This window comes from Peromyscus leucopus, chromosome 8b (genome assembly GCF_004664715.2).
Source record: "Peromyscus leucopus breed LL Stock chromosome 8b, UCI_PerLeu_2.1, whole genome shotgun sequence".
NCBI classification, from domain to species: Eukaryota; Metazoa; Chordata; class Mammalia; order Rodentia; family Cricetidae; genus Peromyscus; species Peromyscus leucopus.
Window position 1 is genome coordinate 55,627,454 of NC_051086.1, and position 135,940 is coordinate 55,763,393.

At 50.3% G+C, this 135,940-nt stretch overlaps 3 protein-coding genes across 3 annotated transcripts; 1 reads left to right on the forward strand and 2 right to left on the reverse strand.

Moving 5' to 3' along the window:
* Nucleotides 1–6,734: 6,734 nt before the first annotated feature.
* On the reverse strand, nt 6,735–16,577 carry Aipl1 (aryl hydrocarbon receptor interacting protein like 1). Its single transcript, XM_028888718.2, has 6 exons — nt 16,321–16,577; nt 15,563–15,742; nt 8,952–9,140; nt 7,970–8,146; nt 7,754–7,895; nt 6,735–6,949 (listed from the first exon to the last, which is right to left on the reverse strand). The coding sequence occupies exons 1-6, from the start codon at nt 16,414–16,416 to the stop codon at nt 6,747–6,749; spliced, it is 987 nt and encodes a 328-aa protein (XP_028744551.1). The 5' UTR covers nt 16,417–16,577; the 3' UTR covers nt 6,735–6,746.
* A 4,362-nt stretch (nt 16,578–20,939) lies between these two features.
* Nucleotides 20,940–25,854, forward strand: Pimreg (PICALM interacting mitotic regulator). Its single transcript, XM_037201330.1, has 6 exons — nt 20,940–21,301; nt 21,782–22,099; nt 23,474–23,751; nt 24,141–24,236; nt 24,813–24,865; nt 25,192–25,854. The coding sequence occupies exons 2-5, from the start codon at nt 21,815–21,817 to the stop codon at nt 24,844–24,846; spliced, it is 693 nt and encodes a 230-aa protein (XP_037057225.1). The 5' UTR covers nt 20,940–21,301; nt 21,782–21,814; the 3' UTR covers nt 24,847–24,865; nt 25,192–25,854.
* A 339-nt stretch (nt 25,855–26,193) lies between these two features.
* On the reverse strand, nt 26,194–118,296 carry Pitpnm3 (PITPNM family member 3). The gene is given in 21 exon segments (XM_037201331.1): nt 26,194–30,217; nt 30,722–30,850; nt 35,116–35,299; nt 37,012–37,117; nt 37,120–37,160; nt 37,409–37,557; nt 37,893–38,009; nt 40,598–40,714; nt 42,431–42,579; nt 43,373–43,567; nt 44,811–44,981; nt 46,455–46,627; nt 49,916–50,097; nt 50,484–50,606; nt 51,007–51,196; nt 54,054–54,289; nt 54,643–54,719; nt 72,878–72,925; nt 91,430–91,537; nt 100,639–100,734; nt 118,138–118,296. Coding segments are annotated over 21 exon segments (2,919 nt in total). The 5' UTR covers nt 118,160–118,296; the 3' UTR covers nt 26,194–29,911.
* Between the last annotated feature and the right edge of the window lie 17,644 nt (nt 118,297–135,940).

The following is a 135,940-nucleotide window of genomic DNA, read 5'->3' on the forward strand; positions in this document are numbered from 1 at the left end:
GGAGACGTTTAAGTCCACATTGTTTGTTTGTTTGGTTTTTGGTTTTTTGGGTTTTTTTTCCTAGTGAACATGAACACATCTGTGAAGAGCAACAGCTCACAGACAGGCTGAGCAGCTGCAGAAATTGTATTTGCAATCATCTACCACAAGAGGGTGCTAGCAGACTCCTCCACCACCAAATTTTGTGTATCTCAATTACCCAAACCTCCTCTTCCTTCCCTAGAGGTTGGATCGAGTCTGTATTCCTCTTCAGCTATACCAGAAGGAGCTGGCAGGCCTGGAGTCACAACCCCAGCCAGGTAGAAGCTGTATCTCCTTTTCCCTTCCCAAGGGAGGCTGGGAACCAGGGAGCCGACTGCCAAGCAACCTGTCCTGGGAGGCTACAAGCCAGAGGCTCATAAGAAATGAGAGGAAGGAGTCTGGAGAGATAGCTCAGCAGTTAAGAGCACTGGCTGCTCTCGTAGAGGACCTGGGTTCAGTTCCCAGCACCCATACAGCAGCAGACAATCATCTCTAAACTCCAGTTCCAGGTGGCCCAATGCCCTCTTCTGGTCTCTGTGAGTACCAGGCATAAATATAGCACACAAACATATACATAGGCAGAAATGCACAAAGAGAAATCATGGGTGGGTTGACAGAAATGACAGCGCCAGACCAGAAGCCGGTAAATACCCCCAGGCTGTCCTAGCAGACTTTCTGATTCCCTTAGCCTGGACTCCTGTTGCTGGCCTTCAGTCTCCCTCTCTGCACAGCAGGGTATTGGACTGTGTGTTTCTAAGAGTCTTTGTACCAGGCAGTAGCATGGACCTGAGTTTTTCAAGGGGTGCCCATGGTTCTCAGCAGGAGGAGACATTTCAATCACACACACACACACACACACACACACACACACACACACACAGCACCTCTGCCCTGAGGAAGTGCTCACAGTGAGGCCACCAGCCCTGACACTGCTGAGGAAAACACAAGCACTCAGGCTCGTCCTCAGATGATATTTTTATTGGTGGTGAGAGGGAAAATGAGATTCCTTGCTCATCACAGTCTCTCACTAATGAGAACGGCAGACTGAACGGAGCAGTCGAAATTAGGCCAGGAGCCGCGCAGACTCGGGGCCTGGGAAACGAGCGTTAGGGCTGGCCTTCAAGGAAGAGGTGGGAGAAAGCAGAACTCCAGATGGCCTCCCTGCCAAGCAGTATGATGCCACCACTCACAGACCAGTGGACCAAGGTGAAGTTCAACATGGCGCCTCCAGCTACAAAACCTGGCAAGTCCAGGGATGGGGAGTCCAGATGCTGGCTGTCAGAGAAAGTAATATTGGACACCAGGCCCCTGAAGACTGTCATGAGCTGGGGTGATGCCAAGATTCCCTAACTGTGCACTGGAAGGATCTAGAGCTCAGAGGAAAGCCCAAGCATGCCACATGCAATACCCCAGGTCTGTGCCCGTGTGTGTTTGTGCGTGTGTGTGTGTGTGTGTGTGTGTGTGTGTGTGTGTGTATAGTGGCTTCCCCCCCCCCCAGGTTGGATGGGACCAGTGCATCTTGGGTGAAAAGGAGCTCACAGACTTCGTGAAAACATGGGCCCCTCCCTTCCCTGAGGTGAGCAGTTGGATGGGGTGAAACTCTTCAGGGGTGTAACTGCCCAGGAGTTGCTCAGGGGACTTCCCCACAGAGTAGCTGCCTTTGAGTGCCCCGGGCCCTGTAAGTAACCCCAGCATGCTCCTCAGTCTACCAAGTTGGAATTGAACAGAATCATCTCTTGGTCCACCAGTGCTCTCTCTATCGGGGGTAAATAGACATTTCTTTCTAGCACCCCAAGAAATCATGTGGCTATAGGTAAGACACACCTAGCCCCTGACTCTCAAGCTCCTCCCATCCTAAACAATTGCCAAGAAGGAAATTAAAGAAATGTCAACCAGGCATGATGGTGCACACACCTGCAATCCCAGCACTTGAGAGGTAGAGGCAGAAGGATCCACAGTTCAAGGATAACTTTGGCCACATGAGACTATGTCTCAAGAAAAAAAAAAAAGAGCCAAGCTCTATTCACCACACAGCCACTTGAGGACCATCAGACACACAGGTGAAAGCACTCCAAGGCTTGGCTCTTAGCACTGATATCACTTCTGGCCTCTGCCACTTACAACTGTGTGATCAACCCAGGTGGGCCAGCTGCCTCCCAGAATGGCTGTTCTTCTGTCAAGTGGAGCTATGAGGCCCACCTTGAGATGGGGAGAAGTTGGGGAGAGGGGTTGTGGTTGCTACATTCTGCTGCTGAGCAAACACCTGCAGAGCACAGAGCTGTTCGGCTATCGTGTCCATTCAACATGACTGAGGCTGCCCAGCCAATTCTCACAGACAGATGCCTTGGCCTTGTGACGAGCAAGTGCTGGCCATGAACTTGTCCAGCTGCCAAGTCCCACCTGCAATGACTGGACCCTAGGACTGTGTTCCTGGCAAGTAGTTCTTCACTTGATGTTGTCAGATGATGTCAACTGAGAGAAGTCCCTGTAAGGGGTGAGGATAGGGTAACCTAGGAAAATGTCACCTCTGGTCCCCTTTGACTTCTGGGACTGAACTCCAGTCCCAGCTCTGCCCTACCTAACTATGTCCCCTGAGCATGTTGCTGGCTCACTCTCAGCCCTGCCACTGCCCTCCAGCCTGAAGGACAGAAGATCCTTGACAGAAGATGGGGCCATTTGGAGAATCTGTGAGTGCCCAATGGAGGGGAGGAAGAATACTTGGAAGAAACACAGAATGGTGGACAGCAGGAATCTAGAAAGAAGGATCCATGGCCACATGCAGACCTGAAGGGTCCATTACTGCTACTCTAGGGACATCAAGAGCTGAGGCCAGGCATCCAGCCTTTGGGACCACAGGTCAAATGTTATAACAGCTGCCCAGCTATGTCCAGAAGAAACAGGTGTCCACAGATCTTTCTTCCACCTGGGGTTCCTGGAACCACCTGTCGTCCAAATCAAGAACACAGGTGAAGGAGCCACAGTGTATGTGCACAGCCTTCAGGACATAGAGCATGATAGATGGTAACAATAGAGACTATCTGACTGTGGAGAGATGCATGAAGTCCCCCAGTGATGCCCATGCCCCTGTCTCCAGAGCCTGCATATGGCTTGTGTGGTACCAGGAAGACTGGGCAGGTATGGTTAAGGCAAAAATCCCAAGGTAGAGACAGTCTTCTGAGCTATCCAGGGAGGCCTGCATCATCCCAAGGGTCCCATAAGAGGGAGACAGAAAGGTCAGAGACACAGAGATGGTGACCGACCAGGGGACACAGAGACTGGAAGATGGTCCCCAACTGGCTTGGAAGAGGAAAGGGGGCCAGGAGCTGAGAAACACAGGGGTCTCTGGAAGCTAGAAAAGGCAAGATAGATTCTCCTAGGAGAGTCTAGAGAGGAAACCACAGGCTAGCCCATTCCAGGACTTCTACCCTCAGACCCAGAAGGGGTGCTATGTCATTTTCAGCCACTGCTTGTAATACCTTGCTATAGGAGCTATAGGGCCTAACGTGCCTGCAAAGGATGGGAGAAGCCCACACGATTCCCACAATTCCTCTCTGGTCTCTGGATCTTTGTTCACTTCAGTTAGGACACAGTTCAGACAGCGGTTCATGCCTGGCCCAAACGCCCCGACTAACCTATATTGACTCTAAGAGGGAGCGAGCATGGCTGAGGAACCCTCAAGGGCCCTGTCTTGGCCTCTCTAACTATTACTACACAAAGGCCGCTGGTAGACAGGCTTGCTTTGTTATGTGAGTCTAACGTTTTTCTCCTTCCCTTTATAATGCATCATTCCCAGCATGGATCAGCTGCCGAGCAGCCCAGAGTAGCACAAAAAGTTCCAGCCAGAAGTCTGAAACCCAAGTGCTCATCTAGGAGCTACCTTCAGTTTGATTCTGGCCACTCTCTGACCCCCTGTGTTTCCCAGACTGTACAAAGCAGTGGGAACTAGGTTGTCCCTGAGTCCTTCATCTTCCAGTGGTCTTGTTCTAAGATTCTAAGTGTCCCTTGACTGTGACCACTCTGCAGGCATCAAGGGCGGTCACAGGAGGTGGAGAACGGCATCGGACCCCCAGGGACTTCAGGCTGCTTGTTGTCTGCTGCCCCCTGCTGGTCAGATTCTGGGTAAGGCACCTTCTGAAGGCTACCTGTGAGACAAGCCCACCTCCCAAATTCCTCAGCCAGATGACTGCTTCCAGAACATTCAGAAGGAGGCCCAGGCAAGGACCAGAGCCCTGGATATGGATAGCTGACCTCATCCCTGTCACTGCCGCATCAAACCCTCTGCACCGGTGAGTTAGGTGTAAGATGCAGTGGCTTCTGAACAGGACTTCTATTGTCCCTTCAGCATCTTTGGGTGCCAGTAACAATGGGACTCTCTCTCTTCAGTGTGCCTCCCACTGTCATCCACAGGTGTCCTGGGCCACAGCTCTCTTGATTTTTGGCTGTAATGTTGGGCATCAGAGGAGTCATCCATAGGAGGCCAGACAGGACCATCAGGTCTGAGATGCCTGGGCATTCTCATCTGGCTGGGCGTCACTCTGGTTCTCTCTGCAGAAGGAAAGGCAATGGAGGGTCACGCCAAAAATAGATGCGGCATCTCTCTCTCTCTCTCTCTCTCTCACACACACACACACACACACACACACACACACACACACACACACACACACACGATCCCAGCACTTGGAAAGCAAAAGCAGGAGGATTGCAAAGTTCCAGGCCAGTCTGAGCTACACAGTGAGACCTTGTCTCAAAACAACACCAGGAAGTGGAGAGAGAGGATAGAAGAAATGGGGAGGAGAGGAGAGAAAGGGGGAGAGATCTGAGATGAGGAGAGGAAAGGGGAAGTCTGAAGCCATCATCCCTGGCCCTTCAATAATGCCCCTTGCTGGGCTCCTCATCTGCTCAGAGCCACGCAGGTGCTTTGGCAGTGTGCACCCTCCAGGGTCTCCTGGGGCAAGCACCGCTGGAGGAGGTGGTGAAGGTCCTTCTGCCCTCCCTCCCTGCTGCACATCTCAGGACTCTGTGATCTCAGGACGCTCCTTCCTGTGCTTCAGCAGGTCACGATGTCCCTTCCTCTGTCCTCTCCTGCCTCCTGCCCCCTTCCTCACCACAGACACAGGTGGTCTAGTAGACTCAGACCCGAGTCCATTCAGAACAAGCCACCTTTTCTCCTAGGCTAGGAGGGCTGACGCTGGAACCCCTAGATGCCAGGAGCATCCTCATTCTGGTGGCCTGGGGACCAGAGAATTGGGAGAAATGCAGTGGAGGCCTGGCAGGGAGTGCACTAGCACAGCCACGGTCATGTCAATCTTGTTTGTTGACTTTCAGATTTCTGAGGCAACCTGAGCACCAAGCGCAGACCTCATTTGTTTGCTGAGCTCAAGGTGGATGTTAACCACAGGCATGAGGGAAAAGAAAGCACACCCCACCCTTGTGGAGAAAGGAGCGGAGTGGATGCTGGCTCTATCCCTCTTCCAGGAGTCCCCAGAGCCACCAAAGTCAATGACAGTCTGAGGGGTCCTGTGTCTAGTGACGATAACGGGGCAAACAAGAAGAACCAAGAGAATCAGAAATCACAAAATACAGCTACCCAAACTCGGGAAAGGGTGTGGGGAGCCTTTTGTAATCAGTATTGATACATGATCCAGCAAGAGGCTGCAGTGGGGACTAATATGGGGAGAGAGAGAGAGACAAAGAGAGAGAGAGAGACAGAGAGAGAGAGAGAGAGAGAGAGAGAAACTACCAGGAAAATAAGAGAGAGAAAAAAAAAACTACCAGAAAAATAAAGCTGGGCATAATGGAAAGGATGATGGGAGAATCAACAAAAGCTGATTTTGCTTGAAAACTAATACTGCGAGTGCTAACCAAAAATATTTTTTAACTTGGGACTGGAGAGAAGGCTCAGCAGGTAAGAGCGCTTGCTGCTCTTCCAGAGGACCCGAGTTTGGTTCCCAGCACTCAGGCAGGGCAGCTCACACCCACCTGTAACTTTACAGGATCACAAGCCCTCTTCTGGCCCCCTTGGGTCCCATACACATGTGGCATACACACACACACACACACACACACACACACACACACACACACATACACACACACACAAATACAGACAAATTAAAATTAATAAATCTTTTTAAAAATATTTTAATTTAAAGTAAGGTTGATTACTATACCTGAGCTAAGGAATGGAGGCTAGCCTGTGCCACTTGTTAATTTGGAGTGGGGGGTGGGGAGGTGCTTTTGATTTTTATGGGCATCTATGACATTGATCCCACAAAATACATGTATTTGTGTGTGCATCTATTTACTTATCACTGGAGATCAAACCCGGGGCTCCAGGGTTCCTAAACAAGCTCTCTGCCACTGAGCTATATCTCCAGCCCTCAGAAATTAGTCTTAATATGATTTAATCTGAGTATGTGTTAAAAAGTGACGTCGAAGTCCTGGTTAATTGAACCGGGGATACTCAGGTCATACATGCTTGTGGCACATAGCCCACAGGCTGTGGGGCCGCAGAGGAGTCACTGGGAGCCTCATGGCAGCCAAGGACCCTGCACCCTGGGGCACCCTGCAGCAAGTGGGCAATGTGAGCGCAGTGCCCAGTCCCTAGCCCCAGTGCTCAGCCCAGAGCTTCAGCCTGTAGCTCCTACCCAGCCTAATGCAGCTCAGCCCAGTCCAGCCCAGCCCAGCCCAGCCCAGCCCAGGCCAGCCCAGCCCAGGCCAGCCTAGCCCAGCATGTTCCGGCAACGCTGCCGCTCCTCCTCCTGCTTGTCCGCCAGGCGGCTCTCCAGCTGCCGCAGTTCCCTGAGCACCGCCTTGCGCATGGAAGGCTCCAGCTCCAGCACTTTCTCGAGGTCCGCCTTGGCCTCCTCAGCGTTCCACACCTCTGCATGAGCGCGTGCACGCACATAGTAGGCCTTCACGATCCCTGTAGGGAGGAGCAAGCTGAACCCACCTAGCCAGCCCCAGGGAGCCCTGGCGTCAGACCTCCTGACCTCGCTTTCTTCCAAGTCCTCTAACCAATTTCATTTTCAGAATTCCAAGCTTTGTCACCATCAGACCCTGTCCTCATACCTGACCAATCTGGGTGGCTGTGAGGCTCAGTGCAATAATGAGGGTGGAGAGCTTAGCACCTGGAGCAGGTGTGTGCTGTTATGCGTAACGTTAGTCAGTTGCCTTCTCAAATACTGCCAGAGATTTTGTATTTTTCTTTCAGTGTCGATTTCATATTTTTCTCTAGACTACTGGCCTCCTTTCAAAGCCTGGCTACTACTCCCAAATTCATGGACTACCCAGCCACATGCACATTTGAAAAGCATAAAAATAAATAAGATTTAAAAACCCACCTGCCTAAAGCCAATGGTGGTTGGTGCACACCTGTAAAGCCCAGAGCTCTGAAGGCGGAGGCCAGAGGATCACAAGTTCCAAGTGAACCTTGACTAGGTAGCCAGCCCTCACTCTGAAATAAACACCTCCCACAATAAATATCACCCGCCCAGAAGCACCTATAAAGCAGTTGCAGCTTGGGGGAGTCAACAGGGTGAAGACAAACTTCCATGCCTCACAGGGTGGGAAAGGTCCACCAAGGCTGTGGCAAGTGGCTGTGACCTGGCTGCCTGTGTCTCCCCCACCCCCACCCCCACCACCCCTACTCCTCCATCCTCACCCCCACTCCCCCATCCCCACTCCCCCACCCCCAACTCCCACTCCCTCACCCTAGCCAGGGCCGCACCTGGGTGGTGTCGTAGGATGTCACTGGTATGCTCCAACACCTCATAATACTCCTCCTTCTTCAGCAGGCACTGGCAGTAGTTGAGGATCAGAGTGTTGATCATCTTCTCCAACTTCAGCCACTCAACCTCCCACGGCTTCTCCTGCGGGCCAGAAGCTCAGCCATCAGCTTGGTTAAGGCTCATCCCAGCCCACCCAGCCAGAGGTAGCTCCCAACCTTGGTCTGAAGGTTCCTGAGGCACACGATGGCCTCCTGGTACTTGGTGGCAGCCTGGTCATAGCGGCCCAGCTTGAAGAGCCTGTTGCCTTCTCCGTGAAGGAGAGGCACAGCCTGCATCTTCTCCTCATTATTCAGATTCCACGTCTCCCTCTGGTACTCACTCGGGGCCTCCACCTAGCCCAGGAGCTACAGGTTAGCCAGGCGAGGACCAGGCAAGATGGCCCCAGCATCCTTCTGAAGTGGTTTGTCATGTGCCCTAGTGAGGCACCACACCAGAGTCAGGCAGGCTGGTCAAGACCTTGAGAACAGAGCAAGGAAGCAGCAAGGCGCAGCCCTGCCCTAAGCAAGTTGGAGCCTTTGGGTGAATTATAAAAAGGCTCCTTTCTTTAGGAAAGTTTACTTCCAACAGTTGGAAAATTGTCATGAGTACTCACTGTGTCAGAATGAGACACTTTTATTGCCATCTGGTGGGAATTTGTCATTATAATAACACAAGCATGTCGGATCTACAAAGAGCGTCTTTGCAGGGATGCTCTTGCACAGCGCACAGACCACACAACTGTTCTTTTTAGTTTTACTTCCCCGTCCAGCCCTCAGGGTTAGCCCCAACCTCAGCCTTGTTCATAAGCTGAGTCCCGACCTGGCCTCCACCTTGAGCCTGGCTCTTCCAGCTCCACACAGGCCCTTGTACTGTGCCAGACCCAAGTCCAAACCCACAAGTCACAGAAACCAAGGAAGAGGCTGCAACTCTAAATCTTGCAGAAATGGAAGCAGATGACCAATTAAAAAAAAAAAAAATTAAATAAAAATGCTTTTTCCTTAGGGGAGGGTAGGAGTTGCAACTTTCAATTTTGCTGGGGTCCCTGGCCAGCCTCTTGTTTTCTAGAGAAGCAAATGAAGTGGGCATGGGGTGGGGGGGGGGGGGGGTCTACAGGATCCCTCCTGACCTGGGCCAGCCCCTCCCACACCTGGCTCCCACCTGCAGTAGCTCAATCAGGAAGATGAGAGGCTGGGGCTCTTTCTGTAGCTCATCCAGGTCCTCATAGCCCAGAGTATGGTACGCGAACATGTTGGCCAACCCGCATGTGTGCACATGCCAGCTGGTGGGGTCCTTGCCCTCAGCCACCTGCCGCAGACTGCGGGACAACATAGGGTAGACCCCTGTGTGCTGTAGGAGAGATGAAGGGGTGGTATCTTTGTAGCATGAATCTTAAAAGGTCTTATTAATAAAACAAACCTGAAGCCAGGTATTGGGGGTGAATGCTGGAAGATCAGAGAAGCAGAACAAGCCACAGCCACCTCACCTTGCCAATTCCTCAGCTGATCCTGTTTCCTCAGATTGGAAGCCTCTGAGTCCTCATCCAGAATGAATCTCAGCTGAAATGTTGCTCAAAGACTAAAAGTTTTACCTGCTTTAGTTCCTGATTTTCATGACTTATAGACCTTTCTGCTTTCTGCCATCACTTCCTGGGATTAAAGGCGTGAGTCACCATGCCTGGCTGTTTCTAGTGTGGCTTTGAACTCACAGAGATCTGGATGGATCTCAGCCTCCCAAGTGATAGGATTAAAGGCGTGTGTGCCACCATTTTTTGGCCTCTATGTCTATCTAGTTGCTGTTCTATCTTCTGACCCCAGATAAGTTTATTAGGATGCACAATATATTGGGGGACACACTATATCACCACATGTCTTAGCTGTCTGTTCAGAGCTTGCCAGGCCACACCTGGCCCACACTGCACCGGTCTCAACAGTACTGCTGTCCCAGGACACCCAAGAACAACTGTAGCTCACAGGGTGCCACCAACTGCTTTAGACCTGTTGGCACCTCTAGTTCGTATGACCACCCAGCAAAAGAGCCATCGTGAATATCCCTGTGCTACAGATGAAGAAACAGGATCACGGAGAGGTTAAGCAGCTTGCTCAAGGCTACACAGCCAGACATGACACAGACAGGATTTGAACCTGCCTCCCCAAGCTGTGCTTTTAGCCACGTGTTGCCCTTTATAGCCCTTGAGTCCCACAAGCCCAGGGCTCCCAGAATACAGCAGTGGAGGGAGCAGGGTCCCAGATCTGAGAGAGCCATCAAATGCCGCAGTGCAAACACATGTCTGGTCTGATCCAATTGCATCCAACATGGAGTTGGCCCTTGGGATCCAGCGAGGCCTGCTCCACACGAGGCCTCAGCTTTCTAGTAAAGCCTCAGAGCCTGTCTCCGCGGAAGTGAAGTTGCCCAGTTCAGACCCCTACAAAGCCATTCCAGTCCCTCCACTGGTGGAAAGGACAAATGCTGAAGACTGAAGGTCACTCTCCCCACCCCCACCGGCCTGGATTAGCCCAAGATGTCCTGGGCTGACTTCTGAGAGGCACAGCCAGATGGCAGGTGTCTGAAGGATTAAGGCTAGAATAAGGGAGGGAGCACACATACCCCACCAACTTGCTTTGGGGAGGAACCCACTGAGGCCAATTAAGCAGGACCTCAGACAAAGGCTGTATTCTGCTAGATCCTGCCAACCTGGTCGGCCTGGTGTTCCAGCCTATGTCCAGGGTTATGGGATAACATCAGGAGTAGGATAGAACCTAAAAGAAGGAACCAAGGTTGGGAACAAGACAGTTCTTCACTCTCCTAGCACCAACTTTGAGAAAGGGAAGGATCCTGGAGTCCTCCTACCAGGTTACAGCCTGCAGGAACAGCCATTGGCACCCATGGGCTCTAGACATCTGAGGACTCAAGCAGTCAGGGGAGCCCATCACCATGGTTCCCTCTTTGCTCTGGAGCCAGAGCCTGGTGCAGGCCAAGGCCCTGTCTGGACTGAAGGCTGCCACCTGCAGTGAGTGTCACAGACCACATCCACTGACTCCCAGCCTGAATCCACCTGGCCTTCACAGCGTGTTAGACTTGGGGCGGGAGTCCGGTCTGGTTTTTAAACGTATTGCTAGTGTTTAAACCCGGAGTATTAACAGGCTAATGAAGAGCCGTGCTGGAATCCAGAGCCCAAGTGTGCTGCCACTGCTAGCCCATCTCCTCCTGTGGACTTGGAACAGCTGCCCCTGCCCCCTGGGCAGCTGGGGACCCAGCTCCTGTGGAATCAGAGTTTGTTTCTCTGGCCTCACAGGACTGAGCACCAACAACAGGTCCTCGGTGGAGACAAGCCCTTGGAGGTAGATAAAGGGCCAGAAGCTCTGGTCTACCCTGTGCTTTTGTATTGGGAGAGAGAGGGCGGCAGCCCTTGTTCCTGCCAAGATCTAACTTCAAGGTGACGGGGCAAGGACAGTCCAGGCAGATTATAGGACGGGGAGCAACACCCAACAACTGCTTACTCAGGCCTTCCTTGGGCCTGGGATTGCCCTGCTGGCGGCTGAGTCTGTCTAGAACTCTGGTTCTTGAGTAGAGCCGGCCCACAGAGAAGGGGCTAACTAAATGTACTTACACATACACTTTCCAGGTCAGGTATTTTAGTTTGCTTTCTATTGCTGTGATAAAAACACCATAACCTAAAGCAACTTGAGGCAGAAAGGATTTATTTCGGCTTATAGGTCCACATCACAGTCCATCATCAAAGTCATCAGGGCAGGAACCTGGAGGCAGGAGCTGGTGCAGAAGCCACGGGAGGGGTCTGCTTACTGGCTTGATCCTCATGGCTTCCTCAACCTGCTTTCTTATAACACCCAGGATCACCAGCCACAGTGGTCTGGGTCCTCCTGAAACAATCATCAATCATGAAAATGCCCCCACAGGCTTGCTCACAGGACAATCTAGTGGGACCGTTTTAACAATTGAGACTTGCTCTTCTAAAATGACTCTAGCTTGTGTCAAGTTGGCACTCCATGTAAACTGTTACTCATCCTTCAAGACCCAACTCATTGTCGCCTTGAAGAAGTTCCCCCCAAGACTCTGAAGCAGTTAGCTTTCTCCCTTTTGTGACCCCAGAGCACTCTGCCCTTGTTCTCTATACCATGCCCTGGCTGCCTAACACCCTGCAAAGGGCTGAGTGTCTCCTCCAGAATTCAGTTCCTCCAGGGCTAGAGACCACCTGTATCATTCCAACACAGAAAACAGGCCAAATAGGTGCCCAGTAAAGGCATGATGATGTGAAGGAGAGGATGAAGAAAGCATAGGGATATAAGAGGAAATAAGGTGAGACATACCAGATAGATAGATAGATAGATATAGATAGATATATATGGTATAGATGTAGTAGTGAAAAAACTGGATTATGGGTATTGGGGAAAGTGCTTGCCACATAAGTGTGAGGACCTAAGTTCAGATCTCTGGAACTCACATAAAGCAGGTGTGGTAGGTGGTGCATCTACAGTCCCTGTGGACATAAAGCAGGTGTGGTAGGTGGTGCATCTATAGTCCCAGTGGTCCTAGAGGCAGATGAGAAGCAGAGACAGAAGGATCCCTGGAAGTTCACAGGCCAGTTAACCTAGTATACTCAGCAGTGAGCAGCAAAAGACTTTGTCTCAAACAAAGAGGAAGGTGAGGATGACCTTCCAAGACTGATCATGACTGCTGACCTCTACACATGAACAGACACACAGATAAACACAAAACAAAAAGTCTTGATTGTGAATGAACATTGATTGAATTGAAATTTGGGTAGGAGAACTGGTGGGTGGATGGATGGATGGATGGATGGATGGATGGATGGATGGATGGATAGATGGATAAATTCATGGAATGTGGGAGGTTTAATAACAAAAGACTAGATTGTGACTGAACACTGGTTGAAGAGAAGTATGAATAAACTGATGCCTGGGTAGGTGGATGGGTGGATGGATATATAGATGGATAAAGTATGGCTGTATAGGCAGACAAGTGACTCATATGCACATTCATGAAAGCCATGAGCCTGGGGAAAACCAACAGTCCCTATGTTCTAAAACTTGCCCACCTATGAGACGGAACATCATATGACTGCTGAAGTGGCCAGAAGACCACAGAGTCACAGGGCACAGCTCCTAGAAGGAGCAGCAGCAACTTGTGGTTTTTGCACAACAAATCAATCAGTGAATCAAGTTTGTATTGATAGCCTTCAGTGCAACCATGTTAGCAAATATGCACCCTGAGGAGGGGGGGGGGCAGGTCTTACTGGTGGCAAAGCCTTGTAGACATAAAGCAGGTACACAGGGTTCTCGAAAACTCAGGGATGCCTCCCTGAGAGCAAAGGCAAAAGGGGTGGTTCTAGACTAACATATCACAGAAGAATAAGCCAACTGGATGAAGTCCTTCACTGACAGAAACACATTACTTATTTATTTAGAAGTGTTGTGCCTGCATGTATACCTGTATGCCAGAAGAGGGCATCAGATCTCATTACAGACGGTTGTGAGCCACCACGTGATTGCGGGGAATTGAATGCAGGACCTCTGGAAGAGCAGTCAGTGCTCTTAACTACTGAGCCATCTCTCCAGCCTCCAGAAACACATTTTTTTTTAAGTTAAGTGACATTAATATTAAAATAATAACAGCGGGACTGTTGCAAACAAAAGATACGCTAGGCTCCAGTATGCTGAGGAACACAGGGGAGTAATGTGTTGCATGGCATCCCCTAATGGTAGACAGTGGCACTGCAGTCTATTGGCTCTATTAAAAGGTGCATGTACCCAACAAGAAGGCTAAGGATCCCAGTTGGAACCTGCCCCTCAACTGGTTGGACCAAAGCAGATTACTTCCTCTCTCAGAATCTAACTCAGGGGGTCTATGACTCCTCAGTCAAATGGAGGGGTTAATCGTCAACATCCTTCAAAATAATAGCTTCTACCTTTTAATCGCCTTATGCACACTATGACTTCTACTCATTTTTATCATATCCTGCAACTCCCAAAATAGCCCTGAACCTGCCATTTGTTCATTTACAGATGAGGAGACAGAGTGGCAAGAGGAGAAAGACTCTCCCCAGGTCACTCCACACTAATAGAATACATCTCAAATGCAATCTCTCTCTCTAGCAAACTGCTCTTTCCAAAAGGTCATTAGCTCCCCATGAAATAAAGAGTATCTATCCACCATCCGCTGTGAAGATCCATGGGGAGCTTTGTGATGGACAGCTCAGCTTGTCAACACTTGAACTCACCCATCAATCTTAGTCTTACATGAGCTAGGCAGACACAGTGCAGCCCTCAGTGAGAAGTTCAGAGAGTTATCCCTGACTTCAAAACAAAGGCCAGGGGTGGTAGAGTACTTGCTGGCCATAACACAAATCCCTGAGTACTACATAAACCAGACTTGGTGGTACACACCTGTAATCCTCACACCTGGGTGATAAAGGCAGGAGGATGAGAAGTTCAAGGTCATCCTCAGCTACAGGGAGTTTGAGGCCAGCCTGAGCTACATGAAAGCCTGCACAAAAATAAATCAGTGAGGAGAGGAGAAAAAATTAGAGCTTTTCAAGCTTTTAGGCAAAAAAAGCTCATTTGTCAAAAATACAAGAAATAAAGGAAAATATTAGACGATTACATTCTAAAGCAACCCACCAATCCAAATGTGCATCTCTCTAAGGACCACTAACTCAGTTCCCTCCATGACCCAAAAGGGGCAGGAGACCCTGAGGAGAAAGAAGACACAGAACCACGCTGGCAAAGCCTACCACACTGACTTTGTTTGGATCCTGCATGGACACATAAAGAATAAACGAGAGAGCTGGAGGGACGACTCAGCAGTTATGAGCACTTGCTGTTCTTTCAGAAGTTGTGGAACTCAGTTCCCAGTACCCATGACAGGCAGCTCACAGCCATCTGCAACTCCAGCTCCAGGAGATCCAACACCCTCTTCTGTACTCTATGGGCCCCTGCACTCATGTGAAGGGATCCACATGCATAAACACACTTAAAAATAAAACATAAATTTTTTTAAAGAAAATAAATGAGATGGTCAGAGAATCCTAACTGTGAAAGGCAGTTAGAGAGCATGAAGGGAGTGTTTGGGTTTCCTGAAGATTTAATAATGGTTGTGTTGTGGTTGTGCTTTTCAAATATCCAGTAGATTTAGAGTCACAAAATCTGGTGTTCCCAGATGAATTGCTATGATGTCTGGAATCTGCCCACACAGTGTGGGTTGAGGAAAGGAAGTGTCCTGGAGGGACAAGGATCCAGGTGTGGTGGGCTGACAATGGCAGCCTAGGGGGCAGGAACTTGACTTTTTTTTTCTTGACTTTTGCATGTTTGCAAGTTTCTCTAAGAAACACTTGTCTCTCCAAATCACAGACCAAGAAGTCATAAAGACGGCTTATGAGTGACGTAAATGTGAGCTGAGTCATAGCGTTGGTAGGAACAGGGGGAGGGCAAAAGGAGCCCGGTGGTCACAAGCCTCCAGGATCTAAGATGCTGGACAAAAAGGGAAGGGCAGAGGAGGCCCTCTCCTACCCTGCAAGGCCACATGCTCCCCCAGCCCCCCAGCCCACCATACACTCCATGACACTTCAAGGCCTGCTCTGTCTGAAGGGCTGGGCACCATGTTTGTGATGGCCGAGAATGGAGGTTCAGGCTGCACCTACAGAGGCTTGTTTTGCCCTAACTTTCCTCAACCTTGACAGTTCTGGGAAGAGTGTGGGGGAACTGAACAGGGAAAGAGCCATGCGGCTTACTCACGATGGTATCGCACCAGAATTCAGCCACTTCCCCGAGCCGCATGGACATCAGCAGCGTCTCCCACACCTCCAGCTTGAACATGTTGCCGATGATGATGCTCATGGGTTGGCCCACCTGCCTGCTGTCATCAATCACTGTGTGTTCCCCATCACACTTCATGGTTCGGAAATGGAAGGTCACCTAGTCCCCAGAACAGAGGCCCCTGGTGTTGATCTATCTCCCGAATTCCAGCGGCGGCCACCCAACCACCACAGGCTCCTAAGGCTGTCCTCACTGTCAGCTCACACATACCTGATAAGCTAAGGTATCTCAGACACCCCCTCATACCTGCAAGTCTGCACAAGGAACCCATTCCTTTCCAGAATACCCTGTGCCCATTTCTCACAGAATTCCTTCCTCAACAAGCTCAAATGTCCAGGGATGTGACCATTCACCCCAGGAGACCCATCAAATACAAGGGGGACAGATGTCATCAGTCCTGAGATTCCTTCCTACTCACTTGACATTTGGAGCTCTGGAAAATTCCCCCAAACCCTTCCTCCTAGCCTACACTGAAGTTACCTTGTAAACTACTTAACAAAAAAAAAAAAGTTTATAAACTCCAAAGCAAGGCAGCCTAGGTGTGTAGGGTGGACAATTCCAGAAAAAGTTCTGCCTGGCTGGATTAGGGCAGAGCCAAAAGCTATTTCCAATGCCCTGGGCACAGCTGGAACTCAGAAAGGCACCACGGGGACCCTATCTGGGGGAAGGATACTCACTCGGGAGCCAGTGATGAAGTTAGGGAGTTCTCCCGTCCCCCCATGCAGAATGGTCTTTTTGACACCCTCCACATTGAGGAGTAGAGAGACGTCCATGCTGCAGGTATGGAAGAGGACTGTGCAGGCCTAGATAATCCTAGCAAAGCAGGGAACAGTCATGTGGCTGATTACCCAGTTAGAGGCCTGTGCCGGCCTGGATAATCCCATCAGAGGGGAGGACACCCAGAGGATTTCCCGGCAGGGAGGGGAGACAGAAGGAAGGTGGGGCGTCTGACCACTACAGACTCCCGTCGCCTTCTACTTTACTCAGGATCCCTCAGTGGACACAAACCCCCTGTCGGACACCCACAGTGACTACATCAGGCTTTGCTTTTGTTCCTCCTCAACAAAGGAGGTCGGCGGATGTTTCTTCGAGGATGGAGTGGAGAAGGAAGGCAGCAGGAGAGACCTGGGGCCATCCGTGGGGGGAAGGAGTGGAGACCCCAAGCCACCATTGCCCCTCCTGTGCCTGCAGTGCCGGCCTTGCCCAGTCTCTGTCTCTTAGCACTTTCGTTTCCCTCCGGAGAAGCGGCCAGAGGGCAGTAGCGGGTTCCGGCCTTGGAGTAATTTCAAAAGATTGCAACAGTTCTGGGGGAAAATTGAGGCATTTCTAGTACTGAGCTTCTTCCTCCTCTCTAAAGTCTGGCGGGTCTCAGTACTGAGTCCAGTGAGACAGACAGAGCTTATTATACGAGCCCCAGGGACCCCCTTGGGGGAATAGAAGAAAAAAATGTGATGTGAAGACTTGGTGTTTGGCGCCACCTTGTGGCAGCTCAAATTCTCATGCTTCCCTCCAGTGTCTTAAGGCTGATACAGGATTCTGGGCATCACAAAACCAGTCTCTTCAGGACGTTGCCTTTGCCCTAAAGGACCACAAACCTAAGCCTACTGGTCAGATACAGAGGATGAAACCTGGAATTCTAGAAAGTCCTCCCTGAGCGCCAGCTCCCCAACTCAGTACTTGCTTCCATCCCAGTGTTGGAGAGGAGGTAAGACTGAAGGAACAGAGGTCTTTTCCTCTTCTCTCCCATCTTTCTCCAGCCACACGGCAGCCTAGAGGAGCATGTGTGCTGAGGAGGTAGAATGGAGAGTCAAAGTGATCATCATGACCATGTAATGGGGGGAGTGTATAGGCCAGGGCCAGGCACTGACTCTGAGCTCCCTGTGGTATTCTCCCCTGGCAAGGAGGAGGGTCTTGCCAGTTGCTTTATAATGACTCTTTATAATACAGTTTCTCCTTGGATCGTTGCTCTGTCCTGCTCAGGTGCACAGTGGGAGGAAAGGACCTAGCTCTGCTCCTTTTCACAATGCCTCCACGTTGCTACTGTTTTCACATTGTCCTTTGCAGAGAGCCAAAAGGCGCAGAGCAAAGGGAAGGGGCAGAGGGATTCTGGGGAACAGGCTTCACTGCTAAGGGGGGTGGTCCATTGCCTGTTCAGGCCACAGCCTCCAATCTCTCCAAAGCCTTTATTGAACTATAGTCCCAGTCACCTGCTTCTCTCTTCAAAGCCAGCTGACTTCCCACCCCAAATCTATTCTAAGCTCCTGCCCTAACCTGGGCCTCTGCTCCTGGCCCCCCACCCTGGCCATGTCCTCCGCTTCTCTCAGCCTTAGTCCAGTCAGTCCTGGAATGTGCCAAGGTTCCTGACATCACTCTCCACCCAGTGCCTCAGCTAGAATGTCACATATTTGGGAAAGCCACCCAACCTCCAACCCCAGTAAAGTCCCTGTGTTCTTTTCACTTCCCACGGCCCCTGGCTCTTCATGTCCATAGCATTCTGCACATAGTAACTGTTGGGTGTCAGTTTTTTCTCTGAGATGTGATCACCCCAGGGGTAGGGATAACTAGTGAAAGCTTTGTGGATGGAGAGGAAGCTGGGGGGGCGCTGCTGGAGCACCCTTCCTCTTCCTCCCTCCTCGGCAGAGGAAAGGGTGGAGCTGAGCCCCACTTGTGATACCCGCTACATTGTCCTCCTCCGGTGGAGCAGGAGACCCTGCACCCACCACCCATCAAAGAGCTATGCCTGTGTGGAGCCCCCCTCCAGCCACTCTCCACGCAAGGCTGAAGGAAGCAGCTTCCCATTCAGAAGAAAATACTTCTTCTGCCTTCTTTCGTTGCCATGGAGACTTCCCTTCATTAACCTGATCTGCCAGTTGTGTCTCCGAGTGGCAAAAGAGGAGAGAGCTGCAAGCATTGAGAATACTCTCTACACACATGCATACACACACACACACACACACACACACACACACACACGCCAGATGCTTAGCAAGGATGCGTGACCTAAAGAGAGGAACACAGAGCTCAGAGTCAGAGACCCAGGGTCTCGCCTGTCTGAATCTCCAGTTTCGTCATCAGTAATGAGAATAAAAATAGATCCCACTTCCTAGAGCTGCAGGGAGAACTGAAGAGGAAACATGTCGATGCACTTAGCTGAGTGTCTGACACGTGGTAAAGGCTCAGAAAATATAAGCTATTATTATGAATGCCGTGACACACCAGGCCCTGCGGCAGGTGCTGAGGAGATGAATGTGGCGAAACACTGTTTGAGAGATCCGTTTCCCAGGGTTTCATCTTCATTGAGACATTCCCTCACTTGAACTCCTTCTTCGTAGAAACCACTCTCTCTTCCTCCGTCTGATTCATTACGTGTATTTCCTGATTATGGTCACAAATCAAGTGGCATAAGCAGGTTGAGAGCCCTGTAAACAGTCCCATGGAGGAGAGGCTGGAGGACGAAGTCGACCAGCACGTGAGAGCCATGGCTTGCAAACCGCAGCCTACGCCCACAGCTCACCAGAGCACAATAAAGCCTCTCAGAGCACACCACACAGTCACAAGCCGTTCTCTGAAGACTTACTTGGGATTGCATATGCATGTGTGTCAGATTTCTTACAGAGAGTGCCCTTGAACATGACATGCCCTGTGCAAAAACCACAAACACACACTCACAAAGACACATGCCTACAAACACATAAAGGCAAGCTCTGCCTGGCCAGCTCATTCCCTGGGTCTCAGGTTTAGGTAGCATGTGGTTCTCTGCCTGATGATTGGAGATTTGATCTGGAAGTACTCATCTCGCCAGGCACGCTGAACTTGAGTCCCATGGAAGTAAGAAATGGACGTTTTCAGTCTATTTTTAGCCAAGTTTAATAAATCACAAGTTCCCACTTGTAAGATTAGGGAGACCTTTGGTGGGTGTCGGGAAATCCAGGGTGGCTCCAACTTGGGGTTTGTTGGCTTTAAGTAGCCAGCAGGAGGTGATAGGCCCCAGGAGACTGCTGGCTTCAGGAGTCAGAGGAGAGATCCAGGCTGGGGAAGCCTCAGCAGTGAGGGAGTCAACCCTGGTCCACATAGACCCTGCTCCTGCAGAGATGGCATTTGGATCCTTCACCCTGCTGTACAGTCACACTGAGTGAAATGTGGCCAGCTTAAACTCACTACACCTCAGCTACCTCACAGAGCTCTGCGGCATTGGGGGTCAAATGGGTTCATGGATACACAGGGGGTGCTTGAAAGTGCTATGTGACAAATCGATCATCATCACAGGGGGTTTGGGAGGTGAACACAGAGGCTGGGGGAGAGGGTCAGACAATCCGGACACCAGGAAGAGGCCTGAAGAGTCTCTGGGAGTCCTACCTCAGGCTTAGGCAAGGGATGGGAAGGGAGAGGCGTGATGATGTTTCCTGGAGAAGCAGGTAAGAGGGCCCCATTGTGCTGGCACACCTGGGCCCCTTGATTTCAGTACTGGGGAGGCTGAGCCAGGGATGTGACCAGTAAGAGCCCATCAGAAAAAAAAAAAAAAAAAAAAAAAAAGGAGAGAAGAGGGAGAGACAGAGACAGAGAGAGACAGAGACAGAGAGACAGACAGAGAGAGAGCAACAGAGACAGAGAGGCAGAGAGAAAGAGAGAAAGCAAGGAATAGCTCAGCCCTTAACGCACTACCGCTCTTGCAGAAGGATGTGAGGTTCCTCACAACCACTTCTAACTCCAGCTCCAGAGGATCGGACTTCCTCTTCTGCCTCACACCCCCACCCCGACCCTGCAAGCACTCACATGCACATATCCACAGAGAGACACACAATTAAGAACAAAAATAAAATCTTAAAAATAAAAAAGTCAAAATAACAAAAATAAAAGCAGATACACAGGAGAAAGCAAGCCAGGCTGTTGTTGTTGTTGTTGTTGTTGTTGTTGTTGTGTTAAGCTTGCTGGGAGATTAAGGGAAAGATGGAAAGATGGCGAGACCAGGCAGAGGAACTGACCTAACGGGTGGAGAGGGTGGTCTAGGGTTGTCCCTTCCTCTGAGATGTGCTTTCTTGGGCGCCAGCAGGGTGGTGAGTTTGAGGAACTGACAGGGGCAGGGCCATCTCTCAGGAAGGAAGAGGATCAGGCGGGGAATTTGAAACCAAACTTCCCAGGGAACCCAGAGCTCGGCAGTCCCAGCCTAACGCTCTGACAAAACTACTGGATGCCAGAGAGAAGTTGGGTGGGGTGAAGGGCTGGAAGGAGTGCCCTAGGTGGCGGTGGCCCGCGCTCCCGCAGCATCCCGCAGAGCAGCCTGACCGCAGGCTCTGGGGACGGCCTGGGCGTGCGACGGACGAGGCGCGGCCACCCCAAACCAAGCAGCCGGAAGGTGGCAAGGGGACTGGGCGGTGACAGCGGTCAGGGGGCCACCGCCCGAGCCTGGGGGACCCTTTGCAGCGTTCCAGGCGGGGGTCCCCGAGCGATGTAAGGGCGTAGCCCCGCCAATCCCAAAGCACGATTTATGGTCGCGAGAGAAACAGGCCAATCGGAATCCAGGGGCGGCGGCGGCGGAGGGCTGATAGGACCAATGGGCTACGAGCACCGGGCCGGGGCGGGGCCGCGCGGAGTTTCAAATCTGCTGTGGTGGGCGAAGAGCGTGTGTCGATCTTCAGGTCTCGGGTATCAGGCAGGGAGGTGAGCGCGTGGGGACATCAAGGGGTTTGGGGAGGGGGTCTCACGAGCAGCTCCGAGAGGGGAGTGGGCCAGGGACTCTGGATAGGACCCGCAACGCAAAGTGGGTGTCTGGAGATTTAAAGCATCCCCATCGGATCCGAGGCCTTGGAGGGGTGGCCAGGGTCTGCTCCGTAGTGGAGCGCGAATTTGTGAAAGAGCCGCTTGCTAATGTTGTCCTGCATAAGCGCCGAGGCTCGGTGACATCTCTCTGTCTCTCCGCTGAGCCTCCGTGAAGGAGGCTGTCATAGAAAGACAGACGGTTTGCCGCCTTGCAGTCGAGGCAGCTGCTGACCATGACGCCATGGTCATCTTTCTGGCATCCAAAATTGTGCAGCAGGTCTACCCCAAGAGGTTCCACTTCACCTCTTCCCCAGTTCCCAGGGTCTCTGGCGCCTGGGAATAGGGCCAGGGAGTAGTTTCATGACCTTTTGACCTCCCCAGGATCTAGCGGGCAGAGGAGACTGGACCAAGCACATGGCGTCTCAGTGGCAGGGCATGACGGCCTCCATGCGCAGACGATCACTCCTAAAGGAGGAACATCTAGAGAAGGCGGTGGCCCGGTCTGCTGAGGGCCATCTGGAGACGGGTCCCCTGGGCTCTCTGTGCAGACAGTTCCAAAGGAGGCTGCCACTGAGAGCCGTCAGCCTCAACCTCGGGACTGGCCCCTCCTGGAAACGCCTCGAAACCCCAGAGCCAGAGCAGCAGCATCTTAAGGCTTCAGCTCGCTCAGCCAAAAGCGCCTTGGGTGCTATGTCCCAGGTAACAATGATACCACTAGCAGCTGTCTGTTTACAGAAGTATCCTATCCTCAGGGAGGCTCCAAGAATATAGAGTCGGTGGGGTCTTAGAGTTTGATTAGGTTCTTGCAGTCCCCACCCTCCCCGACCCCTGAAGCACCCCCAGTCATTCTGGCACATAATAGTTTCCCAACAAATGAGTGAGTGAGTGAGTGAGTGAGTGAGTGAGTGAGTGAGTGAGTGAGTGAGAAAGTCATGGAAGAAGTTGATATTCTCCATGCCAAGTAACCTGCTGCACCCTATGATAGGAAATTGCAAGAAATGGCTAACTACAAAGAGAGATCAGTCTCAAGCTTAGTGGATAAAACCTCCCTAGAATAGGTCACTCTTCCGAGATAACTCAGGAAGGGGAAGGTATATGGAGGCACAGGACCACTAGGATGGTGTGAGTCCAGCCTGGATGCTGAAGGGGTCTCAGTGTGAGGACTAAGTCACGGTGAGGGAGGAGATCCTGTAGACTCCCATCTAAATTCTCCCAGTCATACTATTTATTACATCTTGGCTGTCAGCTACTTGGTAGGAAAAGGCGGAGGAGCTGGGCTTGCAGAAGGATGCAACTTCTCGAGCAGTTCAGAAGGCAGATTTGAGGGGTGGTGCTTGGGTGCAGTGTGCCCAGGAGCCTTCCAGGCAGATATCTTTTTTTTTTTTTAATATTGACTTAAATGTTTATGTTTATTTATGGGGGGAGCACGCATATGGTGGTATTCATCTGGAGGTCAGAGGACAATGTGCAGGAGTAGGTTCTCCACTTCCACCATGTGGATTCTAGAGATCAGACTTGAGTTGTCAGGTTTGGTGGCAGGAACCTCGACCTGCTGAGCTATCTCTCTGACCCCATGTAGGTCTTTAAACCCGGAGCGGCAGATGTAGGCAGGTGTCCCCTGGAAAAGACAGAAGCTATGAAAATCAACAGACCTCCAAGGAGAGAAGGGGGTGGGCATCTTGCTGGGCGTTCTGATGGTGCGAGGGGAGAACAGAGGCTCCTGGCAACTCTACAGAGCTAGCCAAAGTCTAGCTCTGACTTGGAAGAGTCCTAAAATTGCTTTCAACAACTATAGCTCAGAACAATGAAATGTGACATCTTGTCTAAGGCCACCTAACTCATCAGACTTACCTTGGGCCTTGCTCCAACTTCTGGGCTCCGGTTTGGCAAGACAAAGGCAGTCTAAGCAGAACTGTTGGATGCAGCCACATGTAAAAAGGATCCAAGGGTTGGGACTCAGCCCCGTCAATTAGGGCTGTTTGTGGGACAGACCCTAGGCTGGAGGGATGGCCAAAGGCTGGCCGCCCACCTTGCTCCTACCTGGACTAACCTCCCTACATGAACCCATCACAGAGAATCCAGGAGTCCTGCCAAAGTGGCACCAGGTGGCTGATGGGAACACAGGTGAAAGTGAGGAAAAAACGAGGAGTCCAGAAGGACAGAGGGACCTCACCACCCAGTCTGAGCCAGAAGAACACTCGGCTGTACAGGACCAACCGGGATGCCAGAGTCGGAGGACATCCACGCCTCTCTGGCCAGATGGGTCTACATGCCCATCGACATCAGCGGCTAAGGAGGGAGGCTGCCCTCCGGAGCCCCTGTTCCTCCATAGAACCTCTCTGCTCTCCCAGGCAAGTAGTCTCTCTCAGCCCACCATAATTTCCTTTCTGTCCCACAAGTCTCAGTACTACCTGGGGCAGGACACCCTTGTTCTGGCCCAAGTCTGCCCCAGAGCTAATAAGGACCTGAAGGGAAAAAAAAATAAATCTCTCCAGGCCTGTTTCCTACCTGTAAAGGGGATAGGAGATGAGTCCCACTCCGTTCTAGATGGGCGGAGACAGGTGCAAGGCCAACAGCAGCCCTCACCTGACTGCAGAATGATTTCCCATGGCTCAGCCTCACAGGCTTTCATGTCACCTGCCACAGTGAGGCTCCAGTGAGGCTTTCCCAGTCATTCGGGGTCGCCTGGGCTCTGCTCGGGGCTCTGCTAACCCCTGCTTTGGCGCTTCCTTGTGTTCAGTGAGTCTGACAGTGACCTAGAGCCTGTAGGAGCTGGAATCCAGCATCTCCAGAAGCTGTCACACAAACTGGACAAAGCCATCAAGGCCGAAGAGAGGTGAGCTGCATCCTGGGGTCAAGGGGAAATGGCCATGGGTCCCCTTGAGCCATACTATATTTCTAGAGAGGGTGCTGCTGGTTCCAGCACCAATCTGCCACATGACCAAGACAAGTCCCTGTCCCTCTGTGCTTCAAGTGGCCTGGGTCGATGGTGAAGGATGCACTATGAGTCCTCCAGGCCTTGGACTCTCACCTTTGCCCATCACTTTGAACCTCACATGTGACTGGGTACCTGCTTCCTGAGAGACCTTCCCTTCTTCCAGCCCCTTTCATGGCTCCTCTATACCCTGTCGACCCATGGACCTTGGCAAAAGCAACATGGTTGCTATGGAGTCCCTGGTCTATCTGCTCAGGATTCCAACCTGGAGGCAGAGTCTTTGCTCTGGATCTGCCCTGACTTGGAAACTGTTTTCCCATTTGTAGAATGGCTGCAAAGTGTTCTGAGGCCGTATGTCCCCTGTGGCCATGTTCCCACCATGCCTCCAGGTTCTGGTCTTGTCTAGTGTGGGCTGGGGATGCCTTCAGAACATGAAGCATCCCAGGTCATCAGTCCCTCCCCCTTCTCTATCCCTAGTGGTGACATGACTGTCTCCCTTATTCGTGAATGAGGACAGCAGCATCCTACAGGTAATGGCCCCTCCCTCTGTCTCTCCTCCTCCTCTTTCACCTCCTCCTTCTCTACATATAAATGTGCAGGCACTCTTGCAAGAGTGCTAAAGAAGTGAATGGACTGAGAAAAGCCACAGGGTGGGTAAAAAGCAGAGTAGGAAGTATCTGGGTCTTCAACTTCCCTCAGCCAAAGCTGCTATCCTTACTGATCACATCAGAACCCTGTGATTTCAAAGGACTGAAAGCCACCTTCCAGCCTTTTGATTTGGAGAGGAGGGCTATAGCTTCCCACATCCCCTGCCTTGAGAATAGGGAGAAGCACAGCGGAAGTTCTGTCTTTACAGGAAACAGGCTCTGTCCAGCCACCAAGCCATCAGGATGTCCGTGCCACCCACCCCATGAACTTCCGGAGGAGGCACTGGGCTCATCAGCATCCCCAGGCCACTGCTAACAAGGACTTGACTAACAGGGGATCCAGAAGCCTTCTATTTTAGCCATATCTGGGCCCATTGGTAACCACTGGCCACAGCCCAAGAGTGTTTTAGGAAGAGGTGATGGGAACTGCCCATGCTCTCCAGGAGGACTCATACAGCACCCTGTTCTCCAGCTTCACAGAGGCCCATCCGTATTAGGAATGTACCTGAAGATGCTAGACAGTTCTGAACCTTGTGACCAGGACCAAGGCCCTGCAGGAGTCATCCCATGAAATCACCCCCTTTATTCCCAGTGCAGAGATTCTTGGGGACCACTTTTACCCCTGATCCCACAGGTCCCCATAGGAAGAGAGGAGATATTTGTAGACTGCAAGCCTGAGCTCTTGGGGCCTACTTATCAGCTCAGTGTGGGGAACTGGGGTGTGCAGGAAGGGGGACACTGTTCAAGACCAGTTTCTGCTCTTTGTAAATTATTTAGGAAATCTACTATGTCATTTTATTAGAAAGATACCAGTGTGTCAGTTTCTAGATCACATTGCTTTTTCATAATTAAAAACTCGCTTTTGACATTTGGCTTGTTTTGTTTTGTTTTGTTTTGTTTTTAAGTACACACACTCTGACACCACACTGAGTGACACAGCCATGGGTCTGGAGCTCAGCTTTGTGTCCCCCATCCCCTCTTCTCCCGTTCTTCTCTCGGAGAGAATCAAAGTGAAAGAAAACGGCTCAGTGATTAAGAGCACTGACTGCTCTTCCAGAGAACCTGGGTTCAATTCCCAGCACACACGTGGCAGCTCACAACTGTCTGTAACTCCAGTTCCAGGGGACCCAACACCCATGACAAAACACCAATGCACATAAAATAAAAATAAAGGAAAGCTTTTTCAACATAGCCCAAAACAAAGCACATCCTAAAGGCAAATAAGGTTTTTATTTAAGTGACAACGTTTCAGAGTTAAAAACAGCTCACATCAAAATCAAGACCAATTGTAAAAATCTTTTAACTCCATAATGCTGTTTTTGTCTGGTTAGAAATTGGATATTTTACATTTTCTTTTCTAACGGATTTTGTACAAGGCAGCCATGAGGACTATAATAAGCCTTTTCTATCAAGAACCAGCCATCACAGAGAGTACTGGAAGTTACACACAGGGACAGGCAGACCGCAGACAAGGTCAGACTGGCTGCCACCACTGAGTAAACAAAGAGAAAAGGACAGTGGGTCTGGGTCTGAGGGGGCATGTCCCACGCTGGCCACTGTGTCTACCGCTCCTTGTTGTCCCCCACCTCTTCTGAGCCACCGCAGGGTGGAGTCAAATTCTGACTTCCTTCCAACCTCCATTGGTTTCCAGCAAGATCAGAACTCAGCCAGGCTTTGCTACTTGTACTAAACACTTAACTTGGGTGTATAAGAAATTCCTCCCTAGCCCAGAAGGGAAAGAAAAGGGATTTTTTTTTTTTTTAATTTCCAGAGCACTTGGAATGGAACCCCAGGGATTCCGCTGGAAAGTGGTTGTTTTAAGGCGGGGTCAACTGCAAGGCTCCTACAGTCAGGGTGCCCTCCCTGGCGGGGCTTCACCTGAGCTGGGTGCAGAGTATGCCTGCAAAACTGGCACTTCTTCCAGACCCGGGTGCACCGGTCTGGCAGGGCCCATTCTTCAATTAAAGATAGGTGCCATGTTTTGTCTGCAGGATACTTCTGGGGCACAGCTCTGGGCTGCAAAGTGCCCAAAGTACAGTTTAAAAACCATTAGATACAGCCTTCCCTCCTTCAGAGAACCACCCCAATCTCAGGAATACTGGGGTTCAGATACATTTGTTGTAGCCCAGCACCCAGGCAGGAAGGCTGTTTGTCTGAATGCATGAAAATAATTTATTTTTTAAAAAATATCTTGTGGTGCTTCCGAGAAGGGTCAGTCTTTGGGGGGTGAGGGGCATGAGGCTGAAAGAGCAGACTCCAGCAACCCACAACAGGACAGGGGATAAAGGAAGGTGTCAGGCATCCCTCAGCTAGGTCAGGACAGCCACCACACAGGAAGAACAAACATGCCACTCAGATACGGGAACTTTGGTCAAGCAGGAACATGTTTCCAGCAGCTGGAGAGCAGGCACACCAGGAGCTAGAGGTCGCTAGAAAACAGCTAGATGGGGTGTCACACAGAACTACTAGAGGAGGCGACCGCACTCCCCTCCGAAGAGCACTAGGAATCGGCTCCTTTTGTCTCTGACCTAACTCAACAGAGCAGGAGCAGAAAGCACGCAGGCGGAGTACAGTTGCCAGGAAGCAATACCGAGCTGTTCGCTCAACAGAGCGGCGAGTGCGTACCTCACCGGCCGCAGCTCCTAGGGTGGTGTGCGCAACACCTGTACACCAGCGGCATCTCACAAAAGGGGTCACCCAAGCCCCAATGTGGGGCTCTAGCAAAAGGGGGATGGGGCCTCTGGCTGGCTCTGACCCACAGAGCCCTGTCACTGGCTCCAGTCTCCCTGGGGGGTCCCCCACTCGCACACTGACTCGGCCTGGGGGTCTCATTTGAAAGTTAGACCTGGTGGCTCCTGCTGAGAGGAGATGAAGGGCTGGGAAAGAATTGGATCTAGCCAAGCTCCAACCACAGCATTTAGGGGGAAGGACTGCAATTAAGGGTCTATGCCATATGAGCTGGTGCCAAAAGATAGGCAAGAATGAGGCGGGAGGTATGAATTTCTAAGAGGAATGGGGGGTTAGTGGGGGGTAATGGGGGTGGGGTGGGGGCAGGTATGAACCTCTAAGAGGAATGGTGAGAAGCAGGGCAGGTATGAACTTCTAGGAGGGGGGACAGAAAGAGGAAGCTGAAGCTGGTCCCATACCTCCTTGCCCTCTCGGCAGCCGCCTTGGCAGTGATGGGTTTGGTTTGCCAGATACAGTGCTCATAGTGCAGTGGAAGAGCCAGTAGATAGGATGGGATGGGATGGGCAGAGGGAACAGGAGCTGGCTGGCAGGCTGGAGAAGACATTTAAGTGGAAAAAGCAGGGTGGGTCCTGGGAGCCCACACCCCCTCCAGCCCAAGTGAGGTGCCCAGTTTGCTGGGCAACTCACACCGCGGTGCCAGCCACCCCCATCAGCAGCCACCACAGGCTGCATGGGAGCTGCAAGAGGTAGACATTGAACAGAAGCGACACTGAGCTGACGAGTGCCTGCTGTGTACACAGATGTTTGGCTCTGGCCTCAGGGCAGCCCAGGGGCTTCTAAGACACCCAGGAGGCCATACAACAGGTGTCAGTCCGGGCCAGGGAGCAAGGGGAGACTGTGCCAAGGCCAAGGACTTGGCAGCAAAGGAACACCCCCGTCACCACCCAAGGGGGCTGACTACCATGGAGGAGGTTCTAGGCTCAAACCAAACGTAGTGGCCAGAGAGGGGAAGAGAATACAACAGCTTGAGCCAATATTCCATGAACCTCCAAGATCCCGAGCTCTCAGCTCCATGCATTCCAGAAACCTAAAGAAAAAAGTCAGTCTGAGCAGAGCTATGGGAGGGGCAGCCATGTGGTCCCCTTTGTTGGTGGAAGGAAGTCGGTTTTTTTTTTTTTTTTTTTTTTTGTTTTGTTTTGTTTTTTACCCTCAGTGTGCACAAACCAGTTTGTTCTCCATGAAGTGGTAGCTTCCTTCCTCTGAGGTACTGGGCTCCCTTTCAGCCTCACCCTAGAATCCCTCTCCCAGGGTGGGGAGGGATGGGATGAGGAGGAGGCCCACTGGGCATTCTGTAAAGCCCCCAGAGAGCCGAAAAGCTGGACAGCCTAGGAGTCAAAGCCAGTACCCATCTCAGCCAGGAGGCCCCTTCTAGTTACAGAAAACAGTAGGGCCCAAGGAGGATATGCTACAGACTCAAGGGCACACGGCCGGACCAACTCAGGCCAGAGTCTGTGGCCTGCTGCCTCTCAGGGAAGTGCACAAGGAAGAGGAACATCTGTCTTCAAGGGCCACAGGAGAATAAAGATACAGAGAACACGGGGAACAAGGACAGCGGCAAGACAGTCAGCACCAGACCCGATCCCCAGGGCTGTGGACAGACTCCACCTACATAGATTGGACCCAGGGAATTGTCTGCTCCCACAAAGTGATCTCACTGTGTCATGAGACAGCCAACCCCAAAGTGGTGCCCCGGATGTCACAAGGAGGGCAGGCACAAACGCCACTCACTCTTCTACACACAGTCAAGTTGCTGCACCTGCAAGCGGCCGGCCGGAGGCAAACACCTGTCCGGCCGTCTACCCAGCGCTGGGGGCTTCTCTAGTGTGAGCCTGCCTAGCGCGGCTACAGAAACCTCAGGACTCGAAAAGATGGTCGACTTTACCCAAACACTGGGCACAGGCAGGCTTGGCCCAAGGGTCACATTCACACATCACCCCTGACTCTGGCTTGTGGGCACGGGCATGTCACAGGCGGCTGCACTGAGACACCCCGGGTTTCACCCAATCGCAGCCCAGAGAGCTCCCCAATGTCAGGGCAAGGTCCCTCCCTGCTCTGGTCGGACACTGCTGGACAGACACGGGAGGGAAAAAGCAGGAAAACGCCTGTGTCAGGGAGAAGGCAACCCTTCCCTTCCCTGCAGGCCGCCTAGCTGCCCCTACTGTTCTGAGCACCGCCCACCCCTCAGGGCACCGACTCGAACTTGGGGGGCCCACGCGCCCAGCTGAGCACAGGTAGCGGCCGCTCGTGGTCCTTGTCGGACTCAGGCTGGCTCTGTGCCCTCTCGGGCTTGGGGTTGGGGGCAGGTGGGTCCGGCTGCTGCACAGACATGGTCCTGCGCAGGTGGTTGCGCTTGCGCAGAAACTCCGGCTGTGCGTGCAATCCAAAGCTGCCCTTGCGCAGGATCATGCGCGAGTTGTTCTTCTTGGGGCGCGAGCGGTGGCTGGCCTCCAGTGTCGCCAGGTGTGCGGCATAGCCTTCACTCAGGAACTGTGGAGGGGACAAGCATCAGGCTAGCATCTGACCCTGTCCCCCAACATCGCCACTTCCCTGGGGCATCCTTCAAGAGAGTCTGCATCCCCAAAAGCAGTAGCAGGGAGGCTTACTACAGTTCTAGGGTTCCTGTGGGCCACGGAACGCCTCTGTCTGTACCCCTGCATTCTGGCACAACCCCAGAATGGCACAACAGCTCTTTCTGACTGTCCGTCGTCTGCCCTCCACCCCCACGCCCTTTCTGGAGGCCAGCTTTGTCCTGGAGTCTAGGTTTTGCAGCTCATCTCCAGGGCCCCGTCATTCTGTCATTCAGAATGGCACTTGCTTTGCTATAAACGGTCATTGCCATTTCCCCTTCCCCCAGATGCCATTACACTCGAACGCAGGGGGCCTGGCCCAAGGCAATGCTCGATAGAGATAAACGAATGAGCGCAAGAAGGGATGAGCCAGTAACTGAAAGATTAGGAGCTGTCCCCAACTCCTTCCCTGGCCCTCACACACCTGGCACTGGGTTTGGTACTTCTTGGTGGGCCGGCCCACAATGAAGATCTGGGATGCAGGGAGGCCCAGCACACTGTAGACGGAGATGTCTTTTGTGGAGCCGTAGGCCGCAGTGATTTTGATGAAGCACTGAAACCCGAAACAAGCAGGTGAAGAGGGAGGAAGACCTAGGGAGACCCTGCTGGGGGAACCCTTCATCTGCACTCAGACACCAAGCCATCAGTCCCCCTTTGCTAAGAGTCACCCCGCAGATGACTCTCCCTCCCTGCCCCAATACCTCACATCAGATCTCAGGTGGAGCTCTGGGGCTTTACCGGGAATGGCTACGTTACTTGCTGACACCATTACCCACCACCCCCACACACCTACCCACCCACCCCACATACCTCCCACGGTGGAGCCAAGTGTCCCTTTGTGGATAAGGAAGTTAAGTTCCAGGTTTATTCATTATGGACCCCAAAGTGGAGACAAGCTCTGGGCTGGCCATGGGCCCCTGCCTCCAGAGAGGTGGTCTGTTGAGCTCCCCCAAAGTCCAAATTTAGAGATTTGCCCTCCTTGTCCTAAGGGTGCTTTCTTTCAGCTAATTGCCTTAATCTCCCACCTACCCACAGGTGGTGCTCACTACCCAACTGTTCTCACTGTGTGTCTCCTATCAATGTCACCCTTTGTCCCACCATGTTCACCGGGGGTGTGCTGGCTAGTTTTATGTCAACTTGACACAAGCTAGAGTTATCTGAAAGGACGGAACCACCATTGACAAAGTGTCCCCCATAAGATCCAGCTGTAGCACATTTTCTTAATTAGTGATTGATGGGGGAGGGCCCAGCCCATGGTGGGTTCTATAAGAAAAGAGGCTGAGCAAGGCATGAGGGGCAAGCCAGTAAGCAGCATGCCCCCGATGGCCTTTGCATCAACTCCTGCCTCCAGGTTCCTGCCCTGTTTGAATTCATCTGGACTTCCTTCAGTGATGAACTATGATGTGGAAGTGTAAGCTGAATAAACCCTTTCCTCTCCAAGTTGCTTCTGGTCATGGTGTTTCATCACAGCAACAGTCACCTTAACTAGGACAGGGGACTTGAGTCTGAGCTGCAGTTTCCTTCCTTTCAAATACATGGTCGTCGATAGGATGACACTGTCAGCTACGATTCGAATAGGAAGTGTACCCTATAGGCTCATGTGCAGTAAGCCTGGCCTCCAGTTGGTGATGCCATGGAGAGGTGACTAGTTAATGCGTGCTAACTTCATCCATGGGGCTGATCCACTGATGAGTTCGTAGTGGGATGGGCTTAGGTAAAGTTTAGTCAGAGGAAGCTTGCCCCCAGCTTGCTCTGTTTCCCTGCCACCATTGGGCAAGCAGCTTTCTTCTGCTACCCACGCCCACCACTGTATTTCACCTCCACCTCAGTCCTACAGCAATAGAGCTGGCGGCCACAGACTGACACTTCTGAAACCATGAGCCCAAAAGCCTTTCCTCCCTCAGGTTGACTTCTCAGGTTTCTGTCACAGGACAGAAAGAAAGGTGATGAACGTATTGTCCCCATGGAGAGCCTGCTGCCTCCCACCCTTACAACCTGCTCCAGGTTGGGACCCACCTTCACGCTCGCTCTACCCTACCTCTCTATCTCCGTGGCCTTCAGAGGTGTCCTTTTCACCCCAAGGTTATCCACCCGCCAGGCTTCAGCTAGTGGACAGCTGTCACTTTCGCAAGAAAGGGCCTGCTGCTTGAAACCCTCCTTGCCTGGCCCTCTTCCTCTCCGCCTGTCCTCCCTGTCCTCAGCCGGCCTTTCACCCTGCTCTCAGAAGCATGGCATGGCTTCACCTGGCTCCAACCACTCCTGGGTGGTCCCTGCCTCCCCACACAGCTCCACTGATTTATCTCCAGGGCTCCAGTCTCTGCCTACAGTCCAGGCTACTGCCCTGATCCGTGTGCTAGGACTCACATGACTCCATGGACCCATCAGCCGCCTCATATCCACATCTGACCTCATCTTCTCCCTGCCTGATCCTCCTCCTGTATCCATTCTCATTTCATCCTTTTATTCGTTTACATATTCATACTACTAGCATTTACTGAGCACCTACTGTGTGTCATCATTACCCCAGACCCTGGAGAGATCTTGAACAACACAAATAAACCCAATGGCACCCTGATCTCTCTTGGTCATGCAATAGGACAACTGAGAGCTCCTTGACCGTAATCAGCCAGTCCCAAGTCCTGACAATGCTACCTGCTGGGTCTCCTGCTGTAAATGCCTTTCTCTCCATCTATTGTTAATGTCTGGGTTCTAGTCTTCTGTTCTTGCTGGAGTAACAGCCTCCTAACTACCCTTCCTCCTTGACTTTGCCAGTGTGTTCTCCAGTGAGCTGCCAAAGAATCGTTCTAAAACCCAAATTAGATGCTGCCACTGCCTATTCCAAACTTCCCCATTGCTCCACACTGCCCTCGGCAGAGAGCCCAAGATCTTGATCTAGTTTTCAGGGTTTCTAAAATCTACCAAGCTTGGGTCCCTCATGATCTCTATGGTCTCAGCTCCCACCTGTCCTTGATCTGACCCTGCCTACACAGACCCCCATTCTGTATTCCTTCAGCTCTGAGAACATCCCAGGCTATTTCTCACCCCTGCACCTTAGCATCTTGTGAAAATCATAATGGAATTACTCAGGTCAACCCCATGAAAAACACCAAGCCAAGAGATTATGAAGGAGGTATTCGAATTCATGATGGCCTGATAATATCTCTCTCTCTCTCTCTCTCTCTCTCTCTCTCTCTCTCTCTCTCTCTCTCTCTCTCTTTCTTACATACACACACACACACACACACACACACACACACACACACACACACACACACACACACTGACATACACACACACACAGTCTGTCAGGACCACAACCCTACACAAAAGCCTGCAGTGGCCAGGCATGGTGGCACATGCCCCTAATCCCAGCACTTGGGAAGTAGAAGCAGATGAATCTCTGTGAGTTTGAAGCCAGCCTGGTTTACATTGGGAGTCCCAGGCAAGCCAGGGTTACACAGTGAAGTCTAGTCTAAAATATAAAAATTAGTTTTAAGAAGTCAACAGCAATCTCCCTCAAGCAGTACTTGTCCGAGAACATTCTCTCAGCAACTGTCCGTTCACCCTCAGACTTAGGTCATCGTAGTTATTACTTGTTACAGCCAAACGGTATTGCCTTAGGAAATATTTTGTCATCCTCCTCCATTATTGCCTTTAAAAATCCCCCTCGACTCAACCTCTTTGATTGGTCCCATAAACCACCATGGCACAGGCATCCTTCCACAGAGCTATTCCCAAATAAAGCTTGATTTCACATCCATCTTAACCTCTTTGTATTTCCCCAGGTCCAGCACATTGTCTACCTGACAGCTTATACTCATATGTCAAGACTAAGCCCAGAAGTTATTACCTACTAGAATCTGCTCAGGCTTTCCCAGGCGAACCTAAGTCCTTTCTCCTCTGTTTGCCAATATTGCCCTTTTTCTGCCACACACCAGTAATTGTCAATTTACATGCCTTTCTTTCTCTAGATCAGCGATTGGCAGACTTTTTCTTTGAAAAGCCAAATAGTAAATATTTTAGGCTTTGAGCTCTGCCACAGCAACTCGACTCGGCTCTTTCACTGCATCGAAAAGGCAGCCACAGACAATACATAAACAGATGAGCTTGGCTGTGTGCCAATAAAACTTTATTTATGGACACCGAAATTTGAACTAGTATAATTTTCATTTGTCTATTCCTGCTTTCCATCTGTGAGTCAGCCTCTCTCTCTCTCTCTCTCTCTCTCTCTCTCTCTCTCTCTCTCTCTCCCCCCCCCCGTCTCTCTCTCCCCATCTCTCTCCCCCCCCATTTACTACCCCCCACTCCCAACCCCACAGAGTAGGACTTCTTGGAGGGCTTTGCACAAAGATGCCCCAGCATCCTCCCAGGGTTTCTGCTGTCTGGCTAAGCCTAGGAATTTGACTTTTTAACTGATTCCTAGGTGCAGCTGGAGAATCACAGCTCTAGGCGACAGATTCAGGAAGACAAGCTAGAAATGCCAGCACCAGGCAGGGAGGAACACAACAAAGCCTGAAATGTCTCAATAGGCACTGGGATATCTATTGAAGGAATAACCAGATATAGAGACAAGAATTTAAGTCTTGGAGTCAGGAGAAGATAAAGCGTGAATATTTGTCAATGAAGATTAACACCCGCCTCCTAGGTCTGTTAAGAGGGCCCAGTGAGAGCTACGTACTCTGCCAACAAAATGTGCTTCCCTACACTAGCCGATGCCCAGCCCCTTGGGATCGGAAAGAGGATGGAGAGGGTCAGAACTAACTCCTCCCTGGACTCCTAGTGGGTGTGGCTGCAGTCCCGCCCCAGTCCCACACTTACCTCCTGCATGAGGTTGCGAAGGAAGATGGCCTTCTGCCTCAGCGGGTCGTGCACCAGTCCATCCGAGAAGAAGATCATGCCCTGTGGGAAGTTGTGCTGGGACAGCCACGACACTACCCGCTGCTTCTGCATGTCCGGCCGCCCCGTGATGTAAAGGATCATGTAGCCCAGGTCCTGCCAGTGCCTGGCGAGATGGCATTGCTGGGTCCAGCTCGGCCCCCTGCAGGCTGCCCACTGCCCCTGTCCTGACTGACACCGCCCTCTGGAGAAGCCAGCAGTAATGGCAAGGGGGCTCTCAAGTCCTTGCTCCCGTGTGAGTGTGTCATTCCTCAGGCTGGCCCGTGAGAACTGACCCAACTTGGTTCCTCACTGTTACCTCCCCTGCTTCTGCCTTCTCCACTAACAAGAAAACTTCCAATATGCCCAGGCCAGAGGCTTTGCGCCAACCTCCAGTGCCTGGTCCTTAGTTTCTGTCCCATCTTTCCCATCTCATCTCTTCTCTCTCTCTTCTCTCTCTCTCTCTCTCTCTCTCTCTCTCTCTCTCGCGCTCGCGCTGCTCGCTCGCATGCGCTTAGTTTAATATCTATAGGATGGAGTTAATCATCCAAACACCCCATAGGGTTATTCCAAGGATAAAGGCATTAGTCCTAAAACCAGAGTTGGCTTCATTTTCATCCTTGACAGTTTCATGGCAATTTCTAGAAACCACAAACCCAACCCTGTTGTTCCTTTTCCTGAAATCATACTGTGCTGAGGTAATATTTCAAGCTCCCTAGTGCTGAGGTAATATTTCAAGGCTTCCCTCTATCCTTGGGCTCTGCCCTGATGAGTAGAATCTCCTAATCCACATAGGGCTGCTCTGGCACCCCTGTACAAATCCTGTGCTCCTGGCTCTGGACCCTCCCCTGCCTGTCTACATCTTCATCCTTCAGGATCCCCCTTCCAGGGGGAAATTCTCCTCATTTCCCAGGTACAATCAGTTCTTTACTCTGTTTTCCCTGGATGGCCCAAGGTACAGATGAGCCCAGATCTGGTGGCACTAGCTAGCCCCTAACTGGCTGCCACAGATTGGGCTTTCTAAAGACCATCTGGGAAGATGCGAAGATGCGCAATGCAGGAGTTACTGAGATGTTGGGAGTTCCCGGACACCCCGGGCAGATGGGATCTGTGCAGGCAGAGGGGGGGGGGGCGGCCTCTGTTAGACTAACAGAAAGCAGTGTCTGGCAACTAACTAGGTGAGGCAGCACTGTGTGGAAGGAGGGCGGAGTCACAGAGGGAGAGAGCACAGCTCCCATCTCCGCTGTGGGATATACCCGCCAACCCTCCCAGTGGGCTGTGCAGGACCTCTCCTCCAGAGCCACAAAGCAGCTGGAAACCACTCTCTCTCCAGAACCCCAAAGTTAACCCAGCTTCTCTCCCTGAGCAAGGCAGGGCAGTCCCTACTACCCCAGCTGCCACAAACTCCCAGTGCCCCCCCCCTAATTTCTGTCCATTCTTGGGGTCTAAGTCTCTAATGTCACTAATGACTATTTCTCATCCCTGGTTTATTTTCCTCTGCTGGTCTCAGATTCTCCCACCAGCAGCAACCTTTACAGCAGACCCCAAGCCAGAGCCTGATCTGGAGCTGACCCCAGAGAAAAGGTAAAAGGATGCCCAGGAGAAGAGAAGAGGAGGAGGTAGGGACAAATGAATGAGCTCAAGTCTACAAATGGGATTGATCTCCCCAAGATTCCCAGTGAATGACTCCTGGAGATAAAGCCAGAACTTTGCAGTGCCTAGGCCCAGAGACCTACAGGTGTCCTAAAGAAAGCTGGGGGGGGGGACTGATGCACTTCCCCCAAAGCTGCTGGCTCCTGCCCTGGGGAGATATCCTTCCTTAAGAGAGGTAACACTCACCGAACAACATCCACTGCCCCTGGCCGGACCTTGGGGTCACTTCCCATGATAGACACACTGGCCGCAAAGGAGCCGTCAATGCTGAACACAACACACTCCATGCCCCGGGCAGCACTGTGAGGTAGCTCATCGCACAGGTCTGGTCACCCCTGAAAGGTATCAGCCTGAGGTCAGCCTGCAGCTGAAATCAGTCAGTCTTGGGCCCAGGTTCTGGGTAGTGTCTCCTGATACCATGGCTGGTGGCCTCTTCCCTTTTCCTCTCTCCGTGTAAACAGAAAAAAAAAAAAAACCTCTATCTTCCAGCCTGGATGGGAGAGCCCCCCCCTCAAAAAAAATCCACCATGAGAACCTCACACACACACACACACACACACACACACACAAACCCTGATCCTACCTGACCACCATCTTTACAGGATAGACACCAACCCCCAGGCGCCGGGGCCGGGGCACATTGTATGTGATCCTGCCACTGTTGTTGGTGATTTCTGTGTCCAGGTGGACCCAGCGGCCTGATGATGGCTCTGTCATCACCAAGATGTCCACCTGCAGCCAGTGAAGGAAGTAAGGGACCTGCTGAAGCCTGAAGGACCACATGCTTGACAGCCCAAACAACAGACCCCTGGGCACCGCTTCCTACCTACTGTATCCTAGAGTTTCCTATAACCCTCCCTTCCAAGTGGTGGCCACACCGGCTTCCCCGCCTCTTTGGAGATACCAAGTTTCCCTTAGCCCTCGTTGATCTGCTGGGCAGGGAAAGGGCTGCCTGCTTTGTGCTCCAGCACTGTTGCTACTATCACCCTTTCTGCCCTGGGGTGCTATGAGTCACGGGGGGAGGGGGGGGGAGCAGGTGAGCCAAGGAGATGCTCAACCCTGGGTACCTTCTCTCCAGTCAGAGCCACCATGTCAAGAGGGCCATACATGAAGCGCCCCACCAGAACCTGGGGGCCATCTTCCGCAGCAATTACATCATTGGCACGGTGGTTCGCAGTAACGTTCTGCAAGGACAGAAAGAAACAACCCGGCTCAGCCTTTGCAGACAAGGCTCACTCTTGCTTTATCCTTAGAGCCTTGTGAGGATGGCTTCTGGGCTATGGCCCCACTGAGTCAGGTGTCCCATGAGCAGCCTGCACAACGATTCCAGAAACAGCCCGTGAGTTACCAAAACCGCTTTTAGGCTGCCCACCGAGGTGCCCCATGCTCTTGAGTCTGCACACCTCTGATGTGACAACTGGCCTTTACAGCTGTCATTTGTTTTTAGATTCCTGGGCTGGAAACTACCCAGTCACCTTTGGGTCTTTCTTCTGCATAAACAGCCATTTACCAAGTGTCCTTTTTTAGTGGAAATTTTCAAATACACAAGGACAGAAAGAGTAACACAGGCAAGCTTGTGAGCCTGACCAGAGCACACGCACTGATCTGCTGACTGCCACCCAGGTCTCCTTTCCCTGAAGCCTGAGCCCCACACAGGATAGTAGTCAGGGCAATGTCCTGGATAATGAGTTATTTCCTCCCTTGCTGCCTCGGTATCCTTGTCTTTCAGTTCTGCCCCACTCATTCTGCAGCTCCAAGTCCTGTGTCGGCCCCCAACTGTCCACCACTCACAGGCTAGCCTTAGAGACCGTAGTCCCTCAATCTGGTGACCTTTTTACTTCATACTGGTCAAGTCTCTGTGTGTGCCACACCCACAACTGTTGCATTTGGACTCTGAGAGAAGATTCCTAAGGGATCTCTGTGTTTCAGGGCTGCCTCCTGATAGATCTTGTCTTTATAGATCTGATCCTACCTGGGCAGCATCCCACACCTTCCACTGAAGTCCAAACCCTGAGTGTGGCACATTGAGCCAAGCCTGGCAAAAGTGCCTCTGCAGTCTGTTCTGTTTTCCTGGGGCTCCTCCTCCACCCTCTTGTCCTGACATCCCTTTGTTTCCAAACTTCAGCCCATCCCCTAGCAGCAGACTCACCTCCATCCTGCTATATCTATTGGCTCCCCAAAGATGTGATTTGCACCTCCTCTCAGCTTGCAAAGCCACATGATTCAGCAGCCCCCCCCCAAAAAAAAAAAACCCTCAGCAGAACTCATTGACACCAGTCCTTGAGAGAAACCCGTCACAGGACCTGCTCTAGCATGGGATTGGAGGTTCCTTTATGGGGTCACTGAAGAGGATGGATGGGTTCTTGGAAATAAGCATGTGCAATGGGTGATCAGCCACAGTGGGGATCCTCACACACTAAGATACCCAGAGTCAAAGACACAGACAACAGTGGATGCTGTGCTGAGGATGTGCCAGAATCAGAACCCTCAGACGCTGGTGGTGGGCATAAAATGGGGCATCCACTGTGGCAAGCAGTAGGGTAGTTCCTCAAGAGATTAAGGGTAGAATTGCCACTCCCCATCTATACCCAAAGAAAATGAAAATATATGCCCACACAAACTGCGTAGATGAATACGTAAAGCAATATTATTCAAGACAGACAACAGGTAGAAATAACCCAAATGCCTTTCAATTGACAACTGGATGAACAGAATATATGGACACAGTTGAATAGGATCCAGTCAGGAAAAGGAGACAAGTTGCTATACATGGACACAACATGGGTGAACCTTGGAAACATGCTAAGTGAAAGAAGGAAGACAGAAACACATATGTGACTTCATTCACATGAAATGTCGAGAATAGCTGAGTCTCAACAACAGAGACCAACAGCAGAGACCAACATTAGATGACTGGTTGGCTACTCAGGGAAGAGCCAGGGATAGTGGAGAAGGGAACAGAGCTGCAGGGAAAGGGGTTTCCTTTATGTGGTGATGAAACTGTGAAGGGAAGGGGGAGCCAGTAGCAGACAACTGTGAATACACTAAAATCCATGAATTTGACATTGTAAATGGCTGGATTATGTGATAGGTGAATTACATCACAACAAGTGTGCTCATGCACAAAACCGTTGATTCATGAAGCATTAGTCACTCTGCTTTTTAGAACTGTTTTTAGGATCCATGCTTGATGTTTTCTCACCATAGTGGAACTGCTCACCAGAGCACCGCTGTGCTGATATACTCTCAGCCTGCACATCATCCCCACAGAGAGACTGAAGCAGAGTAGGCAGTGCTGGCAGTTGGCTGAGAGAATAAGCGAATGAATGCCTCCCAGACTCCCCTTTGTGCCCCAGGACCATACAGAGGAGCCCCATCTTTAGAGGAGCCTCGTGTGATCTGCCCTGGCAATCCTTGCCATCTTCATCCTGATGTGTATACCCTGTTGTGGCAAGGATCACCCCCATCCCTACTCAGTGGCTCAGGGACCTGGGGCACAGGAAAGATCATCTATGTCAAGTCCACGTCTTCAGAAGCCCCGCATGGAGCAATCCTTCCACAACAGCCCTGCTTTTACCATCCCCAGAGCCCTGGACCTCCAGGTGGAGCCAGACCCTGGGAGACCAACTCACACCGGCTCCCTCCTACAAGCACTCAGCCCAGCCGGAGTGGAGAAGAGCCCTACCGGGAAACCAAAGTTCCTATCTGGCACATGGCTGCCCAGACTCCCAAGGTCACCTCTCCAACAGACACAACTGCAGCAAGATCTTACCCGCAACTTGACCTGGGTCCTCTTGCGCAGCCACTTCTCACGGGGGTTAGTGGGGCTCAGAGCCGTGGGGTCCAGGCCAGTGCTCTCCTTCACACTTGCGCTCTCATAACGCATCACCTAGCCAAAAGCAAGGAGGGGCTTGGTAGCGTGTTCTCAACCCTCGGCCTCCCAGGACAGTAGCCAGCCAAGCCCTGCTTCTGGCCTCCCTACGACATCACCTGGGCCCTGCTGGGGCTCTGGGAGCTGTCTCCCTTCCTACCTGTCTGGACAGCTGGAGCCAGAGAACTGTCCACTTGGTGGCTCTGCTCTGGGGGGCAGCCTCTGACCTTCATCATGCCTGAATCTTGTGGCTACCTAACAAGCATTCGTTTGTTCTCTGCCTTCCCTCCTTTTTTGCAGGTGACCTTTTGCCTAAGGCTAGCTGGGGCCCTGACTCAGCCCTATCACCTTCTCAAGGCCATTGATTGCTTCAGCAGCCCTCCCTTCTCTGGTCTAGACCTTTTCTGCTGGGTCATTCTCTTTAACATCCCCAATGCCTACCACAGCTCATCTCATATAAAAATGCCCTCTCGGGGCTGGAGAAATGGCTCAGAGGTTAAGAGCATTGACTGTTCTTCCAGAGGTTGAGTTCAATTCCCAGCACCACATGGTGCCCTCTTCTGGCCTGCAAGCATACAAGCAGACAGAACACTGTATTCATAATAAATAAAATAAATCTTTAAAAAAAAAAATGTCCTCTCATTGGAGACCCTTATGCCTTTTCCATAGCATCAAGTTCTCCATGAGACTTCTGCACTCCATCTCTACTTCCCTACCTACCTCCTCTCCTCTGTCCACCCCAACAGCTCTGTGCCCAGCACGCCACTGAAGCCACTTCACTATGTCCCTGGAACTTCCATCACACCTGTCTACTTGTTCAATATTCTCCTCCAGCCTATGGGGGTGACCTCTTCCACCCCTTCAGATGGGCCTTCCTGTGTCCCTGGGGAGCTCCAGACTTGTCTCTGAACTGCCTTCTCTGGCGACCTTGTAAGCATCCTTATGAGTTTTCAAGACCAGCCAAGGTCCGATGACAACCACTTTTTCATCTCCAGTCCCGACCATTTCTCCAAGCTCCAGACTCACTACCCCCCAGCACCTACCATGTGTCTCACCCCTCAGAAGCACAGCCTTGACTGCCCCAGCCCAGCTCCACTCTGCCAAAGTCCTAGGAAACGGCTCTCATGGTTACTCAGTGGGAAGACATGACTACTTAGCTGGTCACTTCCCTCAGCTCAGACCTCAGTAGGTACTGCCACTAGAATCCACATGTCACCACCCCTTGGCACTTTCAAGCTGTCATGTCCTGGTATGACTCTTCCCAGGGACTCTCTTGGACCCCCTAACAATAGCCCCAAAGCTTCCTTCTCAAAGCACTGGTCAGTTGATAGATAGCTCTCCCTTGCTCACATACCTGCCATACCCAGGTGACACACCAGACCTTCAGAACTGCCCCCCAACTCTATGTCTTCCTACCTTCAGGCTCTGGCTTTCCTGCCATTCCTTTTTAAAGACAAAGACACTGAGACTCAGAGACACCAGGCATGCCTTTCTCCAGCCTCCATGTTGACACATAGGCATGGCTCCCTCTGCGGGTTTCCATTAATTATCTAGAGAGTTGGTGTTCTTGAAGGAACCCCTTCTCTGGCCTGTCACTTCCTCTTGGCATCAGTGCCCCAGTGCTTTCTCAACATATCAGAGATAGAGAGGCCAACTGCTCCATGTGACCCCAGGAGAATGCTGGGATTCCCTAGAGAGGCCAATAGGCTGGGCCCAATAAGGGAGCCACAGTACCTGTCTCAAGATGAAGGCGACCACATCGGTAGACTCCCAGTAGCTGGCGTGGAAGAGGTGGGGTAGGGCCACAGTAGGGAAGGCGGTGAGGACATCAGGACAGTACAGGGCGTAGTCAATCCTCTTGGTTCCCCACCACTTGGCTGTGACTGTGGGGCCAAGAAGGAGATGAGGACAGAACGGCCAGAAGACAGCTGGCACAGGCTCAGTGGAGATGTGTACCAGCAAGCTTGGGGCCACAGCACCAGCCCTGAATGTGCTGGTTGGGGAGGGGACTCCTGCCCTTTCACCAGCCCTTCTAACCCTAACCCTCCACTAAGACACGGGGCTCCCAGCTCGTCTCAAGAAGGAGGACCAGGCCCCTCAGAGACAGCCACAGTTGTACCCCATGGTGCAGCTCCACAGCGATTACCCAGGAGCTCTCTCCAGGGCTAGGAATCAGTCTGCGCCTGCAGAGGTCAGGGCTTAGCGCATGATCAAGAGATCAGAGGCCTGTGCAGGGTCAAAGGTCAAGGCTATGAGGTCAAAATTCAGTGGGCCGTGGTCAGAGGTCAAAGTTCCATTCAGCATCAGAACTCAGACCCAAAGGTTGGAGATGAGGCTTAGCTGTTAGCATTGGCCTAGCGTGTGGCTTAGGCTTAGTACCTAGCATTGAGTTTGGGGATGGGGGAGAAGCACAGCCCTAGCTGGTATATTTGGAGGTCTATCCTGGGTCATAGTTTAGTCTAGGAAATCAGTGAGGATTCAGTGGGAAACGAAATCAGCCCTCTCTCCAGCCCTTCATACCCCCATCCCCACCCCTTTTCCCAAAGACAGGAATGTCACTTCTTTCACAGATCCTCCCAACCCAAGAGCCCGCCCGCAGTAGCCCTGCTGTGGACCCATCACCACCCAGGGAAGGTCCCTCAGATACAGGCTGGGCCCCAAAAGGACCTCACTCACTGCGGGAGGCTCCCATAGGTGCCAGGCTGTCCGAGGACTCTGAGCTGTCGCTATGGGAGCTGCCTTCGCTTAGCCTCCGTCCTGAGTGCTGGAATCTTGGGGCCTGAAGGGGTGAGGCAGGGGCATCCAGAAGCGGGGGACTTCCCCAGGAGCTGCTCTCCAGGAATAGGGGGCTGTGGGTGTGCAGGGCATCAGCTGGAGGGGGAATTGCAAGGTCAGGCAAGCATTGAGTCTCCAACAGAGTGGCTTACTTAGTGCCAGCCCTAAGCTGGGCAAGAGACTGGAAATGCAAAGAAGCCAGCCTAGGTTTAGCAGGTCACCAGCACCCACTACCCCCCACCCCCACACACACCAGCATAGTACATTGTTAACTTTCACCTCTTATTAAACTGTGAGTAATACAGATGTGAGTAGGGATCTCAACATCACCCTATCACCCAAAAGCTACAGAGAATTCTGTAAGTTGGACCTTAAGGCCTAGCTGAAGTCATGATGTGATGCCTAACAATACCCTCTCTCATCAAATTCCTCCCATGACCCACAGAGGCATAGGTGAAAATAGATGGAAATCACTCCAGCCTGCAAGCTGGGGGATGGGGATGGGGGGAGAAACCTCTAAATTGGGGGATCCCCTTTTTGGAGGGAGCATTCAAGGTAACAGAACAGAGCTTTGGAGCTTCGCTTCTTCATGGAAGTCCTAGACAAACATATCCCTTTGAGATGAAGGACAAGGAAGGGTAAGTTTTAACCCTGAAATGAATCACGGGTATAGCATCCTCTCATCTCTGGCCCAAACCTCTGAAAAGGATTAGGCTGGATTTCCTCAATGGCGATATGGAGCTATGGAGCCGAGACTCATTGCCAAGTGCCTGGCTGTCCATTCCAGACCTGCCTTTGGCCGTATCCCCAGTCACATACATACTCCTTTTGAACCTAGAGCCACTGTCTTTCTCTAAACTCACCTGACCTGCTCTTATTGTCCCTACAATGCCTCTCTACCTATCCAAACACACCTCTCCTCCAGGACCTTGGCCAAAGGCCACCCCTTCCATGAATCCTACCAGGACACACTCCCTGATGGGTCCTTGCAGGGTATGAGATGGGCACTGGGAAACAGCACTGGGAATGCACCAGTCACTTGCCCTTCAGGGTCAACAACCCCACTGTTATTCCAGCCTTAGCCATAGAAGCTCAAATGGGAGCCTGCCGGGGTCTGAGGTGAGCAAAGCCCTGGCACCAAGATGCCTGGCACAGAGCCGGTCCTTGTCATAAGCAGCTACTCCAGAGCCAGCTGGCTTCCTGCCAGGGTCCTCTAGCAGCATAGCCGTGTCCCCATGAGCCACTCCACAGCTGACAGCTTGAGAGGCTGAGCCAGAAAGAACATTCCCGGAACCTTCCAACCTCCAACTCAGCACACTCTCACAGCCCCAGGACCTACCGAGCAGGAGAGACTGTCCATCGCCCAGGGGGAACCTCTGGTAGCGAGGCACACTGACGGGAGGCACCAGGTGGAACCTGGGCTCCAGCAGTGGCTCCAGCCGTGAGGCTGAGGGATCCGCACAGTGGAAGAAGCTGTAGACCTGGCTACAGGCAGGACGCATCTGGAAACCTGGGTGAGCGGGAAGAAGACACATGTAGAGGCCCCCTTCTAATGGCTCTAAAGGGTTCCCTGGAATGCAGCCTTGAGTAGCCTTCTCTCCTGCTCAAGAACCTCCCCTGGGTCTTTGCTACCAATCTTAGCTAGGGTTTCTATTGCTTTGATAAAACACCATGACCCAAAGCAACTTGGGGAGGAAAGGGTTTATTTCATCTTACTCTCAGGTCACACTCCATCACTGGGGGGAGTCAGGGCAGGAACTCAAGGCAGGAACCTGGAGACAGGAACTGAAGCAGAAGCCATGGAGGAGTGCTGCTTACTGACTTACTCAGCTTGCTTTCTTACACACCCCAGGACCACCTGCCCAGGGACAGGACCACGCACAATGAGCTGGGCCCTTCCACATCAATCATCAGTTATAAAAATGCTCCACAGTCTTGCCTACAGGCCAGCCTTATGGAGGCACTCTCTCAATTGTGGTTCCCTCCTCTCAGATGAATCTAGCTTGTGTCAATTTGACAGAAAACTAGCCATCACAGTACCCAAAAACAAAATGCCCAGTTTGGCATTGAAGGCCTCGCCAGTCTGCCCCACCTAGGGGCACCATGGTAGACACCCAGCACTGCCACCCTGGTGAACATAGGTAAGCTTGCTGCTTTCCTTCCTCTGTGTTCAAAGAGTCCTTCCTTTCTTCAGAATACCAGGCCTTCCTTACACTATTTTAATATTTCCTTTTAATAGTTACAATATTATTCCTTTTAATATTTACGGTCTTCACACTGGGAGACTTCTTTCAGTTCCTCTGACCACACTCAAGTCACTACCGGATCTATGAAGCCAAACCAAGTCCCTTCAGACGGGTCAGTGGCCCCTTGATCTGGTGCTTTCAATGTTAGTCAGAGCAGGTGAAGCACTTCCTTCACTGGCCAGCAGGCGTCTCCTTGCCAGCCTCCTGTCCTGGGTCAGGGGCTTGAGTCTGCTGCACTTAAGGAAACCCCGAGGCTCCTCTGCAACACTGAGAGTGACCCTAAGTTCTGCCATGCCTCAGTTCAAGTCCACTTCAAAGCCTCAGCAGCGAGCAATGAATGACAGCCTGCACTCCTGGCCTCAGACTGTAAGGCCCAGGCTGGTCAGACGGCATCATGATCTGCTTTGTAGGAGCTGAAAAAGCTTTAGGCTTCAGATGCTACACGGGCAAAGGCACCAGTTGGCTGCAGGAGGTCTGCTGGGGACAGGGAGGGAGGGTTTGCTGGGATAGGGTAAATGAGTGTGGTCTATGTTCTCATGGGACGTGACAGAGGAGCAAGTAACCTCGGGGCACATGGAAGGGAGAGTGAAGTCCGTCAAACCGCCCCACCTAGGGAAGCTGCCTGTCCTCTCGCCCAGCTGCGATCATTTCTCTGCATCTACCCCGCCTCCATCACTCTGTCCATCCTCCCACTCCACCAGTTTGATCCCCTGAGCCATTGGCCTGACCATACCCACCATCTATCCCAGGCAGCACTGTCCTCCGCATGGCCAGGACCAGGCCCAGGGGTGAGCCAAAGAGGAAGAAGTCAGACACGTCAAAGTCAAAGCGACCCAGGCTGACCTCAGAGAGCTGGGGCGTGCCAGCTGCAGGAACCTCGGCCTCATCCTTCAGTACGCTGGAGTGGATGCTGCCAGAGGGAGGAATGGCAGGTGAGAGGTAAGGCCAGAACCATGGGAGTGTCCACTCGGCAGTACAGCTACATTCTGAGAGCAAGGTGCCCAGCCCTCTACCACTGGAGTGGGACTCAGAACCAGAGATCACGTTGACATCATCCACACAGGCTGGAGACGCTCAGCATTAGCCACCCAGGCCCGGCCAACATTTGCCTGGAGCAGAGTTCAGCAAACATTTTCTGCACAGGGCCAGGTGGGTGAGTCTGAAAGACTCTGTGGGCCACCTGCATCCACCGCGTGGACTTGTTCTGCTCTGTCAAACAGCCACGCATCTTGTGTAAGCAATCTTCCACACCAGTCTGTGTAGCTGGGCTCTGCCACACTTTTCTTACGATTCCTGGCCGAGCATCTGAGAGCACCTGAGCGGCCTGCACAGACAGAACTGACCCTCCATGCTGTTTGTTAACAGCCACCCTGAAAGCCCCTGTACTTTCCAAAGGAAGAACCCATCCTGGCTAGCACAGGGATCAGCTGGCTGCTACTGGGCATGGTTAGCACCAGTTTTTATTATAACTCATGTTCCAGGCAACAGGCAGGCACGGGTGCAAACACCCTGGCCTCCCCACTCCCCTGGACAGATGCCTGAGAGCAGGATCCCACATTCTCATCCCAAGAGCCCATCGTACCCTGAAGAGTCTAGGTTGTGTTTAGCCACAGATGCAGAGTTGGGCACTGAAGGTTAACAGAAGCCAGAGCTGCCTCTCTGGCCTTCCCACAAGCACCAGGAAACAGCACAGAGGTTAAACCACGGCAGGGGAATGACATGATGTATCAGTCAACTTCTGAAAGCAAATCCATCTAAAACACTCAAGCTGGAGAAAAAACCTTTCAAAGTAACAGTCAAAAGGCTACAGGCGAGGGGAGTGAGCCAGCATGCAGACAGGGCACACCCAGGCTGCACGCTGCTTTCTGCTCTCTCGGCCAACGATGACAACGTTGAACCATGTATATTTTATGTACAGCATGGTTCGTAAACCTGTGCCAACTATTTAGTTACCAGAGAAACAGCCATCTGTTCCTGCACCACAACCCAACAACCTGGCTGTGTTGGGCTCGCTACTGAAAGTGGCAGATGTCTGGCACTCTTTGGATTTGGGCTTTCCTAAAGGATGTTTGAAGGATGAACCAGAAATGTTAGGTTTTCACCTCACAACCCTCCCTCCAGAGGATGATCTGATAGAGGAGCCTTCACATTCAAAGCTTAACCCACAGAACCTTCAGCCTCCTATCCTGCCTCCTGGAATCCAGGAAGTACAGTGGTCCCCACTCATCCACAGGAACGTATCACAAGACTTTATTGGGAAGTGCCAAACTCTTTGCATATAGTGCTTTTTCCTATACTTAAAGTACCTGGGATAAAGTTTAGTTTATACATTAGGCAATTAAGAGAACGATTAATAATAAAATGTAACAATTATAACAATATATAAAACTTATATAGGTGTCTCTTGCAAAATGTTGTGCTTTCACATCTTCTCTTAGAGAGGACATCCACAGCTTCTCTTTGTCACATCTGAATCACCAGCATCATTATCTACTTTTACACCTTGGAACCATTACAAAACAAAGCAAGGGTCATGTGAACACAAGCACTGTGGTACCATGACAGTGATATCTGAGATAGCAGCCACGTGATCAACAGGGAAGTAGCACACACAGAGTGGACACGCTGAACAAAGGATCGATTTGTGCCCAGAGTAGGAGGACAGCATGAGACTTTATCATGATACTCTGTAGAGTATACAACTTAACAATTTGAACTGATCTACTTCTGGAACTTTCTAGGTAATATTTTCAGACCATGTTTGGTCCTAAGTAAGTGCAACAGTATTATACAAAGCCATGGTCAAGGCAAGAATACTGTAAGTCTAGCACACACATTAATGCTTATTCCCAAAGATCTCCAGCCGAAGGGCTAGAGAGATGGTTCAGTGGTCAAGAGCATTGTGCTCTTGCAGACAACTGGATCCCAGCACCCATCATCAGGTAGCTCACAATCGCCTCTAACTCCAGCTTCAGGGGATCCAATGTTCTCTTCTGGCCTCTGCAGGTACTTGCACATACATACACAGACACATACATACATAAGTAAAACTAAACGTAATCTTTTTTTAAAGATGTCCAGTGCAGTGCTTTTTATAACTACAAAGAACCAGAAAAAAAACAAAACATATCCCATTAGTGAGATTAAGGAAGTAGTTATTCACCCAAATTTAGTGCATTAAGAATCTTTACCAGCCAGGCAGTGGTGGTACATGTCTTTAATCCCAGCACTCAGGAGGCAGAGGCAGGTGAGATCTCTGTGAGTTCAAGGCCAGCCTGATCTATAGGGTGAGTTCCAGGACAGCTAGAGCTGTTACACAGAGGAACCTTGTCTCAAAAAAAAAAAAAAAAAAAAAAAAAAAAAAAAAAAAAAAAAAAAGCACAAACAAACAAAAAAAGGAATATTTATCAAGCATTTTTAATTATATGAGGGAGAGGTCACAGTATGAGGCTTTGGGATTCTTTGTTTTTAAGTAAAACTATATATAAATTATGTGTTTCAAAAAACACTCTTCTCATGACCCATGATGTTTATAACTTAGGGAGCAAGTGAGGGAAGGTGGAGAGGAGAGGAAAGGGGGGAAATGGAGAGGAAAAGTGCCCCCACCCTGTGCCAGTTTGGGTCTATGTTCAATGCTTATTTCTCTCAATCTGAATCAATGTGCAGGTGGTTCATTTAGCTGCTCTCACCATTTCCTCTAGAAAGTGAAAGGACAGTTTATGGAGTTTGTCATGTTCAAGACACCGATGTGAGGACAGGAAAAGCAGAGTGCTGGCCCCAGATCTTTGGGACCCAGTGATGTGATACTCCCTCCTCTGAGAAACAACAAATATGAACCCCTGGGATAACCCACCAAGTACACTATCTGTGACCTCTCTAGGTTCTCTAAGCTATGCCAAGAAGTGGCTGGACAGCCCTATCCTTTCACAGAAGAGGAAACCAAAGCCCAGAGAGGGGGAACAGATCATGCCCAGTGTATGCAGGGTTGAACAGAGCAGAGACAAACAGGAAATTCTCTGGTGTGGATGCAGAGTCAAGGACAAGCGGCCCTGGTTCCAGAATTTCCACTATCTATGGGCCCCTGTGGAAGGGTCTGGGATGACTGCCTGGTCACAGGCTCCCTTGGTGACTCTGAGCCAAGGCCCTTACTCTCATGGATACTGTTACACTGTGAAGGCCGCAGCTGGAGAGGGGTTACCTTGAGAGGAAGGCGTGATGCTGGGTGATCGCCTCGCAGTCATAGGTGGAGGAGTCACTCTGTTTCCGTGGCAATGGCCTCTTGGGCTCCTCATCCTCCACTCCACTGGATACATCGATGTTACTCTTGCTGAGACGCTTGCTGCTCGCCAGATCGCAGTCCTCCTCCACCACAGAGGTGTCCTTGAGCAGAAAGCATAGCGATCATGGGTGCCCTGGAGCCCTGCCTCCTCCCCTGGGCATAAGTGAACCCCTTCTCCTAAACATGTGGAAACTATGCTTCCAAAAGGCTCATGGCGGTGGGGGGGAGGGTAACTTAGGCACAGAGCATTTCCTATGGCCACAGGGATGGACCACTTAGGACAAACACTAGTAGGCCTCCTCTCCGCCTGTTTCTTGCTCTGCGCTAACATGCTCTTGCTATTTCCATAATAACCCTTTGTACCATAGACATCATAATGCCAACATGAAAGCCCAGCACTACCTTCCCTGGGGGAGCCACCTGCTTCTCTGTTCTTAGGAGAGACACCCAGAGACACATCCTCTCCCATCCCCCAGCCTGACCACACCTGGGTACTGCTGATGCTCCCCTTCCGGCTGCTGCTGCCAGGGCTGTCCCCTGAGGGTCCCGCACTGTAGCAGATGGCATCGAAAGCCAGGAGGCCGCCCACACAGTCCCCGATGAGACACACCTGCAGAGGCACAGCTGGGCTGCAGACTTGCCTGCCACAACCCTCTCACCCCAAATCCAGTCGGAGCAGGGGCGTGTTCCCATGAGAGAATAGGGAATTTATCCTAATGAGGTGCTTAGAGCCTAAATGGAGGGTGTAGGCTCATCCCGACAACAGATTTCCTCTGGGGTCAGTCTGAGGTCAGTGGTCAGGCCATGCTTAGGAGTCAAACCAGCTAAGGGCAGCATGGACTCCAAATCAGGGCAGTTTTTCTGTCTGTAAAATGGGGATCTTCCCCGCATCAAAAGCCTCCTTCAAACTCAGATGCTACAATTCTAACCTGCCTTCATCCCTGCAGCAGACCCCAGCCCGTCTTTCAGGTGGTGGCTGACACAGAGTGGGAGAAAGCAGGCTGTCCTACCTGCCCACTGAAGCCAATCCCATCAGAGGACTTGAGAAACTCTCCATAGATGTGGTTGGCCCTCTCGATGACAGTGGCAACAGCATTCTGGTACTGTGGAGAGGAGATGGCCAGCAGGGGCAGGGCAGCCAGGGGAACGTGGTCCTGGCTGGTGCTGAGGCAGCCCTCGTCGTGGCTATAGGGGTTCAGGCTGCAGACATGGGGACCCAAAGTCAGCCTAGCCAGGACCAAGAAGTGGGTGGTGTGGGGCTGTGGGCTCTTTGGAAGAACACCCACGCTGCCGGGGCACCAGGCCCAGCTCCGGAAAGATGTCAAGGCCCCAGGATAGGTCCCAGGAGGCAAAGCACAAGCATGGGGCAGGAGGGAAAAAGGATGAGGACTCGAGGCTGTGCTGACTCCATCTATGCCGGTCCACGCCAGCCTATGGTGTGGAACAGCCACGCTGTCTGGCAGGAGCCTAGAAACACCCCCCAATTCTGAAAGAACCTAGAGAATCAGCTAACATAGAACAGTATGGGAAAGTGGCATCGTGGTAGACCTCCTGGAGGAGGAAGGGGCTGAATTAGACCCCCAAGAGAGGCTTTGGGGAAGCTGAGAACAGAGCTGTGGGGGCACATCAATCGTCGAGCTAGGACAATGGCTCCAGTGTGAAGGTGGCACCTAGGCGCCTGTATGATGGTATGTTCCATGTGCAGGGGACTGATCCTCTGCTTCAGAGGTTTTGCAGAGAGAGCTGGGAGCCTGCCCTACAGAACTCCACTCCCAGAGGACACTGCATCCCTGTACCTCCCTACTAGGAAGTCCCGCCCCCTCTGGACAGCTCAGACCCACCTGTCTTCCCAACCCTACCTGGATTGCCTCTGTCCTCTGGCACACCCACCCCTGATGCCTTGTTGGGCTTGACTTTTTAGAACAGACACAAAGGAGTCTGAGAACGTCCTACCCAGGCCAACAGCCTGTCCTTACCCTACATGCCTAGCTCCAGAGTGCCTAAAGCCTAGAGCAGACGGGGCTAAGGACCGACAGAATCCAGGGCAGGTGAGAGGACTCAGGCACCCTCAGCAGGTGGCAGAGTCCTAGCAGTGTGCAAGGCAGGCCCCACCAACCATTTCTCATCTCCAAAGAACACAAATTAGAGGAAACAGGCCTCAATTGCAGCCGGAGAGATTTTAATTAGCCGAGAAGGAGCTCCCTCCCAGCAGTGATTATGGGTGATTAATGGCCCTGGCAAGAGCTGCCTGGGGGAGAGGTAAGCTCCCTCCTGCTGTCCCCTCAAATAGCCTGGACATCCGTCTTCCTGGAGATAGGGATGACCCAGCTCTGGAGGTCAGCCATCCTGGGGGTGGGTCTTAAGATGGATTGTGGACCAGCAAGATTAACTCTAGGACTGCTGTGAGTGTGAGGGACCAGAGCCTGGCCACCTGCTCAGCTGCTCCTAAATCCTACAACAGAAAAGCAGCAGCCAGCCCTTGTCTAGGAAGCTCGGCTGCTCCATAGGCACCTGCACATCTTGTGTTTGACATGGGTCACACCAGATACTGAGACAATTGGCTAAGCTAGAAAGCCATAGACCTAACCTGCTTCCTGATTTGTATATCTGATGGAGAGCCACCTGAGGGGACCCTGGGAACCCAGGAAAACCAGCCTCTGAGCACCAGTCAGGGAGTGAGCAGGAAGGGGAATGATCCAGCCCTTGCTAGATCCTGAGCCACTGGAAGTGAAAAACAGGGCTCCTAGGCCCATCCCACACTGGAGCCTCTGGGCTCAGAGCTCCACCTCGCTAAAGCGAAGCACACAGCTCCCCTTCTCATGGGACTTTGAGTATGCTCCACACAAAGAAGAAAGCCTGGAGGAGGGGCTTGAAGGAGGGGCTTCCAAGGTCACGTGATGGGGTGTGAGGCAGGGGTGCCAACAGCTCCCCTTTCACTCCACCTGCAGGACAGTCTGGCCTCCCTGCTTCAGTCTCAAGAACTTACTCGCTGTCTGGGCCATGTGGGTTCTGCAGGGGCACAAAGACTATTTTGCAGACAACTGGAAAGAAAGCAGGTGTCCAGCTGGCTCCAGGAATCCAGTACCTTCAGCTACTTCAACAGTGACACCTAGGGCACTGGAAGCCTCAGGTCCCAGCATGGTGGGTGGAATTCCCCCACAGGACCAGTTCCCATAGAGCCGCTGGTCTCTCAGTCTGCCCCTCACTGGTACCCAGGTCCACAATGTGAGGGATGTACTGGCACTTGCAGGAAGTGGCCTTGAGTTCAGCCTGTGCTTCTGTCATACTGCCCTTTCCCTCCCTGCTCCTACGAGCTGGGTCTCTACCGTGAGCTAGGACAGGATCATATCAGTATCATCTCACTCTCCACCAACAGGAAACGGGCTGAGCGTGCCCCTGGCCCCAGGAGGATGGATGCTAGTGTGGCAGCCAGTGGCAGCCCAGCTCTGTGTGAGTGGACACCTCCCATGTGCTGCGAGGGGTTTAGACCCACCTGCACTCCAACACTAGCATCACCTCCATCTTACAGATGGGGGACTTAAGGCAGGAAGAGGTGACACAATTCCCCAAGGTCACGCAGCCAAGATTCAAGTCCAGGCCGACCAAAGAGAACATACACTTAGCCCACACTATGACATTCAAATCAACTCTCCTCCAGGAAGTTTTCCCTGACTGAGTACTTAGCCATATCTTGGGCAACCTCCATTAGAGTACCTATCCTACAGGGCTGGTCTCTGGAGTGAGGCTGCCTCGGTGTGACTTCCGGCTCCATTCTCTGGCTAGCTGGGGGGGGGGGGGGGGGGATGATGGATAAATCTCTCAAAGCCTGTTTTTTCTTTCATTCAAACTGAAGCACAGGAAGTGAGTCTGGGCTAGTATGGGGACCCTGGCACTCCCAGGTCCCTGACGGAGGACTCTTAATGACCATATCCCACGAAGGATGCTCTCAGCAATTCTGACTTGACACCCCCGACAGGCCTCCCAAGGCAAGGGTATCCCCTCCACATACACCTCCCACACCAAACCCAGACTGTACAAACAAGCCGAAATGACTCACTTCGAGACGAGCGAGAAAGCCTCCGAGCAGATGGCAGGACAAGGGACAAATTTGATGAGGATGTGGCCCAGGGCAGCGGGGAAGTGGGCGCGCGTGACCTTCTCCAGCACGGAACTGAAGGTGTGAATGTCGGCCGCCTTGCAGGAAGGGTCACTAGAGCCGGAGTCCAGGACATTGCCCCCATGCAGCACCATCAGGAGAACGTGTGTCTTACAGGAACGCTGTGAGCAGCCTTCCTGAGAGGGACATGGCAGGGATAGAGGCAGGCAGGCAGCAGGACCCCAGGATGCACAAGGACAGAGACATGGGGACGATGGCCGACACTCCACGACCCCTGTGGGACTCTGGGGCATCCAGAAGGCTCCCAGGAGGGCCGGACCCTCAATGGACAGGACAGCAAAATGAGCCTACAGTGACTCTTCTTGTGCCTACAGGAGCCTGAAGCCCAGAGAAGAACAGGGAGCTACCCAAGGGTCATCCAGCAAGGAAGAACTGGATGGAGGCTAGGCAGCCAGCCTGTCTACCCTCCTAGGGCTCTTCCTAAGAGGCTGGCTACAGACAGACCGGATGCCTCTGAAACCCAGCACACCTCGCCATCTTCATGGATCTCGATGCTTCCTTGAGCTGGGAATCTCTGTCTTCTAAGGGACACCCGATACAGTTCTCCTGCAGAGAGGACAGAAAGAATGCAGCAGGCTCTCAACTGCCCTAGTGCTCCCAAGGTGTGGCTAGCCACACAGGGGAGGCCCTGATTTATTGGGAAGCTGGAGAGATAGTCGGGAGCTAGGGAGGGGCACCCAGTCCAGGACCCTGTCTCTGGAGTATATTCCACACAAAACGGCTTTGCCCTTCTAAAGAAAAGAAGCCCAGCTGAGGCCAGCCATCACAGACAAGACAGGATGTCCTAAAAAAGAGCTGCCCTGTTTACTTCTTCAGGGCAGAATGGCGGCTGTGCTAGAGTCCTGTGACATCCAGGAACTTGATACGAAAGACCCTTGAGAACAGCTGGAGAGCCGCTGTGTCATCTAAGGGTGACCAGGCTAAGAGTCTCCCTGTGCCTCCCAGGTGTGCCTGTGGGGGGCTTCCAGGAGGGTTAGCTCTGACCACAGAGGCTGAGTTGAGAAGATTCAGCCCCTGGGGTGGGCAGGCGCCATCCCTTCTGCTAAGGTCTGAACAAAACAAAAGGGTTGGGATGGTCACAGTGTCAGCCTTGGGATATTATGTTTTTGGGTCTCCACCATCTGGCTGGAGTTGGGGACTTATATCCCTGGCTCCCCTGGAGCTCAGGCCTTTGGCCTTAGCCAGAAATGATGCCACTATATTTCATGGGCATTGGACAGAGGGCAGATTACAGGACTTCTCAGCCTTTACTGTTGTACCAGGACAGGACTCATTAGAAAAATTTCCTTTTTATTTTTGTTTTCCTTCTCTTTTTTTTTTTGGGGGGGTGGTGTTGTTGTTTATTTTTCTTCTGTTACATTGTTTATTTATTTTGTTTGTCTATACATGCAGAACATGCAGAGGACAGCCCACAGAGTCAATTCTCTCCTTTGATCATGTGGATCCTAGGGACCGAGCTCAGGTTATCAGGTTTAGCGGCAAGCGCCTTTATCTGACGAACCATTTTACCAGCCTCTTTTTGTTGTTGTTGTTGTTGTTGTTTTGGTGCTCTTTACGTCTATGAATGTTTTGCCTTAATGTATATCTGTGTCATACATGTGTCCTGTTGTCCACAAAGGTGAGAAGAGCCGGGGACATCAGAGCCCCTGGGACTAGAGTTAGAAAGGGTTGTGCGCCACCATGTGGAGGCTGATAATTGAACCCATTTGTTCTCTGCAAGAACAAATGCTCTTTTTTTTTTCAGAGCTGAGGACCAAAACCGGCAAGCGCTCTACCACTGAGCTAAATCCCCAACCTGAACAAATGCTCTTAACCGCTGTAACAACTCGCCCATCTCAGCCTGCTTTAAAAAAAAAAAAAAAAAAAAAAAAAAAAAAAAAAAAAAAAAAAAAAAAAAAAAACAGTATTTTTTAAAAATATCTGCTTGGGACTGGGAGTGTACCTCCGAGGTAGAGCAGCACACTTGCCTAACATGAACAAGGCCCTGGGTTCCATTTCCACCACAAAAAAAAAAAAAGAAAGAAAAAAAAAAAAAAAGAAAAAAAAACGGGTTGAAGCTCTTAGTGAAACAGTAAGACTTTGAACTATAGGACCACGGTCCCAGGGAAGGTGACCACTCAGAAAGGGAAGGCCACCATCTGGCATGACACATGGCATCAAACAGGCACTTTGGGGTCACTCAGAAGTACTCTTCCCACTCCTGCTAGCTGCCTAAGCCAACATCTCCCCCAGGAAGGGTTCTCGGGGGACCCCTGAGTTCCCACTGTTCTAACACAGGGGGTCCACAGCCAAGGATAGACTCTCCACCTGTTTCTGTAAATGAAGTTTTCTTGGCACACAAAGAGAGTTCATCCCTTTATGTATCATCTATGGCTGCTTTCACACCACAGGCCTGACTTCAGGAGTGTCGACAGACTCATAGCCCTCAAACCATAAGATGTTTATCTAGACTTCTCCAGATTAATGTGCCAGTGCTTGACCTAAGACCCATGCTCTCAGATATCCCACAGCCACCCTTTATACATCAACAATGTCTGCCACCCAAAGAGTCCTTGCTTCATCCAGCCCATCACGGCCCCTCTCCCTCCCCCAAGAAATGGATACTACTGCCTGTGTGTGGCTGAAACTCACAACTCTCTATGAAGCACTTGTTTGCCTCTGTTGATGGGAAACTCCACTCTAGATGAGGATAATCCTCACCCCAGAAGGGTTAATGGAGGTCTTTCCCATGACTGTAGCCAACCTAGATCTAGATCAACATTCCCCAGCCTGATCCAGGGAGAACTACCTGCAACAAATTCTAGACAAGGAGTTGTTCTCAACTGGGAAGAGCAGTTCTGAACTGCTTAAGTTCTGTCCAGTCCTTAAGACACAACCTGGGCTAGAGGAAACTGCTCTGTGAGCCCTGAACTGCTGCTGTATGGATGTAAATTGTTTTCTGGGTAATGGAGCAGTTTGGGTCTTACAAGGAGGAGGCCAAGACAAGCGTTCCCAAGGCCTGGCTCTGCCTGCCACTTTTTCTAATTCTCCTGTCTGTTTTTGTCAGTTTATGTAGAGTGTGTGTGTGTGTGTGTGTGTGTGTGTGTGTGTGTGTGTGTGTGTGTGTGTGTGTGTGTATGAGAGAGAGAGAGAGAGAGAGAGAGAGAGAGAGAGAGAGAGAGAGAGAGAAAGAGAGAAAGAGAGAAAGAGAGAAAGAGAGAAAGAGAGATGTATGTGTATACCCATGCACAAGTGCCACAGCCTACATGTGGAGGTCAGAAGACAGGCATTGGTCCTCACCTTTCACCTTCTTTGATACAGGGTCACTTGCAAACCTCTGATAATTCTGTCTCAATTCCCATCTTGCAGTAAGAACACTGAAACTACAGACACGTGGTCTACTGTGTCCAGCTTTATGTGAGTTCCGGGGATTCCAATCCCAGCACTCACACTTGTATGGCGAGTGCTTTAATCACCCCTACTTCTGGTTTTTGTTTTGTAGTTTTTATCGAGACTAGGCTGACATGGGATTCACCCTCCTCCTCGCCCCTGCCTCCTGGGTGCTGAGATTGAAGGGTAGCACAGCGCCGTCCTCCCCCCAGCCCTCTGTCTTTTTCTAACTACAAAAGACCTGGCCCTGAGCCTGAATGGGGGAAGCCTAAATTCTGCACTCAGGACAGGGTGACCGTGAAAGCCAATAGCAATGGGTCCACTTCAATGAGTCCTCATTAAGGTTGGCTCGTGTCAACTCACCCATCTTCCCATGTGCCTTCTCAGTTTAGATGGCTCTTGTCCTTAGCCCCATTCTACAGATGAGTAAACTCTAAAATGTGTAGTTTACACATCCCAGGTCCTCTGGGCCAGCCATATAACAAATAAGGCCACGGAATCCCCGCTAGAGGGCCCCACCTCCATAGAAGAGGGCACTCAGCCAGGCAGTGCCCCGCCCTTCCAAGATGCAAGCTGCAGGCTGTGCCTCTCTGCAGAAGCAAAATGCGGAGAGCATCTGATGAATTGAGTCCAGGTCTGCTGCCCGAGTCCTCTTTCTACAACCATTTGTCACTGGGGAAAGCATGTCTGGGAAAGAAGCCAACGCCAACACAAAGTAAAAAGTAGTCTTGTGGTGGTGCATGTGGTCTCCTGAGCATGTATGCGTCTCCGGAGCAGGTGCATGGAGGAAACCAGAGTGTCCGCAGAGCCAAGGGTAATAGTAGAGGTGGGACAGAGGTAGATGGGACATCTCTACCTCTGAGACTATAGTCTCCAAAACCCTGGGCTTTGAAACCAAAAGGCCTGAGTTCAAGACAGGGCTCTTATCAGCTGTGTGACCTAAGCCTGTTTCCTCGCCTGGAGCGCAGGAACGACACAGTGATAATATTACTCCCTTAGGGAGCGGCAGTGGAGATAAGGGAGTTCCTATGAGTGAGGAGCTTTAGAACAAGGCATAGAATATGACACCTGTGAATTGTGTTAGCTGCTATTGTTATTCGCATTATCCAGGGTGCAGGGGGGCGGGGCATGGCTGACAAGATGGGGTGGAGGCTGATAAGGACATCACCGCCTCCACACTCCCTGTCCTGCTGCCAAGTCCCTCCCCGAACCCTGGCAGGCTCACCGACCTCACTGGGCTGGGTGCCTGCTTGCAGTGTGATTACAGGATTAAATGCTGTGATTGCCACAAATTACCATTGCGAGGTTATAAATAACTTGCAGGGAAGACATGAGGGTCCTGCTGTCTTCCGGGCACCATGCCCTCTGCTAGGTGGTGGGGGCTGAAGCCTGCATCTTCACTGGTGACACAGACCTAGGAGCTCCCACAGCCTCCATCTGCCTGGTGTCAGCTCCCTGGGGCCCACACAATACTCATGGAACTGGTGGATGCACAGGGCATCTTGACCATAGATGATGCTGAAACAGTTCCCCAACCAGTAGGGATGAGAGCTGAGGGCCAGACACTGGGTAGGGGTATCTGCAGCGTGGCCTCTCCCTGCCTCAACCCCCAGCAGAAAGGAAGCATCTCATTCCCTCTGCAGTTTGGGGACAGAACCTTGCTTCCTTGGATGCACAGAGGCATAGATGTGCTCTCCGTCAGTGAGGCCAGGAAACCTTGCCTGGTAGATGCAGACTCTGCTCCCTTGAGCACTTGCTGCCAAGACCATAGTCACCCATGGAATAGTAGAGGTCTCCGTGAACAAGCAAGAGTGTAGCCTTAAGATTGCCCTGTCTGTCGTCTGTCTGTCCCCTTCCCATAAGGCTTGGTATTGTTGCTATTGTTGCTGCCACTGCTGTTTCAAAACTAGATCTTACTATGTATCCCAGGCTGGCTTCCAATCCTTGGCAATCCTCCTGCCTCAGCCTTCTGCATACTAGGGTTGTAGGTAGCTACCCCCACACCCAGCAAAGCCTAGCTCTTTTAAGAACCTCGCACAATGATCAGGATCACTGGGTTTGATTCTCCCACAACACAAACTCTTCCGCTCCTCGTCACCTTGGCTTACACCAAGCTTTGTGCCTCTGAGCCTTTCTTCCCTCTGCAAACTAGAAAACTCATGTGTGTTCCACAAAACCCTACTCAGAAGCCACTCCTTCCGGAAAGTCTGCTCGGATCTACCAAGACCAGGATGTTACCTCACATGCTGAATGGGGCGTGACCTGTAAGTATATGGTTGCTTTATTTTCCTTAAAACTAGAAGCCTCGTAAAAGCAGAAGTTGTCAGCTTTCAGGGTCTGGTATTTTTGTAAAAAAAAAAAAAAAAAAAAAAAAAAAGAAAACTGTTTAGAAGCGATGATTTCTGGTATTCACAGCTACACAGCCTCTCCAAGCCCCCAGAGACTTGTTCAGGGGACAACCCCTCTTCCTCGGTGAGGCAGAATTCCCTGGGCAAATCCTGGGAAGAGCTAGAACCTAAGGTACTCTGGGAATGCTAGCACCTCCTGACCTGCGTGATTCCCCAGGTTTTCTGGTGCTGAGAGGCTAGCAAAGGATCCTGGGTAGTGGAAAGCCACCTGCAAGGGGCCCCGAGACCTGGTCATGAAGCCACCTGTTTCTCTCCACTACCTGTTCATTTCTGTTTGCCTGGCCCTGTTCAGGCTGGGTCCCTATTGGGCTCATACTTAGGGTAGGTAAACCAGTTTTGTGACAGTCTTTTATGAGGGGCTTTGAGGCAGGCCAGCTACCACAGTGCCTGCTCCCAGCACCCTGCCAGCCCCAGCTCTGGGACTGGTGACCCACTCAGCTCACCATGGTTCTTTCTGCCGGCTGAAGAATAGAGGCTATTTTTGCTTAATCACAGCCTTGGGAAAGCACAAATCCTGATCATCCCTTCTAATTACCATGCACCATACTGCTCCAGAGACAAAAGCCAAGGTCAGCACCCACGGGTTTGGTTCTCTAAGCAAAACATCGCCCTAGCCTAGCAAGGGAACCCAACTGTCACCAGCCACTTGCCACCCAGTGCCAGGACCTAGCAGGAGCAAATGCTCACTACTCAGTTTCATTCTCCACTCTACCAGTCCCCTGGAAGTGGCTGTCACCTCCACCAGCTACCCAGGGGCTGAACTGAGTGGAGCTGGCCCAGCCTCAAACCATGTAGCTTGTCCTGAAACAGACCTAAATGTCTGCAAGACAGAATCATGCATATAGGCAGAAGCATTTTTTTTTTTTTTTTTTTTTTTTGCAGCAACCTGGTGGCTTTGCTCTCTTCCTCTGAACTAGATCTTGAATGTCCCACCAGTGCCTATGTGTTGAAGGCTTGGTCCCCAAGCTGCAGTTCTACTGGAAAATGGGGCCTGGTGTGAGGAAGGGGTGTGGACTTGAAGTGTCTCTGGGACCCCCAGGCCCGTCCTGTCTCTCCTCTTCTTCCTGGCCAGCAGGAGGTGAACACTTCCTCCACGACATGTTCTCAACGCGGTATACTGTGCCACCCTGACACCAAACAACCATCGACTGACACCTCTGAGACTCTGAGCCAAAATAATAGGTGGGGATTGATCTCCAATAGCAGGATGAAGACAGGACAGCAGGAAACAGGAAAAACAACAGGCCTTTTCCAGAAGGTTCCTGGGCTCTCATAAAACCGAGAAATTTCCTAATCCAATGCACCTTTCCCTGGGGCTACTTGAAAAACTGAAAATGAACCAGCTGAATTCCATTGAGTGCTCAACCTCTCTTTCTTTGCAGTTAATTGCATCAAGTGTTTTGTTGTTGTTGTTGTTGTTGTTGTTGTTGTTTTAAACAGAGAGTTGACTAACATGGGCCTCCTTTCTTACTCTAGCCCAGTCTTGCTGCTAGGCAGTCCCCGAAGGCTCCTCAGAGCTGGACTTGAAAGTACCTGGCTTCAATTATCAGTCATACACCAGGTCACCCTCCCCTGGAGGTGCACCCAGCCTTGGGAAAACAGCATTCTAGGTAGGTGGAAGGGATGGATAGGGGTCTTGAATCTTGTAGCCAGAGGAAATCATCTAAATGTAAATTTTTCTTTACACTGGGACAGTAGTTGATTCCCCCCATTCTTCACTTTTCTTTATGTTCTACTATTTCTTTAGTTAGCCCATATTTATTTCAGTCTCAAAGTATTTATGAATATGGGCACTGAATAGGCACTATAAGCGTGTGTTGTCACATTTACACCAAGAACATTTACAAACTGGTCACACAAACTTATGTCTTGTATCTGGTTTTAACACATAACTCAGTATCTCTTTCTGATTTCTGCTCTGCTGGTTATCTATCACCCAACTTGGGGCAGAGCTGAAAACACTCAAAAAATCCAGCATCAGGCTACAAGGATCTCGAGCTTGAAGGATCATGTGAACAAAGCAGTCATATGACCAAGTCCACATCACACGCCTAAAACTTATCTAGGTCATATAACCAAATCTACTCATATGACCCAGGGCTGCAAAATGAGATTGCCCAAACCAGAATTATAGTTCAAAATGAGGACTTCAGGCCACACTGAGGACATATAATTGAGCCTGATAACTTGGCAGGAACACTGTACAAAGTCTAGAGCCAACCTGGAGAGGAGTCAACCAAGTAGATCTGCAGATCCACACTGCATTCCCAGGCTGCAGATCCATGCTGCAGATCCACACTGCATCCCCAGGCTGCAGAATCCACACTACAGATCCATTCTGAAGATCCATGCTGAAGAATCCATGCTGATTCCCATAGCAGATTTACAACACTAATTAATGCTGCAGATGCACACAGAAGATCCATGCCATGAATTCCCTACCATAGACCTACTTACTCTGGGGATATACACTGAAGATCCACACCATAGATCTAAACCACAGGCTCCACAGACACATACTATAGATTACTTAGTAAATATACACTGTATACTGTTCCACAGTAAAGATCCACACCACAGATCTACACTGCAAATCCAGTTATAGATGCATGCTGAGCCATGCTTGAGCCAAGTAAAGGGCAGAACAACAACATGTCATGGTGGGGTGAGTATCTCCTGGTTGAGCATGCTTTGGAAGTGTTCACAGCTGTCCACAGTGGCCTGTGTCAGCCTGCAGGCAGGGAGTTCTCTTTTACTGGGGTTATGCAAGCAAGTTATGCAATAGCCACTTGGTAGGGATGCTGGGATGGATTTTTCACTCAGGATCTGGAAACTGAGATCCCTCATGTGCCTCCTTAAGCTTCTCAAGGTCAAAATCCAATCGTATCCACCTGGCTTTGCCTAGCTAACAGGCAGAGGTGTTGTATATAGGCTGTCAGTAAGCCAGCGGTTTTAAAGAGATACAGCCAGATGAAAACTTGCCCCTTGCCCCTTGCCCTTGCCCCTTGCCCTTGCCCTTACCCCTTGCCCACTGCTAGGGTCTGGGTCCTAGACCCTACCTCTAAAGAACATAGTGTTGAGTACTCTAAATAAGCATGGGAACAGCTTGGAGAAATAACTCAGCTAAGGAAACACATTTCAGGGCTAGAAAGCCACCATCTTGAATTAGGCCTGGTGAGATGGCCAGAAGGGTGTGACATCCCCAACCCTGGTGTCCCCACTGAGCCCTCTGTACAGAACACAGGTCCCTTCATCTGTGTCTCCAGTGTGCAGTCCTCACCCCGTGTCTCAGGCAGTCTTCACATTCTCCTGAGAAGCCAGGTTATCCTAACCATCTCACAGAGAAAAATAAGACTCAGAGGAGTTAAGGGGACTTTTCTCTGGATAGAAGTGGAAGGCTCGAGTGTAGAATGTCCCCATGGGCTTGAGTTTCTGAACAACCAGTCCCCAGATGGTGGTATTGGTTTGGGGATGTTGTGGACATGGCGTCCAGGCAGCAGATATTGACCTCTAAGAGCAAGGCTTTGAAAGTTACTGTCATCCCTGCTTCCTGATCCTCCAAGGTATGAATGAACCACTCCACAGGCTCTCATGGACAGGCCTTCCCCACATGATGAACTTAAGCTGTGAGTCAAAAAACAATGAAACAAAAATCACCTTTTCTCCTTTAAATTCCTAACAGATATTTTGTCGCAGTCTGGGAAAAGGTAACTGACACACACACACACACACACACACACACACACACACACACACACATGAGAGGATTTGAACTCAGGTCACGGGTCAGGCTTCTTACTTCCTAAAGTTAGAGAGTGAGTAAGAAAGGGTGAACTCCTCAGTCTTCAAATGTCTCCTCTACCACAGCCCTGTCCCATCACTAAGAGCCAGGGCTGGGAGGGAGAGCAGACAGCTCCTGTCTTTGGGCCCGACTGGTAAGACTCCCTGTCTCGTCAGTCCTGGACTCGTCTGCCTGGAAGTCCACACCCTCACAATGGAATGTAGCAGCCTCATCCAGCCCAAACCCCCTTTAGTCATCCCTTCCAAACTCAGTGGCTCCCATCCAAGGGACAGGAAATGGCTCTCACACACAAAAAGGTGCTGAGAACCCTGAACCACCCCTAATTCCTCTCCCTTGTTTCTCAGATCAGTCACTGTCAACACTCTGTGAGAAAACAGGTTTTCTTCATTCCTTGCTGGTGAGAGTAAAAAAACAATACAACTTCTCCGGAGGGCCATCTGGCAATGTCATTCAAAATACAAAACACCTATGGCCCAGCAACACCAAGTCCACGTGAGAAACCTGTTACACGTACCCCGTTAACCACTGCTACATTGTTTACAATACTGAATGATAAGAGGCAACCTATAGGGGACAAGCTAAATAAAATAGGCCACAGACATCTAGCACACACTCAAGGCCAAGCTCAGTGAACCCGAGCATGGTAGATGTTCTGAGACAGAAAGAGAATCGTGGTATGTTATCCACAGAAGGCAGGAGGCAAGGAGGGAAACGGAGCACACAGAGTGCTCCCATCTGTGTGGGGTGTATATAAAAATATATATGGAAGTGAATATTTATGGATATGTTCATGTTTGCAGAGTCTGGAGTGGGACATGAAACACTTCTCATCGTCTTCACTTCTGGGAAGAAGGGCTGGGTGAGCTGAGCTGGGCACAGGGAAGGACAGGGGGAGGTACACGTGCGTCATCCTTCATGGCTTTTGAGTCTTTTACTTTGTTCACGCACGGCCTACTCAAAAAAAAAAAAAAAACAGATCAAAACTAAGAATATTTTCAAAGTGCATGTAACAAGGTGATTTTTTCTTTTTTCCCTTTCTGAGATTTGACTTTATATTTTCTGCCGGCTCCAATGCCTTTGCCTGGAGGTTTGTGGCAAAGTTCCTCAGCTCATTTTCCCTTTGTTACCAGGAAAAGCGGATGTGAAGACACAAGAGATTCCTTCAAGGTAAAAATAAAAGGTTCCCACCTCACCCACCCCAGTTGAGGGAAGGACAACGAAGACCTGGCCTGGGCCCTTCACAATCCTATGAAGGAGGGGAACTCAAAGGCCTGGCCACCTTGAGACCCAGGAATCCACCAGGAGCTACAGATGGAGATAAGTAGGAGACCAGGGACTGGGTTAAAGGTCCCTGTACCCTCCAGTGTGGGTACATGTGTGCCCATGTGTGCATGGCACAGGGCTGCAGACATCAAGTAATGCCAGGAAAGATGCGGCATCTCAGGGATGCTGACAGGAAAATTAGGGAAGGAGATGCCTGTGACCTCACCAGAGGGATCCTTCATCTGCTCAACCAGGTGGGACCCAAGGCCAAGGCCACACTGGCTTTCAGAGAAACAGAGGACAGTGTGGTTCCTCCACATCAAGTCAGTGGTCTAGACTGAGTGGCCTCCGGTGCCCCACCACCACCACTGGCCACACACCCTAAGCCCTGCCCCAGAAGTGGAGAGGCCATAGCTGCTGGTAAGGTTGAGCCATGGGAGGCACTGTAGGAGAACTGGGAAGAGGCACGCTCCCTCTGGGTCGGGCACTCTCCAGGAAGCTGCCCCCGTGGATGCCAACTGGGTCATCTGTGACTTGGGTCCCTCTGCAAGGCTCTCTTCCTGCCATGTGGTTTATGAGCCTCCCCTCTGCTGGACCTCTGCCAGAGACCCAGGCGACATTCTACAGCTCCGTGGGTCACCAAATTCTCTAGTCCCACCTTGCCTCTTGCTTCACACTTCTTTGCCAACCATAGTCTTCCCACAGCCCCCACTCCGCCTACCTCTACCTCTGTCCCCTCTTTTCCTCCAAACTCAGCCTTCCAAACCATTGGCAAACATCCCCTTTTCTCTCTAACCACAGGGCCCTTGAACCTCTGCTTCCAATGCCTGAACTTTTGAATACTGCTCATGTGCCCAAATTTCTTACAGAAACGTCCATGTTCCTTCCTCCTTGAGAGAGGGTGTTCCTCCCACTCCCAAAGCATCATGGATCTCTTTCCTGGGACAAATATTTACAATTGTCTTTAATTTTTTAATTTTTATTTTATGTGTGTAGGTATTCTGCCTACATGTGTGTCTATGTACCACTGCATGCCTGGAGCCCATGGAGGCCAGAAGAGGATGTTGGATCCCCTGGAACTGGAGTTAGAGATGGTTGTTAGCTTCCTTGTGGGTGCTGGGAATTGAACCTGGGTCCTCTGGAAGAACAGTCAGTCCTCTTAACTGCTGAGCCAACTCTCTCTAGCCCAGAAATCTTTACAATCCGTGTGTGTGTGTGTGTGTGTGTTTGTGTGTGTGTGTGTGTGTGTGTTGTGTGTGTGTGTGTGGTGTGTGCGTGCACATGCACAAGCAGGCAAATATCACCACTTATGTGCACACATGTGGAGAACAGAAGACCATTTGTGGGAACTGATTCTCTCCTACCATGCTGGTTCCAGGGATAAAATTTAGGTTGTCAGCCTTGGCAGCAAGCGCCATTATCTGCTGAGCCATCTCTTCAGCCCACAATTATAATTTTATCGTTATTTGAGGACTCTTTCCTCCAGCTCTCAGACTATAAAACCCTTAAAAGATAGACTGTGTTCATTTGGTTCTGCTCTGTTTTATCCCCAGAGACTGTCACGGCCCCGGCTAATAAAGGTGTTCATTAAATATTTTTTCAACAAACAAGCGAATGGACTAATGATTTGTTCCCTTTCTGCACCACAAGCATCGGAACTGTATACAACCCCAACACAAGAGACGCTGTGCAGAGAGACTTGCATCTGTGCACACAGCACACGCCAGCCCCAGGTAAATGAACACACCAGTGCACTGCCACATATTAGTGGACAACCCCAGGTGTAGGGGCACGCATTCGTGCACGCGCACAAAGGAAGGAAGCATGCCAGGCCCAAACATACGCACACATGCAAGAAAAAGTGCTCCCAAGGCGGACGTCTGCCACCCTGAGCTCATTAAAGCTGGCTAAATATAGCCTGTCTGCAGCTGTGCTCAGCAAGCTGCCCACACAGGCCAGGAAAAGATACCAGTTACCAGGCGGAGGAGGGGAGGCCAGCTGTGGGCAAGGGGCTTTTGCACACCGTGCCTGGGGGTCATCCCAGGTGGGCTATGATTTGTAGGGAAGGAAACTGTCCTCTGGTTTTGGAGCCTAGGCAATAGGGTACCACGTCAGCCTTGTCCGGTGGGGGGGGGTGATGCTGAGCCCTCGTCATTTCCATCTGAGTTGAGGATCCAAGCTCAGACTAGAGGCAGGGGCTGGAGTCCAGACTCAGCCCCTGGATACATCTGGCTCTTACAGAGGCTCTGGTAAGGATGAAGATGCAGAGTCAGTCTGGGGCCAGAAAACCGGAGCCAAGTATTGGTCACTGCCAGGTTCTGGTCTGGGAACTAGGAGGAGTGAGACTCCCAGTAAGCACCCCCCGCTCTGATCTACAAATGTGGCTGTGGTTAGCTGTCCCATACCTGGGACAGATGTAGCTGATGCCAAGCACTGGCCCTTGGGAAAGCCAGTTGACAGCCAGCATATATCAAGTTCTTGTTGTATGCCATGTGGGCCAGGCCCAGCCCTGAGGGCCCCAGTAGGTAAACTTTTTCCATGCAGAGGAAGCTTCAGGTGTCCTTACAATGTCCCTGTCCTATGCACAGTCTGGACCCAAAGAGATTGGGGGTGGGGGGGGGGCGTTTGATGAGTGGTAATGAAGCCAGTCCTTCAGAAAGTGCCTGTGTGATAGAATGGACAGAGTACCTCCCCAGTACCTGGGGCAACTGGGAATAAAATAATTAATTAATTAATTAATTTAAAAAAAAAAAAACCTGCCAGGTGGTGGTGGCACACGCCTTTAATCCCAGCACTCGGGAGGCAGAGGCAGCAGATCTTTGTGAGTTCAGGGCCAGCCTGGTCTACAAAGCGAGATCCAGGAAAGGTCCAAAGCTACACAGAGAAACCCTGTCTTGAAAAAACCAAAATCAACCAACCAACCAAACAAACAAACAAAAAAACTGCAGTAAAGGAGGGAACTTAGATCCAAATTGGCCAGGCCTGGTCAAGCTCTGAGGTTGGTGGGGTGGAGAGAGAAGAATGACTGCCTTTCTTAGAAGTCATCTGCTCCTGGACATCTTTGTTTTCACATCATGACCCTGAAATCATAGTTTCAGCCCTTCCAAGCTCCAGGGTTCGTGGGTATCAGAGGGGAAAGCCTGGTCAATCCCCAGCACACCAAGCACCTACTGAGCCAGAGTGGCAGGGACAGTCTTTGGGGAGTAGGTCTCATATCCTCCATGACACCTGTGTGGGATGTGAGGAGAGGCCGTGGACTTCCATCCCATAGACAATGCAGAAAGCTCACAGCGGAGACAGGACAGCTCTCTACACACAGCATGCCATCCATCCAGCATCTGCAGCCAGGAAGCGGGAAGTGAGGGGGGTCCCCTGGGACCTGCTTCTTTCCTGCCATCTGCCAGGCAGGAGGATGCCTCTGTCCCTCCCCTGGGATGCTGGGGTGGGTGGGCTCTCAGGCTTCCCACTATCCTATGAGAAGTGTGTGCCACAGATCATTCTCTAGAAAGGACAGGGGATTAGCACGGACACACACAATTAACATCCTAACTACAACAAAAGAGAAACACCGAAGGAAGGAGAAGGTGGGCAGACGGGATAGGGAGCCCTGGGCATGGGGAGCGCTGAGCATGGGGAGCCCTGGGCATGGGAAGCACTGGGCATAGGGAGCACTGGGCATGGGGAGCACTGAGCATGGGGAGCACTGAGCATGGGGAGCCCTGGGCATGGGGAGCACAGAGCATGGGGAGCACTGCCCAGCGAGTGAGTGAGGCAAGCGGGGCTAGAAGACCTAAGATTTCCTACAAAGACCTCACCGCCACTCCTAAAGACAAGAATGGGAGACACTGGAGGCACAGAGGCCAGTGTAGGCAGCCAGGGCAGTTGGCAAGAGAAGGCCAGGCTTCCTGTAAAAGAGAGATGGGGGCCAAGGGAAGGAGGGGAGCCTGGGTTCTGCTGGAGGCAGTGTGCTGCCCTGGGGTCCAGTTTGGCAAGGTGGTGGTGAAGATGGTGGGGGTGTTGCCTAGAAGGTGCACAGGTTTGAAATTTGGATTTGCGGGGAATGGTGCTTTTCTCTCTCTGAAAGGAAGAACAGAACTGTGAGCTTCGGTCCCTCGGGACCCACATCCAAGGGAAGGCTCACCCGGGCACAAGGGAAGTATCTGGAAATGTCCCTGTGATCAGGAGGCAGTGACAGGCAGGAACACAAAGAGATGTGGACAAAGGAGAGCAGGAGACAAAGAGGCAGCAGCAACGGCACCTAGAGTAACAGACCCAGAGGGACTCCATGTCCTGACAGAACAGAGGGCTGGGCCCCAGGCCTGGCCATGACGGCAAGGCGAGCTGGAAGGAACAGCCCAGGCCCCCTGCTCCCCAGGCCAAGCCCCCATGCTGTCCCCAAACCCAAGCGCTCCCCGGTTTCTTCCCACCCGGTTCTAAATAACACAAGTGGTCATGGGTTTCCAGATCATCTGTCCAATAGCAGACGAATACAGGACTGTGAGGAAGCCACCAAGGAGCAGGGAGTCCAAGGAACATACATGGCCCAGAGCTGCTAAACATAGGGCCAGGCAACCTCCCACCAGTGAGTTAGCTTTTTATCATTGTGACCAAATGTCACAGGGAAACAATGCAAAAGTGTGAGGGTTTATTGGGGCTCAGGTATGTCTGTGATGTGCCAAGGCAGAACATCACGACAGAAAAAATGTGAAGTTGCACAGTTCTTCTCCTCAAGGTGGCCAGGAAGCAGAGAGAGAGGTAGGGCAAGGAGCTAGGGACAAGATATGATTTCAGTAATTTCTCTCATCTCCCAGTAACAATATCAAATTATGAATCCATCACTTCTCAGTGATTGGACTCTCTAGCTGGACACCAATGGTCAGGGGCCTGGTACTTCATCTCTGAACCACAGTGAAGGAGAAACGCTATTTACATGACGGTAAAGCCAGGTAGCCATAGGATGAGCTCCACCAGATACACCTTCACCTAGGAAGCACAGTTCAGCCATCTTTCCACATATAAAGAGACTCAGAGATGCTAAGTCACTTTGCCAAAGAGTCACAGTAACTAAATAGAAACACCAAGCTTCAAATCATAGGCCTTCTTCCCTTTAAACACCAGACATCACAGCAACAGTCCCAGGTGATGGGGAATCTGATTCCTCACCCAGAGTAACATCTTATTTTCGGAGAGTGTTCAAACACCCAGTGGAAAAAGTCAACGAGGAAAAATGTACACACGTGTGCTGTCAGTGGGAAAACACATTCTAAACATAAGCCGTGGATACAGCCCTTTCAAATCAGGTCACAGACTTTTATTTTGCCTATTTCAGATTTGAAATAAACAAACACATTACCATCAATTACCACCATCACCTCATAAAAGAAAAATAATTTTAATGTCTGAAATTGTAGGCAGGACACAATCGTAGAGTTTTGTGAAAAGCTTTGCTCTCAGCTAAAGACTTTTGCTGTCATAGGAAAGCATGTTACAGCATCCGTTTCCTCCCTGCCGAACATACTGGTTTTAGGCTTGGGTCGCATCAGCCAGGAAAGCCTCCAAGACAAAGATGTGATGGTTCTAAAATTCTTCTGCACATCAACTGCCATTCTTTCCTTCATAAAAATATCCTCAAGGAGCAGGATACAATGACAGCTTTCAGCAATATAATTTTGACCAAAATCTATAATCATGAAATAAAAAAGACTTCACTGCTGCTGAGATGCAATTCCCCCCCAGGGAGTCACAGGAGATAAGATGCATCCTGTCAGTTCAATTGTGTATGTGGGAACCTGTGGAAGGGAGCCGTGACCAGCCTCCTGGTAACAAAGCCTAGTGTAGGTGGCTAGCTCTCACCTCCAAGCTACTGCTTAAAGGCCCAGAAGCAGCAAGTCATAATGGTACATGATGGTACCCTCAGCACTTGGGAGGCCGAGGCAGGAGGATGGCCAAAAGTTTGAGGCCAGCTTGGGCTATACAGGGAGACTCTTGGCTCTAAAATAAATATAAACAAACAAGAAGGAAGCCCCGCATAGATGATCTGGACTCTACCTGCCTTGTGTATTTGTATTGGTTTGTTTGTTTGTTTTTTACTTCTTGATGGTTCAACATGTTGGGGACTTCCTGACCAGTGAGACACTGGCAATCCTACACTGGCTAATTCAGACAGAAACCAAACTTGCCCATGAATGTGCCTTTCAAAGCCAGCCAACCACACCCCAATCCACACCCAGCCTATTGTAGCTAACACTCACCCACCACACCTGTCTTCCTCTGCCCTGAGGCAATCAGGGCCAGGTGCCAGGTAACTAGGGGCCAGCAGAGTGAAAACCCTCAGTCATCATTCAAACCAGTCCCAAGCTGTTTCCCCCGCCCTCCCCCTTTCGAGTGTGTCCACTCACCCACCCAACAACACACACACACACACACACACACACACACACACACACACACACAAGCTGCAGTCAGGGCCAGGGCCTCGCTCACTCCCTACCTCCTACTGTAGTGGCTCAGCTCATACAAATTCTGTAACCATTCCTTTTTATTAATGGCTTTAGTCTCCGTGTCACCACTGTCTCCTCCATGATATAAGACCCTGCAGGCACAATTTTAACTGCCCGTCTTTCCTGGCACCCTGTTCTTTCTCTGTGCCATTACGCTGCTCCTGACAGAGGCACTCATGACCACCAGACCTTTGTCTGTGGCTCTGTGCATTGTGTAGCCGCTTGGGCTGGACCTCGGATTATGGATGCTGATGTTGACGCACCCTCCACAGAAGACCAGCCGAGGAGGGGGGAGCTTGAAGGAAGGCCTCAAGTTGGAGCCTGGGGAGCTAGGAAGCAAAATGAGTTGAACCTCCCCAAAGCTCTAGCCACAAGCAGAATAGCAGGCAGGAAAATGAGAGGAGTTCTGAGCCCTTGCCCCAAACCCAGCCTCATATAGAAGTCAATATTACCCATGGGGAAGACAAGATTTGCCACAGGTGCTGCCCACCAAGTCCACCTGGTGTGTCCACAGGACATGTGACCAGTGTGTTGGCATGACCTTAGCACACCCAATCCCATAGTCATCTTCCTAAGAAAACTGGCAGAAGGAATCAAGACAGACTGTAGTAACACACACACACACACACACACAACACACACACACACACACACACACGACAAGAAGAGCAGGAAACCCCAGAACTCAGTCCCAGAACTCCTGACTGAAGAGGTTGCCATTCTGTGGAGGGGTTTTAAGGAGCAGCTGTCCAGTGACAGAAACACTTGCTGTACAAGCCTGAACCTGAATTTGATCCCCAGAACCCATGATGGAAGAACAAAACCAACTCCAGAAAGATGTCCTCTGGCCTCACAAGTGCCCACACTCACACATACAATGACAGTATCTGGAAAGTAAAACGTGTTTAAAAGGGACCATTCTCTGGTGCTCAGCATTGAACGACCTCATTCACTCCGATCTCGGTCACCACAGGACCAACTATGACTGCTGGAAGGTGCCATCCAAACGTTGATGGCCACAAAGGCTCAAAAAGGCTGCCTCTCCAGTCCCTCCCAGTCTCAATCCCTGTGAAGAGGACAGTCACCAAACTTTCAGTGATCCCCCATCAGGGCCATCAGCCTCAGGCCCTAGCTCCATCTCTGACACCGGAACAGCCCAGCATGGATGGCTTAGAAACCCCAGGGTCTCAGGAGAGCTGCCTAAACCCAGGCTGAGTGGCCCTAGGCTCTCTATTCTTGCCCAGGACCTAGATGGGAGCGATCCTTCCAACCTTGGAGCTTTAAGCCTGAGAGGGTTCCAGACCCAGGGGACACCCCTCTTCTAATGGAAGGAAAGTCTCTGTGGGGCCAGGTGTAACTCACGCTGCTTCTCCTGCAAGATGCTGGACGTGCACGCTGTGGCTCCTTCTCCTGTGGAAACAAGAAGGACATGAGCAGCTGGGTCCCTGCTCTGATGCTGTACTCCACAGAAGAGCTGCTAACAGTTGCCACTACCCCTCCAGAGCCAGCGGCGGCAGAGGCATCACCCAAGTTTCCCACCCTACCCCACCCACCTCAGAGTTAGCCCTTGGCCTTTGTGTATGACCCAGCCCTGAACCCCACATGACACCTTTGCTGAGTGTGGTTGGCTCCCTGGTGATGCCCTGTCCTTAGCCTTCCTAGGGTTATCTTTGCTGGCTCCTCCCTTCTCCTACTCTATGAAGCAGCTGCTGATAGGTGCCCTCTCTCCCCCTCACCCTGTCCTATGAGGGTCTGAGCTGGGCACTGTGTTCAAGCAACAGTAGTTAAACCTCTCTTTAGCCCAGACCTCCGTCCTCAGTTTTGATCTGTGCATCCTGCTGCCTCTGGCTTCTGTGGACACTTCCCAGACACCTCACCTTCTCTGTGACTAGGACTTCCTGAGTAACTCTGAGTTGCTCCCCCTCCCCCAGCCCAAAAAAAAAAAAATGTGTCTGGGAAAAAAAAAAAACTCGGTTCTCTAAAGAAGGGCTCAGGGCACTTAGGGACATCACATCTAGGATCTCCTAGACCTTGTGAGGCTGCCCTGCCCCCCACCCCAACAGGACTCCAGGGCAGTGTCATCCAGGAAATGCCTCTGTCTTCCCAGCCAGTCCTCCAGGGCCTGCTGTGACTCTTTCTCCAAATGTGCCTGACTCTGCATTTGTGATTCAAGACACCATCCTCAGAGTCCCCACTTCCACAGCCCTCTGCCTGCCCACACTGCCTTCATGGCTCATGTCACCTGGATCCATGTCTCTCTGGTTCCCTCCTGCTCAGAATAGAGGTCTGTGAGTGGAGAGAGCATACAGCCGGGGTTTGAAGGCTAGAATTTGGTTCACACCAACCCACTGCATGACCTGATGCACCTTCCTCTCCCTCTCCGGGATTCATTGCTACAAAACACTGAGGACCCAATGCTCTCTAGAGATCCTCTGGGTACTAAAAGCCTAATGGTTAGACACCTTCTGTCCTTCACTTACTGTGTCTGTTGGGGCCAGTTACATAGCCTCTATGCCAGTCTTCTGGAATTGAGGGTCCCACTGGTACCTTACACAAGAGGGTCCTTGTGTCGTGAGTTATCAGAGCTCTGAGAACACAGGCAGGAAGCTAACAACTGCTTCATGAGGAGTGCCCGTTTTTGTTGTTGTTTATTTTTGAAACAAGGTCTCATTGTATAGCCCTGTCTGTCCTGGAACTCTGCAGCCCAGGCTGGCCTTGAACTCAGAGATCTGCCTGCTCTTATCCTCCCTCGTGCTGAGATCAAAGGTGTGCACCTCCATGCCCAGTTTGCCCTTACTGTTTTATTTACCGATTTACATGTGACAACCGGCTCATGACTTTGTCTTTTGTCCTCATCATAACACAAGGTGGAGCCAGATGGACATGGCCAATGGCTAATGTGGGCATGGCTCAGAATGCTCCCCAGGCCCAGCGGCAGGATAGAGCCTGCAGCAAGAAGGATCCAACTGGAGAAGAGAAGCCTGGACCTTCATGGAGTGGTCCCCACCCAGCATGATGAGGTAGCCACAGACTGGGTCCCAGGAATGAGAGTAACCCAGATGCAGACAGAAACCAGGGAAGACCCAACATGAGACAGCAATGACAGGCATCACTCTTGGGCATCGTCTGAGGCCACAGAGCATGGGTGCATCTGGGCAAAGTCACTTTCCCTAACACAGAAACGAGGTCACAATTCGAAGTACACATTCTGTTTCCCTGCTCACCGTGCCAAGTGCTGTAGGTGATACAGAGATGAAGAGCAAAGTGTGTACAAGGCAAGAAGAAAATCTCTGCGTGGAGCACGGTGCTGAATGCAGTCAGCCATGATGGATGGGGAGAGATGGGGGGGGACGACTTGCCTGGGGGGGGGACACTTCTCCTACTGAAGCCGCCAGCAGAGCCATGATTTGAGTTTCCAAGGGAAGAGAAAAGGGCAGGGTGTTGCAAGCGGTCAGCAAGCACCATACTCCAGGCATGCCAAGTCCAGGGGAGGCAGGATGCGGGGGTTGGTGACCCTGGGCAGGAAGCCCCAGTTACATGAATATAATAGGCAGGACAGCCAAGCTTTGGTGCAGAAACGACTTACAATATCTCCCACACCCCAAGCTCCTGCTGCTGTCTATGGCACCCAGAAGCAGCTACATAATTAGTTGGGTTCTAGGCAAAAGGAGCAGCACTGGCTCTGCTGTCCAGAAAGACAGAAGAACAGCAAAGGTGCTGACTTTGTTCTGAAGATTCTCAACCGGGGTCTGCCGAATGCCAGCGTGTGCTCCCTCCTGCTCAGGGTTCCTTGCAAGCAGAGCAGTGACTCTCAGTGGCCTGGGACTCCCATTCCCTGGCTTAGAAAACACATGCTGGGAGCCCACCATCTCCCAAGTCCTCCGCTGCCAGCCTCTGCCAATTACTATGCATAATGGCCAGCTGGCGAGTGGAGGGACACACCCTCCCATGCACCTGCTGTCCCCAGCTAGGACTGACAAGAGTCCTCACCCTCCAGGAAGGGAGCACTCGCTTCCTGGATAGGATGGGTAATAGTTTGCTCCCTCGGAGTTACATTCGGGATACACTGTGACGCTGCCAGCCCAGGGAGACACAGCAGATGGAAGCACCTGTCCCCTACCCTGCCTGTGCCCAGGCTCCTGTTGGAGGAGGGGAGGAGGTGGGACAGGAGAGCCAGATAGGACTGAGGAAAGCCAAGCACCCATCTTGGGAGGCCTCAAGGTGTTGCAGCACAGGACCACATCCAACAAAGCCTCACTCAGCCTGGGGCACATGACCTGCCGACCTCACTCACAGACCGCAATACTGGAGATAAAATAATTCAGAACTGGGAACAGTCAAGCCCAAACAAAGGGCTCTTTGGAACATTGGCACAGCCCTGACCATAATTTTAAAAAAAAAAAAATGCCTTGGCATTTCTTACACACCCACCAGATAAGGGAGACCATTCTGGTTCACCACCTCTGGGTTCTCCCACTAGGCGACAGAAGTTCCACACCTAGACTCTTTATGAGCTGCTCTTCCCACTTGGTGCTTTCGTGTCCACAAAGCAAGTTCAGTTCGAGCTGGGGCAGGATTTTCACCAGCAAGATTATCTGATGGAGAGGTGGCTCAAGGCCCTGAGTCTCGCTGCTGGGGAAGCTGGAGGGTAGAGAGTGGGAGAAGCCAGGAGGCCCATATGACCTTGAGACACTGGATGTTAATAGATTTGGAGAAGGGAGTGTTAGGGAAGGAGATCAGAGACAAGCTCAGAGATCTCACAGCCAGCCAGGGGCATGGCTACTGCTATGTAAGCTCAGCAGGCTATCCCTGGGAGCACAGGGAGTATATGTCCTGCCCTGTGCTTTCCAGACCTAAATAACGGTGCCTTCCACCTATGTGAAATAGGCCCCCTTCACAGATAAGGAGATGGAGACCCAGTGGAGCTCCATCACTTGGCCATGATGAGGACTTCTCCTTCCCATGACCCTGTCTCTCCCTCTTGTAATCTCCAGGCTGTAGCTTCTTGAGAGGGCTCAGGTGGTGGTGGTGGGGTGTCTTTGAGGCAGAGAGGCCGAGAGTGGGTAGAAAGAGAGCAGAAAGGGGACTCTCAGCAAAGGGTGTTGAGGCTGGCCAGAGTTTCCTGCAGACAATGATGCTGAATTCAGGTATCCAGTAAAACGGATAAGGACGCTGGGGAAGAAGGCCAGAGTGAGTCTGCTTTTTGTTGTTGGCATTTTGTTTTCTCTTTATCAATTTTGTTCTTTGATATTTTACAGATATATACAGTGCGTTCTGATTATCCTTGCCACCTGCCCTCCCCTGTCTCCCTCCAACCCCTTGTTTTTTGATAAGAGGGGCTCACTATGTTGCCCAGGCTGGCTCAGAATTCAAATCCTCCTGTCTCAGCCACACCACCACCATCACCACCCAGTGTGCTAAGATTACAGAGCTGCTAGCATAGTGGGCCTACCATCCACACTATAAGTGATGTATATGGGGGTCTGGGGGAGGGTTGCAACAGCAGCAGGCTGGCCTTTTGCCTGCTCATCCCAGACTGGCTTTATCTCTCCTCAGAGCCGCCACCGGTGACAGAGGAATCATCCAAGCTGCGGAAACCTGGCTTCCTGATTAGCAGGCTCCCAGGACGTGGGCCATTAACCAAATGTGCAGCTGGCTCAGCGTTGCCTAAATGAGACCCCACTTGGCCTGGAACTTTCCAGGGCCCTTGGGCCCAACCACGTTGTCTCAGCTTAAGCTTGCTCCTATCACAGGAGCTGCAGGAAACATTCACAAGCCGAATAGTTTACGCGGAGAGGGCTGGGGGCCGGGGTTGGAGGTTGAGGGCTCAGGGCAGGGGTTGGAGGCTGGGGACTGAGCTAGGAGCTGTAATCCCATAAATTTTGCCTTTCTCAAGTTCACACAGTCTGGGGAGTTTGGCCACAGCATCTCCCCAGAGAAGACACTTCCAACCCTTGCTAATGACTTCCCAAGTGATCTCTTTCCTCTTCCCACCCGTCTTCCAGAAAACCACCAGCTCCCTCCAAGAGACAAAATGTGTAACTGTGAACCAATCTCTCTCAACAAACACACATAACAAGAGAAATCATCCCCTGCACTCAAAGGGAGGTTGTGTGGCTCCTGGGGAGGATTTCAGACCCTGGAAAGGATCTGGGAATTCTGGATCTGTTCTTCCAGGGCATGGGATGCTAAAACTCCTATTTGCCCTATACCCTCCTGTTCCTGGGCCTTCGAAGCCCTAACAGGCTCAGGCCAGCTGTTCAGTTCACGAAGGAGGCTGTCGAGGAAAGACTGACCTGCCCCTCCTAAACAGGTTATTCCCCAAATGCTGAGCACTGCTCAGCTGCAGGTAGTAGTTCATTACCCCCAACCCCCAGGCCCTAGTGACTAGGTCCTGGGGTACGCCTTTGGTCCTCCACATTGCTTTTCAGAATTAGCTCATTGCTACCCTGCTTAATACATTTCACAGACCCAGGGATATTCCCAAGGAAGCCCCTATTCCTCAGCCTACCTACAGGACCTTCGGCTTCAGCTTTCTTTCCCTGCCGCCTCCCCAAGACTCTCCCATTCCTTTTTATTCCTCATCTAATGTTTAACACCTCAACTTCAGTGAGAATGAACTTTGTAGGCCAGGCACGGTGGTACACCACTGTAATCTCAGCAAGCAAGACACCCAGGCAGAAGGGTCTCCAGCTCACAACTAGGCTGAACTACCTAGGGAGACCCTATCATCCCTCCAAAAAAAAAAAAATAGGAAAGAAAAATAAGATGAACTCCACCTACCTCCCAAACCCCTTTGCATCTCAGACCTTTCTCCTCACTTTACACTTGGTCCTTCTGCCTGTTCTGCCCTCTTTGGTCTATCCTGGCCTCAGAACAGCTCCTTAGTGCCTGGAGTCTCAGCTCTGTGTCCTCTTAGCTCCCTCTTTATTTCACCCCATCTTATTAGAGCAACTGGTTAAGTGACCTGTAACAGCTCCAAGTGGGCTGGCAGATGGGCAATCAATCAAACCTGAGGCCCTTCCCAAATGATCTACACTGACCAGCGCAGAGTCTGCCGTACAGTAAGGGCACGTGTGGCTGTGTGAGGGCACCTGACTTACTCTGCTTTGGGGTCAAGAGGGACTTCTAAGTCAGGCTATGGAAGGAAAGTGTAAACCCAGAGAGACACAGCTGTGCTATGGGCAAGGGAAGGGCAGGTAAGCTGTGATGGGCAGGGCAGACAGGGAGAGGCTGGGAATCTCAGGGCAGCTTCCTGGAGGAAAAGCCCAGGACAGTACGAACTAGAGATGAAGCAGGGAAGGATGATGGTGGAGGTGCTCCAAGGAGATCTGAGCCTCAACAAGCTTACCCCAACCTTCTCCACTGAGCTAGAAACACAGAGTGATTGGAGGAGGAGGGGAGGAATGCCTAGACCTTCAGAGGTGATCCTGATATCTCAGGTCTTAGCAACAGTTTGATGCCCCTCTTTTAATGTCTTTCACGGTAGCTGCTCAAGGATGCTTAATTCCTGTAGTAACAGAGAACTCACTAGCCCTGGGAAATGACAATTGTGGGGAACAGGGATGGTCATGCGTGCCAGGATGGGGGCTTTATGCTCCATTCTGCAGGTAGCAATGACTCAGTTCTCACTACCACCGCAGCACAATGGTCTTGCTCTTCTATTTTAGGAACATCACAGAGGTCGAGAGTGAAGACAGTAAGTTGATTGCATGACCCAGACTTTTTCCTCTGCCCAAACCAGACTCAAATTATTTCCATCTGACTCTCTAGCAGCAAAGGAAAAATAAGAAAGAATGTCTTCTTAAAACCAAAACTGTGCATAAGCATCTACTCCCCTCCCAAAAAAATAAATAAAGGTAGAAGGCAGAGAGTACTGAAGGACAGATCTCAGGATGGCTACAGAATTGGCAGGACCCAGTGCAAAATGGAAGCTTAAATCCCCTTATTTAAAACCATTGAGGATTTCAAGATGGTGACAGCAGAGCATAACATGGACTGTGGACCCTTCTCAGTATGGAGCCAAATGCCCAGAAAGCCAGCTCAGCAGAGAGGCAGGCCTAAGCTCAGCTCTGCGGGGGAAGGTCTGGGGCATGCGGAGGAAGCTCAGAGAACACAGCAGGCTCAGGAGGAAGTGCCAGAGCCCCCAAATTCTGCAAGAAGTTGGGCATCCACAGTGGACGAGGCAGTGCAATGAGCCTTCCCTGACCCCTGTGTGTGCCAAGCAAAGACACCTGTCCCTCTATGTGAGAAAAGGTGGACATGTGAGGGAGAGGACACCCCGAGAAGATGGAAATATGCAGGAGGGATAAATCGGGAGCCGGTCTACTCACCCCGTAGAGATTCCTAGCCCTCCCTAATAATCACACGGCAGCAGGTTGTGCTAAATAGACAGCTCCCATCACTTGGAGCTCCGCTAACAGGCAGCTACAAACAAAATGGAACACAAAGCCAAATGTTGCTAAACATGAAAGGAAAGCCAAAGCTGTGCAAAAAAGATAGCAAACTCAACGACTGGAACACGGCGAGTAGAGGGAAATGGGGCTGTGCAGCCCCAGAACCAGCTCAGCATCATAATCCTTAATCACTCTTAAGTTTGAACATGCAGCAGAGTCCCTTAGAGGACTAGTTAAATCAGCGCCTAAACGCTTCTAGAATTGGACTGGCTCTGTACGGTCGGGTGGGACTCCCTCCCTCACATTTCTGACAAGTCCCTGAGTGATGCTAATGCCATTGGCCCAGAGACAGCTCTTTGGAAACCATGTGTCTAGATGCAGGGACATAAACCAAAGTTGTGAGCGAACAGCTGGGGAGCAGTGCTCTTTGCAGAGATGGGGGCAGGGAAATTTATCAGGGATACCTAAACACTGACTGCTTCTTTCCCACCAGTGATGATGTGATTGTTTAGAAATGAAAAGAGCCCTGATCATAGATGGCTCTTAAGGGATAGCTCATAGACTATTAGTGTAAATGATTCTGGAAGAAATGAACCCTGAGCATAAAAGGATAGCAATATGGCAGAACCGGTCAAGAGCCTCAAAAGGTTACTCAATGTATAAAAATCAATATATACCAAAGAGACAGAACAAAAGATGAAAAACACATAAGTATCTCAACAGATGAGCATAAACAAGCATTTGGCAAGACTCGATACCTTCAAATACTAATAATCCCCAACAAGCTAGGAATGTGAGGGAACTTTCTCAGCCAAATGAGGAGGAACACATTCAAAAATCCCAAAGAGATGGCTCATCACTTAAGATCACATGTTGCTCTTGCAGAGGACCTGGGTTCAATGCCCAGCACCCACACAAAGATTCAAAACGATTCATAACTCCAGTTCTAGGTGATCTAGCCCCCTCTTCTGACCTCTGCCCGCACCAGGCATGAATGTGGTACAAAGACATACATGCCACAAAACACCCATTCACATAAAAATCAATCAATCAATCAATCGCTGCAATGAATATATGTAATGGTAAGAGATTGTAAACATCCACAAGTGGTCAGGAATAAGACAAGACTCTGCTCTTCCCACTTCTATCCAACATTATTCTCTTGAGGGCCGAGTCAGGGAAATTAGACAACAAGGAGAAATAAAATGTAACCGGACTGGAAAGAAAGAAGCAAAACTACCTCTATTTGTAGGTGACATGATCTCATATATAGGAAATCCTAAGGACTCCTTCAGCTCTTACACAACACACACACACACACACACACACACACACACAACATGAATCTATCAGGTTTCAGGATACAGGATCAACATACAGGGTCAGTTGCATTGCCACATATTTGCGAATGAACGGTTTGAAAATGAAATTGAGGAACAATTCCAGTTACAATAAAAGAAAATATTGAGGAGTGAATTTAATAAAGCCAAGTGCTCAGACTTGCTCATTGAAAACTATAAAACATTGCTGAAAGAAATTAAAGAGGGGGAGCTGAAGAGATGGCTCAGGAGGTAAGAGCCTTTGCTGTGCAAGCTCAAGGACCAGATTTTGAATCCTAGCGCACGTGTGAAAAGCAGAGTGTGGCCATGTGTGCTGCAGGAGGCAGAGATAAAAGGAATGCTGGGTTTGCGGGCAACCAGCTTAGCTCCAGGTTTATAGAGACTCTGTCTCAAGGGAATAGGATCCCTGACATCCTCTGCTAGCCTCTGTGCATATACATGGGCATATACCACACTCTCACAAACACACATGCACATGCACACATTAGTTTTAAAGAAGTAAATAAGTTAAAGAAGACCTAGGTAAATGTAAAGACATTCCATATTGATGTGTTATGACTGATAATGCCATGAGGGTAAGACTCCAGGCTGACCTCCAGGGCCAGCACAGTCCCAGCTGGTCCCTTTGCAGAAATGAGCAATCTGACCCTAAATTTCATATAGGAATACAGAGTAGCCAGAGATATCCTGCAATAGAAAAACAAGGTGGTTGGTGTCCCACATCTGATTTCAATACCTATAAGCACAGTAAGATGGAACATCTAGAAATAAATCCATATGCCTATGACCAGCTGACATTGACAAAGATGCCCATGCAAGTCAATAAGGACAAAAATCTTATCAGCACATAGTGCTGAGACAACTAGTTACCTATGTGCAAAATAATATAGCTGAGGGGCTGGAGAGATGGCTCAGTGGTTAAGAGAGCTTGCTGCTCTTGCAAAGGACCTGAGTTTGGGTGCCAACACCCGTACCAGACAGCTCACAACCACCTGTAATTTCACCTCCAGGGGATCTGATGCCTTAGGCTCCTTCACCCAGAGACATGCACAGATACACATAAAACTTTAAAAATGAAAAACAGTTAAGAATGAAGTTGAATCCCTACCTCATATCATACACAAAACAAACTCCAAGTACATTAATTTTTTAAAACCCTAAATATAAGAGCTAAAACTATAAAATCCTTAAAACATATAAATCTTTGGGCTCTTGGGTTAGGTAATAGTTTCTTGGGTATGGTACCAAAAGCACAGACAATGAAAGAGGGTTATTTGGACTTCAAGAAAATTTTAAATCTTTGTGCTTCCAAAGACACTATTGAGGAAGTGTAACAACAACTAGCAAGATGGGCAAAATATTTGTAACTCATGTATCGGGCAAGATGCCAGTGTTGGGGGTACATCAGAAGCACTTACAGCTCAACAGAATAAAGACAACCAGTAGGCAAAGGGTTTGAGAAGAAAGTTTAAAAAAAAAAAAAAAAGCAAATGACCAATAACCACATGAAAAATGCTAACATAAGTAGTCATTAGAGAAATGAAAATGCAAAACACTCACTAGGAGGCAATAACCTAAAAAGCAGAGGATATGAGCCTCAAGCATCAATGAGGATCTGGAGACCCAGGGCCCTTTCATGTCACCAGAGGGAATGTGAAATGGGCGGTCGCTTTGGAAGACTCTGGCAGTTCTTCAAAAAGTTAAACAAAATTACCATGTTGTACAAAAACTCAAACTCTTAGGTGTGTATCAGGAGAGTTGATTGCACGTGGACACACACACACACACACACACACACACACAGACAGAGAGACAGAGAGACAGAGAGAGACAGAGAGACTGTGATTCACAATAGCCAGAAAGTGAAAACAATGCCTATCAACTGATAAATGGATAAGCAGAATGTGGCATGCCTGCGCCACAGAGTAACATGGAACCATAAGATGCAATGGAGTACTGATATGTGCTACAATATAGGAGAGGCTCAGAAAGTGATGACGAAAGACAGAAGTCAGACACAAAGAGCCGCATCTGCTCGATTCCACTGACGAGGACAGATTGCTGAGCGGAATGGGGTTTCTTTGGGGGTAACGATGAATGTCTTGGAACTAGGTAACAGTGATGGCTGTGCACAGACATACAAAAACCACCGCAGTGAACACTCTGAAAGAGTGAATTCTATGGCATATGAATTATACCCCAGCTTAAAAATAGAATTTGGCAAGAGGTATTTCACTTGGACAGTGTTTGAAGCAGCTGCACGGTCCTGGGATAATGGATAGCCACTGCCCCATGCAGTAATCTCACTTTTAATCCGTGGCTAATTAATCATGCCTCAAGTGTGTGGTCTGTTCTCACCCATCCCCAATCAACAGAAAAATCTGAAATTTAATAGAGCAGGCAAAGGGAACTTCAGAAAACACAGAATGAGCCTGTGGTCTCGATGACTCAATGCCAGGTTGTTAGGCAAAAAACCCAAAATGGATGAGAGCATAAGAAGGTGGAAAGATGATTGCTGGGAGCAAAACCAGCTCCAGAGATGCCGACAGAAAGCGCTGAGGAGGAGAAAATGGACAAGCTGCTGTTGAGAGCTGAGGAAAACCATCCAGAACTCAAACAGAACCAAGAAATGAGAATACAGACAAGTTAGCCAGATGTAGTGGCCAATCCATTTAATCCCAGCACTTGGGAGGCACAGGCAAGCATATCTGTGATTGTGAGACCAGCCTGGTCTACAGAGTGAGTTCCAGGACAGCCAGAGCTACGTAGTGAGACTCCGTCAAAAAAAAAAAAAAAAAATGGCATGGTGCAGGGGATAAGGACAAGTTGAAACGCAGCTACAAAAATTCCTGCATCAGTCTAGCATAAGCGTTGGAAGGACAAACAGGAAAAATGTACTTGAATTGAAGGAACAATGAAAAGGAAACTTCCCAGCAATGATCCACGTGCCAGCGCACAAACAGTGCCAGTGAATCTCACTCAGAAAGTACGAGCAGAATGCGAAGAGGCAAACCCTGGAGCCTTGACAGCTTCAGGGGCAGAAACCCCAGGTTATCCACACAGGGATGAGGATTACATTTACCTCCAACTGCTCACCAGAGATGCTACATGCAAGGAAGCCACTGACAAAGATCGCCTGGATGTAAGTGACGTTGCGGTCAAAGGTAAAACAAAGGCATGTTTAGAAACACCAGGACTGTGGGACAGGCCAGTAGGCTCAGTGGGTAAAGCTGCTTGCTACCAAGCCTGACCTGTGTTTGATCCCCAGAACCCATATGATAGAAGAAAAGACCAGACTCTCAGAAACTGACTCCTGGTCTGCACACATGCACACCTACAAACAAATGTTTAAAAATGTAAGTTTTTAGAAATACAGAAAAAGGATGTGTAAGAAATTTGGTTATACCAATCAAAGGCATTTAAAACATTGAAGGGAGAAAGCTGTACTGGTTAATATGTTTAACCTAATAGGTGGAGAGAAAATACAATCTACAAGCAGAGCAATTTATTTTTAAAAACATGTATGGAAGCCTTGCGTGGTGAATACATCTTTAATCCCAGCACTAGGGAAGCAGAGGCAGATGGGTATCCGTGAGGCCAACCTGGTCTACAGAGCAAGTTCCAGGACAGCTAGAGCTACACAGAGAAACTCTGTCTCAAAAAACAAAGACAACACAAAAATTGTAAGGAATATTCAGAAAGGGGGAAAAACATGTATTAAATGAGACAGGGCTTCAAGGGATAATACTTAAAAATCAAACATTTTAATCACAAGGTACTTAAAATCGCAAATTAACAATAAAAAATAATCTATACACCAAGATTTTTATAAATGGCTCTGAATACTCATTGGATCAAGAAGAAAATGGAGGTTTTGAACTCCTTGGGCATTGCTGAGTGAGAAGATTCCTTATTCAGATCCTGTGAGATGGATCAGTGGGCAGGATATATGTTTTGTGGTGACTGAAACTTGAACAATTGGGGAGTCCCCTTTAAGGAAAAAATCATCAAAAGTTTGATGTTCGCAAAATTAATCTCCTGCTGGAAAAGTAATCTCCCCAATGCCTCAGAAAGGACTGGTGAGTGTCTTCTGTTCTCTCTAAACTGCATCACATGAAGTCATGAAATAAAAGCAATATCAACTTATATAAATTAAATAGAAAAAAACAGAGTTGGCAATAGAGCTGATTAAAAATAAAACTAAGAAAATACTTTTGTTTTTAAACAAAATTGTTAAGTCTTTGACAAAAGAGAATTAAAAATGATGCAGAGGGCTAAAGAGATAGCTCAGATGTTAAGTCCTGAGTTCAATTCCCAGCACCCACATGGTGGCTCACAACCATCTATAATGAGATCTGATGCCCTCTTCTAGCATGCAGGAATATATGCAGACAGAACCCTGTATTCCATAATTTATTCGTAATAAATAAATAAATCTTTTAAAGAATGATGAGGAAGAATAGATACCTAACAGGAGAAACTGGAAAAGACAATTTTTTAGAAAAAAAATTTTTTTAATCAACCTGATAGTGGGCATTTCTGAAACAATAAGGTAAAGGCTATACTTACTTGTAAAATGGGTAACATCACTACAATCAGAATCAGAAAAAAAAAAAAAAAAAAAAAAAAAAAAAAAACCTGCCATCATTTTTTTTGCTAGGTACTGGCCTAGGGATGCCAAACACTTCAGGCATCTATTGTACATATATGTGATATTTTTATTGTGAATTATGATTGGGCATTAAAAGTGGATCACTGGGGCTGGAGAAATGGCTCAGTGATTAAGAGCACTTGCTGCTCTTCCAAAGGACCTGAGTTCAGTTCCCAGCACCCACATGGCAGCTTACAGCCACCTGTAACTCCAGTTCTAGATAATCAGATGCCCTCTTCTGGCCTCCGTAGGCACCTACATGCATGTGGTGCACATAAATTCATGTATATAGGCACTTATATACATAAATAAAAATAATCAAATTGTTTTTTAAAGTGGGTTACCCTGTTATGGAGATGGGAGTAAATATGGAGGCAAATTTCTAAGATAGCTATACGATGCAATTTAAAAAGAAAAATAAGTAGTATAAATATTGGCAAGAATATAACTGCTAAGATTTTTAAATGATATGGCACATTGAAAAACCCAAAAGAATCAGCTGACAAACTGTTAGTGCTGGTACAAGATTGCGAAGAAGCGAAATTTCAAATATGCAGCTGTGATAGCTCATTTTGATTGTCAATTTTAGTGCACTACGAAAAGTCTAGGACATTAATGATGCACAATTTTGGATCTGTAAGGGTCTCTATGAAGGCTTCTAGAGTGGATTAACTGGGGGAGGAAGACTCATGCCGAATGTGGGCAACACTATCCCACAGGCTGGGGTTGAATGAACAGGAACAAAGGGGAGACTGGGGTGATGGCTCAAAGCACTCATTAGCTACACAAGTGTGAGCACCTGAGTTCAGATCCTCAGCACTCACATAAATGTGAGTGGGTGTGGCAACCTGCCTGTGATATCAGCCCCTAGCAAGCTAGCTAGCCAGACTAACCAGATGAGTAAACAAACTCCAAGAAACCCTGCCTCAATATATAAGGTAGAAAATAATTGAGAAAGGAACCTAATGTCCAACTCTGCTCTCTCTCTCTCTCTCTCTCTCTCTCTCTCTCTCTCTCTCTCTCTCTCTCTCTCACACACACACACACACACACACACACACACACACACACACATATAAACATGCAGACACACAGGCATACATACCACACACATAGACACCTGTTTAACAAAAAGAAAAAAGAAAAGGAAAGGAAAAAGCTAGCTGAGTTCAGGCATATTCCTTTCTCTGTTTCTTGATCCAGGAAGATGTGGTCCCTTCTCAGAAATAATAGATTGTATCCCTTGAGACAAAATAACCCTTTCCTCCTTGAAGTTCTTCCTATCAGGCCTTGAGTCACAGTCATGAGAAAAGTAACTAATTCAATAATAGAAAATAAGTTACATCCAGAATATGTAAAGACTTCCTTATAAATATAAGCAAAAGACAAATATTCCAATAGAAGATGGACAAAAAATGTGTTTAAGAAAACCAGGTACTCTGGAGGCAGAGGCAGGCCAACCTAGTCTATATAATGAGTTCCAGGACAACCAGATGCTGTTTTAACATTAATAATAATAATAATAAATTAAGAAGAGGGGCTAGTGAGAGAGCTCAGCAGCTAAGATTGGTTCCCAGCACCCATGTTGGGCAGCTTACAACCATCTGTAGCTCCCGCTCCAGGAGACCTGATGCCCTCTTCTGGCCTCTGTGAGTACTTGCCCTCATGTGCATCTAACCACACACAGACATACACAAGTATACATAATTTTAAAAAATAAAAGAAATTTTAAAGTATTCTTTTCATAACAAAAAAATGTCTGTCACTGCAGAATGTTTATGTAAATGATGGTGCCTTTATTGTGCAATAGTGCAGGTAAAAAGAATGGGATGAATCTGTTTCCCATATAAAAAGCTCTTCAAGGCTACTCTTAAGTTTTTTAAAAAAGGTGATTTGCAACACAAATGACTAATTTGAGCCATTGAACTATGCACGCTGGAAAGATGTCTGCGGTGGAAGGGACCAGGAAGGAAGACCGGCTTTGTTTTTAATGTTTGATTTTCTTCCAACAAGAATGTATTCAAGAAGAAGGTGGATATTTGTACACTAATGTTCACAGCTGCATTAGTCACAATAGGTAAAAATGGAAACAACCTGAATGTCCATCAACAAATGAATGGATAAACACAATGGGTATATACAACGGCAAATTATTCAGCCACAAAATGGAATAAAGTCCTGACCCATGCTACAACATGCATGAAGCTCAAAAACATGCTAATGAAAAAAGCCAGACACAAAGGGACAAACACTGTATGATCTTGCTTCTGAGTGACCTGGAGAAGAGATGGAAAGCAGCCTGCTATTAGGGGCTGAGGGGTAAGGATTGGTGCTCCATACAGTGTATCAGTCTGGAATGGTAACAGAGTTCTAAAGATGCATGGTGACAGCCAGACAGCAATGTGCCTTAAGCTATATTTTATGTTATGTGGATTTTACTACAATAAAAAAATGCTAAGTAGGGCTGGAGAGATGGCTCAGAGGTTAAGAACACTGGCTGTTCTTCCAGAGGTCCTGAGTTCAATTCCCAGCAACCCCATGATGACTCACAGCCATCTATAATGAGATCTGGTGCCCTCTCCTGGCCTGCAGGCGTACATGGAGGCAGAATGCTGTATACATAATAAATAAATAAATCTCTTAGAAAAAAAATGCTAAGTAAAAGTAGGACAAGTAATGGTCAGATAATAATAACTAAAGTAAGGGCTAGCACTGAAGGGTCTCTTTTTAGGGAAATGCACATCCCCTAAAGCGTGACTATATAGCCAGGTCTACAACAAAGAGTAATGACAGCAGACGACAGAAACAAAAGCAGAAGTGCACGAGAGAGGAAGACACAGCTGCTCAGAGAGAGAGGACCCGGGATCCTGGAATCCCATGCATGGAGGCTCCCGGGCTCACAGCTGAGGACAAACTGCCAACTCCAGAACTGACCCTAGTCTGCGGATGAGGAGGAGCTAAAGTGGATCCTTTAAAGGATATGACATCCATAAAGGAACACTCACACGTACTCACGCACACCCACATACACACACATATACATACAAACACACACATATACACATACAAATACATATATACATAAATGCACATATACACACAAATACTTAAACACACATACATATATATATACACAATACACACATACAAACAAATATATGTACAAACACAAACATACACATATACAAATGCACACAACATAAGCATACACACAAACACATACATGTACACATAAAACATACATACACACAAACTCACATACACATACACATATGCTCAGACACCATTCCTTTGGGGCAGCAGCAAAAAAAAACATTCACAGACAGTGAGAAAGAAAAAGTCACACATGAGTAATTAACACCCTATGCTTGTGCCACTTATGGGTGTGGGGTCTAAATTTATATCACCCATGGGGAATAGAAACCATGAACTGTAAATTTAGCATAAAAATATTCAAGGTGAGTGAAACCCTCCAGTTCAGAGAAAGAAAAACAAGACCAGCTAGATGTGGTGGCACACACCTTTAATCCCAGCACTCAGGAGGCAGAGGCAGGCAGATATCTGTGAGTTTGAGACAGCCTGGTCTACAGAGTGAGTCCCAGGAGAGCAAGGACCACATAGAGAGACCCTGTCTTTAAAAAAAAAAAGAAAGAAAGAAAGAAAAAGAGAGAAAGCATGCAAAACCAGTCTCTCTGGGGACATGTGCATGATCTAGGACATGAAGAAATCCACAGAACAGACAACTGGGTGACCAAGACGTATTTTAAAAAACAAAAAAGAAGAAGTATAACTCAGGAGCACAGGTACACTCTCCTCAGAGTCAGCACCCTCAAAGTCTGAACATTAGGATGGCCAAGAAGTGCCTGCGTGGCATGATAGAAACAGTGATGGACAGAAGAGATGGAAATCAAAAGATCATTCAAGGGGCGGAGGAAGGTCAGCTGCATTCAGAAGTTGCAGAGCATGAGCGGTCTTTTAGTCATGCAGACAGGATACTACCAACAAGCAGGAGTCTGGAGCTCCTAAGAGTTCTTGGCTGGAGGTAAGGTGATCAGCCAGGCTCTACCATGTTAGGGGTCCCTGGGATGACACGTGAGTAGAAGGGTAGAAAGCTTGGAGCAGGCAGCAAGATACTGATGAAGTGCAAGATTGCTCACTCCATCATCATGACCTGCGTGCATTTTTGCAAGTATTATCTCATAATTCTCACACCCTTATTACTCATTCCCCCACACTGCAGATGAAGAAACCGGACTGGGAAAGGTACTGGGATGTAGCAGGCCTGAGAGTCCTGTGCAGACCTTACATTTCAGAGGCTCTGCCTGACCCATGAACCTCCCTTCTGCTTCCTTCTCCCATCCACTTCTCCCTCCACCACCCTCCCACCCTCACAGTTCACACTGCCTCTCCCTCACCCCTGCTGAGCTCACACTGGGTCTGAGTCACACAAGCCTTAGCAGACAGGTGGGGGTGGAAGTGGGGAGGGAAGGCCAACTGAGTGATGAGCACAAACCTGGGTTTGTCTCTTTTGTGGCTACCAATCATGGCTGGAGAGGGGGATCCAGAATAGGTGACCCATTCTGGATTCCTTCTGGGCTCCTGAGGTGAAGCAAAGAGCAGACTGAGGACCCATCTGCAAATACATGCCTGGGGCACTGTGTCCCACACCAGTAGGACAAAGTCCCTAGACTACTGTCACATCAAGGAAGGATCCAGTCTTCATCTGGCCCCTAAAGCCAATTTAGAGATGATGTCCCAGCCTAGAAGGACCTTAAATAAGGCCAGGACTCAGCTTCACGTAGCTTCTTCATTCATGAAATGAAAACAATAGCTTGAGCCTGCTCATCTCTCAGGATAGGTACTTCTACATGGAACAAGCTCTGACTCAAAGTAGAAGAGATGTGGGATAAGAAAAGGAGTGAGTACCGGGGCAAGATGTCCATTTTCTTGGGCTGGGCCAACACCACCTTCTCTGGACAGCTCCTGATAGGATGGCTATGGCTACTTAGCAACTCTGGCTTGCCCAGACTAAAACTGTCTAGTGTCAAGGCCAAGAAAGGATTGGAAAAATGATATGAATGTAAGGGATGGAGTGTGTCTGTCCCCAAAGGCTCATATGCTGGGAGCATAGTCGAATGTGTAATAGCACGGAGACAGTAGAGCCTCTTAAAGATGGAGTCTGGTAGGAAGTGATTGGGCTGTGACCGCCTTGGGAAGGGATTCATGAAGATCTTGTGAGCAGGTTAGTTCTTGGTAGCCTATCTTATCTAAAAGATCTCAACCTCATAGACCTAGAACTCTAACAGTTTGATCTAGATTGCCCTTAATCACCCATGGCCCCCTAGTGCCACTCTATGAAAAAAAGGAAGTATCCTGTTGAAGTGCCCTGGAGTTGTTTTGTCCCAGGCAGCCCCACAGATGGCCCCTCAGAGAGTCCTATAGTTCCCAGGCACAATGGGCAGCCGCCACCCCCACCCTGTAACACACACACATGCACAGCCAGGCCTTGGGAGAGGCAGAGGCTCACCTTGATGTTCATCCAGCTTCCCCATGGTCTCAATCTGCTCCACCAGGTCATTGGAGCTCCACTGGCTCATTCCAATAAGGATGGCATTCTTCCCTTCAGCCACCTCCTCTGAGGGAAGGGGAGAGATGGATGTTAGCAGACAGGGTTGAGTATAGGAGGCCCTAATCAGAACTGGTGTCTGAGGGAGTACTCATTTCACCCATAAGTTGAAATAGACTCGAACATTTTTTTGCAGTGCTAGAGAGTCATCCTCCATGCAAGACTTCAGCTACTGAAAGTATCTTCTCTAGCAGAACTAAACTATTGAGGAATTTGTCACTGCGACCATGCCTGACGCTGTGACTCACCAGGGTCCTATGTGCTATAGCCAAAGAAAGCAACAACGAGGCAGTCATCCACTCCTAGCACCGAGACTGGCATTTCTTGGAAAGAAAGGACCAAAAAACTCATTATTTGTCCATAGTTTTTCTTCGGGAATGTGACAGGACTTCTATGAACCTCCATTTTCCCATGAGTAAATGAGACAGGCAATGTCCAACTCACAGAGTTCTGGGAGGATCAGATGAAGTGAAGGGTATCAGAGCCTTGGCGCACAGAGGGGGGCCCAGAGATAAGAGCCATTATGCTCATTTCTTCTCCTGACAAGTCATTCATCAGCGGGGCTTAGGCCAGTTGGAGGTGGAGGTGTGCTGGAGCAGCTCTGAGGTAAGGGTATGGGAAGTCTCCTGGTTCTAAGCTGCGTGAGCTGTATGGAGACCTTAGCTTCCATCTCAACTGCAGGAACCTTTTAGTGTCTCCATTCCCTGATCAACTCCCCCTAGTCCTGTCTCTGTCCTTAATGATTATTCTGGGAAGAAGCAGTGGGGCCATATGCCCTGTTCACACCATACACAAGCTTCTGGGTCCCCCATCTCCAACACTACACATGTGACACATTCCCTCATGAGAAGGAATGCTTCTATAAGAGCACACCTGTGGGAACACACACACACTTCTCACTGCCACCACCCACCCCAAGATGAGCCCTCCTGGTGAAGAGCTCTGTGGCTTCTTTCACATCACAGACAGCAAGGTGTTGAGGAGAATCCCCGGGTTCAGGATAATGAAGACTAAATGCTGATATCTGCGTTTCTGGCAGAGGGTTTCTCCAGCAACCAATATGGTGGACTGAAAGTTTTGGGAGCTGTCCAGAGTTCTGACTCACGCTAGCACTCAGTAATCCAGATCTCATCTCTGAAAAAACGCCTCCTGCCTTATTGTGTTATTTATTTGATTGACTTAACAGTCCTTATGAAACTTTTACTAGTGATGCTGGTATACATGATTTACAAATATTAATACGTAAGCTAGAATGTGGTGGTGCATGTCTGCAATCCTAGCATTCAGAAGTTCAAGGCAGTTTTAGTTATATAGTGAATTCAAGACCAACCTGGACTCCATAAGACCCTCTCTCAAACCACATAAAGCAAAAACAAAAAGACAATTAATTCAATTCTCATAAAAATGGGACTAATAATGGGGCTAGGAATGGCTCTGTCAGTAAAGTCCTGCTACACAAGCATGCAGAGTTGAGTTCAGATTACCCTAACCTACAGGAAGAAGGAGGAGGAGGAAGAGGAGAGAGAGAAGAGAGGAAGAGGAAGAAGAGGAGGAAGAAGAAGAGGAGAGGAAGAGGAAGAAGAGGAAGGAAGAAGAAGAGGAAGAGGAGGAAGATGAAGAAAGAAGAAGAGGAGGAGGAAGAGGAAAGAGGAAGAAGAAGAGCATCACACGCCTGTAACCCCAGTGCTGGAAGTTACAGGACAGAGACAGTGGGTCCTGAATCTGCTGGACGAGACAGCCTTGCCAAATCGAGTTTCAGGTATAGTGACAGACCCTGTCTCAAAAAGTAAAGATGGGGAGTCATCAAATAAAATACCTAACATCAATCTCTGGTCTCCACATGCACATACACATGAATAAACCCACAATAACAAGTATCTGCACCTCACAAACACAACACAACATCCACACACACACACAACAACAACAACAAGAAACAATGATTACTATCTTTATTTTGTAGACAAGGAAACTGAAGCAAACAGAATTTGAATAATCCTTCCTCAAGAGTTCTGCCTAGCACCTGGATTCAAAACCAGATATACTGGGCATTGGGGTAAACACAGATGTCCCTAAGTCTGCCATTGTGGCATATATCTGTATTCCAGCACTTGGGGGGCTGTGGCAGGAGGATCATTAAGTTTGAGGCCAACCTAGGCTACATAGTGAGAACCTGACTCACACAAAAAAAAAGGGTAAAGAAAGCCCTGCCCTGACATTCTACCCTCCCAGTACCCTGTCCTGAACATTCCTGCATTGGTTGGCCCCACACACCTGGACAGCTTCCTCAGCCAGGTGTGCTCCTTCTGTGGACAAGTTCATACCTGTAAGTGGCATATAATTCTGGGCAGAGCCCTGATACAGCTTCTGGTGCCGATTGTATGTGAGCTTTGTTTCTGCACACACACACACACACACACACACACACACACACACACACACACACACACTGGTGTGTCTGTTTTCTTGTCCCTCAAATGGCAATAAAACCTGTAGCTCTCCAACTCAGGGATAAATACTATAATAAACTTGAAAGAACTACACAAGCTAAAACCCTGTGCAAAAATGTAAGGTGGCATTGTCCTTGAGAAGGCCAACCACAAAGAGGTTAAAGCCAGGCAGAGTGGCACATGCCTTAATTCCGTCTCTTGGCTCAGTTCGCTACCCAAGTAAGCAGGTATTCCTTTGCCCACTTCAACAACCATCCCACAGCAAACAGACTCCTAAGCATACACTGTGTGTGTAGGATGTGACCTCTGTCCCACAGAAAGCCAGTGATGTGAAGGACAGACACCACCATAAAGAACTCCGATATGGGAAGACCAGAGAGCAGAGTGCCAGGTCCAGTGCCAGGTAGGTGCTCAGTACACACTAGTTAGTGTTTCCTACGATGCTGGGGGTCCCAGGGCAGTGTGTGAGGCTGTCAGTGCCCTTGGAGTCAGCCAGGGCTCCAGAGCTCCCAGCATGCTGACTTCTGTACAACTGACTGTTCCTCTCTGTCTCTCTCTCCCTCGTTCCCTGTGTGGCTCAACTGCCTTTGTCTTTGGTCTCTCATCTGGTTTTCTGTCAGATGTCTCTTTCTCTCACAAACTCAGCATGATCCCTCCTGCCTGGTTTGCAGTCTTCAGCCCCTGAAGATGGACTCTCTGGGGTTCTCTTCCCATGAGGTTGTACCTCCTGTGGTCTGTGAGCTTGCCTCTGTCTCTCTCAGACTCCCTGTGCTCCCCCCTGTTCTACCACACCCCAGTATCTGTCCCTTCCCCTCCCTCTGGGTCTCTCCTTTTCTCTGACTGGAAAAGCCTCCTTAATCTCTCTCATGTCCTTGGAGTTCCCTTTCTTCTGCAGGATCTTGTCTCCTCCTCCTTAGGGTCTTCACTCCATATTCGAGGCTTTCCTGCCCTTTGCCCCCTCCTCTTCCAAATCACTGGCTGTCTTATGTACCTCCAGCACCACCACCACCACCACCCGCCTCAGCTCTATGTTCTCTCTCTCTCTCTCTCTCTCTCTCTCTCTCTCTCTCTCTCTCTCTCTCTCTCTCTCTCTCTCTCTCTCTCTCTGTGTGTGTGTGTGTTGTCTGTGTGTGTGTGTGTGTGTGTGTGTGTGTGTGTGTCTGTCCATCCTCTCTCCCTCTTGCTTCCTTTCCTGACTCCCCCCTGGGTCGTGCCTCTGCCCTGTCCTCCCTCACTTGCCCACCCTTCCACAATGCTTTGTCTCTTGCCTTTTCCTCCCTCTGGAATTCTGGCCTGTCCCTACTCTCCACACTCAGCCTTCAAATATTCACTCTGGAAACAATGAGCTTTGTCCCCTACAAGGCCCTGAGAACACACACACACATACACACACACACACACACACACACACACACACACACACACACACGTGGGGAGAGAATGCACAGCATGCAAAATGGCTCCTTTTGGAGTGTTTCCTAACAGAGGGGCTACAAGGCCCATCTCTAGCCTCCCTCCACATTTCTTCCCCATTGAGCTGCCTCCCCACAACCCCCACGGAACCTCAGAGAAAACACGGGCATGACCGCCATGGGAATTGTGTATTTGTTCCTTTGCACGCTAATTCCCATACCCAGGTAGCCTCTGGTGCAGACACCGCTGTAGCAACTACATCATGGAGCTCCGATTCCTCCCTGTGCTAAGCTCCATGCTGAGTCTCACTCACCATCGGTACAACTCTAACCTTAACCCCAGCACCACTCTGTCCCTGGCTCTGCCCCTGACAAAGCCTGGGAGTGCCCTGTAAGCCCAGGCTCCAGAGCTATCAGGAAGCCTTTCTTCCTTCCCAGGGCTCAGGGACTGTCCTGAGCCTCCAGCTCATGAAGCAGAGGACTGTCACCTCCTCTACTTGGTTGTCCAATACCATCCACATCAGGCCCACCAAAAGTCTTTCTAAGGACCTGAGTGCTTGTTTCTTGGTCCTCACCTTCACCTTGCACTAACACAGACCTCATCTTCTGAACTTTTCTATGCTATACTTGAGTATTCTCCCTCACCTTGATGATGGGTTCCACTCTACCCACCTCCAGAAACTTCAAGGCAGCATCATGTCACTCCCTCCCTCCCTTCCCCTAATATGGGATGAGGGCAGGGCCTTAGAGACCCCTATGGTTTGCATCTATAATAGTTCCTCTGTCTAGCAACCACCACTTTACTCCCCATGGCCTCCCTCCTCTTCATCCATGGGCTAAATGGCTACATTCCTATTGTCTTCTAGAGGAGGACTCCAGCCCAGGGTTTTGAGACATGCCTGAGCTCAGAGAGCAGCCATTCAGTGGCACTACCATGATGAAGACCTGGGCCCTCACCCCAGGTTTCCTTCTCCCTCTTGTTCCAACTTGGAGTCTCTGAGAGTCCATGTGCTCACAGCAGAAACCCAACCAAGGAGGGAAGACTTGGCCTAAGCTCCCCGTCAGCTATGAGACCTGACCTTGCCTTAGAGTCTTCTGTAAAATGGGTTTATTAACCCCAGCACCACCTTCTCCTAGTTACTATGGGAGGCAGGGGGCTACAACCATGAATGGACTATGCTGCCCAGCATCCAGGTCTACAGGCTCCAGCCTTAAATGAAGCAGAGACAGAGGTATTAGCCTAACCCTGAGTATCAAGAAGAGAACAGAGAAAAATAAAGGACAGAAGTTTGGCATCCTGTGAGGGTGAGGGTGTCTCTTTGCCTTGTTTTTGGTTAGACTTCCCAGCGCCAGGGTGCCTAAATATAATCAGTCTCCAGATCCCTCATTTCCCAGCCACTGGCCCTGTAAAGGTCAAGCCCAACTTGTTCATGCATATTCATTGAAGGAGGGGTGGGTACTTAGATGCCAGAGAGGAGGCCCAAACTTGTAGGTACTTCTCAAGTCAGTGAAGGAATGTGCCTGGACATCATGGACCACAAGAAGAGCAATCCCAAAACAGTTTTCATTTAGATCTCGATGCCTTTCAACTTTCATTCTTTTTTATGTTGTAAATTTAAACCTCCTAACAAAATTTTGGGAGAAATGAATTAATGAATTAATTAATTAAATGAAACAGATAATGTGCTGTTTTGACAACTGTAGATACTGCAAGGCAGTAATTGCGAACTCATCACACTCCATTTTCTCCTGTTATTTCCCCTCCTCCTTCCCACTCTCAGGAGCCGTTCATCTGCTCCTGTCCCTGGGGGTGCCTTGGCATTTTCTAGAGTTTTTTTTTTCTTTGCCAGGGCAGTCACACAGTGTGCTCGGCTCCAGTCGGACTTGTTTTCTGTCAGGGTGACTTATGCTGATGTTGTCCGCACGGTTGCATGCTTCAGCTCATTCCTTTCTTCTAGCTCAGACTGTTTATCCATTCGCTCACTGGTTTTCACTAGGGATGTTTTCAGATTGGGACTAGAAGAAATTAAGCTGGCATAACATTCCCCCTTAATTTAAGTAAACACCTAGACGTAGAAGGGCTGTAGGACAGGATGAAGCCCGGGCCCTTGGGCATGCTGGGAGACTTCACATTGAGCTACATCTCCCATCCCACTTTGTAGCTGCCATCAGTTTTCTAAAATTGTTCATTCCCTCCCAGAATAGTTTGAAATGACCAGTTCTTCCACATTTCAGCTGGTTATTTTAATAAACCATTCTAATAGGTAGGTACATAGTGGTATCATTGCCATTTAAGCAATCCACTATATTTATATTTGTTTATTTTGTGTGCATCTGGAGAGGGACTCATTCCACAGAACACATGTGGAGGTCAAAGGGCATCTCTCAGGAGATGGTTCTCTGCTTCCACCATCTTGGTTCCTAGGATCAAACTCAGGCCATCAAGCTTGGCAACAAGCAACTTTACCTCCTGAACCATCTCACCAACCCATCTTTACAGGTTTGGGGGTTTTGTTTTTGTTTTTTAATGTGTGCGTGTACACATGCATGCATGTACACTTATATGTGGAGAGCAGAGGACAACTTTAGTATCATCCTCAGGAACACAATCCGCTTCCTTGAGACTGAGCCCCTCACTGGCCCAGAGGACAGCGAGCCCCAAGGACTCATTTGTTGGCCTCCACAGTTCCAGGACTACAACAATGCCTGGTGTCTCCAGGTAAGTGGATTGCTGGGGGTTGAACTCAGGTCCCTGTACTTGCAAGACAAACACATTACCAGCTGAGCTACCCTTCCAGTCCTCTCTCCAGTTTTGATTTGCCTTTCCTTGATGAGTGACAGTATTGAGCGACTTTTCACGTGTGTGTTTGCCACTCGAACATCCTCTGCGATGAAGTGCCTATGGCTTTGTGTTGTTTTCATAGCAATTCCTGATGAATTTTATTAGCTTGTACATTGTCTTCTCCCGTTCCACCTGTTGTCTAAGGCAAAGCTCCATGAGGACTGGAATGTGGTCTGTCTTCAATCTCTACACTGAGGGTGGGGGATCAACACTGGTTGAACATATACTCAATAAATACTTGAGAAAGAAGGGGTACATGAGGTAGAATTTTACGCCCCCCCGCTCTGCTACAGTCTGAAGCCCTAAATAAATCTCCTGCCTCAGTTTCTCACCTTGTAAAATGGGATCAGACTGTGAAGACGGCTTAGCTAGTAACATGCTTGCTGTGTGAGCGACTTGGTTTGATCCCCAACACCCATGTAAAAGGCTGGGTAATCTGTAATGCCAGAGCTGGGGAGATGGAGACAAGTGGGTCTCTGGGACTCTTTGACTAGCCTAGCTAGTCTAATTGGTGTTCCTCAAGCCAATGAAAGACCCTGTCTCCAAAACCAAGGTAGACAGCACCTGAAAAACGACCCTCGAGGTTGACTTCCAATGTCTATGCACAAACACATGCACACATAAACATATCACATGTGCAGACATGTTGCACACAAACATACACATTGAAGACCTTGAGGGGCATCCCAGCTCTTATCTGATCTGGGTTTTAGGCCCCGCCTGGAGGGAGAGAAAAGAAGGAGCTGACAAGACAAAGAAGGAAGGAACAAAGACGTGCCACAGAGACAGGGGAGCGCATGAGAAGGCCAAGTTCACGGAGATTGCGGAGGGGAGAGCAGACACAGCTGAGGGCAGCTGAGAGACAGTGGTCCCAGGGATGGGGGCAGGAAAGATCTCCAGCTGTTCACAGGGGAGATGGGTCAGCAGGCCCAAGACACACATGACCCGGTGCCACCCACAGATGCTTGCCTCTGCAGCATGCCATCACAGCAGCTAGGGACACACAGCCCTGACGAACTGCAGCAATATTGAAATGAAACTCTTCTGCGTATCAAAATATTGAAGCTGTGTTGTCACACTGTGGGCTAGTTGCTATGGAGAAACGCAGCCCTGGCAGCCACTCCAATCAGACACCAAGGGAAGATGGGAAATGAGCCCCCAATGGGCTGGTTTAGGGACAGCATTGGGGAGAGGTTTCCCTGCCCAGAGCCAAGGATGGGGAAGTCTTGAGTAGGGATAGCCACTGGCATCCAGCCAGTTTCCCCCCAAAATCCCCTGAACCCCAATATTTGGGAAATATTCTCCAACTGGGGATATACAGAACTGATAGGGGAAACTGAGTCCCCAAAAAGGGGAAAGGCATACCTGAAGCCAAAGTCAGGTTCATGTTCAGGCCAGTCCCCACTGATCTGTTCTGGGTCTAGATGCTGTCTAGCACCATCTGTCTGTCTTGAAGATCATGTTTAACAGGCATTTCAAACTAGCCCCATTCCAAATAAGTCAACACCTTAGCCTTGGTGATGTCCCAGGGTGAGACCAACAAGGCTAGAAGGCACCAGGACCCTCTTCATTCAGGATCAGGCTAGCAGGGTTTTTCACCACTCGCACCCAGCCTGGCTCAGCATGACCAACCTCTCTTCTCTCCTGACTTGCCTCCCACCCCTACATCTGCCTGGTACAATCACACCTTGGCTCCTGTGTTCCCTCCACCTGAAATGCCACTCTTAGGGTCCCTCTGGGTGTTGTTTGGATGCCCACTATCTGTCACAGCTCCCCTGAGCATCACTGGTGGCTCTCTTGCTATCTGTGAGGCCTGTCTTAGAAGCCATATAGATACTGTAGGCATCCCGGACCAGTCTCATCCATCCCTCCTTTCCCCTTAGCACACCACCTCCAACCACCACCACCACATGGGCCTCCCTTCAGAGCCAAAATATTCCTCAGTCTTTTCTAATTCGGAGCCACCATACCTGCTGTCACATCTGTCTGGAAGGCTCTTTCTTCTCCTCACCTGTCAAGCTCCTCCTTCCCACCTCTGCAGAAAGGGTACCCTGCCCACATCAAGGCCGGTGCCCTGGCTGCATTCTCCCTCATGTCAGAAGGTACATTTTTCTTGATGACATCACTCCCATCAGTGGCCTTTGTAGTGTCTCGTGACGTTTGCCTCTCGAGCTAGACTATATAGTGATGAGGGCAGCAATCAAAACCTCCGTACTCCATGGTCTCCCAACCACCTCGCACACATTAGGAGCTTTAAAAAATATTCCAAATCCCACCCATTGTCTAAGTATGGAGTGGGAAACTGCAAGTGTGGGTGGAGGAGGTACCAGTCCTCAGCAGGCACCCACTTTTTAGGACTTCTCCAAAGGTCACCCAACTGGTGGTGTGGAGAGGGAGCTCACTCACCTCTAGCATCAAAGAATTCATCATCTGAACTCTCCACCGAATCACTGAGGACATTCCGAAGGTGCCAGGAGGCACTGCCACCCGGGGAAGGGCCACCTACCAAAGAGAGCATATGTGTTAGTCAAGATTAAGAGAATGACCCAATATGGTGGGGTCAGTCCCAGGCCCCTCAGATAAAGGTCAGCTACATCCTCCATGTCTGAGTTTTCCCCCTCTGTAGCCTCAGACCACACTAATCCTTCTCACCACAGTGTTTTCGTTTAAGTCCAAAAACTCTGAGGAAGCTCCACAGGGAAAGAGTTGAGGGGAAGATGAGAGACCTAGCCAAGGAGACAGTGTATTGGTCAGCAGACGTTGAGCCATGGTAATAAATTATCTCAGCTCTTTATAGCAGCACTGATTCACTTCCACTTCCACGGGTCAGATAAGACGCTTCTCATCATTCTCGCTCCAAGGGGCCACCACCTTATGATGTCACCATCTCCAAATGAGATGTCAAGGTCTGGTGAAGCAAGGAAATGCAGAACATCATGCCCAGTTTTCAACTCTTCTGCCCAGAAATGGCATGCTCTGTTCACATTTCATTGGCCAAGGTCACATGGGAAGACCAGGCATCCTGTTGACCACCAAAGATGTCAGCCACACACAGCACATGCAGGCCATGACAGGACTCAGCACTACCCACATCTGAGTGAGGAGGGACATGACTGAGGATGTGTCCTGTCTCTGCCATCAGCAATCTGAAAAGCCATTCCCTGTCCATCCCAGCCTCAGTTTCCCCACTGCAGACAATCAATCTCCAACTGAATGGATAAGAAAGTCTATACTCAGTGCTCGAGTTTCAAGAGGCTCAGAAATGGCAGCAGCTACTATCAGTTTCCTCGGAGAGCAGCATGCAGGGCTAAGGGCCCCCCAGAGCAGAGGAGAGGAAACATGGACACTGAGAGTGGTCCCTTACACCAAACTCTGCCCCATCGTACTTCCTGCCCTGGGGCCAAAGGGAAATAGGGCAAGAACACAGCTGGCACCTATTCCCCCCATCCCCCGCTCTCTAGTTCTCTCTGTTCAGCACTTTGGGGCTCCCATGGGACCAGCATGCACATGAAGCCCTCTGCATACACACTCCAAGGCCTGTGAGATGCAAGAGATTGCAGGTAGATTGCAATCTGGCTTGAGAATGAAAACCACGGAAGTGGTAGAAGAAAATCAACCTGGTTAATTTTCCTGCGGAAGTTCCCAAAGACCGAGGCATAACTTGTTCATCATAGCATTTCAAGTGATACCAATATGGCAAGAGAAACCCCAGTGTTCATGTCCAGGAGATGAGCTATACACATCCATACACAGCCATATGAGATTCCCAGCAACTGCTGAAAGAATGGAGTAGTGCTTTAGGAGCTGACATGGAAAGATGCCCATGGAGTATGGTTAGGAGAAATACACAAGAAAGTTCCAGAACATTCTTTTGACCTCCTTTTTAAAAATCACATACACCTGCATACTGAGGGATATGTGTGGCATGTCGGTTAAGGGCTCGGGCCTGGGATCAAGCTCAGGCCTTGCCTCTTAGAAGCTGTGTAATGTCAAGTGAGTTGCCTCTCCTCTCTGTGCCTCGGTTTCTTCATCTAGACTGTGGGACTAGTCCATGCCAGCCTTATGAGCTTATTGCAAAGATTAAACAAAATGCATTGAAAAGCTTAGCATCATGTCTTGCAAAGATCAAGTGTTTGGAACAGTAATTATTACATAAATACACTTCCGGAGGTGTTAAAATGTTTGGGAGGACACATGCCAAGATGCCATTTATAAACATTTATCTCTATGGAGTGGAATTTGATAAGAGACAGAGGAAACTCAGCTTTAACACTGCGTGTGTAATCTTATATGATTAGCAAGATTTTTGTCTCCTTTTACCAGTTCTAAGTGGCACCTTCCCCACATTAACATCTTTGGAACTGGGTGGTGACTTAGGGGGATGGTGCATCATGAGCTAAATAGCATCATTCATTCCTTCTCCTCACTGATATGCAAAATAAGGCTGCATCCTATAGTCTGTGCATGTTCCGTTAAAAAAAAAAACAGTAAAATGAACATGCAGTGGGGTACATCTTCCCTGGGGCAGAGGCTTTGACCATCAGACTCTTACATCCTGTCGCCACAGAGGGCTGGGGGCTAATACCAACAATACTCCTGCCTCAGCTTCCCCATCTGTATGATAAGAAACATGATTAAGGATCCCCCATGGGGAAGAAAATGTACCTCTGAATCTAGAGGAGTCCATCTGAAACACAGTTGGTACCGAGAACCATGAGAGGTGGACTCCTCCCCAGTGCTCAAGCAAGGAGCACCTTACAATGCACTCTGTGGGAACCTGCTACAGCCTCAGTTCACCCCATCCCACCAACCTGCAGGATGCTGGCACTGCTCCCCACCCTGTGCATGAACAGTTTTTGGAGAGGCCAGCCCTCCTGCCCTGCCCTGCCCAGCACAAACTCCCAGACACATACCCAGGTTATGCTCTATGGTTTGCAGCCAAGAGAGAGAACATTCTGAAACACAAAAGGGCAGAGGTCACAGGAAGCACCGACATGGAATCCTCTCTAGATGCAAAGTCATTTCTGCCCCCACACTTTCTATGGAACCCCTCGAAACTTCAGCAGGACAGGGACACTCGGTTTCCCACCCTTAAGCCCCAGGTTTACTGAAAGGAGGTCTGATTGTGACTTTCTGCCATGGATATGAAACTATTTTCCAAATGTATGTGGAAGTTTTGGGCTAGTACAATAAGACAAGAAAAAAAAATGGAAAATATAGATTGCAAAACAAGAAACAAACCCGAGTCTATTCTGAGATCACATGATCATCTACACAGAAAGCAAAAACTCCACAGAAAGAAAAACTACTGGAACTGGTGCTTGAGTATAGCATGACCGCAGGAACCGAGATTAATATGCAAGAATTCACTGCATTTCTACACACTAATAACAAACAGCTGGAATTTGATTTATACCTAAATATTTTTGTGATATGGTAAATACAATTGTCTTCTCATTTTCAAATATATGTAGAGATTTTTTGTGACTCCAAAACACAACCAGTGGGGCTAGAGAGATGCATCAGAAGTTAAAAACACACGCAGCTCTTGCAAAGGACCCAACTTCCATTCCTGCATCAGGAGGCTCTGGACTGCCTGTACTCCAGCTCAGGGGGATCTGACTCCTTTGTCCTACAAAGGCCCTGCACTCCTGAGCACTGACTCACACCCAGACACACACACACACACACACACACACACACACACACACACACACACACACGAAAATAAAAATAAATATGAAAAAAAATAAGAATTTAAAAATAGTGGCCAGGCAGTGGTAGCACACACCTTTAATCCCACCACTTGGGAAGCAGAGGCAGGGAGATCTCTGAGTTCGAGGCCAGCCTGGTCTACAGAGCTAGTTCCAGGACAGCCAGGGCTACACAGAGAAATCCTGTCTCAAACAACAACAACAAATCATTTAAAATTTGTCCCAAACTTACATTAACTTCATTAATACAGTTTTCTCAAGACACAGATGTCAGTTATTAAAATTATCATATAGCCTATATGAATACATACTGTATATGGATATACAAACATCCCTTACTATCTGAGTCTATTTCATTCCTAAGAAGTAAGAGCTTGCTTGAGGGGTAAGAAAAATGTTGTCATCCTTGTCTATTCAACTGCTGCACTTGGGACAGTGAACAGTGAGCACTGTCCTCATGGAGCCATCTGGAGAGTTGCTAGGGTCTCTCTGGTTCCTGAGTTTGAATAGCCAGAGATGAGTGACAGGCCTCTGCACATGGAGATGCTCACACACATACCATATGCGCAAGTGCAAAGGCATGGGCATTCCAGCCAACCTCCTGCTTCTGGCGTGTGCCACAGCCTGAGAAAAAGAGAAGAGGGCTCATCATCCTCACAGCAGCCCCCAGTACCGGCCACATCATCTGAGGTCACTGCAACATTCCGAGGGTCCCCAGAGGGCACTGGGGCAGAATCAGGGAGACCCTGTCAGGGGGAGCAAGTTCTCCCAGCTGGAATGGAGCAATGAAGAGGCTGGTGGTCATCAAAGGAAGCTGCCATTCACCCACAGGCACTGCCAGGAGTGCTGGGGACACTATAGTGAATAAAAGGGACAGGGTGGGATTTCTGCCATGCTCACGTCCTAAGAGGCTGCCAAGAGGCCCCCTGGATCACCTAAAGAACAAAAATCACCCCATGGGAGAAGGTGCTACAAACTTAGACCTGTCGCTTTCCACCTCTTCCTTCCGCAAGTGTTTCTAACAGCGTCATCACTGCCTGGAAAAGACAGGCACATGCATGGGTCTGTTACCCAGCCTGGATCATGGGAAGCACCTGCTGACACATGCTAGTTTTGCATGTGAGCCAACCTGGCAGCTCCCTTCTTCTGCAGCTCACAGCAGCTCCCTTCTCTGATGATAACTTCACCATCCACTGTGTTCAAATTGTATCTTTGAGTTGATTTTCAAGTGTGCATTTTGACATCACGAATACCCTCCTTGTTTTCTTTCTTCCTTCCTTTCTTTTTTCTGTTTTTTGTTTTGTTTTGCTTTTGTTTTTCGAGACAGGGTTTCTCTGTGTAGCCTTGGCTGTCCTGGAACTAGATCTGTACAGAAGGCTGGCCTCGAACTCACAGATCTGCCTGCTTCTGCCTCCCAAGTGCTGTGATTAAAGGTGTGTGCTACCACTGCCCGGCACTCTCCTTGCTTTCAAACTACATGCCTGCATTCTTTTTAATGTGTACTGTAGGTCTGTTTAAAGAAGACACCAGGCCTTCTCTCCCATTGGGTAGAGTCTACCCAAAACCACTTCTGTAAAGGTAACCGGGGACTCCAGCTATATATACTTTGCTGGCTGGTTTCGTGTGTCAATTTGACACAAGCTGGAGTCATCAGAGAGGAAGGAGCCTCAGTTGAGGAAATGACTCCATGAGATCCAGCTCTGAGGCATTTTCTCAGTTAGTGACTAATGGGGGAAGGTCTAGCCCATGGTGGGTGGTGCCATCCCTGGGCTCATAGTCCTGGGTTCTATAAGAAAGCAGGCTGAAGAAGCCAGGGGAAACAAGCCAGTAAGCAGCAACCTTCCATGGCCTCTGCATCGGCTCCTGTTCCAGGTTCCTGCCCTGTTCCTATCTTGACTTCCTTTGGTGCTGAACATGAAAGTGTAAGCTGAATTAACCCTTCCCTCCCCAACTTGCTTTTGGGTCGTGGTGTTTCATCACAATAGAAATCCTAATGAAGATATATACCTAATATAAAAAAGAACATGGAGCCAGGTGTGATGGCAAAACTTTAATCCCAGTACTCAGTAGGCAGAGGCAGACAGATCTCTGTCAGTTCTGGGCCAGCTGGGTATACATAGTGAGTTCCAAGCCAGCCAGAGCTACATAGTGAGATTCTATCTTTAAAAAAAAAAAATTAGAGCCGGGCAGTGGTGGCGCACGCCTTTAATCCCAGCACTCGGGAGGCAGAGCCAGGCGGATCTCTGTGAGTTCGAGGCCAGCCTGGGCTACCAAGTGAGTCCCAGGAAAGGCACAAAGCTACACAGAGAAACCCTGTCTCGAAAAACCAAAAAAAAAAAAAAAAACCAAAAAAAAAAAAAAATTAGATAAAATAAAAAATAAAAATAAACCTATAAGAATGGTCATGTTAAGAAGTAGCTGTCAAGGTCATCAAGATGGCTCAGCAGGTAAGGGTGATTGCCATCCAAGCCTGCAGACCTGCATTTGATCCTGGACTCCACACAGTAGAAGATAATCAGCTCCCTGAAAGTTGTGGCAAATGTATGCCTACACACATACATGTGCATGTATACACACACACACACACACACACACACACACACACACACACACACACAAATAAATAAATAAATAAATGTAAAAAAGTATATATTCAAAAGAAGCAACTGGCTCCTGGATGGGAGGGGACAGTCTGCGGACAGGCCCTCCTATACGTTGGTGGACCCTCCTGTACGCTGATTTTAGCCAATGGCAAAGATCATATTTCAAAGGAGGAAAAGAGCCCAGGAGGCTGTCTGAGGGGGAGACTGCTTGGAAAAGATATCAGGCAAGCTGGGAACTGAATGATGAGAAAGACCAGACACACAAAGCAAGTGTGTGTGTGTGTGTGTGTGTGTGTGTGTGTGTGTGTGTGTGTTCCTTGAGGGGTGTGAGCTCTCAGCCCTCCACTCTGTCTTCCCAGGATTGTTCCTACATTACAGGCAATCAGTTGCCAGGCATGGGTAAAAGTTCTGCACAGAGCTTGGAGCGTGGGCTTTTGAGTGACACGACCTTGCCTTCACTCACTTCTCTATAATTCAAAGCAAATTAACCTTCTCGGGGCCTCAGTTTTTCTCATCTCTCAAATGGGCATCATGAGCCTTCCTTCATTGTTACAAGATTTTGATTTAAGATCAGCCACCAGAGTTTCCAGCCCACTGCCTGGAGGAAGACTTTGTCATCCATAGACCGAGACTCAAGGCAGAGAACAAATACCCAAGGAACTTTTAGCTACTGCCAGGGGACTCCTTCAGGCTTATGTCTTCCAAGGCTCAGCATGTCTCTACCTGAGGACAATTACCTAAAACCTGAAATCAGCATCAAGGAGAAGAGACGACCTAAGCCCTGCCTACAGAGAAACTACTGCTACTCCACAGTCCCAAGCTGGGCCTGCAGGAGGGGGCTGTTAGAGCCATCCTCAATCTGCCTCCAGACCCACCAGCCCCCCTACCTCAGGCCCAGTGTGGTGTCTAAGAACTTGTGACAGACCTGAGTTTCTCCTACATGAGTAAAGCCAGACCACCAGCTCAGATCACTGGCTCCATCTCAGGCCCCACATCTATAATAGACAGAAAGGCAGGCACAGCCAGACAGGAGTCTTCTACTCTGTCCTAAAGGACCTCAGGTCAGCCTCGCCTGAAGGCAGAGTGCCCTCTTTAAGGAGACACTGCCCTGTGCTTGGGAACCCTGGCTAGAGGAGAAGCCACCCCACAGGAAGGAGACGGGAGTAGAGGCCAATGCTTCCTGGGCCAAACCTTAGGCCAGATGGTGCCTGGAGGGAGGAGGGGCACGGAGAGGAACTGGAACCATCCTGGCCCTTTGGAGTGCTGGCTCAAGGCACAGCCCTGCTCTGCCTTGCATAGAGCAGAGGGCAAGGAGCTTGATCCTTGGGCCAGATTCCATGCAAGTGCTTTCGGTCCAGGCAGGGTCACACAGGGGTGGACCACACCCCAAGAAGAGACCTAGTGCCCTTTCTTGGGAAGGAGACTCAAGCTGAGTCTCAAAGGAAAAAGTGAGCAGGGCAGACAGAGGCAGAATAGGGCCCAGGAAAGGCATGACCACAGTGGCAGCCATTTCCAGGCAAAGAGGACATAGAACTCCCCACCTCCCAGTTAGTGACTCAGTATGTCAGAATCAGGAAAGGACCATGGACCTTTGCTGGGAGCCATGACTCTGGGATATCCAAATAACATACAAGACTCCTAGATCCCAAGATGAAGCAAGTGCCTCTGAGCATGGCTTGGGTTGCACAGCCCAGGGCCTGTCTATACTCATACCTGCCTGCCTGGCAGTGACTGTCGCCCCACGGCATCTGAAACTGTCCTGGTGGCACTGATACACTGCAACACCGGTGTGTCAGCAGAGAAGGTGACAGGGAGGTGAGGTTACAACCCTTAGCAGACATCCCTACCCACCATCATGCTCACACAGACAAGTGGGCTCTATAAGCCGGTGCTGCAGTTGAAGTCCTGGCCATTAGTGTGGCTGAAATGTGTTCTGGTCTGGGAACACACACACACACACACACACACACACACACACACACACACACTTAGAAACACATCATTGATCCTCATATGACAGTGGGGCCTCAAAGTCAGGAGGCAGCCTGTGGAGTATGGTACTTTATATGGAGCCTGAGGGAGGATCTACAGACAACAGGTGACTGACCCCCTCTTTCCCACTGCTTCTGCAGCCATCTCCTCATCATCGTCCTCATCCTCATCCTTCTTCTCCTCCTCCTCCTCTTTCTCTGATACCTTCCTCCTCCCTTCAGGGAGCCTGCCCACTTCCACTGGCCTTGTTCCCAGCTCTGATATTTACCAATTATGTTGTGCCTCAGTTTCTCCTCTGTAAAACAGGGATAATGGTCATACTTACATCACAAGTAATGAAGAGGTTAAATGAGTGAATATTTGAGAAAGGCTCAGCATAGAACCCAGTCTCCATTGCTGCCATAACAGGGCGTGTTAAGGGGCTGCCAAGATGACTCCGTGGGTAAAGGCACTTACTGTGAAAGCCTGATGACCCTTGTTTGATCCCCAGAACCTACATAGCAGAATGAGAGAATCAGTTCCTGCAAATCGACCTCTGATCTCCACACGTGTGTCACACACACACACACACACACACACACACACACACACACACACACACGCTAAATAAAGTGGAAAAAATCAGTAAAGGAATGGAATAAGAAGCCACGAATATCCAGGGGCTTTTCTTTGCTTATTTCTTAAGTGGAAATTTCTAAGAGCAGGCTGCTCTCCTGGGGCCCCTGGAATGGGAGCTGCCCCTCTCCTCTCCTCCCACCATCTGGCCCTAGCCACACTAGCCATTGGGAACTTTCCATGCTTCTCCCTCTTCCTCCAGGCCTTTAGTGGGGCCTCCATTCTCCACCCCATTCCTGCTAGGAGAAGGGGAGGCACTTCCCTGCTCCCAGGCTGGACTGGGGCCTGATTCCTCACCAGTGTCCCACCACAGACAGTCACTGTCTGCATCCCTGCCATCCTGTCCCTCTGGACCATGGGCTTCCCCACAGGAGACACCTGGCAGGAACCCTTTCCAGGCCCATAGTTTCTCCCTGCACAGGGCTGTGTGATAAAAGTTCTCTTGAAGCTCAGCATGAACAGCACAGGAAGGACCTCAGGAAGGTTGCTCTCTGGAGAGCATATTCCGAGCTGTGCCCTCAGGCCCCCTTTGTAGGTCAGGATGAGAATGGGGACCAGACAGTCCAGGGACAACCAACTCATGCTTGGCCTTCAAGGGGCTGTGCGGCCACCCAGGGAGGGATGAGAGGCCAGGAGAAACTGCTTCCAGAAAAAGGCATTATTGAAGGAAACCAGCGCTGGTCGGGGGTTGGTTGCTATAGAAACAGTCCTAACTATCTCCTAAAATGCTAGATGTGCCACTGATGAGCTGTGTGCTGATCTCTTTCAGGGGACTATCAGGAACCCCAAAGGGGCTGTGTGCTATGGTACCCAGCTTCAGGAGCCAGCATCCTGAAAGATCCTTAAGGAGAGATCAGCTTTCAGGACAACCAAGTAGATCTAGTCCATGGGGAGCACACCCAAGGGCTGGGGATGAGCCTTCAAGATGCAGAATCATCCCAACAACAACTGGAGTTTAAACCAACAATGGCCTAAACCTTGACCTCAACCATATCCTAAACCTTAGATTCAGCCATTAACACAGGACTAGAAACTAGAACCTGAGTCTGACCACATGACAAGTGACAAGACCAGGCACACACAGGAGGAACCCAGCCATGGCCGTACATGGCACCCAGTCTAGATCCAGGGCCACATCTAATAATTTGCAGGCATATCCAACCTGGAGCCTAAAGCCCACATGTGACTAGGGAGCACTATGATTGTGGTCTAACACAAAACTGTAAAATTTTTAACATATTAGGAGATTTTTATTTTGTAACTCCATTGCATAGATCTCAAGAATTAACTTTGTAGGTTACAACATCACACCACAATATCATAAGGTTGTTTATGCCTAAAGAATGTTTTTGCAGGCCAGGCATGGTGGCACATGCCTTTAATCCCAGCACTTAGGAGGCACAGGCAGGCAGATCTCTATTTGTTCAAGGCCAGCTTGGTCTACAAAGCAAGTTCCAGGCTAGCCAGGGCCACACAGAGAAACCCTGTCTCAAAAAAACAAGAAAAGAAAAGAATGTTTTTGCAGCACATTGTAGACACTATACTGCATTTTATATACTGCAGGAGTTTCTATGACCTGTTGCCTTCCCAAGTGCATGGATGTCCCTGCAAGGAGGAGTTCAGGGGGAGGGGGAGGGTGGGTACAGTGCCGGGATTAGAACCTTGGTCTCCATGCTTGGCCCAGTTGGCCAAACCAGTTGCTTTGGGAAAGATGTGCTTTTGAAGACCTGCTGGTAACTTATAAATATGCCATTTAAATACCCCTTAATTACCTTATTTAGGAGATAATGAGTGATTAATAGCTTTGGCTATCTATTGTACTTTCATTTGCTCTGCCAATTCGACTCCCAACAGTTCTGAATTCTCTGGAACAGTTTCCCCAAGGCCCAGATGTCCCCCCCTATGTCCCTCCAGGCTCTTGTTTCATAAGGCAGAAGTTGTCTCCTCTACCACATAGGAAACTCTCCATAGCACCTGCCACTGTACCACATGTGGGAGAACATGGGGCAGCCTGGGGTGTTGGGACAGAGGATAGCATGCTCCTTAACTATCCCAGAACCCCTCTGTAGACACCAGGGAATAAGGATTTGACATTTGTGTATCCAGCCAGTGGATAAAGAGACTCCTCGGGGGATGCTGTACGCTCTTGCAGGAACCACCACCTCAGTGAGATGGCCAGCGTTTTGGTAAGGGCACCAAAGGCTGCCATCAGCAGGAAGCAAACCGCAAGAAAGAACAGCTCCCTGCCACACCCCAACAACGGCCAGTGTGACCCCATATGGGCACCCCATTCCACCTGCAGCTCCCAGACTGTAAGGATGGGCTTCAAGGTGATCTCTGCCCTCAGGCCCCTCCATTTGGTGCCAAATCACAGTGCCAGCAATTGCCAGTGAGCCAGCGAAGCCCCGGAGGCAGGCTGGATAATTCTGTCTTCACTGCCCCAGATTATACTACGCAAGAAGGAAACAAAACACAGCAAAGGATAAACACATTCCCCACACCAGGCCCTAATAGGAGGCTCAAAATAGCTATGCTGCCAGGGGTGACTCCAGAATTGCTGAGCTCAGACCAGGCTCATAAAGGGAAGCCACAGCAGAGCTGAAGGGAGTTCTGATCCAGAAGGATGGCACTTGGGACCAATCAGGAACAATCCAGAAAAGGTCAAACGTGTTGACCAAGGTATGCATGAAGACAGGCTCCTAGGACACACTCAGAGCCTTCCAGCTGCCAGCCCACCTTGAGCTCATGGTCACAAAAGTCTGTAGACCTAAGTCTGTCCCTGAGGAGGGCAGGAGGGCAGTGACGTGCTCTGCAAATACCCAGAGCCGAACAAACACAGCGTCAGCAACAGCCGGCTCAGAAGAGGCCTCTCCATCCACCAGAACTCGGCGCCCCTCCCAGACGGAGCCCAGTGTGTTTCTATTTCTGCTTTCAACCCTTGTTTGGCATCCCTAGCCAACAGACGGGCCACTTCTCCTGCCTCCAGAATAGTGGGTCATGGGGAGGTGGCACACCTCCTCACTGGCCACGCCTGCCCCAACACACCTAGCGACGGCCTGACACAGGGAGACCCCCCCCCATCAGCCTCCTACACCCAGATGCATGGGCCAACCTCTCATCCCCAGGCGCTCAAGTGCACCCATACTGTGACCCACTCCAGCCACAGACAGCCCCACCATGCCACCAAACACGTGTCTTGTCAGCCTCAAACTGAAAGCTGATTGTTCCACTGGCTCAAAGCCTGGCCCCATCTGGGGTATGCTGGAGGAAGCGGGTCAGCTGACTAAGTCCCCCTGCAGGGACCCAGCTCTTACCTAGAGCCAAGACAAGCAGGGTGACCCTGTCACCCTACCCACATGCGTACCCCAGTTGGGGGCTGTGGCCACACAGCTGTGCAGGCCTCCGCAGGCACACGTGGGACCTTGGAGGTGGCATTTACCTCCGGAGTGACTCACTAAGGCTCCCATTCCTTGGGAAAGGGGGTGCAATTTAGCATTTTCTTTCTCTTTAGAAAACAAGAATTTTAAAAGAGAGCGAGTAGAGAGATTTGAGGGAGTGGGTGGGGAGCTCGGATCTCATTTGATTTCCAAACTTATTTGCTATGCATTCTCTCCTACCCCTCCCACTCCCAAACCTCTCCCTAGGGGGGCCCTGGCCACCCTCTTCCATGAGACTCGGTGACAAGCTGAAGTCAGAGACCCCCCCCCAGAAGGCTTAGGCTGTGAATATCCTTGACTCCCCAGGGATCCTCAACCCTCAACTCCCCCAGATGCCATCCACATGAGGTGAGGCCCTTTCCTAGAACAGTAAAGACAGATAGACCCTAGGGAGAGGGTGGGTAGAAGAGAAAGCACAGATAGAGCTGCACAGCACTTCCAGCCCCTCCCGAACCCACGCTCTTCTTCCTCATTCCTTTCTACAGATGCAAAAGCTGAGGCTCAGAGAGGGCTGTTCAAGGTCAACCCATGCCAGGTTAGACAATATAATGTTGGATGCAAGATTGGAAGAGTCCTGCTTGCTAGTCTCAGTCTGCCTCCAAGTCCATGGGTGAGTCTAGAACCAGATGGTCAACCTTCCTGAGGTTCAGTTTCCCCATCTACAAAATAGGAACAACATTATGATTGTATGTGTGCCCATTCCCTCATTTGTACCCCTCCGAACCCCCTGCCCCACCTCTGCAAAGAGGTGCTATCTGGCCACCAGAAGAGAAATAATGTGGTGGGCTTCTATAAAAAGGAGCCAGATGCAAACCCCTGGTTCTCTCTTCCTTTCTGTAAGCCAGGCATCTCAGAGTATCCCTGGGAAGTGGCTGGTTCTTTCTTAGAAACCTCCAGTTCCCAGAGCCTTGGTTCCTGGAGTTCATATCCCGGCCCTTGGTTCAAGGAGGACCCTTTGCCTCTCAGACTCTGCCTCCCATCATAAATATTTAAATTAGACTTATTGATCTTATTTTATGTGTGAGTGTTTGGTGTGTGTGTGTGTGTGTGTGTGTGTGTGTGTGTGTGTGTGTGTGTACCATGTGTGTGCTTGGTGCCTACAGAGGAGGTCAGAAGAGGGCATCAGATCCCCTGGAACTGGAGTTACAGATGGTGGTGAATCCTCATATGGATACTGGGAATTGGACTTGGGTCCTTTTCAAGAGCAACAAGTGCTCTTAACCACTGAGCCATCTCTTTACATACACACACACACAGACACACACACACACACACACACACACACACACACACACACACACACACACACCTGATGAATTTTTAACAGGCAGACTAAAAGTCTCCAAACTTCTTCTGGCTAGGAACTACCACAGTTTACTGTGATGTACCCTACCCACCAGCTGCAGACACAGCCCCAGAGAGCAAGAGAGAGAGCATCTAGCTGTCTTTAGTATGCTATATGCTATACCCGATGCTATACCCCAACACAGACCAAGGCACAGGGGCCTCCAATGGGAGTGAGGAGCTCCAGACCCAGGGTCCCATGCTAAAAGCAGAGCTTCTGTTTGGTCTGTACCATCTTTGCTCATATACTAACACCACACCAGGATTAAGGGGTTGTGAAGGGTCTCAAACTATGCCTGTGTGTCAGCTGCCGGTGACAAGTGATTTTTACCGAGACGACAATTTCACACCAGAACCTAAGCGCTAACCTGACTGCAGCCAGCCCAGGAAGGCTTCCTGGAGGCAGAGTTTGAGGAAGTCCTGGAGTCTGACATTGCAAAGGGGGACTGTAGTCCCCTTGCAGAAGTGATGGCCTTGCCAAGATACACAGGTGCCCTGTGTATCCTGGTGCCCTAGGCCTGGGAGTTTCCCACATGTGCCTCAGTTCTCCTGCCCTCTTCCCAGAGTGCAAGATCAGCCCTGGTCCCTTCCAGAGGTGAGAATACATATCCACCTCCTAGAGCATTCATGTCTGCTATTACCTTTTCTTGTGACCTTGAACACACATATAGGCCTCAGTGTCTCCTTAATCAGGGCTTTGAACCTGAGTGTATGCAAGCATCCCCCCCCCCCCCCCCCATGTATCAGATTGGTATTTTAGTGCCATTGCTTGTTGCCCCCCCTTATCCAGCTCCTTCTCCTAAGGCTAACACCTGGAAGTGGCACAAACTGGTTCGTCCAGCCTGGAATGCCTGCCCAGCCCTGTGGCATGGGCTCTGGGCTCTCCAAACGTTGCTGCCCTTCTCCTAGAGCTTCACATAGTCTATTGGCCACTTGCTGTGTGTCTGTGGAGCCTAAGGACCCAGGTCTCCCATTTGCACTAGCCTGGGGGTAAACTCACCCTGCTGGCCCACTAGGATAGAGAGAGGTGGGGATAGCAAGGTTCACAGGAAGGGAGGGGCAGGACTGCTGCCAGAAGGCAGAGCAAGCCCTTCCCAACAGAGGCAGCTCCCGTACTGGCAGCCCTCCAGCCTCCAGAGCCCTCACAGTGTGCCAGAGGGATTTGTCCAAACACACAAGGCTTACCACCTCGCTGCTGGCCCCCATGCTCTCTGGAGTTCCTGCCTACCTCTGCAGCAAGTCTCTAGGAACCCAGCACCCCAGCCAGCTGGGCTTCTCTGTAGCAGCTCCTGTACACTTGCTCTTTCCCCCTTGATCCAGCCTCCCAGCCTTTGCTCAAGCTTCTGCAGAACCAGAAAGCCTGGCCCTTGCCACCATCCTGTCCAAACTCTGCTAGCCTCGAGGAGCCAGCTAGAGAATCCAGCCTTCACTCCTTCAATCTGCTGCCTCCTCTGACCCATGGGTGTCTCTGTACAGAGAACTGTCATTTCCTTTACAGACTCCCAGTCCTCTCCTCCTCCCCATCACTGGTTTTCATCCTGTTTTCTTTTGTGCAAGGAGTGTTCTTCCTTCCCAAGTATTGGGGATGGCCAACTATGATGATTCCTAGGTGGCTGAGGTTGCCCCAGAGGTTGGAAACTGGTAATAATCAAGTTGGATCCACTCTCTACAAATTAATCTCATCCTTTCTGGGATCTGCTTACATTTTCTCTTGTACCTGGGTTCTCCTAGCTACACGAAAGTCCTTGAACTGTTTTCCTTCCACTCCTGGCACTCCTGGCACAGCTGGCACAGCCATGGCTGGCTGCTCAGGCTGTACACCGTACAACTCTAGCACTGCCTGCCAATCACCGTGATGTGATGACCTGGAGTCAGGTACCACAACAGCCCCAGGACCTAAATCCCATCTCTTCCCTCAGCAACTGGGCTATTGGCCAGTTTTCCGAGGAAACCCCACACAATCCAGGAAGCAGACCCTTTCCTCATGGGCAAGATTTCCCACACCCTCTACCCAAGACCTACAAGCCTCCCTTTATTCTAGTCTCACCTCTCAGATCCTTCTGCCTTTTGGTCTGCAGGTGGTCATAAGCTGCCACCCATCTTGGGCATCCCTTCCTTGGATCTCAGTTTCCTCAGCTCTGAACAGAAGGACTCGGTGCCCTCTGCTCTAAAGCTTACCTACTATAGTTCAACATAAATGTGGTTGGTGAGAGAGACCAGACTTCCCTCTATCCTGTGCCTTTTTAAGTCACTGGGTTTAGGCAGCTAAAGAAGAGAAGGGATGTTAGCAAGCTGCCAAAGTTGCCTGGAAGAGCTGAGAAGGGACAAATAGTCAGATCTTGCCAGAGGTCATCTGCAGAGCTCCTTGGGGTGGCAGCTGAGTAAGGGATAGAGGCGGCACCAGACAGTGGAGTCACAGAGGAGGGAAGTCTGGCTTGCCCTGAGGGAAAGGACTGGGTGTGAAATCACAAAGTTGGAGAGCAGCTCCAGGTAGCAGTGTTGGGAGGCCTGGCAACTTCTTCACCTTTCACCGGGTACTCATCCCCATGGACCTCAGCCAGGGACCAAAGGACCTGGGGCTGCCCCTCCCCCAGAATGGGGGGTGTAGAGGGTAGAAATATTCCTTAGCATCCAAACAACTTGGTCTTGCATTCATGCTTTGCCTAGACCCTCTCAGCCACCTCGAATGAGCTATTTGCCTCCGGAGGTTTTAAAAAGGGGAGTGCCGCCCTACCTCTCAGGATCATGGGGCAGTAAAGGGCTTTAGCACATTACTTGGTGCACAGTACAAGAAGAGATTGCTTTAACTGCCGTTGCTACTGTGGTGCCCTGACAAAAGACCTGGAACCAGGTGTCCAGACCTGTGCACACACATGAGCACATGCAAAGGGGCCAGCAGACAGGAGCACATGCCCTCCCTTTGTGGAGAGCAGGGGTAGGGAGGGACTAAGACAGGAGAGAGAAGGGAGCAGAGAGCCATTTCCAGCCTCCTGGTGTCATCACTGTGCCTCCCTCAGGAGGGCAGGGGAGGGAAGTGGGAAAGGGGGTGTTTAGATGCATTTGGTTCTTGCTGTCTCACACAACCAGCCTCTCCCTGATAAGATTCCTCTGTAATAACAGGGAGTATAGTCTCAGGCACCTGATTCACAAGGCCAGCGCAAGTCCAAGGATTGGGACCTGTCCCCGGGTCACAGACAGCTCAGTGGCACTCACGTCTAGAGTGTAGACAGATGGCCATGTTCATGCCATCTTTACCATGCCTTATGGGTGGAGAAGTGGCGTTCACACCAGCCCCACTGGGATGGCATGGCACCTGCCAACGTCACAGGCTGGGTGTGAGTTCATGGCAGATTCTCACACGCCAGCTCCCAAGCTAAGGACTGCTGAAACCAGACTTGCTTGTGTGGCCAGCCCTGTGAACACAGGTTTTTCTCAACTTGGCCTCTCAGGGTACAGTGGGGGCCCAGGGTGCAGATTGGGAAATAGGGGGCTGAATCTGGTCCCTCCAGGTCCCAGCCAACTCAAGGCCTGGCACCAGAGCAGATGCTGGTGAATGAACGCCTGGCTGGATGAATGAAGGAATGACTAACACCCACTCCCTGAGATCCTTGGGCTATAAGCACTGAGCTTGCGGGAGAGCAGAGCCCATGGGACCCCAGCAGAGGCCCCGCCTGCCTAACCTGGCACCTAGGCTCTGCCTCCAGGTCGGGTGGGGGGCGGGGCGGCTCCCCAGCCGTGGAGTATTCCTCCTGTGGCCCGACCCGGAATCCAGGTCTCCGGACCCAGCTGGCAACAGGGAAGGGGGGCTGTCGCATTCAGGATACAGAGTGACAGGACAAGGGGGCGCGTCCTGATTTGCGTGGTGGGGCGTGGGATGGCTCGGCGGCCACGGGACATCCCCTTTAGGTCCCGGTGCTGGGGTCTACTCGCGGGCCTCCCGGAGGGCAGCAACAGCTCCCAACTGCTGGACTGGATAGGAGAGCCGCAGACCTGATCCTCTGCTGCTGGGTGAGCAGGATGCCGTGTCCCGCGAGGTGACCCGGGGCGCGGGAAGGACGCGAGGAGCGCGGAACCCCATATGCAAGCCCTGAGGTCCGGCCCGGTCGCCGCGGTCCCTATGCCTCCGCCCACCTGGAGAGGGGCTCACCTGGGCCGCAGGATCCCTCCCGCCACCCGCCAAGCGCCCCGCTCCGCGCTCACCTGCGCCGCCCGCCTTGGCCATGTCCCGGGCGGCAGGCTCCGCTGCGCTGCCGGCGCTGCTCGCTCCCGGCCGGGCCCCGGCACCTCCGGCCGGAGCGGACTCTCCGCGCGCGCCGCGCCCGCGCCCCCGCCCCGCTTGCTCGGCCGCCGCCACCGCAGCCGCCGCCGCCTCGCCGCTCCCTCCCGCTCCCTTAAAGGCGCCGAGCGGCGGCCGCGCCGCCCCCCCTCCGCGCCGCCGGGGAGGGACTGACGACGGAAGGCGCCCGACACCGCCCCCGCGGGCCCGCACCCCCTCCCAAGCCGCGCGGCCACCGCAGCGCGGGGGAGGCGCAGCCCACGATCCGGGGCCACTGAGACCCTGACCCGAGACGAGCCGCCAGTGTAGACAGACTCGGGTTCACAGCTCCAAGACTCTGAAAGCTGGGCAGAGATGGAAACATGGTCTGCGAGCCTGGGGCGCAGTGACCCTGAGACACTGAACCAGAAAGAGACACTCCTATGGCAGAAACACCCTTGGGAGAGAGAAATTCAAGGAAATCGGAGCTGGCTAGAGCCAGTGAGAGGGACAGGGCGAGAGCAACAAAGACCAAGACCCAAGAGACCGAAAAACCTAGAACGAAGTCTTGCAGAGATGAGAGACAGTGGGCACTTCTCCATCAGCTCCCGACTCCAGGGGTGCAGGGTGCTTGGACCATCTCTAGCCTCAGGAGAAAGGGCTTTTGTTCTTTAACACTAAAGGGCCCGTTAAACCTGCGAATCCCACCTGCCGTCCAGGCTGAGCAGGGTTTATGGGGGGCCTGGCAGTCAGCAATATTCCTTAACACTTTCCTCATGGAAGTGCAGACATTCTAGTTAACAGGCCTCCTGAGACATTTAAATTGCGGTTTCTGCCCAATGCAGTCAGAGGATCCACAGGAGATGGCCAGTCATTTTAGACAGTGTCTAGAAGTAGGGTCCAGGAGAAAACAGTCCTCTCTCTAGCTCAGTTCTAGGCCACCTCTGTGAGCCCAGAGGATGTCGCCTGGCTCCCTGCTGCTGGGTAGGGTGAGGGATAGGCTCTTCCGAGGACTCTTGGAACTCTCCTGAGCCGGGCTTTTCACCCACAGTCTGCAGCCAAGCACCCACTCTGTGCAGCAGACAGTTCCACCCGTGAGCCAGCCAGGCCTTTAGTGTCATATCTGCCCCATGGAAACAGCACACGAGGGGCATCCGTGGACATTTTAGCCCATCATGCACACACCCACTCCTGTTAATCAGCCCTACTCCTCTTGATTCTATCCAAAGGCAGTGGGCTCAGAGCCTCAGGCAAGAGCCCTTCTAAAACTTTTGCACAGATGTAGCAGCAAAAATGTTCTTCACCTGAACAGAAGTCTGAATCCTGCACCGCCTACTCATGGGTCTCTCTCTCTCTGCCTTCTGATGGCCCACCCACCAAACCAGAGTTTCCTAGGATCCTCTCTGCCACCGTGCTTTGACAAAGATTGTCCTAGTTTTATGAAAGTCTCACCTCTCAAGAAACCCTGTAGTCCCAAGGACTCCAGACTCAGACACCAACACAGACTCCCATAGACGTGGAAGTTCAGAAGCCCCAAAGTCATAATTCAAAGCTGGTCACCAGCTCACACCATTGGCTACTAGCAGGGAGGGTGTGAATAGCCCCAACCCACCCCTAACCCTGGAGTGCTCCTCCATACTAGAACTGTAGTGGAGGTTACTGAATGAGCAGTCTGTATGTGGCTTTCTGTACGAACTTTTGTTAAGTCCTGATGTACCCTCTGAGGGGTAGTGTGTCATCCCCTGTTTACGCAGAGGAAATGGGCTAAGAAAACTCACTGCACGTGGTCTTACAGAATTCCATTTCAGGCCCGTACTCTATCTCTCTGGGTCTCCTTGTCCTCACACTCCCCTGTGGCTGTGGGAGTTTCAGAGGCCTAGCAGCTTGTACAATGTCTCAATTTGGCCACTTTGGTCTGTGGACACATGAGTGGTGACCGTGGACACCACTGACTACAGAAGATGAAATAAACCAATCACAAAAGGCACACAGCTGAGCTTAAGCACCACCCCGGGTCTTGGCATGTTCGTGCACGAAGCACACGCCCACATACATGTACATGAGTACACGTGTATATGAATAGCTGTGTGCACATCACAGACGCACACCTGCTTACAGGAGGTACTCCATAGGAGCCCCTCAGACCCTCTTTTCTCTGAGTCTGGCCATCCCAAACCCTAAACTAATGACCTTGAGGGGAGGGGGCATGGATCATACCGGTGAGGTGCCAAGCAGATGGGCACTTGCAAAGTCACCCCACAGGATACCCTCCCCATTCCTTTCCTCATACAGGATGACAATGAGCCAGATTAGCCAGGTGAGAAAGCAGACTTCTTCCCTGCAATCCCAGACAGCCAGAGGCTTCCCTGAGGGGTGGGTGTGGAACCCAGCAGGCCCAGCTTGCACAGCTTGGCCTCCCAGGCAGTCTCTATTCTGCATGCAGACCTGGAGTGGCAGCCAAGGCAGTTTCTCGGCCCTGCCTTCAGACAGAGCAAACACATCGGGACTCAAGGCCATTAGATTAACTGGTGGGAGTTAACTTCCTGCATCAGAAGAATTGTCCTTAATTGAAGAAAAGAATAACTAGCAATTTGCAGCAGCTGACCTCGCTGCCTGGTGGAGGGAGGAGCCTGAGCCGGTGGTGTCTCCCAGGCCTCCAGCTCCTAGTGGGAGAGTGCCTGGGCCGGGGCTTCCTCCTCTGAGTTCTCATTGTTTCTGCCATCATGGTGGCCAGCCACTCTCCAGACCAAAAATATTAAAATCTGGAGAACTGGGGAAAGGGAACAGGGCCCAGCCCACATGCAGGCATAGATGTGGTCCAATGGCAGAGTTCCAGGCAGGTGGGCAGGGGAAGCTGGTGTCCAGATGATTCCTCAGCTAGCCAGATCCCAGGCCTAAAGATCAATGCCTGAGACGCGGCATTCAAGCCTTTGGAATGATAAGCAAGAACTGGGAGCCAGTGTGACTACAAGGAGAGTCAGGCTGGGCCCAGCTCATTTTTCTGTCTGGACTTGGCTGTAAAGGCTGGTAGAGTTGGGCATCACCACACCATCTGGGCTAGGGCACAGCTTCTGCTCCACTCACCGATGGCAACTCCGTGAACAACACAGTGAGCCACGGGCAAGATGATGACCTGATCACATGGCCTGCCTCTGTCACTCTGGGATGGACTCCAGTGGAGGGTAGCCTCGGGGCCCATCATGCCTGTTAGCAGAAGTGTACCCGACCAAGAGGCAGAGAGCCATCTGGCAGGTGCATGTCGACTCACAGTGGTCTTCGCAGCTGGGGCTATGAGCCACAGCCAAGAGGTTGAGATAAACACGGACGAACAAGCACATCTAGGCTGGTACCCTTTCTCCAAGTCTCTCCCGACTTGTGTTCCCACTTCCAGGTTTCCACGGCCCCATTTCTCCGCCCCCCTCCGCAGTCCCCACCCCCACCCCCGACCTTGCCACTAGCACATCATTATCCTTGGTCCACTGGCAGCCCCCTTCCCTCCAGAGGGGTCTTCGGGTTGGCTTCTGGCCCTTGCCAGCCCCTCCTTACTGGTTTCCACACGCCTGTAGGGACCACCTCCAATCACAGCCCCAGACTGAGCTGCTCCTTGGGACTCCGGAACAGCTCTGAGAGTAGCTGCCTTGCTGTCGCCCTAGCTTTCTCACTCCAGGCTGCCCGAGTTCTGCCTACAGTTCAGGACACAGCGTCCTGTCCTTGTGTCCCTTCTTTCTCCTTCCTGGCCGCTGGGACTCATTTACTGTGTGTGTCCGTCCACCTTCATCCCAGGAAAGGCAGAAACCATGCCTGTCCCGGTTTCCATGATGAGGGCCGTCTCCCGGGTTATGTGGTCATCCATGGCCTTACCCTCAAGGCAGATGCTATAAGGAAGGCCTGTGGTACCCAGGGGCTCCTGAGGAAACAGGAAGATCCCCTTAATGTCAACCCCGAGATCCCGGGGTGTGAGGATCGCAGACAAGACAGGCCCCTACCTCGAAGACCAGCTGAAAGCACTTTCTTATCAGTGGGTTTCTTCATGCTGCTCTCACTAGAGCGAGCTGTGGACACTAGAAACCCGTGCAGCTTGTTCCTCAGTGTGTTCAAGGATGCTGGCAACAACCTGCTGAGTCTGTTGAACTGCCTAATGTGGGTATCATCCTGAGAGTTAGGGACAGCTGAAAGGAAGGAAGAAGGGGAGAGGGAGGAAGAAAGGGAAAAGAAAGGAAGACCCCATTGAGCTAAACTTCCTCAGGTGTGTGTGTGTGTGTGTGTGTGTGTGTGTGTGTACATTTGTTTGTGGGGCTGGAGAGATGGTTCAGCAGTTAAAAGCACTCACTGCTCTTCCAGAGGACCCAGGTTAGGTTCCCAGCACCCATACAGTGGCTCACAAACTATAATTCCAATTCCAGGGAACCTGATGTCCTCTTCTGATCTTTGTGAGCACCATACATAAACATGGCACATGTACACACCTGCAGGCAAAACACTTATACACATGGCATCAAATAAATGTAAAAAACTTAATTGTTTTTTTATTATTCCAGCATATGCCACACACACACCACGGTGAGCATGTGGAGGCAGTTTTTGCCTTCTACCTTTATGTGGGGTCCAAGGATCAAACTCAGGTCATCTGGCTTACACAGCCAGCATCCAGTAACAGTTGAATCATCTCCACCTGCCGCTTTTTCAGAAACTGTGATCTGTTCCACCTTTGTGGACTTCCATAGAGTGAGTGGTGCTGGTAGGTAAGATTTTGGAGAGGCAGTCTCAAGAGGTGATGGGTTAGTTTTTCAAGAAAAGAAGGTGTTGGGGGAGGCAGAGGGAGATGCAACAGTCCTAAGCTGAAGCATGGTAGGGAGAGAGCTTACTTCATACATGTTCAGCTGGCTCTGCCAGGACCCCTCTTCCCTGCCCATGGAAATGACATCCACAGTTTTACACCCCCCGCCTTGTGTTCTTCTGCAGGTGGCCCTGTGTTTTGCATTTGTTTAAGGTCCAGACCGTTAAAACTGGCCCCAGGCAAGTCCTGTTATTTTCAAATTATTACCATGCTGTTGGGTTAAAAACCCTAAAACTAGCCGGGCGGTGGTGGCGCACGCCTTTAATTCCAGCACTCGGGAGCAGAGCAGGCGGATCGTGTGAGTTCGAGGCAGCTGGCTACCAAGTGAGCTCCAGGAAAGGCGCAAAATAGAGAGAACCCTGTCGAAAAAACCAAAAAAAAAAAAAACTAAAACTCCCAGCAGCATTGGCTTCCTACCCTGCACTCCTGGGAAGTGCCTGGCAGCATAGATTGATGGAACCAGCACTTCCAGGTGCTCTGAGATCACAGTTCTCCCTGTCCTGCCCCATCTCACACACACACACACACACACACACACACACACACCCCCCATTTATTTATTATGAATTCCAGAATGCTGAAACACAAACACAGTTGCAGATGATAAGGTACTGAAGAAACAATACATAACTGGAGGGCCGGGGGGGGTGATTACTAATACAGCACTATCAGCCAGGGCAGAAGTCACTATCAGATTATGTAAATAGACTGTGTAACAGATGGGGCTTTATCAGCATATATATATTATGCTATCTACACGTACCATGGCTCCCGTCCACCTGCTTCAGGTAAGGCTTGCCTCTCTCTGGCTCTGCTGCTCTGGAACCCTTCATTGTTTCTAGCTCTGACTAGTCTTGCCAAAGACAGGGGCACAGAGTGGAGGTCTCCAGGAGATCATGGAGGCCCAAAGAACTGCTAAGTCATTTTGTTTTTACCCAAGATGAGCATAATTGAGAAGAACAGGGTCTACTGTGCTTTCTGGCCGCCTGGCATCTCTCACCAGTCTTTTACCTCTAAATCCCCTCCTCCCTCTAAGGAGCCTCTCGGAAATGGGCATGTTCTCCAGTCTGACTTCCAAAGCCTGCCCCATCGATATGCATGCCATCAAGTGTTAAGGCAGTACAGACAGACAGCAGGGTGTGGTGGCACATGCCTTTAATCCAAGCTCTGGAAGAGTCAGAGGCAGGCAGATCTCCATGAGTTCCAGGCCAACCAGAGACATACAAAGAGAGCTTGTCTCAAAAAAAAAAAAAAAAAAAAAAAAAAAAAAAAAAAAAAAACAGACATTTCATAAGGATACCATATCAGGGAGTGTCTGCCTTTTTCTTTTCTTTTTAATGTTGTTAGTACATTTTTATTTAGGGTGTGTGAGCATGTACATGCTCGGATGCCACATCTAACGTGATCAGGAGGCAAGTTTCCAGAGTGGGTTCTCTCTTTCCACCATGTGGGTCGACAGACTTGCCAGCAAACTCCTTTACTCACTGAGCTATCTTTTTTTTTTTTTTTTTTTTTTTTTTGGTTTTTCGAGACAGGGTTTCTCTGTGTAGCTTTGCGCCTTTCCTGGAACTCACTTGGTAGCCCAGGCTGGCCTCGAACTCACAGAGATCCCCTGGCTCTGCCTCCCGAGTGCTGGGATTAAAGGCGTGCGCCACCACCGCCCGGCCTCACTGAGCTATCTTGATAGCCCTCTTTTTAATATTTTTAAGGTTGTCTTTTTTTTGACATTTATATAATGTTTTGAGACATGCATACATTGTTCAGTGATTGAATCAGGATAACTGCACATCCATCACCTTAAACACGTATCACTTCTTTGTAGTGAGAATCCCTAACATCTTCCCTTGTGGCTAATTTGAAACATGCCAACACTGCTCGTAGTCACCATGCTGGGCAGTAGAATGCCAGTCCCATGGACGTTTGATTTGTCTTATTCCTTTTGTCGGCTGAATATGATTTTTTGTTTGTTTGTTTGGTTGGTTGTTGTTGTTGTTTTCAAGACAGGGTTTCTCTGTGTAGTTTTGGTGCCTGTCCTGGATCTTGCTCTGTAGACCAGGCTGGCCTCGAACTCACAGAGATCCGCCTGGCTCTGCCTCCCAAGTACTGGGATTAAAGGCGTGCACCACCACTGCCCGGCACAATTTTGTTGCATGATGTACTTCATTTTATTTCTCTAATTTTCTCCAAATAACCTTTGAGGATTCTACACAGTAGCGTAATAAGGACAGCAATCTAACGGCCATTCACACTGGACGGATAAGGGAACTGAGGCACAGAAAGATCAGGGATCACCTCGATCTCATATGTGATACTGTAATAAATGCCTACTGCACTTGGCCTGTTCCCATGGGAAAGAACTCAGACATGCATGGTTTATTTCCACAAGCAACTGGGACATTCCACCAAGGTCTCCATTTAGTTGTCAGATGATAAGACCCAGAGCCCAGGACCCCACTGCCCTTCCCTGGAGCCAGAGTTTCCTGTAGAGCTAGCTTTGGCTGCAGCCTCATTGAGCCCCAGGATAGAAATGTCTTTGTTCTCTACGTTGGATACATGGTACTCACTACAAACCTTTACGAGAAGAGGGAGAAACATGGAGGGTCTGAACAGCAGTCATAATGGAAAGATATTCTCTACAACAGAAATGGAGACAGCTGGCAGAGCGCTTGCCTAGCATGTGTGAAGGCCCAGGGTGCAAGCCAGAGGTAGGGGCAGGAGGATCTGAAGTTCAAGGTCATCCCCCACTATGCATTAAATTGAAGGCCACCCTGAGATAAATGAGACCCTGACTCAGTAAAAAAAATAAAGCAAAACCAAACATGAATCTCAGGGCTGGGTGTGGGTATGTGGCAGAGTCCTGGCCCAGTGTGCATAAGATAGAGAAGAGAGAGAGCACCTTAAAGCTTGTCAGGGAAGAAATCCCTTCACCCAGAGGGAGACTCCTGGTTCCCTAACACTGCCAGCTGGGAAGCCCTTGGCTGTGTTTGCTCCACAGTCTCTACTGTAACAACACAGTTTTATGTAATAAAAACAGTAGAGTAACAGGTGTCTGTGAGTGAGGAGATCGTGTTTTAGGAGTGTTCTGTTATCTGACTTAATTTTTACATCAAGCGAATAATTCTGACCATGCTCATTTAGAGATAAGAAAACCAAGCAAGGCTCAGAGAGGTTCCACATCTTCCTTGAGACACCTCAGCTTTGTGATAAGTGACAGGGCAGGAAGGCAGACTTGAAGTTTCCGGTGTCCACGCTCACTTTTTATCCACAGAAGGGGAGAAGGCAGAGGGCCAGTGAGACGGCTCAGCAGGCAAACACACTTACGGCACAATTACTCAAGCCCGAGTTCAAGCCTCAGAATCTGAAGTGGAAGTCACCCTCTGATCTCCACACCTGTGCCACACACAGACACACAGAAAGACAGACAGATGGATACACACACACACACACACACACACACATACACACACACACACACACACTCCAGGAAACTGAGAAACTGGGGCTCTGCCACCGGCTCCGCCGCAGCCTCAGCTGTAGCCCACTGTATCTGTATGCCTCCTTGTCTCTGCTTGCTACAAGCCCACTGGTTCCTCGGGGTTCTCAGAGCTTTGGCAGCTCAGATACGATCCTGTGGTTTTCCGAATCCCCAAGGGAGGTGCTCTGGCAGGTAGAGGCGCCTCGTCAGCAGGATTCTCTGCAGCACTGATGTGACTGCCTTTGTCTGGGCAGAGGCCTCCCAGGGCTATCAATGTAACTGGCAAGCTGGTCTCCCAGGCAGATCTCCTGGGCTGCAGGGCTATCTATTCATATTGCAATTTGAATGCTTCTGGTCAGAATGACTAAAAGGCTGAATTTTTACAAGGGTTTTGAAAGTGAATTGACTCCACTTATTAAAGATATACTAGATTACATGCCGAGGCAAAGGACACCCCAGGGACTCCCGGTATCACGGAGATGGAAACAGCCCTTTCCCAGCCGCTCGGCAAGCCTCGGTGGGGGACATTTCACCAAGCAGGTGCCAATTAAATTGCAGGCTGAAAGATTGCAGTCCATCAAGGAAATATCTTGGCACAGAAAGGCTGCTGGGGAATAGAAATGTGGTTCTAGAAATCCCTCCTGGTTATTTTATATAAATCTGTTTCTAAGGGCAGAAAGCAAAGGCTAAAAAGGAAAGTGTTCGTCAGCCCTTTTCCTTTCAGTCATAGAATTTACAAGGGACGCGGAGAGGGGAGGGACCATGTTTGCTGAAGGACAGGCTGGGAGCACCTGGTGAGGGAATCCCCTGTAGGCGGGGCCTCCTTGACTCTAAGGAGGAAGCTGACTAGTCAGAAGGATAACCTGATGCTGCCCCACTGTATCCCACCCCAGCCCGGTGTGCCCAGTACCATGCATGCTGTATGGTTGACGAGCTGAGATCCAGGTAATAAGGTGACCAAGACCAAACAAACCCGGTGCTGGGGAGACAGCTCTGCCAGGAAAGCGCTTGTGTGAGCATGAGGACCCGAGTTCTGGTCCTCAGCGTCCTCTAGGGCACAGCAGCACTGAGCAGGCAGAGATGCGAGGTTCGCTGGGGCTGGCAACTAATAGAGCTGAGTTGGTGGGTTCTAGGTTCAGCGAAAGACGTCATCTCAAACAATAAGGCAGCGCCTGAGAAGATGGCTCAGCAGGAGAAGCACTTGCCATGAAAACATGAGGACCGGACTGGATTCCCAGGGCTCATGTTGGGTGTGTTGGACTGTGCCTGTAACTCCAGCATTTGAGAAGCAGAAACAGGGGAACCCCTGAACAAGCTGGCCAGCTAGACTAGCTGAATCGGAGAGCTCTATGTTCAATTAAGAGGTCTTGCCTCCATATATAAGGTTGAGCATGGTTGAGGAAGATACCAGAAGTGAGCCTTGGTCCTCCACATGCACAAGCATGTGAACCCCACGTTTGCCCCCACATGTGTAAATATATGTGCATACAACACACACACACACACACACACACACACATACATATACACACACACAGTGGAGGAGCAATTGTCTGTCTCCTCTCCCTCCTTCCTTTCTTTCCTCTCTATGCCCACAAGAAAGTTTCTTTTCCAGCCCCTGATGCCAGGGAACGGCTCATGCAAACTGTTCAGGCTGCATGGCTTGCAGGAGTCATAGGAGGTCCAGATGACAAATGTGCTCCCATTGTAAGGAATAGACTCAGGCCCCAGGAGTCCAAAGGGAGTTTATAAGCAGTCTGCCAGGGTCTCTCGAGACTGTAAAAGGAAACCCCAAGGAATGGCTTAGAAAGTAGACAGGAACTGAGGCAGCTTGAGAGAGCCGGGAGCTACAAGCATAGCACCCATATTTTCTTTGAACAAAGGCTTGGCCTGTCAGCATCTCTCTCCCACCATAATACACCAGACCTAAAATGATCTGAAAGCCAATGGCTCAGAAAGGAACATCATTTTTTTTTTTTTTTTTTTTTTTTTTTTTTCTCATTCAAGCCAGGCCTTGTTGGCCAATGCTAGACTGGATGAGTACATCCCAGGTTGGGGACCTGGATTTCCAAACACTATAATATGGAAGAAGTAGTGCGGCCATGACCAATAAAAGTGTGATGGGAACTAACACCATGAATTCCAAACAAGACACTGGGGGCAGGTTCATCTCGTAGACCCAACAACCTCTCAAAGCCCTGCCAAGGTTAAAGGTTATAGAAAGCTTCAGGAAACACAGTGCTCCCCCCTCATCCCCACCCCTTCACACACACACACACACACACACACACACACACACACACACACACACCCCTTGTAGCAGGCATGTGAGTTGAGCCAGGTACTCTGAACCTGCAGTAGGCACTCAGCAGCGCACCGGGCAGGAAGGGATCTAGTGTACCTCCACAGGAAACTGCAGCCAAGGGGTCCTGGCCTCCAGATGTCCAGCACCCTAGCTGGGCCAGCAAAAGGGCTGTGGGTGTCGTGTTGGGGCTACTATAAGCTGTGAAGTTTTCAATATCAGGACATTGAAATAGTTCCTCTTGGGGAAATAGGAACATCTAGGATTTTCAGAGGCAAGCCATCTGAAACAGATCTTAACCATAAGCATTAAGCCAAGATCCTGTGGACCTCAACCAGGAAGTGGATTTCTCACTCCTCCCCCACTCCCACACACACACCCTTCACCCCATAAGTGAAAGCATTATAAATTCCTGGGGTGGGGGTATGAATTGGTTTTTGTTTCGTGCATAAAGAATAAGCAATAGCTAACCAGTCAGAGGAAACGGTGGTGAGGTGGGACCAGCCACAAGCTGAGAAGAAGACTGGAGGTCTTCTCCTCTCTGTCTCTGACTCTGTCTCTACCTCTGTCTGTCTCTGTCTCTGTCTCTCTATGTCTCTGTGTCTCTTCTCTCTCTGTCTCTCTCTGTCTCTGTCTCTGTCTCTCTCTCTCTCTCTCTCTCTCTCTCTCTCACACACACACACACACACACACACACACACACACACACACTGCTTTCTGTGATTTCCTGGGAGTCCCGCTCCACTCTGGGCTTTTGTTCTCATCTGCAGACAAGAGGGTAATAACACCCCGAACCCCCCACCCCACCCCCCACCCCCCCCCCCACCCCCCCCCCCCCCCCCCCCCCCCCCCCCCCCCCCCCCACCCCCCCCCCCCCCACCCGCCTCTGGATAAGATACTGGAAAAGGCTTGGTGCAAAGGACATGCATAAACAACTTCAGCATGTTGAAGGGGTGGAGCCAGGACTTGGTTTCTGGGTGCATAACCTGAGGCTTGGCCTTCCTGGACCTGGGTATCCCAGGCCCTAAAACTGGACAAGAGATCTTGTGTGTACATGTATTTGTGCATACAAGGCCATACATCCATCCATGCATGTGTGTGTATAAACGAACACATGTGCATTTACATTACACATATATTCATGCATGTGCTTGTGTATATGTGTGGTTGTTTATTTATTTATATATTTATTTACTTTTGGTTTTTCGAGACAGGGTTTCTCTGTGTAGTTTTGGTGCCTGTCCTGGATCTCACTCTGTAGACCAGGCTGGCCTTGAACTCATAGAGATCCGCCTGGCTCTGCCTCCTGAGTGCTGGGATTGAAGGCGTGCGCCACCGCCGCTCGCCGATGTGGTTATTTTTATGTGACTATTTATTTGAATGTGCATTTACCTGTGTTTTTCCCTAGGGATCCAGGGCTTTGACCAGATTTTTATCTGTTCCTCCGGGCTACCATTCAACTTAGGACCTTGCGCGTGCCAGACAATGGCTCTACCCGAGAGATATCTACCTCATCCCTGCTTTACTTCTGAGACAAGGTCTCCCAAAGCTGTTCAGACTGGCCATGGACTCGGTGTTGCCTGAGCTTGCTCACACTTGTACTCCTAATGCCTTAGCCTCCCACAGAGCTGGGATTATAGGTATGCCCCAGCATGCCAGGCTTGATCAGGTTTTAAAGGGATCTTGACATTTCCGATTAGCAAGAACCCCTGCTTTGATCCCTTTCTTCAGATGGAAACAGTCCCAGGAGTCCATGTGGGGGAATCCGGGGCTTGCTCCTGACTAGGAGCTGTGAACAGCTACCAGTTAGTTAAAAGCTTTGGGGAGCTCTCTGGTTGGCATCCTGTCCCTCAGGCTCAGGGGGCCTGTCACACATACAGCTCATAAGACAATGCAGCAGCAGCAGCAGCAGCAGCAGCAGCAGCAGCAGCAGCAGCAGCCTCCCAGCCGTAACAGGCCCCAGCTCTGAATGGAAGGAGGACCAGACACATTGACAGGGAAAGAACAGGTCCCAGAGCCCCGGCCTGGACTGTTCCCATGAAGACCTGATCCAGGTGACCCCGCACTTACCACACATGCCTGGAATTTCTGAAAGCAAATGCTGGCCAGAGAGCCACCTAAATGGGTGACAAAGGCTGGGAGGGCTGGGAAGAGATCGGGCAGGTCTTGTAATTGCCAGGACTCCTCCATCACACAGAGCAGACAAGCCAGAGAGCTGACAGAACACGCCCGCCCGCCCGCAGGGCCTTTGTCGTGCTTGTGGCTTACCTGCCCCTGACATGGCCACTCAGTCCTCAGCATCTGCCCCTCTGCAGCACCCTAAGCACAGTTCCCATTGTTCTCAATCCATTTTCTCATTCGCCAGAAAAGCCAGGCGCCTACAGACTCTTTCCACGTTTATTGTGAGGCTGGAGCGTATGCCGGTTTGGGTTTCAGAAGGATTGATTAACACAGATGGAGCACTTGGCAAGGGCCCGGGGGCTCCCAGTAGACTCCCCCATTTAGACCTGGAATAAAGATTAGAGAGCTGGAGGGCAATCTAGGGCAAACCTCACTTTCAAGGGAAGGAAGGGACAGGGGTGGAGGGAGCTGCCCATTCTAGTTCAAGGGCGTCTTCTTGAAGCTGGATGAAATTCCTTGCCAGAAAGGAAAAAAAAAAAAAAAAAAAAAAAATGAATAAGGCTGAAGCCACTGCTGCCACCTCCTATCCAGCCAGCCTCCGAGTCCAGGAAGCTCTCCTGTTCACCTGCACTGAGACGATGTGGAGAGGCCTCAGCTGAAGCCCTCCAGCACCCATGCCATCTGAACCACGTAGTACATTCACACCTGTGTCTACCTTCCTCAGGACATGAGAGCCTTGTCTGTGCAGTCCCCTCTACTGGCGGGCCCTTCCCCTCTCTCTTGATGAGTACAGTCTGAACTATCTACTGTTCAAGGTCTAATTCAAACCAACTGCTGTCCTCATTCAGCAGAAACGAATCCCTCCTTTTCTTCCTTTTGCTTCAGCCCCGTTTCCATCCTGCCCACTTTGTTGTTTCTATATACACAGTGAACTTTCACATTAGCACAAGTTGCGATGTGTTGCTACCTCATCTAGAGACAATGGTGTGTTTGTTTTGCTTCTGTGTTGGGAACTGAACCTTGGGTCTTCCTGTGCCAAGTGCCTGGGCTATAACCTCCACCAGGGAGCTAGCACGCTTCATTCACGTTTCCTGGCTGTGTTTGCTTGGCTACCATCAATTCCTCCTGTCTACGTTTCCCACCCAGGTGCAGTCCATGTGTTAGTGTGAGAATCAAATGAGGTGGTAGAATGATAGCACTTGGCTGCACCCAGGTGATGGAGTGACTTGTACTGTCAGTACACTTACAGAGGCCAGCATTCAGGCAAGGTCCAGCCTGAGCGGTGAGCCATCCTCTGTTCTAGAGGATGGGTGTCTCTGACCTGACCAATCAGAGCAGAGGGATTAGATGGGAATGTGTCTCATGACTGGAAGTGGCCAATGCCAATGAGACAGGCCAGGGCCCATCTTGGAAAGATGAAGGTCTTGGTGCCGTGAATGCTAACTGGGCTGTTGGTACCCATGTGGCTCCATGTGGGACTTTGAATTTCTGGTCCCCCTGTCTCCAGCTCCTCTGTGCTGGGATTACAGATGTGCACCAATGTGCTGTTTATTTGGTGCTGGGGACTGAACCCGAGGCTTTGAGCATGCTCCCCACTGAGCAAGCATGCTATCCACTGAGCTCTCAAGTAGACGACTCTTAGATCCACTAGCTGTCAAATCCAAGCGCAGTCTTCATTTTTAGTGGGAGCGAGTAGTTACTGTGGCCCTGCTGTATGACTGCCACTGTGCTTGGTTCTGAGCAGATGAAGGCGACTGGGCCATAGATCATTTTGAGGCAGCCTGCCACAGAGCCCATATTCTAGTCTAGCTGCTGGCACCCTTTTCATCCTCTCCATCTTAATCTGCCTCCGTTGTCCCCTACTTTCTCACTTAGGCTGGACCTTGCCTGAAGCTGGCCTCTGTAAGCGCACCGACAGTCAAGTCACTCCATCACCTGGGTGCGGCCAAGTGCCATCATTCTACCAGCTCATTTGATTCTCACACTAACACAGAGATGGAGAGTATTAACCCATTCTACAGATGAAACTGAAGCCACGTGAGGTGGAGATTTTCCAATCACAAAACAGCTGTCACCAAGCCTGGCTTGAAATACTGCAGTCCCCTTCCCTGGACCCTGGCATCCACACAACTGTGATGAAATGGAAACTGGAACTGGAGGTGAAAGATGAAGATTGATGCTTCTGGCTTTGTCACTCTGTCTAGTTGGCCCTAATCAAGTCCATAAGCTTCGATTTTCCCATCTGTAAAATGGGACAACTGATACTGCATCTACTGCATAAGGCTGTGATCCAGTTTAGAAAGTTCTGGTGAACCTGAGGGCCTAGACAAGGTGTGGATCTAAGGCAGGACAGCAGAGCAGCTGGACAGGCCCCAGATGTGCTGCCCAGGACAGAAAAAGACAAAGCTAGAGAAGCACCACCAGGTGTCCAGATGGAAGGACACGGCAAGGATCCTCATAGGACAGTGAGCAGAAAAAAGCGACGTAAGAGGCCAGGAGCACATTCGGAGCCCGGCTGCTTGGTGCATGCCAAGGCTCTCTCCTAACAGGTTCTGTAAAAAACCTAACAGTGACTAAATATCAGAACTTACAGCCACGTGCTGGTCTCTGTCTTCATGGCCATATCCTCTAATCTTCACAATAACCTTGGGCAGGTATCATTTTTTTGTCCACATTACAGATGAGCAAACTAAGGTATGGGAGTCACAGGGGATTTCAACCACCTGAACTACTACTGGTACACAAGGGGCTGTTCTATGACCCAGGGAGAGCACAGCATATATCGAAAGACACCTAGGAGTTTTAAGACAGGGTAGATATGAGCTGGTGGTAAGCCCAAGCGCACGTACAGTCGCTCTTGCTCTGGATAACTCCATTAGGTATCGGTGATGATGAAAACCTTCTGATCTCTCAGAGTACCTTGGAGCTGTGGTTCTCCTGGGAGGTCTTAAGGGTCCTGAAGAACTCTGAAGAATTCTGCAAACATTCTAGTCGCTGGCCCGTCTCCACGGTCCCTGCTTCCTGTGTGCACCTGAGTAACCAGTGTTTGCCAGGTTTTTCTAGGTCAAATGTAGCTTAGACTTGGGGAGCCTGAGGACTTGAGTACTCTTGCCCCCCTGGAACACAGATTCCTGAGCCAGAAGCTCCTTGGATTTCCCCATGCCCATGAACTCTCAGGCGCTGAGAGGCAGACTGGGGGGGCTGAAGGCTCCACCCAAGCTGGGGGGGCAGAAGCATACATACATGGGGCTTCTCAGTACAGCCTTCTAGTGACTTGGAGCCCATGAATGAGAGGTCTTAGGAGACCTCACCAAGACCAGGAAGTCAGAGGAGTGGACACGTGGAGGGGCGGGGGAGGACACTTGGGAAAAGCTGAGGAGCATAAATCCTGGGGATGGAGGCAGGGACTAGGACAGAGATGGGGGTAGGGGAGGGCGCCTGGCAAGTGTAGGTATGAAACCCAAAGAGCAAACGCAGAAGGGGACAGGGTGGAGGGCTGCAGTGACAGCGAGGGGCCACAGTGCCTGGGAGCAGGGAGGGGTGTGGTGTAACAGAAGGGCTGTCAGAGCACAAACGATGATGAGCAGCCGGCTTCTCAGCCCTGCCCCCAGAAGCCGCCATGATGCTTCATGGCTGGCCTGCGGATAGTGTAAAGGCGCTTCAGAAACCACAGGGCAGGACTTCGGAGGCTCCTCACAGAGGACTTCATGGTATTGGAGCGGGAAAGGGAGAGACCAAAGCTGTAGGACCCAGGGCCAGGGAAACGGATGGTTCTACCAGGAAGAGGCTGGCTCTTGTTGTGGTGGCCTGTGCACAAGTGCCCTGGCAGGAGACTGCAGCAAGGTCAGGAGCTCCTGAAGGGAGAGATGCTAAGGTCTTCTCCGGGGCCATTCTTGGTTGGGGATACATGAGACGCTGATGGGGGGTGGGGAGGAAGGGCCAGTGAGGCAGACTGCGCACACTCAGTATTCTAGGAAGGGCAGTGGCAAGGGGGACACCTAATAGGGTGTGTGCAAGCTCTGGCTGGACTGAAGACACACACAAGGTCCTGGGTGGACTGCTGAAAGCCTGTGTTAGAGGATAGAGGCCTGGCAGGCTAGAGAGGGGACTCGGCACAGCACTCCCATGGGAGAAGATGGGCTGCTCACAGGTGTCAGCAAGCAAGGCTAGCTTTGGAGGGGTCCTTACTAAGGACCAAGAGTAAACATACAGCATGCCCGACAGGAGCCCCTCCAACCCAGGCCCACACTGTTGGCTACTGAAATACACACCCATGTTGACACTGACTAGAAACAGCTCTAGCACCAGCTGAGAGGTCAGCAGTGGTAAGAACATACAGCTAGATCACTGCTGCCTTCTGCTTTGCGTGGGCCCAAAGAAGCAGGGGCTTGCTTAGAGGAGCCCTCCAAAGTAGTGGTGCTCAACCTATGGGTTGCGACCCCCAAAGGACCGTTGGAAAACATTATGATTCATAACAGTAGCAATATTAGAAACAACAATAATGTGATGGTCGGGGGTCACCAAAACATGAGAAAATGCATTAAAGAATCACAGCGTTAGGAAGGTGGAGAACCACTGCTCCAAAGGGTGCCTCCATGGTGACCAGGAGCCACAGTAAGGGTACACCTTGGTTTTCAGCTGTTGCAGGCAGTTCCTACCAGTGTCAACTAACACACTAACTGCACTCAGAGGACACAGGAGCTTCTAAATGTGGTCCTTCTGCTTCACTTGGGCTCTTCCACCTGCAGCCTGTGGCCACTGTGTCCCCTCTCAGCCCTGCTCCCTTCCCTTTGCTCACTCTGCTGGAGCTCCCCAGTTCAGGGAGGCAGGCACCTGGACCTAGTGCGGGGAGGAGGGTGCGAACTTTCTCTCATCACCCTTGTTCCCCTTCAGCACACCACCCTGGTACAGGAAGGACAACCATACCAAGAAGAAGGGGTAGGGTCACCTTCCCACCTGGACCCCACTCAGTTCTCTAGCCCTGGGCCTGCCCCACATCCAATTAACAGGAGC

Bases quoted from the DNA above. Each gene is read 5' to 3' on its own strand.
- Aipl1 (XM_028888718.2), bottom strand. From the start codon at position 16,416: ATGGACGTCTCTCTACTCCTCAATGTGGAGGGTGTCAAAAAGACCATT. The intron at 9,141-15,562 runs GTGAGTAAGCCG...TCTCTCCTACAG, and splicing joins AATTCTGGTGCGATACCATC to CACACAGGGGTCTACCCTAT. The intron at 6,950-7,753 runs GTGCGGCCCTGG...TCCTCCCTACAG, and splicing joins CATCCTACGACACCACCCAG to GGATCGTGAAGGCCTACTAT.
- Pimreg (XM_037201330.1), top strand. From the start codon at position 21,815: ATGGCGTCTCAGTGGCAGGGCATGACGGCCTCCATGCGCAGACGATCA. The intron at 22,100-23,473 runs GTAACAATGATA...AACCCATCACAG, and splicing joins CCTTGGGTGCTATGTCCCAG to AGAATCCAGGAGTCCTGCCA. The intron at 24,237-24,812 runs GTGAGCTGCATC...CTCTATCCCTAG, and splicing joins GCCATCAAGGCCGAAGAGAG to TGGTGACATGACTGTCTCCC.